Here is a 144,179-nt window from a genome sequence, read left to right on the forward strand (position 1 = left end):
CTTTTTTGACATAAAGATGAAATACACTTATAGGATCCTATGTATTTTGAAAGGAGCACAGTGGAGAAGTGTCTGAGGTGGTCACAGCTGCACAATTTCACCCAGCCGCTCCTGGCAGACTTGCAGATGGAAAGTGTGACTGGAGGTGGATATACTCAGTGGATGATTCCTCTTACTGATTTGAGTTTCAGTAAAGAGGAAAACAAACCCAAATAAGCCAGAGAGAGAATCTTGAATGAATGACGGGAAGCTCAGGGCTCAGGGCATCACAGCAAGGTAGGGACAGGTAATGTGGGGAGTGGGTCCTTCAGTCCCTGGATGGGGGGCCATGCTTGCCATGCAGATTCTCCTTCCTAGTTTGAGAATCCTGGTGAGTTTCTCTTCTTGGAGAACCTGTAAAACTAATCTGATATGGTGGCTCAGCAGTTTCAAGTTTCCTTGTGATATTTGATACTTGGCATATTTTATTTCTTGCCAACAGTTAAAAGAAGACATCTTGCTGTTTAAAATATACTTCAGTGACATTTTTGTGCTAGGCTGTAAACCAAGCAAACAACTGCATGAAAAGAATTTTCAGCTTAATGAATTAGTCTTGTTTAGGAGTTTGCTAGTTCTTGCAATATGCAAAGTGTATTAGTCTGTTCTTGCACTGGATAAAAAACTACCTGAGACTAAGTGATTAATTCTTTTTAAAAAAGAGGTTTAATTAACTCACAGTTTCATAGGATGTACAGGAAGTATGGCTGGGGAGGCCTCAGGAAACTTACAATCACGGCGGAAGGCGAAGGGGAAGGAGGCATATCTTCACGTGACCAGAGCAGGAGGAAGGGAGAGAGAAGAAGGAGGTGCTGTACACTTTCAAACAAGCGGATCTTGTGAGAACTCCAGCATGAGAACAGCAAGGGGGAAATCTGCCCCCGTGATTCAACCACCTCCCCCCAGGCCTCTCTTCCAACACTGAGGATTACAATTTGACATGAGATTTGGGTGGAGACACAGAGCCAAACCATCTCACAAAGCAACCACATTGCTATATTTCAACCTCTTTCTGATAATAAATTTATTAATTCATACAGATAAGTCATACTTTTAAGTGAATAATACATGATTGGGCCTTGTACTTTGTTGATACCAAAATATTATTCATCTAAAAAATAATTCCAGACGCTGTTTCTTCCTCATGTGCCTTCAGTATTTATCACCGTGCTCAACGAGTAGTAGGCATCCCATGAGTGTTTGTTGAAAAATTCATTGAAGATATTTAAAAATGCTTTGCTAAGGCCCAGTGTGTTCTCTGCTTTCTTAGTAGTTCTATGGGTAACAAATAGGTGTGGGAGTTTGCAATGAAGTCAGGAGGAAGGACATGTGATTATAAACTATGTGAAGTGGCATAAGATTTGAATAAATGCAGCTGGGTGTGGTGGCTCATGCCTGTAATCCCAGCACTTTGGGAGGCCGAGGCAGGTGGATCACCTGAGGTCAGGAGTTCTGTGTCCCTGAGAGTATTTTAAAACTAGAGTATAGCCAGGCATGTTGGCACAAACGCATAGTCCCAGGTTCTCAAGAAGTGGAGGCAATAACTCAGGAGTTCAAGACGAGCCTGGCCAACATGGAGAAACCCCGTCTCTACTAAAAATACAAAAAATGAGCTGGGCATGGTGGCGTGTGCCTGTAATCCCAGCTACTAGGGAGCTGAAGCAGGAGAATTGCTTGAACTGGGGAGGCGGAGGTTGCAGCAGCCGAGATCGCGGCACTGCACTCCAGCCTGGGCGACAGAGTGAGACTCTGTCGAAAAAAAAAAAAGTTAAAAAAAAGATTTGAGTACATGTTGTAAAACATTGTTGGAGTAAACTGATTAAGTGAGGGAAAAATGAGTGGGGGCCTTCCAGGCCAAGGGAAGTATGTGACAGCGTGCAGAGGAGGGGTGATCTATCAGAGCAGTAAAGAGGGAAATCCTGCATTGTTTCCATCTGCAAACGCTGCACAGGGGGTCCCGTTAGATGAAATGAGGCTGCAAATGGAGTCTGTCCTGGATGGGCTGCTGCATAGGATTTATGAGCTGCGATGTATGTCATATTTTATGAACACAGAAGGATACATGCTGTAAAATCAAATAAGGTTATAATCTAGTCTTATGCATTTATGTATTTATTTATTGAGACAGGGTCTCACTGTCCTCCAAGCTGGAGTGCAGTGGCATGGCCACTGTTCACTGCAGCCTTGACCTCCTAGGCTCAAGTGATCCTCCTGCCTCCGCCTCTTGAGTACCTGGGACTATGGGTTTGTGCCAACATGCCTGGCTATACTCTAGTTTTAAAATATTCTCAAGGACACAGAACAGGGACACACTGACAGAGAGGCATCACAGGCCAGGGTGTAGATAAGAAGGAAAAGGCCTAGAGGAGCAGACTTGCCTTCTTGCAGAGGACTGTTGTATTAGTCCATGTTTGCACTGCTATAAAGAAATACCTGAAAGTGGGTACTTTATAAAGAAAAGAGGTTTAATTGACTCACAGTTCCACAGGCTGTACAGGAAGTACGGGTGGGGAGACCTTAGGAAACTTACAATCATCATGACCCACCTGGAGCAGGCCTGAGAGGGCTGTGCAAGCGTGTACCTTCCCCAGCAGCAAAGCCTCAGCTAGAATAAAGGTGAGTGAGCCCAGAGGAGAGTCAAAGGAAAACAAATCATTTGGTTCAGTGAGCTGGAAAATATTCAAGAAAGCAGGGGTCTTGTTGCGGTGTCAGCCTGTGGCAGTAAGTCTCCATGTTGGTCCTCTATGATCCACCAAAGGTCTTCATGCTGTTTGTATAGTCCACTCCCATGTTGAATCAAGGCTGGTCTGTGTCACCAATAGAATATGGTGGTAGTGACAGTGGGTGACTTCTGAGGGTGGTCTGAAAAGGCATTGCACTTATGCCTTGGACTCCTGCATTACTTGCTCCAGGGAAAGCCAACTGCCATGCTCTGAAGATATTCAAACAGCTTTGTGGAGAGCCACTGAGGCCCCACCTTGCAGCCAGCACTAACTTGCCAGCCCGGAGTGAATTAGCCAGGAAGTGGATCCTCCAGCCCCAGTCAAGCCTGCGGATGATGACAGCCCAAGCCCATGCAACTCATGAGGGACCTCCAAGCCAGACCTACCCAACCAGGCCACTTCCAGCTTCCTAACACTGGGAAACTGAGAAAGATAATGTACAATTATTGTTTTTAGTCACTACGTTTTGGAGTAAACAGAACACAAATTTTCTGAAAACAAACAAACAAAACCTGTCACATACTTGGGTAATTGTTCAAGCATGAACTAGAAGAGAAGGAGATGGTCTGAGAAGTCTCCCTCAGTTGGTGCCTTTCTAATATGACCTGTTGGCCAAGGTGATTGATGACATTATATGAGTTTAGAGAGTTTTTCCTGGGAGCGATGGTTAATACTGCATTTGCCCAACCAGCTGCACAATCTGATTAGAGAAGTTATGATGTTGACAAATTGCAAGGCATTCAATGTCTAACTGTTGAATGAATGAAAGAAACAACAAACAGGGCAAGCGTCACTAATTAATAAAAAAATTTGAATTTGCTACAAAATTACTTGCATTTATCCTCCTTCACCTTAGAGACAATACATAAATATCCTTTTACAAATTGCTAGTCTCACTACCAGTAGCCCAGAATGAGAAATTTAACATTTTTAAACTGTGTTTGCCAGAGTGTCTCTCAGCCTGAGGGCATCTGTCTGCGGAGTTGTGGCTTATGCATGCTGGGTACAGCCAGGGTCTGGGTAGGAGTGGGCTGCAGCAGGGAATAAGTCCAAGCTTACACTGACTTCTTGGAGAGGGCAATTGTATTAGTCCGTTTTTGCACTGTTATAAAGAAATACCTGAAACTGGGTACTTTATAAAGAAAAGAGGTTTAATTGACTCAAAGTTCCACAGGCTGTACAGAAAGCGTGGCTGGGCAGGCCTTGGGAAACTTACAATCATAGTGGAAGGCAAAGGGGAAACAAGCACATTTACATAGCAGGAGCAGGAGGAAGAGAGTGAAGGGTGGGAAGTGGAGTGCTACACACTTTTAAACAACCAGATCTCACGAGAACTCTACCATGAGACAGCCCTAGGGGATGGTGCTGAATCATTAGACACCACCCCAGTGATCCAATCACCTCCTACCAGGCCCCACCTCCAACACAAGGGATTACATTTCAATATGAGATTTGAGTGGGGCACAAAGCCAAACCATATCACCAATTCTACCAAGCTTGTACTACTGAATAAAGAAGATCCTTCATGTATGCATGCTTGTACACATGAATTCACAAATGTTTACTGAGTTCCTGCTATGATTCAGGTCGCATGCCAGGCTATAGCGACACAAGGTGAGCAAAAACAGATGTGATCCCTGTCCTTATGGAGCTTACAGTCAAGCTGGGTGATGGATGAGTAGCTATGGAGATAAGCATGAAAATTCAGCCACGGGAAGGACCACAAAAGCAAGTTCTATGGTGCTGTGAGTGAGTAGAAAGGGGAGATTTTACCTGGTCAAAGGGTTCTAGGGAAACTCTAATAAAAGCTGAGCTTTGAAGGATGGGTGGAAAGGCAGAAAGGGATGGGGGATGGGATCAGTTGGTGCAAAAACCCTGCGAAGAGGCAGCAAGGTGACCGCAAGACTGAAAGGGCAGGGTGACTGGAGTGACCGTGGATGGGATCTTCTATGGAGAAGGGGGAAGGAGACTTGAAAAGGCCTCAGCACCGCAGAGGAGATGGAGGAACAAAGGCAGGAGACGCAGAAGACAGGTCAGGGCAGGCTCCAGTGTCAGAAGTCAGGGAAAGATGCTTCCAGAACAAGGAAGAGGCCTGTAGGCTGAATGCGCTGAGGGCTCACAAAATCATGATTGAATCTAGACAGAGAGTAAGGTCCCCTCCTGGAGTGGAAGCTACCTATAAAACAGCTCAAGCCTGCCTTTTCATTTCAGGAGCATCGTATGAATAACAACTCAATACTATCTGTGAGCTGTGTTAGGGAAGCACATTGATTTGGATGCTACAGAATCACAGAATATTTTCTCCTAGATGTTTTTGTGCAGATTCTAAAGAATGTAAGGAAAATCGACTTTGCTGCTCAAGCGTGCCAGAGAGCAATAGTTATAATGTGGATGCGGAAGATGGTGCTTTTTCTTAAGTCGGGGAAATCTAACTGTAAATAAAAGAGGCCCTCATCCTAAATGCCTCCCTGTCAACATTTTATTACTTATGAATTCAACACTGGAGAATTCTTGTTTTGATGGCCTATTGTGCAAAGAGCACTGTGTTTGCAGGTGGAGTATCAGGGTTTGCCTCCTAGCTGTGTTATTCCTTAACTGCATGAACATTGGCTGGACACAGAACCTAAGTTTCTGCCTCTGTAAAATGGGCATAATAAAGTGTCACCCTCCCTGATGGTTCATGTGGATGAATGAGCGCACACGTTGTGACTATGTGAGTTGCAGAGCACTACATCCTTATGGAGAAAAGACCATAAAGCCTTATCAGTCACTTATTTACATGCTAGTTAGAAGGTGATTGGATCCTTGAAGGAAGGCTTGATGGGTGGTGAGAAGGGTGCAGTATGAAAGGGCATGATGTGCTTAGGTAGGTGCCTTAGAGGGAGACATCAGCCAGGAGGGAAAGGGGCTGGGATCACCACCGGTGAACTGTCTACTTCATCACTTCCTCCAGGCCAGTCACACTGCACAGATGGCAAAGCCCCTGTCAGCTGTCAGCTGGTGCAGATGCCATTTCACAGGTGACCACAGTCTGTGCTCTGATCATGGGCCAGGCACACAGGTGGGGTTCGTTATGGGACTACTGAACAAATGATGAATGTCCCCATTTCCGGAGTGAGTGCCTATCTGTCCTCATGCTATCTGAGGCATGGGGGGCTTGAGTGGCATGCCCTGTACACACCAGCATGGGCTCGGGTGGGCAGCTCTGCACTGCTCATGGACTAGTGGTTGTGGTCTGCTCTTGACAAGATGCTGGGAGTCAGAAAAATGCAGCCTGGGAAGGCGGCCAGACATATGTTTTCTTAGCATAATGCCGGGCCAGCTTTTCAAACTGCCAGCTGCAACTTGAAGACTACATTTTGAACTCTTGTTCCACTCAGATTTACTAATGTCTCCTCCCCAAACTGTGCTCTTTTTGATTCCACAGGATTAGCGTGATTAGAGTGAACGTACCCCTATGTCTGCCTATGAGAAGTAGACATAGGGTTAAAAATCTCCTTGGTGGGAAAATAAGTAAAGGAAGTGTTGGGCAACATACATAAAAATTCCTTTAAGCTCCATGGCCTGAAGATTACAGCACTTGTCACATTGGATTGTGATTGTTTTCAGTTGTTTGTTTATCTGTTGCATTTGACTGTGAACGCTTCGAAGCATGGGCTGTCTGTGTCTTAGTCACATTTGCACCCCCAGATTCTACTACATGGCATGGAACAAGAATAGGTGTTCAACAAAGGATATATAAAGGAATAGATGAATGAATGATTTCTCCTGTCCCCATTGACAAGCAGTAGTTGGCAGAATTGGAATATCTTCTTCCATGTGTGGAATGTACGCTGGATTGACCTGGGCCATTGGACAGAAACTTAGAACACAAATCTGTGAGTTTTTTAATTTAATCATGCCAACCATGCATATGTGAGGCTGGTGTCTGACACCTTAATCCTTTATGTTTCACTAATTCCCAGTAGATTTGTACAACAGAAGAGAATTGCCTTGGCACTGCCTTGCAGTGGAAACATGTTAGAACTTCTGTGCAGAGGAAGTGTGTTTTGGGCAATGACAGATTCATGGCAGGGTGTTTTTTAAGAAGCACCATTTCTTGTCTGCATCTTTGAAACTCTAAGAACATGAGTGATATAACATTGAGGTCTCATGTAGTTGTTTGCTAAGAGGGATTGGTCACTATCTGGATGATAAGGAAGTGTCTCCGATAAATCTGCAGTGGACACGGGGACATGGCGTGTGCAAAACAGACTTTTATTTGTCCTGTCTCCCCTGATCCTCATAGTTTTAATGAAAATGGGAGAGAGGGAAGGACCTTCTGAGAGTCACGTGTGGTGGAGAGAGATGTGTACTTGGGGTCAGAGGCTCAGACTGGACTCCCAGGCGCACCAGTTAAAGGGCCAAGCACATGCCACATGACTTCTTGGAGCCTTGATTTTCTCCTGTAAAATCAGAATAGTGCCCCTAAAGTTGTTGTGAGAATCGGAACGAAATGAGTACTGTTCAAGAAAAGAAGTAAAGCATCATTTTATTATTTTATTTTATTGCCAATTAGAAGCTATTTCTATCACCCTTCTCCCAGGTCAAGGCGAAACTGAGATGGCAGTGTCGACTTGCCTACTTCTATTTTCTTTTCCCTTTTCCCTCTGTTCATAGAATCCTGGGGACTGATGTGCTCCTCCAGATCTGCTGTGTCCGATTTATTGAGCTCCCCACAATCACAGCAAATGCTGTAGGAGCACACTCTCTTTTGTTCTCCTTCTATGTAGTCTTTTAAAAACATCACTATTGTGTAATGGGTATTGTGTAGTGTCCTGCGGCGGTCACAGTATGCAGATATATTCAAATGTGGTGCTTAAAAAGGAATTAAAGAGCCCCATGAGCCAAATTGAAGACTGCACAAGATTAAATGTCAGATGAATAATATGAGACACGCACTTTCAACGCTCTACTTGAGTCTGTACTGGAAGGTCATTTGAACTTGCTTCCCATTTATCCATATGAAACACGAGAATAGCAATTTAATTTACCCTATCACATAGGAATGCCACGACAATGTGTATGAGGAGTGCTGAACTCCTTGGATGTATAGTTATTTTAAAAATAACTAGAACAGGAAATAGTGTATATGAACACAAGCTGATCTGTAAAGCCAGAAAAGACCACAGAACTAAGGCAGACTAATGAGGCATTGATTTTAATGACTGGCCATCCATCCAGCCCCAGAGCAACCTCCACTCTGTTTGGTTTTGGTGAACAAAATAGAAGCAACAATCAAGACATCAGGAAATTACGTGAAAAAATATTTAAATCTTAAAATCTTTCACAGGACAACAGTATTGATATTGGACTCAAAACTGACAAGAAGGAAGAAAACTTCCGTGTGCTCATATTTTTGAGATGACCACGTTGAGAACAGATGACTGACTCCGAGTTCCATTTTCTTTAAGATATTTTGAGCCTAAAGGTAATAATACGTTTTGATTAAAACACACAATCTCAAATTTGTAATGAAATCAGAATCAGAACTCATAAGTGTCAGTAATTTCATTCAATATCAAACAGCCCATGGTTGAGGGTTCTGAAACTCTAAAATTGGAAGTAATTTTGCATTGTGCTTCACTCTGAAATGTACCCCTAAGAAAGTTGCTCTAATAAGTATCATTCTGGGGAGGAAGGTAAGTGCACATGCATCTCCTGAGGATGCAGGGAAGGAAACTGATGTCTGTTGAGCTTTCACTGTGTGCATATACAGATTATGGCATATGATTTGTTCATTACAATGAAATTAAACAGTGACATCCTGAAATTACAGAAGTCACAATGGAGAGTTAACGAGCAGCATGAGAACAGTGTGACTTGGTATATTGCAAATCCTCTTTTTCTCCACATCCAATGAGTCAGAAAATCTCCCAAACCATACCTTTAAGATGCATCCAGAACCTCACTGGTTCTCGTGCCCCACTGCTGTACATCATGTCCAAGCACCGTCTTGCCTCACTGGGATTGTAAGAGCCTGCTTACCCGTGTCTCCTCTGATCAGAATTCTCCAGTGTCGCCCTTCACCTCTCAGAGTGAAAGCCTAAACCCTTCCTGCAGCCTGTAAGGTCCTCAGTGCTGCCTCCCCTTCTCTGCTTTTAACTTAACTCCTGCTATTCATCTGCTTTTAGTCACTGCTAATCCCCGGGGTCTACAGCAGTGTTGGGGACAGAGTAGATCACAATAAGTATTTGCTGAATGAATGAATGAATGGCAATTAACCTCAGCATTTCCTGGATGTTACTGTGTTTGGTTCTGTGATGGCCTCTTTTGGGTGACAGATGAGCAATAAAGATAAGTCTTGGTTCTTGTCCTCTTAAGAACAGGGGGGAGTGCACTAGTCAAGATTCATTGGTTATAGAAAATAGAAATCTCATTCCAAGTTAGCAAAAGGGAATGTGCTGTCCCCAGAACCAGCGTTCAGAAAGCGCAGGGGCGAGGCGGAGCCCGGGACTCTTGCGTCTACCCTGCTCTTTTCTACCCACCTGGCCGCTCTCCATGCGTGGCTTCCTTCTCTCCGGCTGGTGTCCCTGGAGGCTGGAGCCAGAGCCACAGGCCCATCCTGGCTACTGCACTGGTGTTCGGTGGCTGCTGAAGAAATAATTACAAACGGGGTGGGTGGCTTAAACAACAGAAATCTGCTCTCTCAGTCTTGGAGGCCGGAAGTCTGAAATCAGTTCCACTGGCCTGAAGTCCAGCACAGGCTCTGGAGGAGCCTCTTCCAGCCTCTGGTGAGGGCTGCCGGCATCCCTGGGCTGTGGGTGCATTGCTCCCATGGCTGCCTCCGTCCTCACCTGGATTTCTCCTGTGTGCGTCAATCTCCCTCTCCTCTGTTTTATAAGTTACATACATGACTGCATTAGGGCCCACCCAGATAATCCACAATAATCTCTCCGCCTCAGCATGCTTAATTGCTTTTTAATAAACCATGTAAGGTGACATTCACAGGGCCGGGGACTAGGACAGGAATGTCTTTTTGGGGAGGAAGGCTGTGTTTCAGCCTGCCATGGCTACCATCCTTCCAAATCCACGAATGATGGGAGAAAGAGACCTTTCCACCAGCCCGTGTTAGAAGAGTCCCAACCCTGAGTGACCCTGTCTAGGCCACTGCAGAGCCCTGAGCCAGTGGGGAAGTGGGGCTTTGGGAAGGAGTGGGAGTAAGGAGGGGGCCTGTCACTTGGTTGGAGTTGGGGAGGGAGCTACCATTCCCCCAAAATAGGCAGAGCCGGGTGGCTGCTGGTGAGACAGAAACCACACAGCTCCATTAAATGGCATGTGGGGAAACATGATAACATAAGGGAGTAATGCAGGAAAGTGTGTTTGGGCTGGGCGTGGTGGCTCATGCCTGTAATCCCAGCACTTTGGGAGGCCAAGGTGGGCGGACTGCTTGAGCTCAGGAGTTCGAGACCAGCCTGGGCAACGTGGGGAAACCCTGTCTCTACAAAACATTCAAAAATGAGCTGGGCATGGTGGCTGAAACCTGTAGTCCCAGCCACTTAGGAGGCTGAGGCAGGAGAATGGCTTGAGCCTGGGATATGGTGGTTGCAGTGAGCCAAGACTGCACCACTGCACTCCAGCCTGGGCGGCAGAGGCAGAAGGAGACCCTGTCTCAAAACAAAAACAAAAAGAAAAAGAAAAACAAACAAACAAAAACCTTTGCTGGGAAGCAGGAGAGTTTCCTGGAAAGGAAGGCGGTAGGTTTACGCCTTCCCTGGGTGCTCAAATTCAAAGAGATACTGTATTTCTGGTTTTCATCTCTTTACAATTCATTTACCTTTTTTTCCCCCTCTCTGCAGAACACAAATCCGGTCAAGTTTTGGGTTGTCATGAGGGAGAACTGACATAGCGCTGGGCGGTGAGTTCAGCCAGGTTATCTCTGCGAGGACACCGGTCGGCGGCGGACAGCAGCACGCGGCGTCCAGGACCCGGCCTTCCTAGAGCTTAGGTCACTGTAGCCTCCAGGGGCGCTCCGAGTCCATCTGGAGGGCCGCGAGGCTTCCAGGCTGGAAGGAGGAATAGGGAGACCTGGGGCAGTGTTAAAATTACAGAAAAGGGAGAGGCGAGGTCCGCTGAGTCCTTGGCCTGGGCAACAAGGCACAGTGAAAACTGGGTTCCTTTTCGACCTGCATCGTGCGCGCCCTAGAAATGACAGCCAGACGGAGCAGGGTCTAAGGACGCTGAAAACCCCTGACGTGGGCGCGCTGGGTGTGGGTAGGGACGTGGAAGGACTGGGCTAGCCACAGGAACTACAGCGCTGCGGACCGGGTGAGGGGTCCCGGCCCGAGTCCCCACGTGGGGCGCAGAGGTGTTTCTGTAAGGGGACAGAGGGCAATTCCTCGGCGCGATGGGCGACTTCCCCATCCAGAAAATGAGAGGGTTAGACGAGGGGAGGAACTTCCTCAGCCACTTGGCCCGGCACAGCGACCGCCCCAAGTTCAGAACCGCTAAGTCAGTCCGGGGCGCTCCGGCCCCTTCGTCCCGCGCCCCGCCCGCCTCCAGCCCGGGCCCCGCCAGCCCCGTCGCCCCTGTCGCCCCGGTCGCCCCCGCCGGCCCTGGCCCCAGCCCCGCACGCCGGCAGGGGGCGCCCGAGCGCAGCTAAAAGGCTCGGCGGGAGGTCGGCGGCCTCAGTGGCGGAGCGCGGCTGCCGGTGCGCGGCCGGGAGCGATCGCCGCGGGGCAGGGGCGCGGCGGACACCGCGCAGAGCGCGCAGAACAGACGGACGGCGGCGGGGACCCGACGGCGGCGCCTCCGCACTCCCCAGACTCCGGCCAGCGCCCCCCTGCCAGCCGCAAGCACCCAGCCCCGGCCCACTCCGGGCTCTCGATGGCCCCCGAGGCCGGGGCGACCCTGCGCGCGCCGCGCCGGCTGTCCTGGGCGGCGCTGCTGCTCTTGGCCGCGCTGCTCCCCGTCGCCTCCTCGGCGGGGGCCCCAGGTACGCGCCGCGCCCGGGCCCCCGGCGCTCCTCAGCTCCCCGCGCACCCTCCTGCGCTCGGGCACCGTTGTCCCGCTCAGTGCTGGCTACTGGTCGTGTCACTAGCCTGTGCGTCCTCGTCACTCGCGGGTCGGGGCACTTGGCGCCCTGTGTGGGTGGCGGGAGCGGGGACGCCTCGGTGCCCGGGGACCGCAGCGCGCTGGCGTTTAACTTTGCCGTCGCCCGCCCTGGAGTCGGGAGGCTCCAGCCGTCTAAGTGTCCCGGGAGATTCAGGCACAGCGGGGAAAAAAGGAAAAGAAAGGCTACTTTCAGCGTGCGGGCTGGGGTAATGCCTTTCTTTGCCCAGAATTTCTCGGGAGCGTAGGTGGTCATCCTAGTTTCTCCGCATTCACCTCTCCCGAGGCAGGATGACGGGCGCACTCGGGAGACCGGAGGGAGGCAGAGCAGGGCTGTTCTAGAAGGTCGTGGGGGAAAGGCTGCGAGCTGCCGCAGGGCGTCGGGTGCCTCTGCGCTCCGGAGGAGACGCGCTCCAGTGCCAGCTCGGCTCCAGGCGGCAGGAGGCCCGCGCGCCCGGGGGGAACGTTCAAGCTGGGAGAAAATGTTTGTCTTGAGAGGAGGGAGAGGGAAATGAGAAAGCTGATTCCAGAGAAACTCGCCCTTCCCCAATGGCTGAGGCTGCAGCCGGGATGGATGCTTCCTTTGAGAGCAATGCTTTTCAGAAAATGCTAGCGCGCTCCTGTCAGATTCTTGCAAGTTTCCTGCGGAGAGAGACAAGTTTGTGGCGAGGTTTTCATTCCTAAGCCTTTGGCGGCCCTTGTTCCCACCTCCTGTGCAGGCATTTTTACACTTGAAACTGGCTTTTAGGTCATTGGTTTGCAGAAATCCAAGAAGCAGACAATGATTGTCAGATACTATTCCAACGAGGGTACCAGTTTTATGATGCTATTTAGTGTATATATTGTTCTCTTACTTCAGGGGTAAAGGAAGAAAAGTTGGGGATCACATTACTTTGTGACTTTTTGGTAGATACATCATCCCAATGCTTGGCTCAGGTTTATGCGAGGTATTCTGATGCCAATGCCACTTTCTCATAAAAGGCAGTGCCTGCCGTAGGGTCTTTTTCTTCCCATTAGTGAACTCTAGGAAAGTATTCACTGAATATTTTGCACAGTACTTGAGAGGAATAAAACTAAATAAAGTCTTCCAACTTCCCCACCTACAACTCCTGGCTTTTGTTTTTCTAAGTGAAAATTTTCCGAGTGCTGGAAGAGTTTTTGTTTCTGAAAATGGTCTGAAACTGGAACCAGTGCTGCCCTGGCTTTGTGGCGATTCCAGCCTTCTGCCTTTCCGATTCCTCTGCCACCTGCCCGTGGGTTGCATGTGAGTGGGTCCGAGCGGGGTTGTTTGTGAGAGCTCCTGGAATCCCACCGCGATCTGCACTCTTGCTTTTTCGCCTTCTGCTCTGTGAATCACTGTGCTGAGGAATGCTGGAGCTGGACGGCTTCCCAGCCCTTCTCTCTACTGTGTTGACGTGGGATCTACAGTCAAATGATGACCAGACTAGAGGTGGACAAAGGAGGACAGGCACATTTCAGAATGAAATCTACTAAATTTAAATTAAGTAATAGAAGGATAGAAACAGACATAGCAACCTGTAGATAGCTCCCCATGCTGTGGATGAAATTATGGGGTACATAATTTCTTTCATGGGCTCCCTTTGACAGCAACGTCATGGATAGACTGCTCCCTCTCTCTGACTGAACTAATGCATGGACCAAGCGAGCTGCTTGTGTCAAGCTCTCCCCTTCACCACCCTTTTGGGGCCAGAATCTCTGTAAGGAAATTACCCACGGCCACATAATAGTGGCTCGGAGGGACTTTGCTTAAAGCAGGACACACTGAAGATCTGGATAAGCCCTTAAGTGTAGGGTCAATTAAACATAAAACAAAATAAGCAAGCAGTGTCCCCTCCTCCACACATATTCATCCCTACAATAGGATACTATGCAAACATTAAAATTATGATGGCCTTGCCAGTCTGGTATGATACATTTTTCTAAACACATGTGGATGTACTCACACATGCACATATTTACAGTGGGTATCTTAGGATGGTTAGGGATGATTTTTATTTTCTTCTTTAAAGAAGCTGTTAGGGAATTTTCCATGTCAAAACTATTTTCAAAGTAATACTAAGATTACTAAGATGTTATTTTCCTTTTTCACAGTTGACATTTGCACTGAGGGTGCAAAAGCTTGATGGGTAAACTGTGGGTGCCTTACTGAGAATCAAGGCAGGGACATCACCATGCACTAGTAGTCTTTGAATTTTGGGGGGCCTTTGCAGTTAAAAAAAATTTGCCAGTTTCATTAAGAGTGTTCTTGATGCCACAGTAAAATTATTAATTTTACCAAATCTTTGTATCTTTGAGTGTATGTCTTTTTAATAGTGTAAGTAAATGGGGAGGACACATAAGTTACTACCGCTGATGACCAAGTTCAGTGGCAACCCCAGGGGGAAGCACTGGTGTGATTGTTTGTGTTGTGCATTAAGCTAGCTGATTTTTTAAAATGGAATGTGGTATTTACCACAAAGAATGACAACAGACAAACTAGAGTTATTCTGACTTGGGTATTTGGCCGATGTTTTCTCAAAAATGAACAAAGGGAACTTGCTACTTCTAGTAAAATAACTGCTATTATTGCTTGCCAATGATAACATTTCAGCTTTCAAGTGAAAATCAGAATTTTGCCAAGTTGTTTCCACCACTGTAAGCTTGAAAGTTTCCCAACATTTAAATTTTTTTTTCTAGTGAGATCAATGGTGATATAAATGAATGTGATTTGTAAATGTCATCTCATAAAATGTGTCAACATTTGGATGATCTGCATAACCAAATAAACCAATAGATCCAAATGACCAGTGTATAGCCTTACAACAATCTTGCATGGGTAAAAGGTTTGTTCAAAGTGCATGATAGCCCAATGGATTTTTAATGTAACAAAATATGAAAAATTCTTCATATGATTTCAGATTCTAAGAATTGGCTACTTGATGAATTTTGGTGTAATAGCAAAGATTTTTCAAAATTATCCAAAAAGGCTATTGAAATAGCTGTCCAGCTACACATCTGTGTGAGGCCGGGTTTTCTCCAAGCAAAACGACATATTGCAATAGATTGAATGCATAGGCAGATCGGAGATATTCTATTAAAAAGATTTGCCAAAACGTAGAAACAAAGCTGCTCTTCTCACTCATTTCTCTTTGTTTTGGAAAACAGTTACTTTTCATATAGATATATTTGTATGTCAACATGTAATGGTTTATTATTGTTTTTTAAAATAAATAAGTACATATTTTCATTTTAATTCCCAGTAAAGTCAATAAGGATAGATAAAACTCACAGAAACATAACCTCCTTGGCATCCTCATAAATTTAAGAATAGAAGATAATTCAGACACCAAAATGTTTGAGACACACTGGTATATACGGAGGGAAGTAGGTTAAAAATCAGGATGCCTGGGTGTGAGTGGCAGTGCTGTCCTGCACCCCTGGGGGCCTTGGGCTAGTCTCCGCTTCAGAATAGGTCAACTGAAGGAGGCTCCTTCCATCTCTGGAAGCCTTTAGAAGCTTGCCTGTGGCTCAACTTGCATGTGGCTTTATGGGGTTTCCCTGTTACTTCAGTCCTCTTTGAGAGAACGTGGTGAGACCCTCTCTCCTTTTTTGTGCACTGGAACCCGCCAATGGCAGATGGAAGAGCTGTTTTGTTCATCAACTGATCATGAAATTCATTCCTGTGGAATCAGAGGTTGTAATAGGATTGCAGAGTGACAATTTGCACCCCTGGAAAGTTATCACCAGACAGTTCCAGAGCATGATGAATATACCCTACCAAGACCATTCACATCATACTTAAGTTCTAAAGGCCCGTTCCCTGAAAACAGGAGGGGAAGGAGAGTGTATTCATTTCCTATTGCTATAACAAATTGCCACACACTTAATGACTTGAAACAATATAAATTTATGATCTTTATTATAGTTATAGAGATCAGAAGTCTGAAATGTGCGGTACTGGGCAAAAATCAAGGCCTGCATTGAAACTTTAAGGGAGAATCTATTTCCTTGCTCTTTTTACCTTCTAGAGGTGCCCACATCCTTGGTTCTCGGGATTAGGACAAGGACATCTTTGGGGGATCATTATTCTTCCTACCTCAAGGGATGAGGGCGGGGGGCAGGGAGCCTGGAAGCAAACATTTCGGGAGAGGCTTCATCACCCTTGGCTGATTAAGGAGCAGACCTCTTTTCATTGGCCCGCCATTGGAACTTAGGGATTTCTTGAGTTATAATTAAACTGTTATCAGAAGCTTTTATTTCAGTTAAAAAATAGAGGTATTTAATGGTATAAAAGTAAAGGAGAGAAAGGAATATGTATGTGTATGTATTCGCTTGTAACTGCGCAGGACGTTTCTGTTAGAATACCCATGAAACTACAAACTTTGGTGCCTTTGGGGAGGAGAGCTGGGTCGCTGGGGGACAGTGGTGGATACTGTTTCATCCATCTCTTTTACCAACTTTTGTAGATGTATGTTAGAACATTTGGAATCAGGGAGGTATGTGAATTGGTTATTCACATTCGTGAGCACCCCGTTTTCCTCCCTCCTAAAAGTTATCCTTGCTTATGAAAAACCTGCGTCTTCCTCCCTCGGCCCGGCCTGGGCAGCGCTTGCGCTCTGAGGCCCTTAGAGGGCGCTCCTGGACTTCTGGAGCCGAAGCCACCACCCGCAGGCCCTTCCGTGCAGCCCTAGCTGGACTTAGCTGTCGCTGCGGCTTTATAGAGATAAGCAAATTAGGACAAACATCCAGTTATCTGCCTTGTTTCTCCCTTAGTGCTTGCCTTTTGGCAATTTTTCTACTCATTGGCGCTTCCTTCATGTATTAAATGGGAAAGGACAGATCACTAATTAAGAGTCGAAATGGCTGCGTGTTAGCACATTCAAATAAGCACTGGTGAGAAAGGAAATTGCCTAGACCTGCAGCTGGGGTCAGAAGCCCGCTGGCTGTTGGGGTGCCGCTGGTGCCTCTGCAGGCCTCCACCAAAGATGCAGCAGCTGGAAGATGGGGTGAGAGCAAGGGATGTCTCAGGGGTACCAGCCTTAGGAACTGCCTCCTTGGCCCTGATGGGTCCCGTCTCAGCCTCTCCCCTCCACCACCAATGTTAATTTTTGTATCCAGAGAGGATAATATTACAATTATAATGTCAAATTATTATAATTATATACTATGTATTCTAATTATTATAATAATGCTACACTTGTAATGTAGCAAAATAACTTGAGAGGTGTTCATGTTAATTACAAAGTAGATGCTGTTCACATTTTTTTACTGCAGTCTCCTATATGTGGAGGAAATGATTTAATTATGGCATCCTTATAATCTACAAAGTACAATCTACATAATTCTATTTTCAGTTTTATGAGGAATTCCTAGGTGTACATTTTTACTTCCTTTTAATAATAACTGGCAGTTTAAAGTGTTACGGAGTTCACCATTTCTCTCTGTTATTTAATTTAATTTTCACAGTGACCTTACGAAGTCAGTAACATCCTCATCTTGCTACTGGGGGAACTGAGGTCAGAGAGGTTAACTGGTTTTCCCGAAGTCTGTAATCTAATACTCAGTCTTTGCGGTCCAGATCCCACACTCTCCCTGCAGACACCCCTGTTTTGGTTGGTTTGAGCTTTTACTGTATCTCCTTGTTTTCTTCTCTAGGCTGGATGTGAGTGCCAACACTCACATCTTTGATCTGCTCAGAATGCCTTCCTGAGTTTACTTTTGTAACATTGCTGTCGGCTGTTGAAAAATGATTATGTGAGGTACTGAAATGTGTTGAACTCCAGCAAGGCTTAACTTAAGACAAAGTGGCAGTGAATGTAGCCTCTGTTACAAGATGGATTTGGCCTATGAATATGAGCAGGGTCCTCACTGTGGGGAAGCCCCCTTTCCTTGGTGGTCCTGTTAAGCTCGCCTGTCGGCATCTTAGAGCCGGTGCTCGGTGTCTAACCTGTTACCCAAACTCTTCGCCACTCTCTGTGAGTGCTTGATCTTTACCGTGGAAATCACAACTTTGAACCTTTGAGACTGTATTTAACCAGAAGGCTCCCGGAAGTGCTACCACCTTGTGCTAAGACATTCAGTTTTGTTTACTGGACCATTTAAGTCAAGGAAAAATGCTGAGAAACATTAGTGGCTAATCTATATGGTTGACAAGTCCCTACATCTCACAGAGGTGGTGAGGCTGATGCTCACAGCGTTAAAGTGTCTTGAACTTCTCGGGAGAAATGTGCCATTTAAATGCTGGGCTCTGCTATTTAGGGACTGTTTTATGGTGTCACGTCCCTTCATCTGGTTTATTAGGTCCTAATTGAGCCACCAATTTGGGTGTGTGACCTTGGGTGGGTCATAACTCTTCAGGCCTCAGTATTCTCATCCGCAAAGCGAGGGGATTGACCTAGATATTGTGAAGGGCCCCCCAGCTCTAACTTTGTGTGAGTCTCCATTTGAAGGATGTCCATTCATTCATTCATTCATCCATTTAGCAAGGGTTACTGGGAGTCAGACAAAGACACAAAGTCAGATGAACATAGTGCCTGCTGTCAGAGGACACACAGGCAAGGAGGGCTGGATGAGGATAATACAGACAGGTGATACGTGCTAGGACAGAGGTAGCACAGGTGTTTTGCGGGTGAATTGACTGGGAGGTCAAGGCCAGCTATATTTGAGCCCTTTTGAGAAGGACATGGGCATTAGTTGGAGAAAGATGCTGAGGAAGGACATCTCTGGTCGAGCAACAGACCTTGCTGCACACGTGAAGTCACGTGCAAGGAACCAGGAATATTCGGGGTGGTTCGTGCTAAGTGCTGCTCTGGGTCAATGGTGGCATTCGGGGTTGGAGGTGTAGGAGGTACCCAGCTCAGGAAAGTCCTGGGGTCTGACCTTGATCCATAGTGTTGGTGGCCACCGAGGGAGTGCCATAAGGTGGCATGTCGCTGGGTCAGTGGGAGGTCAGGTAGCAGCCAATCCCAGTACTGCATGAGGCTCTGGCCAGAAAGGGCCATTGAGGCTTTTGTTCATTGTTTGGGGCTTCTTCTATATTTGCTTACTTGTTTGGGGCCTTATTCATGCCAATATAGACCAAATGCCTATGTTGTATCGCCTCCAGTCATATCTCATTTGAAGAATCATCTTTGTTCCATGTTTTCTGAAATGGCTCATATGTTCCAGAACAGCCCTATTTTGGAAAGGGCTCAAGGGTAGCATAAGTCTCATGTATTTACATGTGGGAAGTCTGGTAGGATTGATTTATAGTGCGGGTCTTGAACAGTTGAGTATGTTGGCTTTGGGGCCAGGGGTGGGTCTGTGCCGAATTCAGTGTGGTTCCCGAGGAAAGACCCTGTGCAATTTTAGGAGTTCATGGGCGGGGAGTGGTAAGTAACTTGGCTTAAAGAGGAAATAAATGGACACAATTTACTGAGACTTTCACTAAGTCTGCAAACAGAGTGGAGATGAGCATGTGCCACTCTTGAAGAAGTGTGGATAGCGGGTACCTTAAGCCCTAGTGCTGTGGCTGGAGTTAGCTAGCATTTTAATAAAGTACCTGAGAAAGCTGTGCGGTGATGTCTCCTAATTTTTCATGACCCCACATTTGTCTGGAGATGAAGTCTCATCCACAGTCACCCATGGCGGAACTCACGGGGCTGGATGGGGTGTGACAGGTGTGGCCAGGTGTGGTGTCCTAGGAGCTCAGGAGAAGCCTCCCTAGCCAGGCAGGGGAGGGCAGGACCTGGGGCAGGTGGGCTCACTGTGAGCCCCTTCTGAAGAATCAGGAGGAGAAGCTGCTTTTGACAAAAGCTCTGTGAAATTTATGGGTGCTCTGGGGGATGGTGGGAAAAACTGCCATGGTGGCACAGAATCATATATACAATAAAATCCCCCTGCAGAGAAGGCTCGGCCTCCTCTGATGGATGTGTGCTCGTGATGACGCATCAGTCACACTTAGAGGACAGAAAGCTCAGGTGTGCCCTTCACAGAGAAGCTGGTGTGGCTGTGTTTACTTTAGTGGAGTGTCGTGGGGTGCTTTCAGCGATCATTTCTTATGGCCAATTCTGGTGTGCCCATTCCCCCCCAGACACAAAGGTCGGTGGTTTGGACTTCACCCTAGGCTTAAATGCTATTTTTCAAAAACTGTTTTAAAAAAGTTTTAATTTTGAGATAGTCATAGATTCCCGTTCAATTATAAGAAGGATGAACGTTGTCAGAATCAAAATGGAGTCACTTGTGCTAAAACCCCTGACAAACAGAGCCATGAAAGGCCAGCAGGGGAGGATTCTATGCACCAATGCCTGATAACAAGAGCTCTCAGCAAAGACTACAAAAATTACAAGCCTGCCAAAGGCCATGACAACCTGACATCTGCCCAGCAACTTCCTGTCCATCCTCAGACTGGCACTATCCTCTTCATTGATCCTTGTAGCCAAGGATAATTACCTCAAGACAATTGCTATCTTCCTTATTTTCGCTTTAAAAGCCTTTGTCTTCCTTTCACTCCCTGAGTATGCATATAGTTCACCGTGGCATACAGATTCCCATTGCAATGCATACTCCTAAATCAACATCATTTTCTCTTGGAGTCTCCCTCTCTGTTGTTTAGGTTGACAGCGGTAAGGTGGACGTACCATGTACCCTCCACCTAGTTTCCCCTAAAGGCGGCATTTGCGTAGCTGTAGTGCCGCATCCCAGCCAGGACAGTGAAGATGCAGAAGAGTTAGAGAAGGCCCCTGTGCTGCCTAATGTAGCCATATTTACCTTCCTTCCTCCCATCCACCCTAGACACAAATCTGTTCCCCCATTTTATAATTTTGTCATTTTAAGAATGTCATATAAATGCCGTTCTACAGTATGTCACCTTTTGAGATTGTCCAAAGACTATTTTTAAAAGTGTTTTGCCCATTCTGCTTGTGATCACTGCAGTTAGCTTGCAAGTGTTTTTTTTTTTTTTTTTTTTTTTTTTTTGTAAATGGAGAAATCATGGCATGCAATTTGGCTTCTCAGGGAAGTGCGGCTACCACCCTGGCCCAAGCCGTATTACCTGGATTTTTGCGGTGACCTCTCCATAGTCTCACTGCTCCTGTCCTCTCCCGCAACATTCCAGTCTCAGGACAGCAGCTGCAGCGATTCTCGTGATGCACAATGTCACAGAACCTTCCAATAGCTCCCTGACTCCCTCAGATACAAACCAGAGTCCCAACAAGTTTTCCAGACTGTGCATGATCCTTTCTACACCACGCCCTCCCTCACCGTCTGCCATCTGCTTTGGCCTCCGGCCTCCTGGCTGGTTCTGCAATGTACGAGGCCTCTTCCAGCCTTAGGGCTTTTGCGCTGGCCGTTCCTTTTGCCTGAGCAACCTTCCATGAACATCAGTGGGTTGATAGCTGGGTGCAGTGGCTCATGTCTATAATCCCAGCACTTTGGGAAGCCAAGGCGGGGCAGATCACCTGCCTGAGGTCAGGAGATCGAGACCAGCCTGGCCAAAATGGTGAAACCCTGTCTCTACTAAACAAAAATTAGCCAGGCATAGTGGCAGACGCCTGTAGTCCCAGCTACTCAAGAGGCTGAGGCAAGAGAATCGCTTGAACCCAGGAGGCGGAGGCTGCAGTGAGCCAAGATTGGGCCGCTGCACTCCAGCCTGGGTGACAGAGCAAGACTCCGTCTCAAACAAAAACAAAAACAAAAACAATCTATGGGTTGATGCCTCATCCTCTTCAGGTTCTTTGTGCAACATCTTCTCAAGAGGCCTTCTGGACTTCTCCCTGCCTTTAACAGGGTAATCCTATCCTTACCCCCAGCACATCTTATCACTGCCTTATTTTGCTCCACGCCCTCATCAACACCCGGCATTTCATATATTTTACTGGCTTACTTGATACTTGGCTATCTTCCTTTGCTGGAATGTAAGCTCCACGAGGGCAGGACATTGTGTTGGTTTTATTCCCTGCTGTAGCCTCCGTGTCTAGAATGCTGCCCGCAAATAGCAGAGGCTCAGTGACTGCTTACTAAATGACTAGATGTGCTTTCTTTGGTATTAGTTACATATGATATACCTAAATATATTTATGTATGTTGACCGGCTTCCAGCAGAATAAGGGGGTGGTGCCGAGTGTGGGACAGTGCCCTGCTTCCCTCCCAGCCTAATTGTGTGGTGTCAGCATATGCGTTAGTGAGAGAGTTGCTTTGTGTTGGAAGTCCATTTTCAGTTGGAGAGAAGAATTGTATTTACACAGTATGTGAGTGTCCTAGGGCTGCTGTAATAAAATACCACAAACTGAGTGGCTTTAAACAACAGAAATGTATTATCTTGCAGCTCCGGAGCTGGAAGTCTGGAATCTGTAGGGCCAGTCATGCTCTCTTGGAAGGCCCTGGCAGAGAGCCTATCCTTGCTTCTTCCTAGCTTCTTGTGGTTTCCTTGGCTTTTAGACACATCAGTCCAACCTCTGCCTCCATGTCATATGGCATTCTCCCTGCATCTTCTCTTGTAAAGACACCGGTCATATGGGATTACTTTTGGCCATCTTAACTCTGTAAGACTGTATTTCCAAAATTTCCCAATAAGGTCACATTCACAAATACCAGGGGTTAGAATTTCAATATATTTTTGGAAGGGATACAATTTAACTCATAACGTATGGTGTGCTTACCAACATGATTCCTTTTCTTTTTTTAATTTTTAATTTAATTTTAATTTTAAGTTCCAGGGTACATGTGCAGGACGTGCAGGTTTGTTACATAGGTAAATGTGTGCCATGGTGGTTTGCAGCATCTGTCAACCCATCACCTAGGTATTAAGCCTGGCATGCATTAGTTATTTTTCCTGATGCTCTGCCCCAACCCCCTGTCCTCCCCTGACAGGCCCCAGTGTGTGCTGTTCCCTTCCCTGTGTCCATGTGTTCTTATTGTTCAGCTCCTACTTATAAGTGAGAACATGCAGTGTTTGGTTTTCTGTTCCTGTATTAGTTTGCTTAGGATAATGGCTTCCAGCATCATCCAAGTCCCTGTAAAGGACATGATCTCATTCCTTCTTATGGCTCCATAGTATTCCATGGTGTATATGTCCCACATTTTAAAAATCCAGTCTATCACTGATGTGATAGACTGGGTTGATTTCATGTCTGCTGTTGTGAATAGTGCTGCAATGAACATACGTGTGCATGTATCTTTATAATAGAATTATTTATATTCTTTTGGGTATAGACCCAGTAATTAGGTTGCTGGGTCAAATGGTATTTCCAGTTTTAAATCTTTGAGAAATCACCACACTATCTTCCACAATGGTTGAACTACTTTACATTCCCATCAACAGTGTAAAAACGTTCCTATTTCTCCATAACCTCGACAGCATCTGTTGTTTCTTGACTTCTTAATAATCGCCATTCTGACTGGCATGAGATGGTATCTCATTGTGGTTTTGATTTGCCTTTCTCTAATGATCAGTGATGATTCCTTTTCAGTAGGCAAAAGAGTTCATCAGCTTCCAGCACTGGGCCACAGCTCAGATGAGGAAGGGATAAGCCCCTGAGATGCATTGTGTGCTGAACTGTCAACCTGGTGTTCCAAAGACCTATGGACATTCGAGTGGTCTTAATTATTTGATCAAGCCTGGCTAGGTCCTTCACTGATAGATTAAATAATAAGTAATTAACTCACATCTTCTGCTGGCAGGGCACTGTGCTAGGCTCTGGGGTTACAAAGATTTAGTAATAAAGAAGTTGGGATTGCTGTGGCCATAAATGACAACCAAATATGATAAATGTAGCAATATAGGATCATCTTGGACTTTCTAATAAACTTCCGCTGGCCAGATGTAGTGTTTTTACATTGAAACATACAGAACAGTAAGATCAGGAAGAGGAACCACCAACTATGTCTGAGGACCTTGCCTGGCGGGCACACTTTGGTGTTGACTCAATCTGAAACTCAAAAAATCAGTACTTTTTTTTCCTATTCTGTAAAACTTGGAATGTGCCTTTCTCTTTTTTTCTGTCTAGATTGTATTTTCTAGTTGAGACTTCCAGGTCATGAGATGAAGGCAGTCTTGTTCTACCACAGACAGTCCATGGGCCATGGATCTGACAGCCTTTGACCTTCTTGATGATATGGAAAACCATCACGTTCTCTTTTCCTGTAACATGTGCCCTGGCTCCAGTCTGTTTTTTAATACCACTTTCCACCCCACCCAGCAGTTTCCTTCTACTGCTCTCTGATAGCCTGGGAGAATTGAAGCATCTTGTTTTAGCTAATAATTCTCAGAATCCACATATGTACCTGCTGATATTCAAACAAACCACGCCCAAAGGATGTGAGGCCTTGGGGCGATCTTATTTTCACAGCTGCATCATGACTGCACTTTCAATGCTAGCACCTAGGGAGGCTGAGGTTCAGGGTACAAACACTAGATATCATCTGAGCAGATTGTGTGTCCCTCTTAACAAGCATGTGGAATCTGACTTGGGGTCCTTGGGATGAGTTCCATGGGGTCCACTGGCACTCTGAAATTGTAATGTAGTTTCATTACAGGAAACAATTCTCAGCATTTTGAGGAGTCAAAGATAGGCTAGGTCACAGCCACAGAGAGGGACAGACTATGTGTCCTCTTGGAATTCAAGCCCTGGAAAGCAGTGAGTGACCCAGGGCTTCCACACATGGGGAAAATCTCTAGTAAAAGTGCTCCTTGAATTCCATTAATGCCATACTGCGTTCTCTGATTATCCTAGCTTTGGGAGGACTTCCTTTCCCCTGGGCCCTGATAATATTTCTTGTTAGTGGCACTCAGCTGATAGTAAATGCCTGATACCCTCACTCTTTCATGTGTCAATGTAGTGCTTCCTTCAATAGATTGAAGCCCATTGCCTTTCTTACATATCTCCAAATTAATTCACTTGTATTCCCAGGGGAGAGGCTTTCTTAGTAACTCTATGTCACCCAATTGAATAGCATATTCAAAGATGTTTACCTTTGAAGGTAGGGAAATGTGTTGGAATTTGACTGGGTCTGTCCAGTCATGGAAATCACTGAAGACTATTTTGGATTTATAATCAATAGGCAGATGGAAGAGGAGAAGCTGAATCAGATTATCTAAGTTTCCTTTTAACTGTCAAGATTTTAAAATTCCAATTAAAAGTATGTTTTCTAAGATGGAAGGAAATGAGGACCAAATACCAGCTCTGCTGTGTGTGGAGGGAGAATTGGCCAAGAGCTGAGATACTGGGAATCAGGCTGGGTCATTTTGTACCAGGTTGTGATTGGGGATATCAGGTGTTCTGTGGCATTTATTCCTCATATTGATGTTATCTCACATGTGTGGAGTGTTTTATGATTTTCTTTCATATTTTATTCTTGCATCAATCCTATGAGGTAGGTAGGATTAGCTACATTCATAGAAAAATGGACTAAGTTTGATATTTGTAGAGAGAAACTTGAGTGGCATATTTGCTTTCTTTGAGGGCCTTGAATGGTGGTGGACACTCTCTTTCAAGAGGAGAAAAATGGGCTCTTTTCAGCCTTGACTTGACTTGACACTGGTGGACATTCCCTTCTTCCTGAAAATCTCTCCTGCTTCCATGATGCAACTTTTTTCTGGTTCTCCTACCACTAAAATTTCAGATTTAAACTGTCATCCCTCAGACCTCTGTGTTCTTTGTGTGGAGATGTCAAGTAGACAGTTGGACACACTGGAGCTCAGAGGGGAAGCCAGGGCTGGAGTTGGGAATTCAGGAGCCTTCCACATATGGATGGTCTTTGCAGTCATAGCACTAGGTGTGCTACATGGGTAGAGAAGGAAGGAGTGCAGTAGAGAAGAGGGAAAGCCAGAGCTGGGCTCTGCAGTGCTCTACCATTTAGAGTTCTGGCAGAGGAGGAGGAGCTGGCAAAGGAGACCAAGACGGGGTGACCAATGATGTGGAAGAGAAACCAGGGAGTGTGGCGTCCCAGAAGCTAGTCTAGTGGTCAGGGAGGACCTGAGAAGAGTTGCTTCTAGGAGGAGACGCTCACTGTTGTTGGACATAGAGTAAGCTGAGGAGCAAGAGATGAAGATTTGGCAGCATGAAATCTTGCATTCACAAGATCCATTCAGGGCACGAGCTCATGTGTCCTTATGAATTCAGCTGCCACCACTGGCTTTCTGTTTTATATCTTTGGTTCTGATTTATCTCCAGGTTTATACTTATTGCTTTTAATTATAATTACAGCTGAGAGGGAACAAAGTATAGTAGAAAGAGCATGGTCCATAGTTTCAGATGGGTCTGAGCTTGACTGTCACTTACTAGATGTGTGCCCTTGGGCAAATCACTTAACTCTCTGTGACTCAGTTTCCTTATTTATAAAAATGCGAACACCAAAGTGCAGTGCACAGGCTTTGAAATGGGGATCAAAGAGAAAATAGTTATGATAACACAGCTCATTTTAAATCACTTCTATATCGCCAGTTCCTTGCTTGGAATCTGACACATAGTAGGCACTCAGTAAATATCTGTTCCATAAATGAATGAAATGGCTGGCACTAAGTAGGTGGTCAGCAAATGTTCCTTTCCTTTCTTTTTTACTTCCTTAAATATTTTTTTCTATATTACAAACGGATCCAAAACTTAAACTCTTAGTTTATTAGGTGTGTAGTGTATTTTCCCCTTTTTATTGATAATTTACCTATGCCCTTTCATAATCATTAAATGAGTTTTATTATCTGAAGTGTTTTAAAAATGGCTCATTAGCAAGTGGGGTTGTCACTGGGTCTATGTGGTAGCTGGCTCTTGGTCATGTCTGTCTCAATCACTCTGTTTCAAACCTACCTCTCCAGAACCTTTGCTTGGCCTCTCTTCTAAGGGTGTTTTTCAGGGAGCTTTCTGAGTAACATGAGTGGTGATTTTGGGTACAGTAATGCCCAAGTGTTTCACATAGTTAGACAATGACTTTCACATTTTGGGAAAAGGAATAAATTTTCAGGGAGTGGTTTTTGGTCTGGCATGCCAAGCAGTTTATAGTAGGCTGAGACTAGCTGGACTAGCAAACAATGGTCATTCTTTAAGAAACTATTTCTTGGTTACAAATTGAATTTGAAGAATGTGCGAAAAAATTCCACAAAAACCTGCAAAGTACTGGCTTCTAGTTGGGTCTCTGATGCCTGCCAATGGAAGGCATGAGCCCTTCCCAACTATAGGCATTTGCTCTTTAGGGCCTGTTATTTCTTATGATTGTTATAAATAAATATATTTATGGAATTCCTCCAGTTCCATTTCCCTAAACCATTCTGGAAAGCTGGTGGTTTATATGGAGGGTGGGGGGGAATCTTGTTTTTGCTCTGAAACGGTAGCTTTTGCTTACACTGGATCCTAAACACAATGGCCAAGAACTTTAAAACCTCAAATCCTAAGGATTGAATTCAGCCAGATCTGATGGTGAAGTTCAGTCTGATTTATGGCTGCATCACTCTCTGGGCAGATGTAATCAGTCAAGTCAATGGCCTACTGACAAATAAGCGTTGAAATTGTCAAAATTAAATTCCCAGAGGGGATCCCTTAAAAATAACAAACAGAAAGTAATGAAAATTAAACCAAAGCAGCTCTCATTTAAAAATCAGGAAGATGCTTTGATTTTACAAATCCAGAAGTGATGTTAGGTAGCAGTGGGTTGGGCTGCTGACAACATGATATCTGATTAACAGTGGCTAAACAAGTAAGAGAATTGTTTATCTCATTCACCAGTAAACTTGGGAGCAGAGAGACCGGGACTGTCCCATGGTTTAACAAGGTTATGGACACATAGCCTTGTTCCATTTTCCACTTTGCTGTCATCATTCTCAAGATTGTCACTCCATGTTTTAAGTTGGCAGCTGCATCACCAGGTATCATGTTGACATCCCAAGGGGTAAAAAAGGAGGAAGGTACAAAAGGCCACCAGCCCATAACAGCCAAACCTAACCCCTTTAAAATGCTTTCTGAGAAATGGCAGGATGAACCTCCCTATGTCTGTCATTGGCTAGAGTTGATCATATGGCCATCCTAGCTGCAAGGGAAGCTGAAAAGTCATGACTGAATGTTTAGTATTCCGGCCTCTGTAGTAGAAAGTGAGGGAGAAAGAAGCTGGGAATAGCTTTTGGGTAGCCAATCCATAGTGTCTATGGTGGTGGTTTCTGAATTTAATGCAATCTGTCAGACTGTTATATATTAGTTGGGAAACTGGACTTGAATGGGACTAATAAAAATCCAGCTTAAAATGTCTCAGAAACATCTTGAGGGATAAGGGAGATTTATTTTAAGAATATTCTCTGAGCAAATTACAGTCAGTTCCTATTGGCTTGAGAGTTTGATTTTAGTTTTGCTGCTTGCAGTTTATTTTGAAACAGAATTTCTTCGTGTTTCATTTTACTGTTCCATTTTTGTATTTTTCTACTTTGTAGATCTTTTCCAAGTTGGTGGGTGGTGGGGAAGGAGGGAGTAAAGTAGGAAGATAATGAAAGGGAATAATGAAAGATAAACTATATTAATGAATATTCTTTCTCTTTGCTCCAATTTCCCCTGAAATGCAAATAAACAAACAACCTAGAATCTAACACATTCTAGGGAAACTTTGTCCATAAGGAGCCATTAACCCTTGAGATAATGAGAGTGCTTCTGAATGAAAGGCTTAGTTTGCCCGCATCGTGCAATGGTGCAGGTGAACTTGGCTGGAGGTTGGGAGCCAATTCCTGAGGTCCCTAGAGGCAAAAGTGAGCTGCCCAGGCACCATGGAAGCTCTTTCCATGGGACCTTTTCATGTGAGGCAGCATGCCTGGCAGTCGCCTGCATGGCAAGCTGACATGCAGCTCCCAGGCAGAGCCCAGAGACACAGGGGTCTCTGGCACAAGATGCAGTCTACTGAAGCCCAGGTGTGAGGATCACCCTGACATGCAGCCACTTGAAACCCACCAGAGGTGGAAAGCGCTCACACAGAAATGCGTGAAGGTGGTGGTGGCACTGACAGTCTGGAGGGGATAGAAATGGATCTGACAAATGCCATTTAAAGATTGGCCAATGTTTCCCCTTTGGAGATTTGGATGGCTTCACCATTTGGCTTCTTTGAGATGATGAAGAAAAAATGTGATTCACAACTGTATTCAGTGACTATCCAGTGTACCCTTATAAGTACATTGGCATGCATGCATGAAAATTTGGCCTTTTTGTCTGAATAAAATGATGCGTTGTTATCAAAATGCTGGAAGAATAGCTGGTGACAACCACGGGGAATTTAGGTGGGGCTGGGGTGGCTGGAGAGGTGAGCCCAGGAATGCCGCTGGCTCCTCTGCTCAGGAGTTAGTATTGGCTGCAGCCAGTAATGGGGACCTGTAGCCTAGGGCAGAGCTGCTCACTCCATCAGTGTCCACCCTCCCCAGGTGAACATAACAGGGTGCTTTGGGGCCTGGAGTAGAATCCAGTAAGTTAGAGTTTCATGGGGAAATGGATTGGGCAGTGAGGAAGGTGAACCAGGGATAAAGTCTGTAGGACACGATCTGCTTCCATTGCTGTCCTCCATCTCCCGTGGGACCTGGGACACCTGCTTGCCTTGAGGTTCCTCTGACCTGACAAAGCACTGGGTGGTGTCAGAGTTTTGTTTGCAAAGCTCTTTCCATTCCCTAGTGTGTTTTATAATAAGTTCAGACTCCAAAGAGCTAGGGTTTGATTTTATTTTTTGTACAGTTATCCTTAAAGAACCCAATGCCAACTGTGGAAAACACTTCTATTGAACCCTATGCATATTGACAAATGTCAGAAGGGGACCCAGGGGGTTCTTTTCATACCCAGACTGTGTCTACCCAATAGCAGCCTCCTCGGGGAAAATTCAATCCACCATCTGCAAATTTTACTAGTATTAGTTTTACATCACAGAACCACAAAACAACCTGGACTTCCACGGTTTTCTTTTTTCTGGGTGGGGTCTGGGTCATAAATATTTGCCAAATATAATTCCAACATCCATTTGAAAAAATATTTAAAATTTGATCAGTCATTTGAGTCGTTCTAGTGTTTTGCCCATGTGTTGTCAACCCTCTGATGTTTCTGAATTTCTGAATATTTCTGTGCTGTCCTGTATCGTATGAATGATAGCTTAATTTTTCCACCTTTCCTCTGAATCCTAGTCTCTATGTCATATATCACATTGATTCCTACCTCCAAGCTATATTGCTATTGTAGTACATCCTAACCTTTTCTGGCTGATTATCTGTTGACTTTTTGGTCCAAGATGTGTGGTTACACTGAGATCTGTGTTTTCTTCATTTCAGAGTCTGGGAAGTATTTGGCGGTTTCCAATGGAAAGTAAAACTTGAACTTCAAACAAAGATGAAGTAGGGAGACTTACGTAAGCATGAAGGGTTTGTTGCATTAAAGAGCAATCTTTGGTATACTTAAGAAGTAACTTCAGCATTTTTGGGGTTTTATTGGACCAGTGTATTTCCAAAGCCCTTAACATTCCTTTGGGAGTTTCTTTGTAACTTAGTCTGTCCTCACTGGCTCGTTGGCATTTGCTGCAGGCTGGGTGGGCTGCTGTGAATGCTCCACTAGGAATGGCAGTCGTACCAGGTGGTATCTGCCTCAATTTCTTTTCTTTTCTTTTTTTTTTTTTTGAGACGGAGTCTCGCTCTGTTGCCCAGGCTGGAGTCCAGTGGCGCGATCTCGGCTTACTGCAAGCTCCGCCTCCCGGGTTCACGCCATTCTCCTGCCTCAGCCTCTTGAGTAGCTGGGGCTACAGGTGCCTGCCACCAGGCCCGGCTAATTTTTTTTGTATTTTTAGTAGAGACGGGGTTTCACCGTGTTAGCCAGGATGGTCTCGATCTCCTGACCTCGTGATCCACCTGCCTCGGCCTCCCAAAGTGCTGGGATTACAGGCGTGAGCCACCGCGCCCGGCCGCCTCAATTTCTTTGAGTGCGTCCAAATACACTGGCTGTGGGGGTAGCTTCAAAAATGTTAATTTTTACTTTTTTTTTTTTTTTTAAGATGGAGTCTCACTCTGTCATCCAGGCTGGAGTGCAGTGGCAAAATCTCAGCTCACTGCAACCTCCGCCCCCCAGGTTCAAGCGATTATCCTGCCTCAGCCTCCAGAATAGCTGGGATTACAGGTGCCCACCACCATGCCCACCTGGCTAATTTTTGTATTTTTAGTAGAGACAGGGTTTCACCATGTTGGCCAGGCTGGTCTTGAACTCCTGACCTCAGATGATCTGCCCGCCTCAGCCTCCCCAAGTGCTGGGATTATAGGTGTGAGCTGCTGCACCTAGCCAATTTTTATTTTCATAGAAGATCTTGATTAATAATGTTCTAGCCCATCGGGGTCTGACTATGGATGGCAAAAACCCAACTTGAGCTCATTTAAATTCCAGAATTCATTGGTTCTTGGAGCTATACCATGGGATAGGCAGGGGGCCAGCTGGCCTTTGGGATGCCTGGAACTAGGGCTGTAAGCATCATTGGAACTCTCTCCTCACCTCTGGTCTCTTCTCAATGTGACAGCAAGAGCTGGTCACCAGCAATGTCAGGATTCTTCCTCCACAGCCTCATGAGTAGAAAGTACTGGCCACATCTCCGGTCCAGCTCCAGTTAGAAAAATTCCTGGGAAGTTCCCTGGGCAGTTCGGGGTCACACGTCTATTACCAGAAGAATTAGGGGAGCTTTACTGGATAGACAGAAATGATGTGTATTCTTTCCACAATACAGTGTGGATTGGCTTCCTTATAGAGATTGTGTGGAGGACTCTAAGAATTTAGGCAAGCAGGACGCTTTGGATTCACTTATTCTTACTTCAGGGAACCCTGAAGAAACGGCACCGATTTCAGTGAATGATGGCAGAGGCCACAGTTGCTAAGGGAACTCTCACCCCTCCTGGGCGTTGGAAAGACTCTTCCCTGGCTGAGGCCGAATAGTATAAGAAGTAAAGGAGGAAAGCTATTTGGACTTCAATTTCTTTCGGTTTTGAGCTATAAGACAAAGACAGCACTACTTTTGGACTTTAAATTTCACCTGGGAATTTTGTGATGGGAGGGATTTCTGTGAAAATCTGGGTGTTTTTATATTGCTTGTATTGTGTTATGAACAGATTGTCATGCTGTTATGTCATCTCATTCCTGGGACTGTGCTGGGCTCTTTTGGATAGCATAAACTGGGCAAAATTTGGCATTGGAATAGGTCAGGACAGCAGTAAATTTTCAGCCTGGAGGTCAGCTTGACTTTGGAGTTGGCTAAAGAATGAGTTTTACCCGTGTCAAAGCCTTCTGGGGTCCTGATAGGGGCGGTATTCCCATCTTTAATCCCAGGAAGATACATGGCAGGTCACTGATGAATCCAGGGCATCGCCTGAAGGTGGCACGAGGTGGTCCTCATCCTCGCCCTGAGGGGCAGCCACAGCTTGACCATAGGTTGACCGTTGCACCCAGTGGGGTCAGGGACAACCAGCTGGGGATGTTCAGGGAGCTTCCAAGGAGAGGAACTGTGGTGCCATAGAGCACAACAGAGGACATTTCTGGCCTGTCCCCTGTCCCGCACTCCACGCTGCAGCCGAGGGCGATTGGGAGGAGTACAGCCTGGTCGGCCTTCTTTCTTTACCTGGTGGCGTGAATGGATTAGAAGCCCCAGGCATGAGTGTCTCCTCTCAGGTCTGCCTTCCTACGGGAAAGTTCCATTTGGCTCCACTCCCACGTCCCTGTGGGAATTCATGGGGTGAGGTCTAGGCCGGTTGCTCTCTGTCCACAGCTGGGAAGCTGCATGCTGAGTAGTCTGCCCTGCAGTCTCCTTCTGGGTCCTCCAGTGGTCCAGAGCTGGAGCAGGGAGATGAGGAGGTAGGAAGCACAATGGTGGCCACACGTTAGAGCCCACATTCTCCGGTTCAGCTTTGTCAGCAATAAACCTGATATTTTGCTTTCTGACTCTTTTATCTGTTTGTTCAATTTTGTTTTGAACTCAAATGTTCATCATGAGCACTTTTGTGCCCCATGCTTCAAGTTCAGGAACGGGTGCTTCATACATTTAGCCTGGGGAAATGAAACTGAAATGTAATTTGTTATTGATCAGCACACTAGAAAGATATAGGCCCTTTTATTGCTTTGCCTAATGTATTCCATTTGGTATTTGTATCAGTTCGTTCTCACGCTGCTGTAAAGAACTACCTGAGACTGGGTCACTTATGAAGAAAAGAGATTTAATTGACTCATGGTTCTTCAGGCTGTACAAGAAGCAAGGCTAGGAGGCCTCAGGAAACTTACAAGCTTGGCGGAAAGCAAAGGGGAAGCAAGCACGTCTACGATGGTGGAGCAAGAGAGCGAAAGGGGAGGTGCCACATATTTTCAAATAACCATATCTTGTGAGACTATTATGGGACAGCACTAGGGGGATGGTGCTAAACCATTAGAAACCACTCCATGATCTCATCACCCCCTACCTCCAACACTCAAGATCACAATTCAACATGAGATTTGAGTGGGGACACAGAGCCAAACCATATCACTATAAGAGATGGGTCCTAGGAATCAATGAATTGTCTAAGTACAGTGGGACCAGGAGTTTTGAGATCCAAAGATAACTCAAATCTATTATTTGAAGACTTGATTTTCAAATCAAATCAAATGGATTTTTAGTTACTTGAATAATTTTCTCCAGGGAATACTTGGTAGAAAAATCAAAGAAGAAATAGCATTTGTTTTTCCTGCAACTATTCCATAACTCATTAACTCAGAAAATATTTGGTTTTACCTATTCAACATTTTGTTAGTGGATTTTTTTAAACCTCAGCTGTGTATTTTAACTTCATTATCTACAACGATTATGTGAGTGGTAAGCTCTGTTTCAGTGCAATCACAGAATTAAAAAATGTAAGCATGCTTATCAGTTGCTATTTTGTTTCTAAATGGTAGACTGACTGTAAATCAAACTTAAAGTATTCATTTATTCACCTAATATTTATTGAATGCTGACTCTGAGCCAACACTTTTGGTGCTGTAGAACATTTGGCTAAAATCAGTGCATTTCAAAGTTAAAATGGAGCATATTCAAGGGAATTATGCCTGATAGAAGATGATTTTATTCTTTGTTTCTCCCTGGATTAGTCATGCTTTTTTTGTGTGACGGGGTCTCACTCTGTCGCCCAGGCTAGGGTGTGGTGGTACAATGATAAATCATAGCTCACTGCATCCTGCCCTCCCAGGCTCAAGCAATGCTCCCACCTCAGCCTCCCATGTAGCTGGGACTACAGGTGCATGACACCATGTCTAGCTAATTTTTTTGTATTGTTTTTATATATAGAAATGAGGTTTCACCATGTTGCTCAGACTGGTCTCAAACTCCTGGGCTCAGGTGATCCACCTGCTTCAGCCTCCCAAAGTGCTGGGATAACCTACGTGAGCCACCACGCTCAGCCATGTCATGCTCTTATAACCACCCCTGCCCCCACCTCTAAAATCTACCATCCATTCATCTTTTTTCTTTTACCTACCTTGAGAACTTAAGTAACTATATGTCATTAAAAAATTGAAACAAAACCAAGACCAAAAGCAACACTTTTAATCCAGAAAGATTCAGTTACTATTTCAAATCACAGTTTTCTCAGCATGATTTCTTATGAATTGTGTCATTATGGCATTATTTTTACCATTGATTCACTTTATTCACTGATTCTGAACCTTCCTTCTCTTTCTTCTGAGAAATAGTGCTTGACAGAGTTCCCTTGAGAGGAAGCATGCTTATTTTCGTCCACCATGGATATGCCTGGACACTGAAGGATGATGCTGAACATCTAATTCAGGTGCTTGGACAGGTGGTGTTGTCTGAACCAAGATTTTGAATATTTGGATATTGAATTTCATCCTGAAAGTGTTCAGTTTGAAACTCATATTGGACCATATAGACAGTAAGGGAATATTGGTCTGGAATGGTTAGGCCAGAAATAGACATGCAGAAGTCAACAGTTTTGCTGGTAGTTGAAGCCTGTGTAGCATCCCACACTCCTCTCCCTGAAGGCTTCCTGGGATGCATCTCCCTACTTCTTGGAGCCCAGGACAGCTTTTTCAGAGCCTTCCGGTCTCTTGAGGGAGGGAGGGGAGGTCTGGGGGTGTGATGTGATTCCTTGGACAGATCTGTACCTGATGCCTTCAGGGGCTAGGTTGGTCTAGTTCCTCTCCAGACTTTAGCTTTCATCTTGATTCATAGACTTTCCTCACGGACCCGGATTCACAGAGTCTCTGAATTGAAATTGGACACGAGGAAGTTGTCTGGGTCAACAACTAAAGGATTTCTTCTGGGGTCAAGGTAGAGGTCACTGACTGGCCGCCAGTGGACTGAGTCCGGCAGCTCATGTGTGTATGTGTGTGTGTGTCCCTACATAGTGTTTTTTTTAATGGAGTTAATCACCAATTAATATACAATTGGGAGTTTTCACACAAAAATCAGGGTTTTAGCTTCTTAGAAAAAAATCCCAGAATGTCTGACAATGTGGAGCCTGGACACCTTTTGTCTGAATTTCTTTTTGTCACCAGGAACCTAAACTGAATTGTGCCTTTAGATGGAGCATATATTCTCCATAGATGTCACTTGCTGGAGGTTCATGGCCCTTGTAAGCATTTCATGGTCTTCATTACTTGTAGGCATGGTCCTTGGAGACTCCTGGATTTGATCTTGTTGGTCTTACGTCCTTTCCTTCAATCATAAACCATTTAAGTGAGCACCAAGTGTGTGGGCAGCCCTGGGTGAGAAGATGAGGTATGGTGCCCCATCTACTATGATGAACAGACCCTGCAGATATTGGTCAGGTTGGCCCAGAGACCTACCGCTGGACTCAGGCTTAGTTCTGGGCTCAGCATGTCAGCAACCCCGGGGAATCTCTGGAGGCCTGTCTGTGCAAACTGAAGACTCTTCAAGGACAGACATTGAAGAGCCATTGGAATCTCGGAATCCATCTATCTAAGAGCAGTCATGGATCCATACTTTGACCCTTGAACCAAACTGGCCTCTTTGGGCCCTCTTGGATAAGTTCTGGAGTTGGTGCTAGACCAAAGTAAGAAATCTAGGTGGGGCTTGTGCCCTTATTTTTCATTCTCCGGCAAACCAATAGAGGTCATATTCCCCATGGGAGCTATGGCACAGAAGTGTCTAGCCTGGCAATTGCTGGGTATCTGAACGGCCACCAAAATATTATTTTGCCACTCAGTCCCCAGCAAAATATTCTTGAATCTGAGTAAAGTTTACTGGTATGAACTGTGGAAGTGATTTTGCTGTGTTATGAAATCTTTGGAGTCGTAGCAGGCTCTTACTGGCTTTCTTCTTCTGTCTGGAGCACCTTACCATCTGTCTCCACTCAAAGACAGTCTTGAATGAGGAAGGACACAGACAGGAAATTCTTTTCATTTAACCCAATTCCCTTAGGCTACAGCTTAAGCTTATTTCCTCATTTTGCATCCTGTGAATATGAAAAAACATCTTGTCATGGCCCTACCTGTCATGCATGGACTGTGAAGTTTCCTCTCAATGTTCCTTCTATTGGACTCTATGATTCCTGTTGAACTGATGTTTGGGTTTGTCATTTTTCTTTAGAGACCCAGTGCATGGATAGATAGCTTTAAAGAGTGTATCCTGTATCATCTTCATTAGATGAGAATACTGTAAATGATTACAAAGATTCTATGATTCATTTGTCCAGCAGAGAGGATGGTCTGTTTCAAGTTTCTAAGAATACTTAAAAATAAACAAGGGACTCACTTTGTCATATTTCATCTTTATGCTATCAGAGTGCTGATTCCATAACACAGAACTCAGAATGCAACCAACAGAGCCCGAAGCCACATTCACATTCCTTATAGCTTTATTTCACGTTGAAGGACTGCACTCATGAGACCTTCAAAACAATGATCGGGAATAGAACAAACTATCATACTGCTAACCCCAAGGATAAGTTTTCAGTCAAGTAATCTAAGCTCACGCACATTGATTTGTGCTTGCCGGAATGACTGCTCCTTAGTTAGATGCTGGTTTGATGACTTCACTCAGAGCTGAGGCACTGCGGGTGAGAGGCAGGGCTGGAATGATGGGCAGGATTGCTTTTTATCTGGGTCTCTTGTTTGTCTTTTTGTCCAGTTCTCTCTGAGTTAGGCATGGATGAGTTAGGCATGAAGCACCAAAAATGACATCAATTTTAATATCAAAGTCAATGGGAATCCAGGAAATGAAAATATCTCATCAGGTCAAGTGTTTTGTTTAACAGGTCCAGTCTGTGTGTGGTGCGGTGGGTGGGAGGAGGAGGTCGCGATATTTGGCCTAAGGCATTTTGAGAACCTTAAATTCAGAGTTGATCTTATAAGGAGATTGACGGTAAGGTTGCCTGTAGGGTTTTGTTTCAGGGTCCCCAAAAGGCCTTTATGTTAAAAACAACCTTCATTAGGTAACTCTCTAAGGCTTAAATTGTCACTATTAGAAAGTCACTCCTCTAGTTTAAAGTTTTGTCATAAGAATGCAAATTCCTGAGAGAGAACATCACTCACTTATCCCATTCCTTCCAGAAGAGAGGGGTCGATGAGGACGCGCAGCCCAAGGTGATGTGATTGTGGTGGGTAGGGAGGAAGAGTGCTCCCAACAGAGGAAGATGGTGGGGGAAGGTGGCGTGGAGGGTGGTGGGGTGGTAAACAGCTCTGGAGGTCTTACAATTTGTTTTAGGATAGTATGTTTCAGTGGATATGGTCATCGATCATTGATAATAAGAGACCAATTCCGAGGGAGCATGAGCTTCTGGCAGAGCTGGGCTTTGGAGTTGGGCAAAGCCATGTTTGTAGTTGGCTCCATCCCTGGTGTAGCTGTGTGACTCAGCACAGAAATTATTCTGTGCTGTGTCCAAGGACAAATGCAAGGTATCGCAGAGAAGAACAATGAAAATATTTATAAATTGCTCTTTTCATGTGTCAGTAATAAAAGTAAATCATGTTCTGGCCTAGGTAGCTGTGTACTGATTGAATCACTAGTGCCCGGTTGAAAATGTGACAGTATTTAGGTTTTACAGTTCTCACATTTTAGAATGTCTATTCAAGATCTCACTTTTCTTGAGGGAGATTTGCTGTAAAGAAAAGTGCGATATGTATATTCATTCATTTATATTCTTCCTTGGGAGAAACACTCAACCATGAGCTTCCATTTGTAGTTTTCGGTTATCTTGTTTTGCTTCTACACACCTTTTAGTCAGTGTGAAATGTTGGATTCCTGGGAATGATTCCTGCTGAAGTTGCTTGTAGGTAAGGAAAGGTAAATGAAAATTAAAGAAGAGTAACCACTATTGCTAATTTTAAATGCCTAGAAAATGATTGGTGTCTTCATAGTCTTCCCAACTCAAAATTTCCAAAAGAGCATGAGCCTACTTACCTGTGATTCCTCCCTCACAGGTTTACAGGAACCTCACGTCTGGAGTTGGGAGGGAATGCTTTGTAGATTTTTGTCCATACCCTAACATCATGCTTCTGTCTCCAGAATAGACATTCTTTCTCTAACGCTTCAAAATCCTCAAATTCATACTCTTCTTTTATCCCTTGAATTTCTCTAAGGAGTTCTTTCCCTTGCTAATCATTTTACTCCAGAGGCAATGGGCAATTTTGGGAGGAGTGATGTATATTAGAGTTATCTATGTTTATTCTGTTCGGAATTTTCATCCAATATTAAAATCACATACTAACTCACATATGTGTCATCACTAAACATGCTCCTTTTCTTTTCTTCTTCCCTGAGACTCCAAATGCGTTTTTCTTAAAGCTACTGTTTAAAGGTTGTTGGTTTTGTTTTTAGGTTACTTTTTTCTTTCTTGCAGCATGCTTTACTCAATAGTCAGTTTCAGTTCCAGGTTTGCCCTAGATTTGTTTGACTGTTGCTTGAATATTTCACACACATTTATATTATGTTGCATTACAATATCAGTTACATAGTGAGTAGAGAGATTTTGTTTGACAAAATGTTATGTTTCACTTTAGTAATTTTGAAAATGAAGTGAACTTCCTTGGAACTTCATAAGTCAAGATAAAAAAGTGATTGTACTTGGTACTAACTTGTTTTTCTTCTGGAACACAATATGGAAACATTTAAATTAGACATATGCAGATAGAACCAGAGTTTTACTCGCCCTTTAAGCTGTTGATGATCTTGGTTTGTTTTCTTTGTGGAAATGAATGCTTCTGTTATCTCACTTAGAATGCAATGGATATTTTTCTTAATCAGGACAGTTTTATGCTGTTCTCTCCGAGACGTTTAAAGATTGTACAACTGTACCACACAACATATTAATAACTTATTTGCTATATAAATGCTACTGGAGAGAATGGCAAATTACTGATTTGTTATTCTGTCACTAGCAAGACAGTGTAATCAAGCCAGACAATGCCTAGAGTTTATATTGATTTATTTCCCTTTTGGTTTAAATTTACCACCCACAGTTATCCAAAATACACGAAGGCCTGTGGGTTTGGTATATTTGTTTTGTTGTCATACTGTAATGCTGTGCAAATACATGACTATCCTTAAAGTCTTTCGGATCATACTGATTTAACGTCATTTACTGTTTTCCTAACAATATCAAAGACGATTAAAAAAATTCGTTTTCCCAGTCTGTTATTGCCATGAGTTGATAGTTGCGCTGTTTACATAGTTGACCACCCACTGAAGCCAAGGCATGTGAAACTGCTGTCCACTAAAATGGGCCTGAAAGTCACGTGGGACCCACCCAAAGATGCTACCAGTAGACCTGTGGAGCATTACAACATTGCCTATGGGAAGTCACTGAAAAGTCTTAAATACATCAAGGTGAATGCGGAGACATACTCCTTCCTTATTGAGGATGTGGGTAAGTGACACTCTGATCTTGTTCCCAGTCAGAATTAACTGTGCACCAACATTCTCAGTTGCATTCTTAGGATGACTGTGAGACAACCCATCGCTGGGCTCAAGGTCCCTTACGGTTCTTTGGGAATGGAGAGCTGAGTTCTGAGATGCTTGTCGGAGGCTGCTGTTTGACAGCCGGCATGGGGCACTTGGGCTTCCCCATCCGTGCATGTGAACTCAAGTATTCCTGTTTCCAAACTGATGCAGCAGATGATTTTTAGTTTCTGAATGTGTTTTCAGAAAGTAGATTGATCCTTTTTTGCTTCATAGAAACTTGACTGCTAGACAACTGAGTGGGCTGATCTAGAGACTTCGAACTTATATGCCATTTTATAATCAGGGATTGGGCAAGTCGTATGTCCCTGGAGATGTGGAATACGTTATGCCTAGCCACGTCTGGTTAAAGATGTAACACTTTGCCCCATTTAAATTTGATTTTAACTTGATTCTGGAGGTTTGGAATATTTGAGATTTTGCCTCAATATATTTTGTCTTATTAAGTGCAGTTGTAGTTGGTTTTGGGCTTAGGCTTCGAGCTGCCTCTGAATCCTCTGTCTTCTATTTTTGATTCCAGTAACCTAAAGCCCCATTGATTCTTGAACCATGTCATGGCCCAACATTAAGATGGATCATAAGGAAGGAAGAGAAGTCAGCATTTAGGAAACAGGTCTCCTCTTGTGCCACCTTAGCACTTTGATCCTTTAGTGGATCATGGGCTCCTCAGCTTTGGTCCCCTGACCACAGTTGACCACACTTAGTCCTTCTCCACCTCCTGCATTTGACATCACGCTTCCTGGGTAACAGAGCAGAAAGTGTATAAAAGGGAGATGGAGGAAGACAGACTCCCTTCCTCATGGCTTCAGCTAAATGTCCATTTCCCTTAATCTCTTCCACATCACCTTGGCTCCCCAAGTCCAGCTGTGAAGTTAAATGGAGATTCTATCAGATCAAAGGCGTGAGCAGATCATATCTGCTTGCTCAAACCTTGGGTTGTTATGATGGCTGCAGAGAAGAAAAACATGTGAAAAGAGAGTCGTAGAGCTCACTAAAAAACAAATAGTATCTGCCAGACAACTTTCTGATGAGTTAACTGTATGGGTATCAAACACATGTGGATTAAATTTCTTTGAAATACAAACAAGCTCAGAGTAAAGACAGAAAGTGTCTGGTGAAGCATGATTTTGCATTCTGTCTGACCCCTGGGCATTTCCCAATTAGCCTGGCGGGTCGTGCCAAACCCTGAATGCCACCAGGCCCTGCCACAGTGAGACAGAAGTCACACCAGTCTTGATCACAGCAGGCATCCCAGGGGGCATCAGCCAGGCTTCTGTTCATGGGCCTCTGGCTTGAGGACTGAGTGAAGTTTTGTTATAATAATGCTCCCTACTTTGAGAAATGTCATTGTCATTATGACCTTTGACAGAACTAACCCTCACCTCTCCAGCTCTCGTCACCTGAAATACCCACAGACTTTCATCTCTTCAAGGAATTGGTACCCCACTTACCTGTCACAAGACAGTGATTCATTTTCAGGAAACCTAGTACTTAGTAGGGTTTTACTTTGCAGAGCTACACGTTCAGGGTGCCCTCCTCTGTAACACGGGTCCTCATTTCCTTTCCCATCCCATCAACTTTAGGAGATCAGCCTAAGAGACCTCTGCTCTTTGGCCTTGACCCCTAGATGAAAGTCAAAAAGTGAAGCCCAGTTATGTCAAGATTAGCATTTCCAGGACTCCAGGATATATATATTTTTCTAGCTTTTTGTTGGAATGGTCAAAAACAACATGCAGACATAGTAAGGGGAATATTTTATTGTGAAAAGGAGAAAATTTCATGAAGCTTGATGTATTGCAGTGAAGATTTCCCATGTGCTACATTTTATGGGTTACATTGACATTTCTTATTATTTTCTGGAGATTTTCATTTGGAGCCTCTAATGGGGAAAGATTATTAGTAGTGACTGACAGTGTATGTTCAAACACCTATTTAGCGGACAAGGAGTTCCTGTTTCCTACATGGATTTCACATTAAAACCTTCAAAAGCTCTTTTTGTTGAGTGTCGATGAATCCAGGTTTATTACACGTGGCATGTACCTGGTATGAAATAAAGTTTATGTTCTTTGGGTCATGTGTTTTTCAGTTGCATGAGAAGAATGTTAGTGATTTTAATTTAAAAAAAGAGAGACATCTATCATTATGCTTGTCACTGAATTTGGATTTTTGTATTTGGTTATAACTGGTATAAGGAAGATGTTTATGCATGGTTAGTGAGTGAAACTGTGTCATTCTTGGAGATCTGAATCGGTGGCTTGATATGAACCGTATGTTTCAGAGCCGGGGGTAGTGTACTTTGTGCTGCTTACTGCAGAAAACCACAGTGGAGTGAGCCGTCCTGTTTACAGAGCTGAAAGCCCACCTGGTAAGTCCTATCTAGAATCAGAGGCTGTAGTGTTGTTACTTAGATTGGGAGAGACATCCCTCCTTGCTTCTTCCAGTAAATATAAATTTAGAGTTATTAAATAATTTTTGAACAAGAACTTTTTAGACTTGTATAGCAAGCTGACAGATTGAAAAGTGGAAGAGGCTTATCCTTTTGAAAAGTGGAAGAGGCTTATCCTTTCTTTTAAAATAGTTTTAATGTAGGTTATTAGCATTTCATCCAGACGTTTTGAATACTTACTGAGTAAACCATGTGTAAAAGACCTAAAATATGTATTGTCTGTAAAGCTGAGGTGTCCAGTCACTAATATGGGCTGAGCAGATCCTTTTGAAGATGGTTGAAAAGATCATTTAATTATACATTATGGATGCACTGTAATGTGGAAAACCCAACAGTCCTCGTTTCTAACTATCAAGTTGCATTTCCCTAATTTAGGAGGTGAATGGATCGAGATTGATGGTTTTCCCATTAAGGGTCCAGGACCATTTAATGAAACCGTCACAGGTACTACTTCCTCCTTCATGTCAGATTCATGTTTTCACTGAAGCATCGTCTCGCAAGAGAGTTGTGCTTCTGTCACACACATGTGCTCACAAACCTTCACTGAGTTCCCATCGCTAAACTAACACACACGCCACACAGTCTTGGTCAATCTGTTCTGCATCCAATGAACTAGACTGTAACCAGTGTTGCTTATTGTTCACCGTTCTTTCATGTTCTCGCGTGGGGAAGTGTCTGCGTCTATATCTGGGGATATTGTTGCCCTCTTCATAGGCAAATATGGTGGTTGAGATGGCAGTACTGACCAGATTAGGATATTTATAGCTCTTCTACCAGTGAATCAATGAATGGGGTCCCCCCAAAATAGTGGCTTTTATGGGCTAACATGTTGCTTCAAGTCTTGCTTTTTTCTTACGACCTTGGGATATTTTGTGATATGTTAGACGACCTACCTTCCATCTCTGCTCCATATTTGTGTATCTGTTTGTTTTCTCATTTGGATGTTGATGTTGTCTGGTCATATTGTTTTACTTACTGAGAAAAGTGTTGACATTTCTTGTGTGTTTCTTGAATATATTTAATTGATGGTGAAAAAATAATGTAAAATGAATGCAGTTATTTCAGAGTGTGGTTGGGTAATATCTCAAAAGCACTATGGTGAGGAGCTATGTTTTATTTCACGTGCCATGTGTTTAAATATATCAATCTGGAGTTGTTGTTGACAGGAAGGTGAGTATGATGAAACCAATGACACTTATCTGCTTTTCAGACCAGATTTGATGGTGTAGGCGGTCTTCACAGTGCATGCTATATGAAAAGGGGGTGGAAGAACAAAACATCAGAAAAGAAAACTGGCTTTTGGGGAGAGACTAAGTGTTCTTGTTTGAATGACTATGAGGTGTGGCAACAGAAATGTCTTGTAGCTGATTTGAGAAGAGAGAATGGAAGTTGGAAGAGGGAAGTAAGAACGAGACATGGACTTAGGAGTCATGCTATAGGGCAAAAGTTGAAGTAGAGAGCTCATGAGTGGCTAAGGATTAGCAGAAAGAAGATCAGGAGGCCGGGAATCAAACCATGGAAATACTGACAGTAAAATGGTCAACAAGTTAGTACAGCTAGCAAGTGTGCAAAAGAAGAAAAGGTGTTTATTTTCAGAGGTTGTTTACCTCTGAACACACACACGTAAACAAACACGTATGAACCTTTTACTGGTGGATGTTTGTGCCTTGCATTTGAATCTTATATTTTGTGTTTTAAATAAGCGTTTTATTTTTACATCCTTCCTGATACAGTTTTTTGAATGACAATAGCTTTAGAACAAGTGATTTTCTTGCTTTTTCAGAAGTAGTTAATTTCTTATGCCCTCTTTAATAGTGTGTGTGCACACATGTGTATGACCTTTCTGAGTAAGTAAGCAGAAACCCTGGGGACCAGGGATCAGACAGCCGTGTTCCAGCTCATTATTGGTTGTATGTATTGTGAGATTATTGAACTTCTATCTGCAGGAGGCTTTGCAGGCCCTGGTTGCCAAACCACTCTGCTATAATACATGATGTTTCATTTGTCATACATGGTGATTAAAAAAGATACCAGAAGAAACTGCTGGCTCAAACCACTTGAAGCATGTAATATAAAGCAGAACTTAAAACAACAACAACGACAACAACAACAAAAACCAGGAATATCCAGAATGCACAGACTAGGTTAAAGTACTTCACAAATTACATTTCATTGTTAATAAAAAATAATAATTTATGTGAAATTATCAGTAAGTGATCACCATGTATCTATACCTTTTGATGAGGCTTGGAAAATATGATCTGCTATTATTCCGAGAAATTGTTAAATATATGATAATCTTGCCAAACAAAAGAAGTATTCAGAATTCCCTGTCTTCATTCAAAGAGGAATTTGCCTTCAAAAATGCAGACATTAGCATGGGCACCTGGTGTAAGGCCCAAAGGGATTCACTTTAGTGCTTTGACTGATAGGGTCTCACGTCCTTCCTGTGTTTTATTAGAAACCAGAGGAATATCTATTCTTTTAAGCTGCTAGAAACAATGGCTGCAGTTCTGATTCCAGAAGGCCTCCTTTTGCAGGTTTACAACTATCTCAACTGAATTGTCTTTACCTAAAAATAGGACTTTAGTTATTTAATTCATTTATTACAGGCGGAGGTCTAGGTGTTAGAGATACAAGCTAGACAAGGGATCACCTCAATGAAACTTATATTCCAATGAGAAAGAAAGATAACAAACAAATATGCACAAAATGATGCATATAATCTATTAATTTGCTGGGGCTGCCATAACAAAATGCCACAGACTGGTGGCTTAGAAAACACAAATTTATTTCTCTTGATTATTGGGTCTAGAAGTCCAAAGTCCCGATGTTGGCAGGTTTGATTTCTCCTGAGGCCTCTATCCTTGGCTTGTAGATGGTCACCTTTTTGCTGTGTCCTTGAATGGCCTTTCTTTGTGAACATGCATCCTTGGTATCTGTGTGTGCACATTTCCTTTTTATAAGGTCACCAGTCAAACTGGATGAGGCCCCAGCCTAATGGCCTCATTTTAACTCACCTCTTTGAAGACCCTATTTCTGAATATGCTCACATCTGAGATACTGGGATTAGGACTTCAACATATGAATTTGGCAGAGGGGGCACAATGCAGCCCATAACACAATCATGAATTATTTTAAAAATAAGCAGTACTGTAATATAGAATAAGCAGATGGGAGTGAGGGTTTGGGAGCCTAGGAGACACTGATAAGATGGTGGCACCAAGTTGAGATCGTAAGGGACTGTGAGGGTGAAGCCATGTGGGGAGGAGGAGGAGGACCATGCCAGAGAGTCCTGGAGTTTGGGCAAGACTTAAGCAATTCCCAGACTGGTCAGTCGTCCAAATATGAAACCTCTCAGCACTCAGGAAATGACAGGACCGAGCGAGAATGCAGCACGAGGGCAGCAGTTTTGGCTTCTCTTGTGTTGCTCATCTCACTTCTCCGAGCCGGAAAGCTTTCTTTGTACTTAATGCAGAATCCCTCCTGCTGGGATGGAAACCTGTATCCTCTTGTTCTGTCCCCAGGGAAGAGATGTCACAAGTCTGCTCATTTATTGGAATACTGTTATGGAGCTTTTCTGCAGACTTCTTTTCTGCAAGTTGTTTTGGCTTTTTTTCTGTAACAGGATCTGGGTAACCTGGCAGTGCAGAGCCAGGCCCTGGGGGTCAGGACAGGGACACAGACACATCCCCACTCTTCTACCCACCAGCCTAGGGCCTCAGCCCAGCTAGTTAGTCAGCTTTTGTCAAACTCTTCATTTGGGAAACAGTATTAGGTTCTGGTTAAGTATAGTTCTGAATATGATCATATCTATTTAATCATTTTTAAGGTTTTTCTAAAAATCAAGTCCTCTGTGCTTTTCTCAAGTTTTGGAGCCTAAACTAGGCCTAGTACTGAAATAAAAGTCTAATTTTCTGCCTCATTTTTCTTTACATTATATTTTAGTTCGCGACGCTTGCTCATTTTTTTGGACAAACGATAGCTTGGACTCAAGTTCAGCATAGAGTCCACAATTACTCCTTGGCCATTTCCAGACGACGCTGCGTGACAATCGCTTGCGGACCAGACATTCCCTTATCTTGGTCACCCACTGACTTCTGGGTTGCTCCCTAAATCCAGCAACTTCAAGCACTTGCCGCATAGTGGGTCTGTATTCCAGGCATCCATGACAATGACCCATTTGATATTCTCACCTCCTGGCTCTAACTGCCACCTCCTCTCATGGAGTTAAAGTTACAGATAGAGTTGATCCCTTCCAAAATCTAGACTCCTGGAATCCCCATCTGATCACCATCATCTCACTTCCTCAACACCCTCACATCAGAAGCTTAATTTCAGACCATAGTAGACTTCGGACCTGTAGACCCTTCCCAGCTGTGGGGTCCAGAAGCTGCTGCTGTCCTGTTTCTTCTTTACTTTATCCAGGTCCCATCATTCCAACCACACTCCACATGCAGGTCTGCCCCCGTCATTTCAGCGGCCTCACTGCTGCAGCGCTGCCTCTGCCCGTCGCTCTGCCAGGACCCCCAGCTATCTAGCTTTCTCTGTCTGCCATGCTGATGGCTGGGCTTTGTGAGACAGATGAAGAGCTGATCTGATCTGAGTTACAACAGCTTGTCAGAGCTGGTTTTCTCACTTCATCCAGGTCCTTAGTGCTGCTTGGCCACCTCCTGATTGTCCTCACACAGTTTCCTTTCTTTATGCCACAGTGGCTAGTCCAAAATGTCACCACTGTGCTCCAGCCCATTTCCTGGCCTGGGTTCCTTTCACTTCTAGTAGGTGACTTGCTTCCTGCTTCCCTGGGGGGATGAAGGTTTCAGCTGACATTGCCCCTCTCCCTTCTTCTCCCTCCTGAACCCTCACTGCTCCCTTCCCTCCTGCTGGTTCTAAGGAAGGGCTGTTGTCACCTTCTCTTTAAGGCTGACTTCATCTACATCAGTTTCTTGGAAAGCATGGTAGACCTGAGGGCAGATCTGGGGTGGGATTCATCTTTGGATCCCTCCCAGTGCCTGGTTCAGAAAGTTGATACCTACTGTTGAACTAATTATTTGACACCAAAACAATGAAACTATGAAAACACGAAAAAACAAAGTTTGGCATTGTAAAGATTTCTTATCTAGCACTCTTTTCATGGGCATAGCTACAGATTGATGGGACATGTATACCCCAGACTTGTATTTTGACCTTTTCTGTCAGTATTTCATCAAAATGAGCACCAATTTTCAGGCATATGATCTTGCCAGTTTATTTAAATATGACTGATGTGGAAGTTGAAAACTCTAAACCTAGTGTCTTGAGATGGCTCTCTCTCCAATCTGCTGATTCAAGAGCATAATTAATCCACCAAACCATAATCTTGACACTGTTCACCTCTGAACACCTGGCTCCGGCTCCAGGTTCAGGCCCTGACTAGCTCTCAGCCATCAGCAACTCCTGTCTTCCAAATACCAGATTTCTCAGCTATGAAATGATGGGATTCAACAAGAGGCTTCTAGGTTTCTTTCTAAGAACTTTCTTAGGCTCCAAAGTTCTTTCTAAGGTTCCAAGTTTCCTTTTAGTTTTGAAATGTCATGAATCTATGAGGCTGAGTGGACAGATTCCACTTTTAATGAATGATGCTAAGCTTTGTGAGCAGTAGAAAACCATTTGTCATACTGAACAAATGGCTGTTTTCCTATCTTTTTACCCTACTTTGAATGTTTTAGGTCAATGCATTCAAAAGTCATATTAGTGAAGGAAGAAATGCTAAATTGTAATTTCTGCATTTTGAGAATGTACTTAAACACACCAAAGGTACACAGAAGAAAGACTCATCCCCAGTGATAACGCTGGAAAGCACCTCTCCCAGGGACCCCTGGTTGGGTGTCCTCCCCTCTGTTTGCAGTGGTGGAATTCTGCTGAATGAACCAGTGGAGATGGCAATGTGAACTTATTTAAACTGACATGTGTCATTGGCACTTGGTGCAATAGGTGCCGACAGAGTAAACCAATAGGCAAAGCAAGGGCTCCACCAGATATTTCTGCAGCCAGGCAGTGGAGCTGCTGTGCACCAGACTCGTGCTTAACATGTACCCCAATTCAAAATCAAGGAATTAATTATGAATCAAAGACTGCCTTCTTTCCAAGTACAATTTCAATCAAAGCCTTTGGCCAATGGGGAATTAATGCTGTCTGTGGCATTACTTTCACAGTAGCTTTCTCATGCAGTTATTAGTTTTATTTAGTGTGTACTTCACAGGACAAAAGTTCATGGCCTGGAAGGTGAGCTCCTTAAGGGCAGGGTGCTTTGATATACTCATCTTCCTATCTCCAGAGCCTGGGGCAATTGCACAATGGGTGCTCAGGAGACGTTTGTTCAGTGGAAATGCATTTGGCGGTTGCTTCTGCCCCATACCTGTGCTTGGTAGAGGAGTGGGCATTGACAAGAGTGTTGACAACAGCTGGGGCTTGGATGTTGCAGAGGTGCCTGTGAGAAGATTGGGGTCACCTCTGTCTAGTTCAACGTTGATTCGGGGGGTTCTGGGCAAGCCCATTTGTTGAACTCAGATTGGTGCTACCATTAATCAGAGATTCAATTTCTTGCCTTTTGCTACTTTGAGGGCCTGGACAAAAAAAAAAGATGTGTGCATCTGTAAACTGGAATTCTTTGGGCTGGCTGGTCTATGAAGATGAGGTGTTTGCACAGCCAGATCCATGCGCTCTGGGGTGGCCTGCCCACTACTCCCTCCCAAGGAAGTACTGCCCCAGAACGAGCCCTTCCATCTTAAGGGCTTGGATCTCTTCATCCGAGTGCTCGTTTCAAAGCTGCCTCTCATGTTAAAATATAGCTAGACTTTGCTAATTGTAGAGCCCATTCTTTAGGTAATAAAAATGTGGGAGACAGAGGTTTGTGTGAGAAGCTGTTTGACTCCATTTAGCCAGATGTCCCTGGGGAGAAGCAAAGGCCTCAGGAGTCCCTGCTGGCACCCCCCCAACCCCAGCAGAAATGCCATGGAAGGGAGGCAGGAAGGAGCTAGCTGGCCAGAAAAGAGATTGATTGGGCACAGCCTTCTCCTACCTTTAAGCTGAAATCACAGGCATTTCATGTGAAGACGCAAGTAGTGGGGATGAGGCCCTTTCTTAGGACACCAGGATGTGTGCTTATTTCAGAGGCTGATGAGTGACTGTTCCGACTGTGAGGGGCGGGGGCTCTGGGAAGGTGGGAGATGGGTGGTCCCTGCCTGTGCCACCTTGCATGAAGCACTTGCCTTCAAGTCCTGGACTTGCCTTCCAGTCCTGGAAGAACCTACAGTAGTTTAATAAAACCTAATACTTCTGATGAGGCCAGCATCTTGGGGTTCACTTGCTGCTTTCTGATTGATATCTGGGCTTTTCTCTGGATGTCTGTGAGAAAAAGAGGGCAGGCGTGGGTCTGTGATACCTCTGAGAGGGGAAGCAGCTTTTGTGGGATCCTTGCAAATTCAGATATTAATCCTGAAAGGAAGCACTTTCCTTTTTAAACTTATCAACCTACTCATATACTGTAATTGGATCTTTCATTTGCAAGTGAAGCCAATGTGTGTGTGTGTCGGAGAACAGTTAAAAATTGAACTAACCAATAGATGTTCAAGAAAACAAGGTCTTTGATTGCCAGATTACTTACCATTCTATTCCCAAAGGAAACAAATACAGAATAACTTTAAACTAAAACAAACAACCCCGACAAATCAAAACTCTTTGAACTGATGTCTGGTGTTAAATTTTCCTTAGAATATTTAACACTCCTTCTCTTCGCTTAGAGGCTATGAGGCCATCTCTGTGTTATACTGTGGGGATCCAGCCATTAAGATTGGAAAAAGATTATTGCTTTCTTTGCTTTCTGTGGCCCTCATGAATCCTGTAGGGGAACGGCTGAGAATTAAAGCACCACGAGATGGATCTAGAGTAGATGCTTCTAATGACTCTATACACTCACGCCAATAATGGAGGAAACTTTCATATCCAGTCCCCCAGAGAAGCTGCCTGATCCTTCCACACTGTGTTGGTGGGGATTGGGCTGGGGATGGGGAGTGAGTGAGCTGGGCTCAGGGTGGGGCTGACCCCAAGCTGCTGTTGCAGATGGCACAGCGATGTCTACATCAGAATCATAAGATGGCTGAAGAGGGCAACTGGTATTTGCCTTCTGGGTCTAGAGATAAGCTACGGCCACAGATGGGTCACAGAGACTCCAGCCTTGCCTACACAGTGGTAGGATAAGGGAAAGATTCCCCTCAAAAGGCTTATGATCTATACAAATTGAGAGCCATATCCACGCAAGCAACTGTAGAACCTCTTAATTCTTGTGGTCGTGGGAAGGGCTTTATGGCCATCCGGTGTAGAGCTCTTCATTGTCACTAATGCAGTGGATGCCACTGTCTTGGCATTCGGCAGCCCAGCACAGCCTCAGACCTGTACTGTGAAACTGACGGCACAAAGTAGTTTTTCTTGATATTCATAGCACTCCACTAGGATCAATACCAAAGTCAGCTACTGACTGACATTTTGGGTGACATCCTGAAGCCACTGCCATACCTGTGATTCTCAGGGCTTCTCAAACTGGGATCCCCAGAACTTGGGAGAACGTGACACAACTAAGATTCCATGAAGGCATAAGGTCAATGGACCATGTCCAACAGGGAGAATTTTCCTGATGGCCAGGCATTCAAATGTTATTTTTAATTTTTTTTTTTTTTTGAGACAGAGTCTCGCTCTTCTCACCCAGGCTGGAGTGCAGTGGTGCAATCTTGGCTCACCGCAACCTCTGCCTCCCGGCATCAAGCAATTCTCCTGCCTCAGCCTCCTGAGCAGCTGGGATTACAGGTGCATGCCACCACGCCCAGATAATTTTGTATTTTTAGTAGAGACGGGGTTTCTCCATGTTGGTCAGGCTGGTCCCGAACTCCCGACCTCAGGAGATCTGCCTGCCTCGGCCTCCCAACGTGCTGAGATTACAGCCGTGAGCCACCATGCCCAGCCTACTTTTAATTTTTAAACAAACACCAAAATATTATGGAGTAGTCTACAAAATGTAAATGCAATTTTGAGATAAAAATGAAGATTAGGAATGAATTTCCACGCTCCAGCCTTCTGAGGGGTGCGGGGATTCATTCTCTCTGCTGTTAGATAGACTTTGGTGAGAAGTTGGAAGAAAGCTTAGTTAAGTGACAGAGTGATTCAGCATTTCTGTGAAACAAACAACACAAACTCTTTGAAATGGAGTGGCCCCAGGATAGCTTAAAGAGTTTACTTTGCACCCGAGACAGTCCTGATGGATTTAGGGTACCCCGCTTGGGGGCACAGATGCTAGCAGCCTTGCACCAGCATCTGACAGCAAAATCCCTTTCTTGACTCCATGTCAAGTGGCATTTCCTGGGGCTTCCCGATTTGATGACACCCAGGATGTCAGGCAGGATCCTGGAAGGCAGGAAGCCAGAGTCTCTGAAATATTGGATGCTGGCTGTGGGCAGCAGAAATCTCGAACTGAAGGTGGTGATGTTGTCTGGTTTGTCTTGACAGTTAGTGTAAATGCTTTATAAAGGTTCTTTGGGCTTCCACGATTCATGACATTAATAATTGGCATTGATTAGCTCAGGGGAGATCAAGGTCCTTTCCCTTTCTTTTTCTTTCTCTTTTTCATCCTTTTTTTTTCTGCTTTTAAGACCTCTTCTCTTCTTCCAATCCCTGAAAATGCAGCAAGAGTTTACTGACTGCAGGGGTGGGCTGAGGGGTGCTCCTCTGGCATCTCTGGAGGAAGCAGTGTGTTGCTGTCTTTAGTGTGCTGGCCAGATGCTTGACTCCTCATCAGGGGTCTTTCCCAGAGCACTAGACACTTACACATTTAAGAGGAATAGTGCACTGAGCAGATCTTGATGGGACAGATGGTGCTGATGCCCCCTGAAGAGCAGTCGGGTCCTTGGGAACTGTGCCAGCTTCTCTGTAAGCGGGGCACATGCATATCTTGCCAGGGCGTCCTGGTGCTGCCCACCACATCCTTCACCAGTGGGATTTGGGAGGCACCAAGAGGACCTTCCCCTGGAGAAGGCATGATGCTTGTGCCACACATGGCTACTGGTGACACCAACTCTGCAACCACCATGAGCTTCTCAACAAGAGCTGCTACAGAGAGAGCTAGGGCTACCGATCCAACAGATGGGGTGCCAATTCTGGCTTCGGCTTCCTGCTGTCTGGTTTTGAGATGTTCCCTTAGCCTTTCTGAGCCTCACTTCTTTGGTCAGCAGATGGGCTGTGATTGGGTGACTTCAAGGATGGCTGCCAAGTGCCCTTTCTCCTTACTGTCAATTAGCTGGGCCTAACCAAATATCACAGAAAACCAGGTACATAGTTACAAGTATTGAGGCTGCTTATGGGAGAGAAAATATGGCATTAAAGAGGGACTTTACAGTAAGTATTGCAAATATTGGGTATGTAGAAGAAGAGTACTGTAAATCAATTCAAAGGTGTTTCAGGAGGGTTATGTGTCAGAAGTTGCACAGGAAGAATGAGCCTGTGGTGGATGCAGGCTCGGGTGGCGTTTGCTGGAGCTCACCAACTTTGGAGATGTCAGGCAGCACCGGGCCTGGGCATGAGCTGGGGTCAGGGAGTTCAGATGCAGAGTATGGCCAACAAAGCTGATGTCCTGCCCCCATCTGGCTATCAGCAGCCGACCTTCACTGCTCCCGGACACACATTCTCACCCCTTTCCCTGCCCTCTCTTTCTTCTTCCTCTCAGGCTTCTCACCTCTTCCTTATCAAGCTTCTTCATCAGGAGTGTACAAAAGGCCTGGTCCTGATGGAGGTGGGAGGCCAGGGTGTGTTTTCACCTGGCCAGGTGCTTCTGGTTCACACTGAACTTTGAGCACCATGGCTCCGGCCTAAATGGCTGGACACCCCCTGACCCCCACCCCCCGCGTGCAGATTGGTGTCCACAGTTATAATGGAGGCTGGTGCTGGGGATGGTGGGGCAGCTGCCTGGGGTGAGGTGGGTATTTGAAGGCCCGTGAGCATCAGGCCTGCTCTTTCAGGTCACGGGGATAGAGATCAGGACCATCTTTGTGAAGTTGGTGGTCAGCGCAGTGGGGTGTCAGATCGGTCAGTGGGACAAACCAGACAAATTGTGGCTCTTCAAGGCTGTAGATGGAGTGAAACCTCACATTCTGCTGGGAAGTGAGCATGTCCTGCCAGGCAAGACCTGGGCCAACAGAAAGTAGCCGCCAGATAGCTGTGGTCATGCGTTCTTTTACACCAATGAAGAGAGGGATTTCGAGTGACTCATAATTGCTAGATGTTGATGAAGATGAATAACGCTCTTCATCTGGCTATAGGCAACCTCATATTTGAAAAGATTTTCAATGTAAAGGGTCCTTGGCAATAAGCCCTCTCTTTTGCTCACATTTGGTTCTTTGAAACACTTTTTTTTAGTGCCCCTGTATGCAAGGCCTGGTGGTAAGCTCTGTGATACATTCATGGCTCCCATTCTGAAGGGGGTTACCCACTCAGGTAATGAATCTAGTAAGTGAGGGATTTCATTTTTGTCCGGGCCACAAACACAACTAGTGTGCTTAATACGGCATATGTCAGGTATGACACTGAATGCTTTACATGGTTATATTACAAAGTGCATATGCTGTACACTATTTTACAGAAGAAACTGAAATTCAGAGAGAAGTCTAAGCCACATAGCCTGTAATAGATTCGATTCAGACTTTGACTTCAGAGCCTGTGACTTCAAGCCCAATTCAGAAGCTACCAAGTTTAACTAGCATAGAATGGGTAAAACATCATATTGAATTTTAGATTTTTTTCTTTGTAAAAAGAAGAGATTTTGATTCTATACAACTTCAGAATATTTGCCAATTTGCAAAGCCAGTGGCACAAATCCGGAGAAATACTTGAATCCTGTCTGGTTTCTGAGGTCTACTGCAATCTGGATGGTAATTGTTTCACCCAGGGGACCTGCCAAGTGGGTGACATATCATTAGTTGCCGCAGGTCTTCTGTTATCAGCCAGTTCTGAGTGCAATTCACCTGATTACGTTGTACCAACAGCAGTTGAGGGAATGTGTCCAGCCAAGTTTGAAGTACATTCAGCGCTCGTGGATGCGAGCTCCATTACCCTTGGCAGTTGTGACTTCCTGTTTTCAAGATAAAAGGCTTACACAGATTTATTAGAGAATTTCAGAAGGCTTTGGTGAGGCTATCACATACAGCCCAGAGAAAACACTTAAATAGTTTAATTGCAAATGAATTTGAACCATATGGCTAGTTTTCTTAATATGCACATCAGTTTAAAAGAGGATTACCAGATGATCTATAAAAGATATTTGATGGTATATATAACCCAGAGTATTAAAGAAAGGAAATTTTCAAAATACTTGAAAAAAATCGGGTTGGTTTTTCTAAACCCAAAGATTTGAAAGAGAGACAATTGTGTTTAGAGGGAGGACATTCTCACTTCACTCTGGTTATTACCGAGACAGCGAGCTCCATGTTGTCTAGGGAACAGTTCTTCCTGGGTGGTCTTTGGTGACAGTCCTTCTCTTGTCCGTTTGCTACCTGCTGAGAATACTTTTTGTTATATGTAATGCCTACTGGGCAAAGCAGTCATGTGTTTATACCCTGAAGGGAGCCTGTTGGCTCAAATCCCTTGTTTCACATTCATTAGAAGAGGTTGGGAGGTTGGTGGGATGGCCCATGGGGTAAGGAGGAGCTTAAATGAAAGGGGCATCATGGAAAGGGGATGAAACTGGGAATCAGAATGACTGAACTCAGGTCCCTGACTGGCCCTAAACAGCTATGTGACCGTCTGTCAGCTACTACTTCCCCTCTGTGAGCCACAGTTTTCTCATGGGGGTGATGAAGCTATCCTACTTACCTTGGAGCTGTTCTAAGGACAGCTAGATGAACTACGTGAGAGCTTGCTGCAGAGCGAAACATTCCATAAAATAGGGGGATTGCAAGAGCTAGCCTCAGCCCTGTCCCCAAAGCTGTTCAGTGGGCTTGGTCTCATTCTAGGATGGACAGCAAGGCCAGAGCCTGGAAGGGGGAAGCGTGTGCAGTGAGCAGAAAGCTGTTGTCCCTGCTGTTGGGGTGTGTGGCTCATGTTTAGTGAACCTGGCATGGTGCAGGACAGAGCCACCGGCAGACACTGCAGGCAACAAGCTTGTGCCATCTGTGACCAGGCTCCTTGTCCTTGGAACTTCACTCCTGACTCCTCAGGGACCCCGCCCCTTGGGAAATTTCAAAGATCTTTTAAAAAATTTTTATTGCAGCTTATTACGGTTGAGTGTCAGGGATTGCCGAGTCAGAATTGGTTTGTCCTGGGACAGAGAACTGCCATCCTCCCCAGGGCCCAGCAGGGACACTGTGACCCCCAGTATCAGTTTCCATCCCCAGACACACGGCTGGGGAGGTCTCAGGACTGGAGCAGAGTTCAGGGCAGAGGATGCTGTCTCTGCTCAATGATTTATGTTCCAGCTGACTCACATAAGACCTGTGTGTGTGTTCTCAGTAGATCTGCTCATTTTACTGGACTATACTTTTGGACTAAAAACAAAAAAAAAACCTTTAAAAGAATTACTACTTTGATTATTGGGGAAAGTATTTGTTGAACATACCATGGTGTTCTCTTAGTAGCCTATAGGAATGGGGTGCCCAGTGACTGGTTGGGTAGCTCCAGCTAATCTGCAAGTGGATATTCCTTTTGGTTAGATTCAGGACGTTGGAACCAGGTGTCTGCTATTTCAGCATCTCCAGAGGCTATTGATTTATGTGTTCTTGAAGGGCATGCTAAATCGTGATATTAGATTTTGTTTTTATGTCTTAGTGTTGAAATGTTAGCCTAGCTGGGAATTTTCCAGTCTAATAAAATTAGTCAGAATTGGTGATGGGGTTAATGTATATATGGAGGAAGAATGCTTGGGAACTAACTGCCTTACACAATTAAAGAGGTGCTCCTTAGCCTAACTGGATCCCCAAATGAGGGCTTACAATGTGGTTAGTGGCATATTCTAAAAGAGGGCAAGGTGGTAGTCACATGATCCATAACCCTTGTTTCCAAACATACCAGCTCTTATTTGACATACAAGCAAAATTTTAAACACTAAGTATTGACCACCAGAATACACTGCTTTGGGAAAGTTTATAGTGAGGGCATTTCTTGAGATTAACTGGCTTAGCAAGAGATTTCTCAAAACTGATTAATGTAGCAAGTAAAAAAAACAACAGACACAGAGGACAGCAGCGATGGTGTAGCATGGCCAGGCTTTGTCTGGAGGAGCAAGGCTTAGACATGGAAGAAAAATTAGGACCCAAAATAGAAATCAGTTAATGATTCATTGTAAAGGCAAGGAAAGCCCGTCTTTTCAACATTACAGTGAAAAAGCTTTCTGGAGGAGAGTTATAAATAGCACATAATGTCTCTCTGCTATATTTTTATACTGACCTTTAGCTCTTGCCAGAGAATATATAGTTTTGGCCTAAAGGGGACAAAAGGAAATAGATAAAAAGGGACACTGTAAAACATCCAAGATTTCTGGCGGGCAGTCTCACAACATGGAATGTTTTATTTTAATTTCTTGAGACCTTTTGGTATGAAATGTGGGGAGGAATATGTGGTTAGAGTATTGATACCCTTGGGGGAAAAATGTCCTTACTAGAATTAGTTACCAAGAAATGCATGTTTGAAGCTCAGCAGCTAATTGTTGAGGCTCAGGGTCTGAAGACCTCATGTGCGTGATGGCAAACTCTAAGTGGTCTACTGTCTAACCACTTTTGTGTCCTGCCCTCTTTAAGAAAAGGAAGTGCCCAACAAGCCCTTGCGTGTGCGTGTCCGGTCCTCAGATGACAGGCTGTCCGTTGCGTGGAAGGCACCACGCCTGTCTGGAGCCAAGAGTCCACGCAGATCACGGGGTTTTCTCCTGGGCTACGGGGAGAGTGGCCGGAAGATGAGTTATGTTCCACTGACAAGAGATGAACGGACACACGAAATTAAAAAGCTAGGTGAGTTTCATATTCATTGGTATTCAATGTTTCCATGGTCTTTGGGATCATTTCAATATTTAGAAGCTCATTCATGACAGAGCATTATATTTTAGTTGTAATGTCCACTTGCCAGATATTACAATGATTTGAATCTCTACTGTTTCTTCCATCTCCATCCTGGACGCCATCATTTTAACCTTCTGTTAGTGGCAGCCCCAGGCTGCCTTCCTAGTGCCTGTCAGTTGCTTCCTGATCCGACAGCACAGACTCCTTGAGTCAGGCCATTTTCCTGGACTTGAGAGTAGGGCCAATCTTGTCATCTTGGCTGTTTTTGTCATTTTGTTCTTTGAAGCTTTGTCTTCGAATCCTAGGACACTGGGCCTTGGGTCCCATTAAGATGAGACATGGTAGCCGAGTGAAACTGCAAGTCAGGCTTTATTAGGGTCCTCTAGAGGGACAGAACTAATGGAATACACACACATATATAAAGGGGAGTTTATTAAGTATTAACTCATACAATCACAAGGTCCCACAATAGGCCATCTGCAGGCTGAGGAGTAAGGAGAGTCAGTCCAGGTTCCAAAACTGAAGAACTTGGGGTCCGATGTTTGAGGGCAGGAAGCATCCAGCACAGGAGAAGGATGTAGGCTGGGACGCTAGGCCAGTCTCTCTTTTCACATTTTTCTGCCTGTTTATATTCTAGCTGCGCTGGCAGTTGATTAGATTGTGCCCACCCAGATTGAGGGTGCGTCTGCCTTTCCCAGCCCACTGACTTCAATGTTAATCTCCTTTGGCAACACCCTCACAGACATACCCAGGGTCAATACATTGTATCTTTTTTTTTTTTTTGAGACGAAGTCTTGCTCTGTCTCCCAGGCTGGAGTGCAGTGGCGCAATCTTGGCCCACGGCAACCTCCGCCTCCCGGGTTCAGGCGATTCTCCTGCCTCAGCCTCCTGAGTAGCTGGGATTACAGGCACGTGCCACCACACCCAGCTGATTTTTGTATTTTTAGTAGACACGGGGTTTCACCATGTTGGCCAGGCTGGTCTCCTGAATTCAGATGATCCACCCACCTCAGCCTCCCAAAGTGCTGGGATTACAGGTGTGAGCCACTGCACCAGGCCAATACTTTGTATCCTTTAATCCAATCAAGTTGACACTCAGTATTAACCATCACACAGGCCATCCTCCCTTTTGTCCAGCCCCTTATTGGGCAAAGGAAGCACTGGCCAGGCAATGCTGATGGGAATCTTTGCTGTGACTGGAAGAGATTACGTGCTCGTTCTGGCCTGGAGGGAGTTCTGATCTTTGCAGGCCGTATTCATCCATAAGCCTGGATAGCGGACATAGGCTTGGCTCTCTGAGGGGCACGACTTGTCGACTTATCCCTCGGGCCTGATGCTTCCTGCTTGTGGAGATAGTGCCAAGAGCCGTCTCACCCCTGCTCCCTGCTTCTCTCATTGGTGAGTTGGAAGGAGCATGGGGTAAGCATAACTGGGCCCTTTCATCTCTGCCCCTCGTGGGGAAACCGGGCCACAGAGAGCACACGCAGGGCCCAGGGCTGCTTGAGCAGAGAGCCTAATTCTGGGTTCCGTGTAAAGTACACTTGCCCCATGTTCTCCAGCTTGCTTCTTACTTACTGTCATGTAAGGTGGCTTTCAGCCCCCACAAATGACTGTTCTGGCACTTCCTAATCAGTTCAGTACTCAAGCAAGGAAAAGGATGTGATTGATTGGGCCTTCTAGAAGAATCCAGAAAGATCCAGGCTCTCTTCCCTTACCTGGAGGGGCCTCTTCCCTTATCTGGAGGGGCCTCTTCCCTTACCTGGTCTCTTCCCTTGCCTGTAGGCAGGGTCTCAGCTTCCTGCCCCGTGGTGTGGAGGCTGGAGGTGGGAGTGGTGGGGAAGGTGCGTGTGCTATGTGTGGATGCGCTGCTGAGAAGGCAGCCTGGCACCCATTGCGTGGCACCTACTTAGTCTTAAAAGGTAAAATCCTTCAGACAAGGAGGGGGATGGGCAGTGAGACTGAGATGGATGAGACCAGACAAGGGCGTGGTAGAGGAGGAGAGGGGAGAGTTGCCTAGGAGGAGAGATGCCGGCCTGCACAGAGAGAAACAGGGGCTCAGGAGACAGCCAAGGCTGGCGCGGAAAGAGAGCACTTGCTTGGACGGAAGCCCGGCGAGCCCACACTCCTAGGCGCTCTGAGAGCTCCTAACTCTGAGGAAGGCACAGCCATGCATTTCGGAGCCTGGATAAGCAGCTCTGTGCTCTTCAGTACCTCCGAGGGCAGCCCCCTGGGTCCAGGTAAGCTGACTCTACTTTGTGTGATGCGGGCCAAATTCTACCCCGCATATCAGCAGTTTGGATTTGATCTGGTGGAGACCTTGGGTGGATGGTCACATCAGATCCCTTCCCTGATACAGCCTAGGACGTCCCTTTTCTGTTTGTTGCTGTTCAGCCACCTGCTGAAGACTGTCTTGGAGGAGCTCTGCTGCCTGGTGGGTGTTCCAGGCACGGGCTGGCCGCATGGCATTTTGTGTGTTTACATGGTCTCCACATGGTGGCATAGGCAGCCGAGAGAGCCAGGCGCAGCGTCAAAGCCAGCCCAGCGTACGGACTCCAGCTATTCAAGCAAAAAGGAGACCAGCCACCCCTCTGTTGCAGCGGCATGTGAAATGTCAAGGGAATACAGGAAGCAAAAGTAGAAACTCTAGGGTGATGTGCTTTGCCAAGCATGACTTTAGAATTAGCAGCAAGACCTTGAATTAGAGACTCAACCCCCTGAAGCCACAGAGTAATTTGTATACCCTTCAGTCATTCCTTCCTGAGCCACCCCTACACAGGTGAGCTGACCGTACTTTGGTGATGCGGGCCAAATTCTGCCCGGCACATCAGCAGGGAAATAGAGTCCCTGGTTTTGCATCTCCGCTGTTGCAGGGGAGCTTTGTTTCAACGGACAGCTTGCTTTGTTCTGAGCCTTTCGGGAACGGCACACACTAAAGTGGCACTTAGCATCAACAAGTGTTTCAACTGGCTGGATCTGTTGTTGTTGTTGTTGTTTTTATTTCTTCAGTGGTGAACTGCTGGCTCACCGGAACATAGTGGAAGGATGTTTTTTGCTGCCTGAACGTGAGCAAATATTGGACCTGAGATCGGGGTGGGCTCCGGTCCCCACCTGGGTGGACCGGACAGCCTCTTGGGCTTCTGGTAAAATGAGTTAGCTCTTAAATTTTCACACATATAAAGGACTAGACTTGCTACCGTGAATGATGTAAGAGATCACCGTGAGGAGGAGGGCTCCTGGAAGCTTGCCCCGTCGCGGGGAAAAGCGGGTGCAGGATGGGGCTGAAGTGGATTCTCCTCGCGGTGTTGGAATGGACCTGCCGTGTCATGGGAAGCCTGCCTACCCACTTATCCTGCATGGGATTTTCAAGCCGTTTATACCAGAGAGGCCACAGAACCCTTGGTACTACAGAGTGGTCACATGCTAAGGAACCTTGAGGGGTGGGCCTTATGTCCTGCAGTGGAGCGCCACTCTCCGAGCCACTCTCTGTCACTAAACACGTCTTACTGGGCATCTCATGCATCAGACGCGATCCCAGGGAGGCACCAGTGTTGAATTGACTGTCAAAGAAGGCCCCACAGAGAAGGTGGCATTTGGGCAAAGACTTGCAGCTGGAGGGTCTGTGGAACTGTCAGGGGAGAGGAGGCTGCAGGACGGGGAGCTGAGAGGGAGCAAGGGACTTCCTTCTACAAGTCACCAAGGAGCTGTGGGAGTGGGAGAGGACATTTGTGCCACGTCCATTACACACTTGAGGTCGGAAAGTGGGCAAATGTGGTGGCACTGACTGGGGGTTCCTGGGGTCACTGGGCTGATGATGTGGGGGCCATTTTGGGAATTTCAGTTTCCCCTCTTTTTTTTTTTTGTGGCAGGGTCTTGCTCTGTCACCCAGGCTGGAGTGCAGTGGCGTAATCTCAGCTCACTGCAACCTCCCCCTCCCAGGTTTAAGTGATTCTCCTGCCTCACCCTCCCAAGTAGTTAGGACTACAGACACCTGCCACCATGCCCAGCTAATTTCTGTATTTTTAGTAGAGGCAAGGTTTCACCATGTTGGCCAGGCTGGCCTCAAACTCCTGACCTCAAATGATCAACCCACCTTGGCCTCCCAAAATGCTGGGGATTGCAGGTGTGAGCCATCTCACGCGGCCCATTTCCCCTCTTTATTCAGTAATCAGGGGCACAGAAAGAGGTCATCTTGACACCGTTGCATGTTCATCATATCTCTATGAGGCAGAGACAGCTTGCTGGGTGGCTGTGGCCTGGTCAGCTCTGCACCCGCCCCTCCTCATCTGCAGTTATTGAGAGCCAGGCTTTGGTGCCCGCAGATCTGGGTGGGCCTGTTTCCTTGTCTGTGAAGTGAAGACAACAACAGTAGCTTCTGCGCGGGGCTTTGTTAAGACTCAATGAAGAAGCGCGCGTGAGAAGCTTAGCACTGGGGAGAGCTGTCATTGTGTTTACTGCAGAATAAAACTTTTTCTTAATGATGACCTTGGGCCGAGTTTAGTTTCAAGAGTGCAGCAAATCAAGAAATCTGGGCATTAAAGAAAAATCTCAGAACTTTAAGAAATACATTGAAGGCATACACACATTTCAGTTGTGGGAAATTATTCGTTTCTTGAGAAATGATGGGACACTGCTTTCCATGTTTAGTTACTTACATGCGTCCCTGGACTGTGAGTCTGAATAGCCATTTTGGTTTGTTTGTTTGTTTACTTCTGGCGAGATTCCGTCGTCAATAGCACCGAGTAATGAACAGATCTGAAGCGACTCCTCCATATAGAAGCTTAGTTTGATGTTCTGTGCATTCAAGTGTTACAAACTATTCCCTCCATTTTATAAAACATACATTTTAAAATCTTCTGGTAGAATAAGAGGTGAGTGCCGAGTGCCTCCGTATAAATAATTTACTCATTTATGGCTAGAGTATCACCCGCTTTCTCTCTGTAGAGAGCAGGCTGTCAAATATTATCCTCTTCCCTTGAAACCTCTGATTGTTCTACAGCAGCTCACTGTCCATAAACAGTCCCTCTGTGTGAGAATTTTGAACACAAGTTGCACAACATGCTTGTAAAGACAAAAGAGGGATTTCCTGCTGCCATCTGAACATGTGCAGTGCCTGAAGGAGAGTGCGTGCTCTCAGCTCCCCTTAGGATCTTAGTGTCACTTCCATTAACTTACTTAGGTCCTACCTGATATTATAACTATTGGCACTAGAAATAGGCCAGATTGCCTCATTTTTATTCTTGAAAAGATTAAAGCTGCAACAGGAGCCTTGGTCAGAGAGTCTGGAGTGAGGCATTAGCAATTTTGGATTCAGGATAGATTGTAAGTTATTAAGTGTGTGACCCTGGGCAAGTCACTCATTTGTTAGGGCTTTATGTTCTTATTTGTAAGATAAGAAGGTCAAATAAAAAATAAAAAAGATTTTACCTGGGTCTCAGACTTTATGATTCCATAGTAATTGAGAGGACAACTTTTGTTCCATCATTGCATTTTTTTCTCCAAATACAATGGCCCCTGGTATACACTGGATTGGTTCCAGCGTTCCCTGAGTATACCCAAATCCATGCAGACTCAAGACCCTGCAGAATCCACATACAGTAAAGGCTGGCCCTCCCTGTGCACGGGTTTGGCACCTCTGGAATACAATCCTATCTGCATCTGGTTGAAAAGAATCCATGTATAACGTGGATCTGCACAGTTCAAACCTGTGTTCTTCAAGGACCAGCTGTTCAATTTTCAAGTTCAGGCTAAGTTGCATGCTAGTGGGACCCTCGGAGGGTGCGGGCAAGAACTGACTGAAAGAACCATCCAGAAATAAGGGGTACATTTAAAGTCTTCCATGTGCTGTTAGCAAATCTTCAGAGATTCTGTTTTGAGGATTTTAGTTTTGAAGGGCACAGCATTCCACAGGGAAAGAAAGACCTGGGCTACTTATGTTGCACATTGGCTATTCTTTTCTTTTCTTCTTTCTTTCTGGTGACAGATTAAAAACAGAGTAACCCCCTCTTCTCAATTTTGGAAGTAGAAAGAAATTGGGGGAATTATGTGGGTAAACGTGTTATTCTTTTCTTTTTTAAAGCATTTATCTCTTTTTGATGATTTTGTTTTTGTTTATCTCTTTTTGATGCTGATGAGGTAGAAACCTATTTTTCAGGAATTACTGGTAAAAAATCAGTTCCCTATTTTCTAACATAATAGTGTTCTTTTTGAGTTTAATTCCTGCAGTTCTTGGGCTCGCCCTTCATGGTCCTCAAGAAGTGGGAATACCCCCAAAAAGAGGAAATGGAAAAAGGGGAAGGGGAGGAGGAATGCAGAACCCCCGCTCCAGCCCCAGGGGATGTGTGTTCCTGAGAAATGGAAGTCAGAATCTCATCCCTCACTCCCTGATCCACAGCCTCGGAATCCGTGTATGTGGTCTCCCTGCAGTCCATGAACTCTCAGGGCCGGAGCCAACCAGTCTACAGGGCTGCCCTAACAAAGCGAAAGATTTCAGGTATGTTTCTAAGGATGCATTTGGTCAAACCATAGTCTGGTATGAATGCTATGTTGTTTCCAAATGATGCTGGCTGAATGATGAATTACATGAATTTTATTGAGGCTAAAAGAAATAACAGGGCAAACATGGTCACATTTTGGGTGTAAGCGTGCTGCTTTTATATGCAAAGGCTAGAGTGCTCTTGTGTTGGAATACATTTCACTGTTTATTTTGAGCCACTTCACTGTGCAGTAGATTTGCTGCGATAGGAGCAGCCAAGCGTTCATTCCAGTAAAGGTGCAGTGTGACCCAAGCCTAAATTGCCCTGGGTGATGCACTGAACGACGTGAGAGAGAAGGAAGAGCAGGCGGGAGGTGGTGCATGCAAGATAAGTACACACATGTTATTTCAGCTATATTTGCATTAAAATGGCATTGAGAATCCTCAGAAAAAGCATCATAGTGGTTTGCTGACAGCCTGATCATTGTCCACATGGTTACATTTCCCATGTCCCTTCACAGGCATTTTCTATATTCTTGATACATTAACAAATGACAGGTACCTTTTCTGGACCACATACCTTAATTTAAAGAGGCAATCTACAACATAATTATTTTCATGAGTTCACAACATAAAATGAAAGTTATACTTTTTTACATTGTATGAAGTTCCACAAATACAATGTTTCTCTCTTATTATTGATGAATTGCTGCCATAGGATGAGTCCCTATATCACTTTTCTAGCAGGCTAAATATTTTCACCTTCCCCTGCTGGTGGTAAAATCCACATCCTTTTGAAACACGGTCCCTGAAAAGTGAAAAGAAAAAACGAAACAAAAAACTAAAACAAACAAAAAACCCAAGAGACTACAGAGTAATATTGAAGACATCTTGTGAGTCTTTTGAACTAAGACTATAAGCTTTGTGACTGTGATATGTTCTATTGATAACAAAGATAAATCTCTGTAAGAAATTGGCAAACTGACTTCTAGTTCATATCTGAACATGTTTTAATCTGTCTTGGACTCACACCTTCTAAAATGTGAGGACATCAAACCCAATGTGAATCTTGCAGTTGTTTGAACCAGAATTTTCATTTCATGCCATGATCATCAAGGAAATGTGAGTTGAGCTTTCCTTCTCCTAAACTTTTCTTCCCATGAAAATGTTATTATTTTCCAGAAACTTACAGTGTATATTGAGAAAGCACTGAGTTACTTGGACCATCTTTCACCTAGGCAAAGCATCCCCTTTGTACTGTTTTATATGTCGATTGGGTTGGGCAGCTTTTAAAGTGAAATACTCATTTTTTTTTTTTTTTTGAGGTGGAGTTTTCGCTCTGTTGCCCAGGCTGGAGTGCAGTGGCATGATCTTGACTCACTGCAAGCTCCGCCTCCTGGATTCACACCATTCTCCTGCCTCAGCCTCCTGAGTAGCTGGGACTACAGGCACCCGCCACCACACCCGGCTGATTTTTTATATTTTTTGGTAGAGACAGGGTTTCACTGTGTTAGCCAGGATGGTCTTGATCTCCTGACCTCGTGATCCACCCGCCTCAGCCTCCCAAAGTGCTGGGATTACAGGCGTGAACCACCGCACCTGGCCGAAATGCTCATTTCTTAGCCTGTATTTAAGAAATGCAAGACGGAGATTTTTGTTTTTCTACACTGACCAATCCAATAATTGTTTACCTTTCTATCAATTTCATTTTGTCTACATTACACACAAGCAATCTAAAACTTATGCAGGGTGAATAATAGCCTGTCAAGGACTGAGGAGCTCAGGGAAGAACCTGTTGTGAGAGAAAGCCTTTCTCTGGGTCTCGTTGTCATTTCAGAAGAGGACGAATTGGATGTACCTGACGACATCAGCGTCCGGGTTATGTCATCTCAGTCTGTGCTTGTGTCCTGGGTGGATCCTGTTCTTGAGAAACAGAAGAAAGTTGTTGCATCAAGGTACTTTTGCTTATTTATTTGTCTTTATATATGAGAGATGGGGTTTTTCTGGCCCTGAAAAGACATGTATTTAATGATTTTATTTTCTGACTTACATGAATGCTGGTCTCTTTTGTAGCTGAATAGCTGAATGGTAAATATTCTATGACAATCTAGTTAATCCCAAGTGTGCTCACACATTTCCCACAAATCAGATGTTATCAGGGCCTCGTGTGTAGTGCACACAGCAGGAATTCACATCTCACTTGCTCAGTGATTTATGTTGTGTCTGGAAATTTCCTAGATTCCATTTCTTTCTTTGCCTGTGTTTGTGTTTTGCTTTCTCTCATTGATGTTCTGTTCATGCACAGGGTCCACTTTGGGAGGAGTGTCACCGTTCCTCCTGTGATCCAGGAAGAGTCACTGTTAGATGGACTTTATGTAGAGAGGTGGACAATGTCTAATGCCTTACACTTCGTAGTTCCTCATTAGACTTTGCTGAACACTGACTTGCTTCATGTCTGGCTCATTTATACATAACAAAATGCACATTATCTTCTCTTAAGCCATGATGTTATGCTATTCTGCCTTTTATATTCATTTGCAACAGCAATAAAAGGCAAACCAATCATAAGGTTAAAATATTTTTATGTTAAAAGTCCACTAGTGAACATCATTTCTAGTTAGTGGTAGATTAGTATAGCCATGAAAATTTTAGTTCTACGACTGAATACATTAAGTAACCAAGAGAAAGCCACAGATGTGGTGGTCTGGTTATTATATATTAACTTTTCAACCTCTCTGCAACCAAGAAAGGGGAATATAGTTTAAAACGAATGGGATATGATGACATTATATATATACATATATAAATGATTATTCATATTAGATATATAGTTTCCTTCACTGTCTGCTAGTAAAAAAGATAGCTGCTTTTTTTTGAAAGACCTCAGAAGATTCATAGCAATTCTCTCCCTAGCCATATGGTCTTCTTCAACATGAAGTGTTCCTTTTCCATTGGACTTTGATTTCCAACATCTTGCTGAAACCAGAGAAGGCTTGAGTTTTCTTAGCAGAACTGTTGTGTTAATTGGTGTGCTGTGTCTTCAACTGAAATCTTCTCTTGACATATTCAGTATAACAAATAGCACATTTTTTAACGTATCAAATGCTTTCTACTGCAAAGAGGCCACAAAGACAATTTCTTCGAAAGGGAATCTAATAAATGGCGTTTGCAGCTCTTAGAGTGTTGAGGATGTCCACTGTCAGGGGTTGCTGAACTGTCCATATTTGGTCATACTGTATTTCTCCCCCGATAACCATGCACCACAGTTCCTTTTATAGGTGCCTCTGTCCTGCTCTGTTTGTTTCACATTTTCACTCCTTTTCACTGTAGTAAGTCTACTCAAAACCACATGTTCCCGTTCCTCCTGAACCTATGGAAAACATGCCTGGTTTGGGATGAAATGAGTCTTTTTTGTCTTTCTTTTCTGGAGAGCTGAGATAACCTTGGGCCAGGTCCCTACTAGTGCCTTGAGTAGACACAAATACAGACACACACACACACACACACACACTCACACACACACAAACACATATCCCTGATAAAGTAGTTGCCTCATAAAAGCTGTCTCCCTTCTCTCTCTTCCCTTTGTAATCTCTGCTTGCTCTTTTGAACGGTAAGATTTTTTGGTCTTGAAAAGACACTAAGCTCTGTTTTTTTCTCCCACTTTAGACAACTTTGCTTGGAACTTTGAGCCAATAACATAGTCAAAAGTTTAGATTTTTCTCCTCTTTGATTTTCTTACTTACCTCCCAAAGTCATCACTTATGAGGAAGGAAAAACAGCAAGGCATCTAGCGTTGAGTGGCAGAGAATTTGGACAGATCATTGTGTTGTGTTTTCTTATAGACAGTACACCGTGCGCTATCGAGAGAAGGGGGAATTGGCCAGGTGGGATTATAAGCAGATCGCTAACAGGCGTGTGCTGATTGAGAACCTGATTCCAGACACCGTGTATGAATTTGCAGTCCGTATTTCACAGGGTGAAAGAGATGGCAAATGGAGTACGTCAGTCTTCCAAAGAACACCAGAATCTGGTCTGTATTTGAAATGGCCTTTGAATTTTCAATTTGGGAATTACACCCAAAATAAGGTTTAAAGACAATGTGAGATGCCAATAGTGACAAAGGCCAGCATGGGCATTTTTGAAAGTCACGTTAATCCTAAATTTTGGTAGAGTTTCTATGCGTACATGCAAAGAAGTTAAGGAACTGTTTTTTGGGTCCATGTTTTACTGTTTGTTGGTCTTTTCCACTAGCATGTTGTTCATGTTGTTCTGACATGTGGAGCACATTAAATCCCAGTGTGTAGCATGCGTCGGTCACCATTGTATGCGTGAATGCCCCCAGGTGATGGATGGCTCTTGCATGTAGGAGAGCCTCTGCTTTCCTGAGGCTGAGGTTGCATTTGATTCTGGGAAAAATTTTGGTCTGTATCCAAGGCTACCATTCTTTTCTCTTAAACTATGTCTTTCAAAGTTTCATTAAGAAGAAGTTGGAACTGGATCTTAATCTTCTTTGTATATTTCAATATTTGGCAATGAAAGAAATTCTGAATTACTAAGACCATTTCCCTAGATAGGTCTAAACTCACTAAATGAACTGTTGTAGTGACATAAATCACTATATTACACAAAGAACCAGTGTGGAATTTTCTGTCAGGTATAATAAAAATTAACACAGTAGGTCTTCAATTTTAAAAAATGTGTACCTAGAGACCATGTGCTATTTACATCTAGAATGTCCAGTAAGGCATTTAAAAATGTTTCTTTCCTTGTCATTTTGTAGCCCCTACCACAGCTCCTGAAAACTTGAACGTCTGGCCAGTCAATGGCAAACCTACAGTTGTCGCTGCATCTTGGGATGCACTACCAGAGACTGAGGGGAAAGTGAAAGGTAGGAATCTCACTCCCTAAACTGTAAGATGTATTGATTCTGATGAACATGGCCTCTGCTTACAGCTTTGTTGACTGAAAAAGAAATAGGGAAGCAACATATGTCTAAGAGGTGCTCACCCAAGGGACGAGGATATTTCATGCAAGATTTTCATTGCCCAAGATCCAAGCAGTCACGAAAGTGACTATTCTTTTCATCCTCCTGTGAAGGCTTTTTGCTGTTGCTGTTGGGAAGGATGTTTTTCATTGCATGGGTGTGACAACATAACCTTTTCCCATCTGAACAACACCCTGGCTTCCATGCTATGGGTCTTTTCGTTGTGCTAGGAAGATCACGAAAGCAGGTGTCAGCAGGAATCCTGCAGAGCCATCAGTATCTTTCATGGGACCATAAATACATTTAATGGGTTTGAAAAACTCAAGTAATAATCGCTGGAAAATGGATTTATTCCCTATTTGTCACCATTTGTTTATGTATTTATTGATGTCAAGGAAAACATAACACCAAAATAGCAAAAAAACCTAGATATTTTAAAGAATAAAAATAGAGTAAAACATTCACAACTAGTTAAATTTTAAAATAGTCTGTTGAGAATACTAAATAAACACGAAAATCTTTTATTTTTAATGTAAAAGCGTTTAAGAACCTTTCAGAATCTGTTTGGAGACATTTTAAAGAGCCATGCTGAAGTTTTTCCTGGCACTGCCTATGCAAATGTACTCTAAGGGTAGGAAGGAATGGAGGTTTTATTCAAGAAAGAAATAATTTTTATTGTTATTAGACTGAAGGGCAACTTTAAGTCTAATATGTCCAGAAACTATGAAATGTTTGTGTAAGCTTAAAGAAATCCAGAAAATTACTACTAGTCTCCTTTGAGAATTTCTTAATTGAAAAAACTGAATGGTTCTCTTTTATATTCGTCCAAAAGTTATGTTTGCTGACATGTAGGATGTCTTTTCTTGGAATAATAGAAGTTAAGGAAGGTTGATGTGGAACTGTATTTTCTATACTTAATGTTTTTTCACTTTTTTTTTTTAAAGAATAGATTGTACTATTCTTCTTTCTCTTTTTTTTTTTTTGCCATTGGAATAAATCCACAACCAGAGAAAAATATTAATTTGGTCCCTTTAAATCAGGGGTGTACAATCTTTTGGCTTCCCTGGGCCACATTGGAAGAAGAATTGTCTTGGGCCACGCATAAAATACACTAACACTAACGAAAGCTGATGAGCTTTAAAAAAAAGGTCCATGCATAAGTCTCATAATATTTTACGAAAGTTAATGAATCTGTGTTGGGCCTCATTCAAAGCTGTCCTGGGCTGCTTGCAGCCTGTGGGCCACAGGTTGAACAAGCTTGCTTTAAATCATTCTTTTTACCACAATTTGAACTTTAACTCCCTCTGTATTAAGTATTGTTGTGCTGCCGAGAAGACCTCTGAAAACTGAATAAAGACTTTTTTTTGCTAACTACTTTTTGTTAGTTAAAAAATGAAAAAGGTAATTATTGAACCTCAAGTGACTTTATTCCCATGCTACTTATGTACTCTTCCTCTCTCCCTCATCTGAGTTGATATTTACAGTTCCTTGGTGAAAGGAGTTCCATGATAGTCAATTAAATATTGCAGAAATAATAACAGATACTGAGTTTTTATGTCCAAAAGAACTCACGTATCTTAAGCCTGCTTAGGTCGTTTTTGTAAGGGTGTAGTGGTGAGATTAAAATTAATAATTACATCGGGGCATTTTCTATGTACAAGAAATATAAAACGTAATAGAAGAATATACTTTGACAAGGCTAAATTTATTTTCCAGATGGATTTAATTTATTTTAAAATTTGAATCACAAATTTTTATAGACAATGGGTTCTCTTAATTCTTACTTGTGACCACCACAAATGACAAGTTTGTTGATTTTCAATGAGAAATGAATGCTGTTTTTTCCAGACAAATGCTGCAAAAGCATTTTTGGTTGAAACTTTTTTTTTTTTAAATAAATGTACTTTTTAAAGATTGGAGCTAACGGAAAAGAAAAGATCATCCATGCTCCTGATAATTCTTGACTTTTCTGTGATTAAAGTTATTTTTCTTTGCTCCTACTCAATTTCTTTTTCTTTTTCTTTTCTTTTCTTTTATTTATTTATTTTTTGAGACATAGCCTCACTTCGTTGCCCAGGCTGGAGTGCAGTGTGCAATCTCGGCTCACTGCAACCTCTGCCTCCAGGGTCCAAGTGATTCTCCTGCCTCAGCCTCTCGAGTAGCTGGGACCACAGGCACACACCACCATCACTGGCTAATTTTTGTATTTTAATAGAGACGGGGGTTTCACCCTGCTGGCTAGGGTGGTCTCAAACTTCTGACCTCAAGTCATCTGCCCGCCTTAGCCTCCCAAAGTGCTGGGATTACAGGCGTGAACAACCATGCCTAGCCCCTACTCATATTAATTTGATGTTTTGTAAATCTTGGGTTCATTGAGAGGAAATAGGCATGACAGTTTTTAGCTGAAGGCGAAAATTATTTTTTAAAATATTATTCCCTTATGTTATAACATTTCCATGTGAGCATAGACATATTTTAGTTCCTTGAACTGAATTTGCTTTGGTTTTCCAAATTCAGGGCTATTATGTGACTATAGAGCAAGCCAATTAAAGATGGAAACATTAGCTATCACATAAATCTATTACTTAGCAACTTTTCTTCACAGCTCTAAAATACTGTGAAATATCTTTATCAGGATATACTAAGAACTTTTATAATTCCTACAAAAATGAAATTATATTTCAAATATGGAATTTTTCTGGCTAAATGTGCTAATAAAAATAACCCAGGTTAATACAGTAAAACTCTTGAAGATGTCAGATGCTATTCAGGATCCATTCCTAGCAGTTGTCACTTCTTTTTCCTTAGTTTATTCTATCAGGACATATCAATCATAGAAAATTAGTAAATAAATACAATTTTAGAAACCCAACGGTGTGTAAATTTGGGGGGAATTGTATGAAGACTGACCTCCTGGCTTTCATATGTTTAATTTGCCTAAAATAGTGAAGTGTCAGCTAATTAAATACATAGCCCTGTGTGGTTGCCCGAATGAATGTGAGTTCACCTTCTGCTGTGTCTTCATGCTCCAGCTGGTGACTTGGCGTGCATTGCTAGTGTATTAATTTTAGTAATGCACGTTCTAATTCGTCCTGCCCATACAGTCTGTCTGCTGGACACAGGACTGTTTTCAGTTTCCTCCTTCCAACCATCTGCCAAATCATTTCAGAATACATTCTTTCATACGCCCCGGCTCTCAAACCATTTGGAGCAAAGTCCCTCACCTATCCTGGAGACGCTACTTCTGCCTTGGTGGATGGTCTGCAGCCTGGGGAACGCTATCTTTTCAAAATCCGGGCCGCAAACAGGAGAGGCCTGGGACCTCACTCCAAAGCCTTCATTGTCGCTATGCCAACAAGTAAGCATTATGTGTCTGTGGCTGTCTTCTCTCTCTCTTCATTCCTGCTGTTTGTTTTGTGTTCCTTTGAATCATGCTCTTGGGTTTGGAACTGCTCAGCAGATGATTTTTCCAGGCTAAGTTGCGTATTGATTTTTAAAATATTTTTGTGTTTCCTTTAGAAATTAGTCTTCTCAAAGATTAAAATGTTATTGATTATTGATAACAGTTATTATTTCAGTATTATTAATGTATTAATTATATGATTAATCTGACATCATTATTTAATTTTAGGCTTGTGGTAACAGGGAAAGAACATTTTTACAAATGGTAGTGTGACATTTTTCATTGTCAGCTCTCTTCAATTTCTATGTAGCTTTAAAAATGTTTAGTTTGCAAAAGCAGAAAGGACAGGAGATGGGTGAGGGTTAAAAAAATTACCCACTGGGTACAATATTCACTGGCTGGGAGATGGATTCACTAGAAGCCCAAGCTTCACCATGATGCAATATATTCATGTGAGAAACCTGCACGTGCAACCCCTGAATCTAAAATTTAAAAATAAGATAAAAGTAAAATTTTTGGTTTGTATTCCATTATTTAGGAATGCAGCTGTACCCAGAAGGATTTCAGTTGTCTAGCTTACCTGATCGATATCCAAACCAAACAAGTTAATAAAGATCCACAACTGGAAGGGAGTGTTTTTGGACCGTGTTTTCTTTTCTACTTCCTCACATTTATGCTGGATATTGGCGGCTTTTCCTTCATTATGTGCTATGAAGACCCATGGTAGACTGCAATATTAGACAATTTTGTCATGGAAGAATCTGTGAAACGGATGACATTTGCCCCTCCGGCACTCTCACTGCAATATAGGTTCCTCTCCCCTATAGAATCTCTTCCCTCAGTCAGTCTGCTCTGAAGACAGGGTGATTACAGTACATTTAATATAATGTTTGCCTATCCCAGGAGTTTTTTTATTTTAAGCCTTATTTTAGAATTATAAATGTGTCCAGTATTAATGGAATTTTAAACAAGAAGGAGGAAGCAGGTAAGGACATGCCATGGGAAGAGGGAAATTTTTGTAATGCCTTAAAAATTACAAATTGGTTGCTCGTCACACATTCCCCATCACTTTGAGTATAGATTATTCAGCAATTTGCACCAGGTGTATTCATGTTTCTTGTCTATTAAGGACAGCTATAATGCATTTGTAATACACTGACAATTAGTTTTATTAAGAAAATCCTATATAAGATTTTGCATTTATAAAATAAATGAGTTACTTCAAAGTACTCATTTCAGAATTTCTTCAAATAATAAGATGTGGCATAACCTGGTTCAATAGAGATTCAATTCACTTATATTTTCTAGGACTATATTTGTTACTTAAAGCAAAATATAAGTTTTAAAAAGAATGCTATCGTTGAGAAAACACGTTTCCAGTGTTCTAAGGAATTAGAAGTTAGCCATTATGACTACTGATATGAAATGCCTCCATATGCTGTTTTTAATACTGTGTCTCACCTCCGCTTTCGCTTTTGAGTTTCTTCTTTGACAGGCAATTCTTTAAAATCTGTTGCAGCCAGTAAGGCGGATGTTCAGCAGAATACGGAGGACAATGGGAAACCCGAAAAACCTGAGCCTTCCTCACCTTCTCCCAGAGCTCCAGCTTCCTCCCAACACCCCTCTGTGCCTGCTTCTCCCCAAGGGAGAAGTGCCAAGGACCTTCTTCTTGACTTGAAGAACAAAATATTGGCTAATGGTGGGGCGCCCCGAAAACCCCAGCTTCGCGCCAAGAAGGCAGAGGAGCTGGATCTTCAGTCGACAGAAATCACTGGGGAGGAGGAGCTGGGTCCCCCGAGGCCGCCAAGTAGACACGGCCACTCGGTGGTTGCTCCCGGCAGGACTGCAGTGAGGGCCCGGATGCCAGCGCTGCCCCGAAGGGAAGGCGTAGATAAGCCTCGCTTTTCCCTGGCCACGCAGCCCCGCCCAGGGGCGCCCCCCTCAGCTTCGGCCTCTCCTGCCCACCACGCGTCCACCCAGGGCACCTCTCATCGTCCTTCCCTGCCTGCCAGCTTGAATGACAACGACTTGGTGGACTCAGACGAAGACGAGCGCGCTGTGGGCTCCCTCCACCCCAAGGGCGCCTTCGCCCAGCCCCGGCCAGCCCTGTCCCCCAGCCGCCAGTCCCCGTCCAGCGTTCTCCGCGACAGAAGCTCCGTGCACCCCAGCGCAAAGCCAGCCTCGCCGGCGCGGAGGACCCCCCATTCAGGGGCCGCAGAGGAAGATTCCAATGCCTCAGCCCCACCCTCAAGACTTTCTCCACCCCATGGGGGATCATCTCGGCTGCTGCCCACCCAGCCACACCTGGGCTCTCCACTTTCCAGGGGCGGGAAGGATGGTGAGGACGCCCCAGCCACCAACTCCAATGCGCCATCACGGTCCACCATGTCCTCCTCCGTCTCTTCTCGTCTCTCGTCCAGGACGCAGGTCTCTGAGGGAGCGGAGGCTTCTGATGGTGAAAGCCACGGTGACGGCGATAGGGAAGACGGCGGAAGGCAGGCGGAGGCCACGGCCCAGACGCTGCGGGCCCGGCCTGCCTCTGGACACTTCCATTTGCTCAGACACAAGCCCTTTGCTGCCAACGGGAGGTCTCCAAGCAGGTTCAGCATTGGGCGGGGACCTCGGCTGCAGCCCTCCAGCTCCCCACAGTCCACTGTGCCCTCCCGAGCCCACCCCAGGGTTCCCTCTCACTCCGATTCCCACCCTAAGCTTAGCTCAGGTATCCATGGAGACGAGGAGGATGAGAAGCCGCTTCCTGCCACCGTTGTCAATGACCACGTGCCTTCCTCTTCCAGGCAGCCCATCTCCCGGGGCTGGGAGGCCTTAAGGAGAAGCCCGCAGAGAGGGGCCAGCCTGCATCGGAAGGAACCCATCCCAGAGAACCCCAAATCCACAGGGGCAGATACACATCCTCAGGGCAAATACTCCTCCCTGGCCTCCAAGGCTCAGGACGTTCAACAGAGCACAGACGCGGACACGGAGGGTCATTCTCCCAAAGCACAGCCGGGGTCCACAGACCGCCACGCGTCCCCTGCTCGTCCTCCCGCAGCACGGTCACAGCACCATCCCAGTGTTCCCAGAAGGATGACACCCGGCCGGGCCCCAGAACAGCAGCCCTCTCCTCCCGTCGCCACGTCCCAGCACCACCCGGGACCCCAGAGCAGAGACGCGGGTCGGTCACCTTCCCAGCCCAGGCTCTCACTGACCCAGGCCGGGCGGCCCCGCCCCACGTCGCAGGGCCGCTCCCACTCCTCCTCGGACTCTTACACGGCGAGCTCCAGAGGGATGCTCCCCACGGCCCTCCAGAACCAGGACGAGGATGCCCAGGGTAGCTACGACGACGACAGCACAGAAGTCGAGGCCCAGGATGTGCGGGGCCCCGCGCACGCGGCGCGCGCCAAGGAGGCAGCTGCGTCCCTTCCCAAGCACCAGCAGGTGGAGTCTCCCACAGGCGCAGGGGCAGGTGGCGACCACAGGTCCCAGCGCGGACATGCGGGCTCCCCCGCCAGGCCCAGCCGACCCGGCGGCCCCCAGTCCCGCGCCCGGGTCCCCAGCAGGGCAGCGCCGGGGAAGTCGGAGCCTCCTTCCAAGCGGCCCCTGTCCTCCAAGTCCCAGCAGTCCGTCTCAGCCGAGGACGAGGAGGAGGAGGACGCGGGGTTTTTTAAAGGCGGGAAAGAAGACCTTCTGTCTTCCTCTGTGCCAAAGTGGCCCTCTTCCTCCACTCCCAGGGGCGGCAAAGACGCCGATGGGAGCCTCGCCAAGGAAGAGAGGGAGCCTGCCATCGCGCTTGCCCCTCGCGGAGGGAGCCTGGCTCCTGTGAAGCGACCTCTCCCCCCACCTCCAGGCAGCTCCCCCAGGGCCTCCCACGTCCCTTCCCGACCGCCGCCTCGCAGCGCTGCCACCGTGAGCCCCGTTGCGGGCACCCACCCCTGGCCGCGGTACACCACGCGCGCCCCGCCTGGCCACTCCTCCACTACCCCGATGCTGTCCTTGCGCCAGAGGATGATGCATGCCAGATTCCGTAACCCTCTCTCCCGACAGCCTGCCAGACCCTCTTACAGACAAGGTAGTTTATTTTTTCAAACAGTCTTTCTTTAAGGTGTTCAGTGGTGTTCATGGCAATGCCTAAGAAGTTTTTATTCGATTTTATTTAGCACCTACTATGTCCACGCACTGTGTTAAGAGCTTTGCACATGTGACATAATTTCATCCTCTGAACGGTCCCTAGGGTTTGCATTGTTATCCCTGTTTTCCAGATGCAGAAGCTGCGGCTCAGGATCTGAGGGGCTTGCCCTAAGGCAGACACCTCAGAGCTGCCATTCCAATTCCAAATGGCCTAATTTCACAGCCATTACTAACCCACATTGCCTCTAATTCCACAGTCTTTTCACTGTCCTACATTGCCTCTTTGAATTCCTTGGCATACACTCTTAACCTGTGAAAATGTGTCACAACCATGATGCCCAACTCAGGTTCTTCTTAGTTGTTCATGTGCCGCCATGTGTTTAAGGGATCCGTAGAAGGTGGTTAGATACTTATGTAGGCTTATCTTGTTCTTGTCCTTATCTTGTTCTCATCTTCTGCATGCAAAACTCTCAACCAAACAAACCCTGAGACAAACTCAGATATCTTGGGTATGAATTGCTTAGACAGTGCAATTAGTGAATGTTGTCTAAAACCTCCAGAAAATGTATGTTAAAGATCATTGTGACAAAGAGGAGTTACAGGCAGATTTGTGCTTTGTATTTCTATAACAGAGGGTTGAACGAAGTCAGCTATGAACTGGAGTTTATGTCCAGGGCAGGGTCCGAGGCATTTACCATAAATTTGCATTCAGTTAAATGGTGCTTTAAACTCTCCTTGTATGTAATTGGGGCTTTATAGAACATTCTTGAATGAATGTATTTTTTTTTTTTTTGCAGATCTGTACAATGCATTGTTATTTTAGCCCAATGTAAAGACATAGAACAATGCCCCATATCAAACTCAGTTTTCCGCTAAGACTGACTGTTTTAATCCAACCTAGCACCCTGAGAATAGATGTAAAACTCAACGTTCCCTTGTACATAGCAGGAACTCCATAAATATTTAATAAATAAATGAAGGAATGAGAGAAATAGGTGTCTGACCTGCAAGTAGCGGTCAGAAAGCCCAAGCACTTTGCCGAGCGGTCAATGCTGGACCAGAGCAGACTGGAGCTGATGGGAAACATCTCCATGTGAGGCAGAGACAGACAGAAACAACACGTGTAAGGGTGCTGCTGCATCTTACTGTCTGAGCAAATACTTCTCAAGCAGCCCCACAGCGTTCAGCAAGCTTTGAGACAGCATTGTGCATTTATACTCGGCGATTGGTGATTGGGACCTGAGTCAGCTGGGAATAGCTGTGTTTAGTTTAACATCCCTTGAAAAGTGGGGCCGCATCTGTACATTTTAGATATAATTTTCTCTATCCTTCCAATCCTTCCTTCCTCCAACTTCCACATGGCTAAAATAAAGCTACAGCTACTAAGATCTTAAGTTTTCTATGGCAAATTTACTTATGCCACACACTCTCATTCCCACAGTATTGTCAGAAAGCTGTGACTTTACTGTATTCTTAATTGACATTCATATCTGTTGTGGAGAAGTCATAATTTGAGACTATCATTATCTAATATATTTGAGCTATTGGTTTAAAATTCTGTTTAGAGCTTCTATTTGAAATGATGTGTTACTACTAATAGTTTGGTATGAAGCCAACTTCCTGGGCATGTTGAATTTACCAGGCTCTGTTATTTTTATTTTTGGTACTGTGTAGGTTATAATGGCAGACCAAATGTAGAAGGGAAAGTCCTTCCTGGTAGTAATGGAAAACCGAATGGACAGAGAATTATCAATGGCCCTCAAGGAACAAAGTGGGTAGGGTAAACTTCTTTACACATCCCCGTTGTTTTCATGCTGTTGAGAAGAGAAAAATGGTGGACATTGTATAATGATAAATGAAGTGGTCTTTGTTTGTTCTTCTTCTCTAGTTTTAACTACTCATATGTACTTGTATAGAGTTTATTTTAATACTCAGAAAAATCTTTGGTTCTCCTGGTAACTAGCTTGTTTTCTTCTCATAGCCAAGATAAGGCATGGGCCTTTGTTTTTCATTTGCCTTGACTGGTTAGGAAGGTCAAATGAATGCATGGCCCAACCATAGCAATCATAGACCCAATGGATGGCCGTTCAAAGGAACTTATATTTTCCCTGTCCTGGTAGCTTCATTTTATTTTTAGGTTTTGTTTATTGTTTGATTAAACATTACACATACTTTCTGTAAGTCATCTCACATCCTTTCTCAAAGGACACAGGGTAAAAATAAACAAACAAAAAACCCTGAATGATACTGGAAATTTTTATTAGATCATCTTTTGAATCTTCCAACAAGTGTTGGACTAAAATTATGTATTAGTATTTCATGTATGTCTAAACAGCTTTGATTGCTTGGGGTTAAGATAAATGTTTAGGAGGTTTTGGTGGATTGAGGGTAATAGAACACTTTACAATATTCAGGAATTTAAAGTACTTTTTCTAAGAATAAAAAAATTATTTATACTGTAATTCTCAATCAAAACTTCCCATTTATAATGATAAGGTTTAGGGAAATGTACTAAAAGACTATGACATTTTCAGTCATAGGTGATCTAAAGATGCATGTTATCATTTCTTAAAGGAAGAGAAATTTATAGTAGGAAGAATGCACGTTAAAGCAAAATGCTATTGCAAACAATTTTGAATGGAAACAGCATGGGGTAGATTTCAAAAGAGTTTATATAAATTTTATTTTAATGCCAAAACAATACCCACCAAAGTGGCTTGCTTGCAGGGCTTCCTCCAGTAGCCTGAGTGTCTAAAGCAGTGGTTCTCAAACTTAAGCCAGCTCAGGATCACTGAGGATTTTGTCAAATACAAGTCTCGGGTAGGGCTGGGTGATTTGAGTATCTGACAAGTTCCTATGTGATGCTGAGGCTTCAGGTCCAGGACCATGCTTTGAGAACCACCAGCAAAGAGCACGAGCTTGTTCCTTAATAGAGATAATTATAGCTTTCTTCAAGTTTTACAGTTCCTTAGAATGTGACATTTTCTGCATGCATACTGTATTAGGCAACGTGATTACAAATTATATTGTTTTTGTTATAGCAACTTTGATTTTTAACATTAACAGCAAAATGGAAAGATTTTATATCTTTAATATGCTAGCAATTCACATTCATTGCAAGAAGTTAAAACAATTCATATTGAAATATATGAAACAGAAAATAAACATTCTTCACCCAAACTACTTCTCAAAGATAACCACTGTTAACCATTTGCGGTATAACCTTCCATAATTTTTTTCTCTGCAGTTTTAAGCTTATATATGCAAATGGATACATTTTTATTTTTGCAAAATAACCAGCCCTGTAATCTGAGTTCACATATACGTAGAATGTATGTAGAATTGTCTGCATAATATTCTACCACATGGATGGGCCACAAATTATTTAATCTCTTCCCTCAACTGAGAGACACATTGTTTCCTTCTTTCCAGCATTAGACACAATGTACTTAACGGTAAAAATATTTTGAACATCTTTTGTGATTTGAGAAACTTAAAACAATTTACATGTTATATGGGTAAGCAATTGTAATATGAAAGATGACTGTTTTGTACTTTTTTTTTTTTTTTTTTTTTGAGACGGAGTCTCGCCCTGTCACCCAGGCTGGAGTGCAGTGGCGCGATCTCGGCTCACTGCAAGCTCTGCCTCCTGGGTTCACGCCATTCTCCTGCCTCAGCCTCCTGAGTAGCTGGGACTACAAGCGCCCGCCACCACGCCTGGCTGTTTTTTTGTATTTTTAGTAGAGACGGGGTTTCACCGTGGTCTCGATCTCCTGATCTCGTGATCTGCCCGCTTCGGCCTCCCAAAGTGCTGGGATTACAAGCGTGAGCCACCGCACCCGGCCTGTACTTTATTTTTTAAGACTTTATGAGTGATATTGACAAAAAGAATGTCTTCTACTCACATTACGGTTTCCTTCTGTGGAAGCTTCAGGGGTATGTACATATATAGTTGGACTAATGTGATCATTTCAAAATGTCCAATATATTCTTTAATCTATGTCATGGATTTAGGTTGTGGACCTTGATCGTGGGTTAGTATTGAATGCAGAAGGAAGGTACCTCCAAGATTCACATGGAAATCCTCTTCGGATTAAACTAGGAGGAGATGGTCGAACCATTGTGGGTAAGGGAGAATGGTTTTTAAAGAATAAAAGCCTACTGAATTAGCCATAGAATTACAGCTTCTATCTTCCTTCTCCCCCTCATTTATAATGATTGGTCATGGGTTAGTTACTTTTACCCATGTGAGAAGAAGAGCCTCAAAAGAGGCAGAACTTGGTGTTTCCCCCAGAGAGCGTTAGTTCTCTTCCTGCAGGCTGCATCCTCTAGAAAATGTGGCCCCTTACTTTGTTCTTAAATTGGCCCTTTCAGAGGAGGGGTCCGCAAACTACAACCTGTAGGTTGTAGCCCACTACCTATTTTTGTAAGACTCATGAGCTCAGAATAGTTTTTACATTTTTAAATGATTGCCAGAGAAAAGAATATTTTGTGGCATGATAATTACATGAAATGCACATTTCAGTGTCCATATGCAAAGTTTTACTGGAACACAATACACTCAATTATGCATTGTCTAACTCATTTTTTATGTGTTGTTTATGTATTGTCTATCTTCTTTTTTTGCACTCTAAAAGCTGATTGAGTAGTTGCAATAGAGACCATATGGCCTATGAGGCTTAACATATTTGCTTCCTGGCCCTTTACAGAAGTTTTCCACCTTTAATCCAAAGTAACACTTTTCCCCCTTAGGCATAGGAATGAGGCAAAGGAAAGTATTTCTTCCTTTGCCAGACACAAGAGTTATCTCAGGATCGTGGAGCATACTGACGCAATATTCATTTATCCCTTTGCCTTTTACTGATTAAAACATGATAATACATAAGCTTTGAGAAGACACTTATTGCTTGCTTTTTATTTTCTCTGGATTGCTTCACCTTGTTGCATAGCTGTTGGTTGATTTTGTTTCAGATCTGGAAGGGACCCCCGTGGTGAGTCCTGACGGCCTCCCACTCTTTGGGCAGGGGCGACATGGCACACCTCTGGCCAGTGCCCAAGATAAGCCAATTTTGAGTCTTGGAGGAAAGCCGCTGGTGGGCTTGGAGGTCATCAAAAAAACCACCCATCCCCCTACCACTACCACGCAGCCCACCACTACTACGACGCCCCTGCCTACCACTACAACCCCGAGGCCCACCACTGCCACCACCCGCCGCACGACCACCACCCGCCGCACGACCACCAGGCGTCCAACAACCACAGTCCGAACCACTACGCGGACAACCACCACCACCACCCCCAAACCCACCACTCCCATCCCCACCTGTCCTCCTGGGACCTTGGAACGGCACGACGATGATGGCAACCTGATAATGAGCTCCAATGGGATCCCAGAGTGCTACGCTGAAGAAGGTAACTGGCTTTGTTCTAATGCTAACCACTTACCAGGCACACTAGCACACCGCAACTCAGAGCAGGGTGGCAGAGCCTGCAGGGGAGGGATGAGCACCGTGCACAGCAAAGCAGCAACCCGATGCATTTTTGGTCCCAGCAGGTTTGTTTGACAGTACCATGCCACAGCTAAGGTCGGAAGACTTAGCAAATAAAAATATTGCATGGGACATATTTATATGAAAAAATTATTTCCTGTTCACTTAAAGTCAGATTTAACTGGGCATCTTTTGTTTACCTGGTGATGCTTATCACAACCCAAGTCAAGAATTTAGCTGAAACTTGTGACATTATTTGTTTGGACTAGCATTTCCCAAAGTGTGTTCCAATGGATATTGTAGATTAGTGGTTGTAATATATATGTATATACTTAAAAGATTCTGTGATTAGCTATGTGATTTAAACAAGGTTGGATAAATTTCTTACTGTTGTAACACTTAGATCACTGAATAGTCTTGTTGAGAATCTCCAAGAAAAGGAATGTTTCCCCAGCATGTTCGGCAGCTGAGCACTTTTTTGATCAGCCCTCCTTTGGAGAATGCCAATCCTCATGTACCTGGGCTTGCTGTGGGAGTGTGGGCTTTCCACTGGGTAAGAATGCACCATTTTCCCTTCTCTGCTGATCTGCACTATCCTGCCGCCCCTGATGTAAGTCTGTCTTCCTTCTGAAAATGGCTTGTTCTCCCTGAAGAGCAGGAGCTAGGAGACCTTTATCCAGGTCATCGTGGAGCCCGTATATCAATATATCTCCATCTTTTCTGCTCAGTCCCCTGCTCAAGCTGCTTTGGAAGAAGTCATTCTAGATTTGCATCAGGCATGGAGTAGAGAGATTCATCTTCTTTCCCTCAGTTTGAAATGAATTGCAATGTCAATTATAAAGCTTAAGTCTTTTTAAACCAAGGCAGAGTGAAGATGTTTCCTTTCAGGAATCAAGCTGGAATTCTTATGCAACGTTATTGACCATGATAAGCCCAATCAGTTTGAACATGAATACTGTATCCAAAATGGGAATTCTGTTGGAAGTTAGTCTTTCTGTGAAAAAGTTACAAATAAACAGGAAAACTTGACACATCTAAAAAATTCACACCAAAAAAACATGGAAACACATACAGAGGGAGAGGAACAATGGGAAGAAAATTTCTACTCTGTCCATTGACCCAGTGAGTATAAATTTGAATTTACCTTTGAATTTCTAGTATTGACATCTGACTTCTGCATGCATTAATGTGTTTAATTTTAAAGACTGAAATATAATTAAAACATAATTACTTAATAATTGGTCGTAAACAAAAATTGACTATTTTGGATTTGATTTTAATTACTGCTGCTATTATTTCACATTTTATTTTGTCTGCTTTTATTTAGGCCTTCCAACATGTTCTCTTCATTTACTTTATATTTTTGGACTTTTATTTGGCATGAAAGTCAATATTTTTCCTGGCATTTTTGCCTCTTATTTTTTTTGCAAATCATGACATATATATGTTCACTCCTGTCCAGTCTCCTGATTCCCTAGTCAAAGCTAAAGAATAATTTTCCTCTGGACAGCATTTGAAAATAAGTACAAATCAATACAAAGTCTTATGGAAAAGTTAAATGTGGGGACAGTAACGTATCATCCTCATATCACATTTTAATGCACTATAATTTGTTAGTTTAAAAAGACTTCCATATGCCCTTTCTTATTTCTACTGTTTCACTAACAACTTCATTAAACATTTTCTTCTTTATTAACTGTAATCATAGTTATTTTTATCTTTTAATCTTTTTAAACCACTTTCTTGATGTATGCATAGAAAAAGTTCTGCATATTTAATCCATACATGTCGATGAGTTTGGGATAAGAATACATTCACAAAATCATCATCCCGCTAAGGCCACAGACACATCCATCACCTCCCAAAGTTCCCTCCCACTCCCACTCCTTTATTGTTAGTATTCTTCTTTTTTCTTTCTTTATAGTAAGAGCACTCACCATGAAAGTGGTCTTTTTTTGTGATAAGAAATTAAATTTTTACTATTACAAAGATACATGCACATGTATGTTCATTGCAGCACTATTTACAATAGCAAACAGATGGAATCAACCCAAATGCCCATCAACGATAGACTAGATAAAGAAAATGTGGTCCATATACACCATGGAATACTATGCAGCCATAAAAGGAATGAGATTATGTGCTTTGCAGGGACATGGACGGAGCTGGAAGCCATTGTCCTCACCAAATTAACACAGGAACAGAAAACTAAACACTGCATGTTGTCACTTATAAGTGGGAGCTGAACAATGAGAACACATGGACACAGGGAGGTGAACAACATACAGTGGGGCCTGTCAGAGGGTCAGGTAGGGGAAGAGAGAGCATTGGGAAAAATAGCTAATGCATGCAGGGCTTAATACTTAGGTGATGGGTTGATCTGTCCAGCAAACCACCATGGCACATGTTTACCTGTGTAACAAACCTGCACATCCTGCACCTGTACCCCAGAACTTAAAAATAAAAATTAAAAAAAGAAATTAAATTTTAAAAATGTATTAATACTAGCTCTGTTGAGATAAAATTCATATACCATAAAGTTCATTCTTCTAAAGTTAGTGGATGTTCATATATTTACAGTTGTGTAATGATCACCACTATTAGATTCCATAATATTTTCATCACCCCAGGAGAAACTCCGTACTCATTAGCAGTCAGCCCTCATTCCTGCCTCCTCCCAACCCATGGAAACCACTAACGTACTTTCTCTCTCTATGGGTTTACCTATTTGGGACATTTTGTATAAATGGAATCATGTCATATGTGGCTTTTTGGGTCTGGCTTCTTTCACTTAGCATAATTGTTTTCAAGATTCATTCACGTTACAGAATACATCAGTACTTCATTTTCTTTTATTCCATTGTATGGATACACAGCATTTTTTCCATTCATCAGTCAGTGGTCATTTGGGTTATTTCCACTTTTTGGTTATTGTGAATAATGCTGCCTTGAACACTTGTTTTGTTTGTTTGGTTTTGTTCTACTTGATCTGACTTCTCTGTTGGATAATAAACTCCTTGCAGTTGAGACAATGTCTTCTGCTTCATCTCTAATTCCTTGTGGTACCTAAGTATGTACCTTTGGATATCCAAGCAAGACCTTAAGGTATAGGCATTTTCCATGTCCTAAAAGCCAGTGCTCTTTTTTTTTTTTTCAGGTTCTGTATCTACAGCAAATCTGATAATAGATGATATATATGGAATGTGAAGCGCCAGATGAACATCTTCAAGAATTTGTAGCATGACCTTGTTAAAAGTTGCAGAAAAACATCAGTCATTATGGAAAACAGATCTTCCCCACCACAGCTGGGTCTCCAGATGGAAAATACTGAGAAATTCAAAAATTCATTTGAGCTGGACCAACTGTACAATGTGCAAATATCCCTGAGTTTCAAATGGCTGTCATTTACCTTCTGTCTCTAAACTTCTACTGAGAATAATTTTTAAAAATATTTTTTAATATCTCTGGAGCAAAAGCCTTACTTCTTTGGTGACATTTTTCACTTATTTTTTTCATGCCTACTTGATAAACTACTGAAGAGAATGAACAAAATGACTATGGTTGATGGCTGGCAACTATGTTTATGTGAAGAGGCTGAAGCTTTTCACATTGGTGCTGAGTTGACTTGTAAAATACCCAGTTTTACATAGTTTTGAATGGTTTAAAATGACATTCAGGTGGGCCAAAGTAAGGTGGTCAACTTTTTTTTTTAATTGTAAATATATTTCATTACATCTGAAAGTTATTTTTACTTGGAGCCAGGATGGTTCTATTTTAGAAAAATTATGCCTATGTTTATTTGGTCTTAAGAAAAAGAACACCGAAATCACCCAGTAGATTGTTTACTTAATGCCAGAGAACTTAACTGTCACTCATCTCAGGAAGTGAACTCATTTGCCAGTAAAAGCATCATTTCTGTGGCCTGCTGCATGCACTGGAGTATTTCAGCACCTCAAGGAGTTACCCATAATACCAGAGTCCATGAAGGAAATGATATACTTTTCCCTTTTCTTGTTCACCCTGGGATGCAAAAACCTTACAATGTATTTATTTTTTATCTGGCGAAAAACAATAATGAAAAGAAATGACACTGAACTGATAATGAGGAAAAGCAAGACGACATTCCTAAAGGTTAAATTGACAAGGGAAAGAAAATGGTAGGCCAGGAAACAATGGCAAGATAATTCCAAACTTTACAGGGTGTGAACCTGAAAACTGATTTGAATAAACTCAGAAGTAATTTGTCTTGGATCCCAGGCATATTGACATTGGAATGACCAAAGGAAAGTTTGTGTTTAATAGTTTTTCATGAAATGGCCATTCCACCCCTAAACGGATGGATAATTTACAACTTCTCTCTGCTTAACATTCATTGGCTGCATCAGAACACACCAGAGTCATTGCCTCAAGGGCCATCTCTTGGGCCTCAGAATAGGAGCTGGGGGCTTCTTACTGTGATCCCAGGAGGGCTGGACAGACCACTCGAAGTTGCCATTGCCCTTTGTGGGTGGAGTTTGTTTTTACAATGTAATATTCATGTCATTCAAACTAGGCTAAAAAGGCTGATAGAATAGTGACATAGGAGTTTATATACCTTCTACTTCAATTTCCCCTTAATTACACTGTGGAATGGTGATTCTAATAGAGCATCTTCATATTTACAAATAATTTTATTGGTTAGTTCAACTTTTAAGAAGTGGAGGCAGTTTTGTGTAGTATAAAGTAAGTAGTCTTTGGAGCCAGAGTACCTGAAGTTCACATTCTCTTTTTGCTGTCTTTTACCATCTGCATGTCTCAGGCATGCTGTAAATCCTCCCAGAGCCTTGGTGTCCTTGGCTGATGTATTAGTCCGTTTTCATACTGCTATAAAGATACTACCTGAGACTGGATAATTTATAAAGGAAAGAGGTTTAATTGACTCACAGTTCTAAATGGCTGGGGAGACCTCAGGAAACTTACAATCATGGCAGAAGGGGAAGCAGGCACATCTTACATGGTGGCAGGCAAGAGAGAGAGAGACAGCGAGAGCGAGAAGGAGAGCAAGTGTGCAGGAAAAACTACCATTTATAAAACCATCAGATCTCGTGAGAATTTACTCACTATCATGAGAACAGCATGGGGGAAACTGCCCCCATAATCCAATCACTTTTCACCAGATCCCTCCCTGGACATGTAGGTATCATGGGGATTATAATTTAGGATGAGATTTGGGTGGGGATACAGCCAAACCATATCAGCTGAGAAGTGGGTATTTATAAGCTCAATGTATCTCAAGGGTTTGTTGTGAAATTATATATACATAAAAGTGGCTGATACACAGAAGACATCTGGGAAACCATCCACTAGTCACTTCTTCCTGTTTTCCCCACCTTGCCCCCTTTTGAGGGTGCATTAAGTTTAGAGAGTTCTATATAATTGCTGTGGGCTTCAGGTCAAAAGGAGGAAAGGAATTCCTTACAGTTTTTTTTTTAGCTATAAAACCTTTTGCCTCAAGATTTTATCAGCTACAGTGAGATGTTCTCCTTTTTACAGCTACATCTATATCTCCCAAGTAGAGAAATAGTATAATCAATTCCATCACATCTTTCCCAAAAGACTTCTGCTTAAACTACCCTGATAATGGAGGTGAAGATGCCTTTTATGCTTAAATCACTCACCTTTCTTAAATCACTCATATGTTACTTATGCTCATAATATCGGTTTAGTCATTATGGTAATTTTAATAGTTCTTCTAACCAGGGTTTCCTGGCTTTTCCAAAAATCACATCTGAAATTTTGTATTACATTTAAAGTATAATTCTGTAGTCAAAATAGATCTATTGGTTAGTACAGCCCAATCTGTAAAGAGAAATTTGCAATGATTGGCATATTTTTCCAAATTTCCTATGCAAATTAAGAAATCTGATTTATCTCCTGAGTCAGTGAGAGTGGGTGGGAACTCAGTAGGAAGTGGAGAAGCACAAGGAACTCTCATTGGTAGAGTTTGCCAAGTTGGGATGTAGAAGAGGTAGGAAATTACCCCACTTCTAGAATATTCCAGAAGCAAGATGGAGGAGGTGGAGGAATGCAGACTGATGAACAGGGGAGTTCACATGTGAGGGGCTTTTTGTCACCATCCTGAGCACCAACCGCCCACTCTCTTCTGTCTCTCGTGACTGCTTCCTGAGAGCGCCTGCTGTGGCATGAGGGGCCAGGGGCCTTCCCTCAGCATCAGAGCCCTGCAGGCATGCGGGCGAGTGGGCTGAGGTGGTGGGAGGGAGGTGAGAGAGAGCTTGGTGGTGCTGAGGAGTCTGGGAACGTGGAGTGGGGTGTTTGCTCCTAATGGGGCAGGCATTTGTATCGCCCTTTCCTGGGCCCAAAGGAGAGAAAGTCTTGGTTCCATTTCAGTGGTTTGATGATTTTCCTCCTGAAAAAATTGTGGAGACTCTGGCCTTGGGGACTTGTTTTCATGACCCGCTTGAGGTGAATGAATTGTCACGCTCTGGGGCCTGCTTCTGAGAGAACCCTGGAGAAGGAGCGCTGGATGACCGGTCCTTTTCTCTGTCCTCACTAGATGAGTTCTCAGGCTTGGAGACCGACACTGCAGTACCTACGGAAGAGGCCTACGTTATATATGATGAAGGTACAAACTGGCTTTTGAAAAAATATTTGCACACTTTCTTTCCTAATCAAAGGGTCTGATTGTAACTATTGAGTGGATGATCTTGATGGAAGTTTCCTTTAGAGCTTTGGGCCGGTGGCAATGCCGAGGGCTGGCTTAGGGAAGGGTGGTTGTACCCCACGCTTCCTTGTCACTCCAAATGCATATTTGATCTAAGAAAAACAGTGTGCTTAACACGTAGATGCAGCTTCCCATCTGGTCCCTGTGCTCCCCGTTCCCTCCCTCCCCACCCTCCTTGGACCCAAGGAATTCTGGAGTTATCCATCTGGGCTCCCCTTCAACCTTTATTTATAAAACTTACTTGTTTAACCAAGCCCAACTTCCTTACTTGGCTCTTCTCTTTCTTATTCCTTTCTTTTCTCTCCTTTTCTAATTACATAAAATATGTGATGCTTAGATCTGTTGATTTCTTATCATAGAATCTTTTCAAGGGTAGGTTTGTAAGACTAGGATCAGAGGCCGGCCGCAGTGGCTCAAGCCTGTGATCCTAACACTTTGAGAGGTCAAGGAGGGAGGATAACTTGAGCCCAGGAGTTCAAAAGCAGCCTGGACAACATAACAAGACCCTATCTCTACAAAAAATTAAAAAATTAGCCAGGTATGGGAGCACACACCTGTAGTTCCAGCTACTTGAGAGGCTGAGACAGGTGGATTGTTTTGAGCCCAGGAGTTCGAGCTATGATGGCACCACTGCACTCCAGCCTGGGTGAGAGAGCAACACCCCATTTCAAACAAAAAAACACTTTTTTTTAAGGTTAAGAATACAAAGTGCCTTGGACAGCATCTGGGAGAGTCATTCAATAAGTGGTAACTAATGGTATTATTACACTTAGGACCTTGTGATTGTTTTGTATGATTTGGAAGTTGCCTCTGCAGTTGAAGAAGTTCTTAAAGGAATCTTGCCCACACCCAGTGCCGGCCTTTGACACCAGGGCTCAGGATTCTCACTTTTGAGGTCCACCTTTTCTGCAATTATTCATAGCTCTAATTGTCTTAAATCACAACTGTGCAAACAATGTCACCTTTGATGTGTTATTTATTCATAATACAGCTCGATGTAGTGGTTTAATCCCAAGGTTTTCAAATAAAAACTGACTTAAAAGAAAAACAGCAGATGTTAGAAAGCAAATGAAGATTTTTTTAGCACCTTTGAAAATACTAAGCATCTTTCTTATCTTTGAACAGTTTGAAAAAGGGGCAGTTTTATTTTCTTTTTCAAATGTTAAAGGATTAGTTGTCTTGGCAGGATTAATCCCACCCCCCATGCCCAGAAAAAGTTCATACATGGGAGAAAAAAGAATTTTTTTTTTTTTTGAGATGGAGTCTCTCTCTGTCGCCAGGCTGGAGTGCGGTGGCGTGATCTTGGCTCACGGCAACCTCTGCCTCCTGGGTTCAAGTGATTCTTTTGCCTCAGCCTCCTGAGTAGCTGGGACTACAGGTGTGCGCCACCATGCCCAGCTAATTTTTGTATTTTTAGTGGAGACGGGCTTTCACCATGTTGGCCAGGATGGTCTTGATCTCCTGAACTTGTGATCCACCTGCCTCGGCCTCCCAAAGTGCTGGGATTACAGGCGTGAGCCACCACACCTGGCCAAAAAAAAATTTTTAAGAAAAAATTTCAAGTTTATTTTTTGATGTTACCTTTTATTCTCTAAAAGGGAACATTATGCAGGTAGAGCATGGCTTTGGGCCAGTGCCATGAGCTACAATGCTACAGTGGATGGATTCTAAGGTTCTCTCCAGCTCTGAGTCTAAAACCCCATTTTTCTGGTCATATGTGTTTCTTTTTGCCCTTTCTCTCTTCTGTCTGCAGCTTCTTTTCTGCAGGGACAGAAATGGGAAGAAATAGTATTTTAGTAGAAACAAATTACGTTTGGGCATAGCATTTATTTTGGGGTGTGTGTGTGTGTGTGTGTCTGTCTGTCTGTCTGAGTTTCAGCCTACAGTTGAATGTAAGAAGGTATCATTTGACTATAGACAGTGCTCCTTTTCTGGCAGTGCCCAATTACAGAGCCTTCATATCATTTCAGATTATGAATTTGAGACGTCAAGGCCACCAACCACCACTGAGCCTTCGACCACTGCTACCACACCGAGGGTGATCCCAGAAGAAGGCGCCATCAGTTCCTTTCCTGAAGAAGAATTTGATCTGGCTGGAAGGAAACGATTTGTTGGTAAATATAATGTCCTTAATCAGAGAAACATGGGTTTTTAACTTTTGTCTTTGAAGAAGAGCATTACTAATCTTTTGGCCTCGCCAAGGCAGTGCATTTTGAGAAGTTTTCCCAGAATGAAGTTTCCACTGGGGATAATTGAGTGAGTCAGTCTTATGTAGATATGTATTATTTTGCTTTCTGCCAAAATCAGAAGAGGGGAGGATTTGGTGTCCAACAGAGAGAGCTGAGAGAGACTGCCTTGCATAGACTAAGAGTAAGAAACACTTAAAAACCATCTGGACCAGGGAACATGAGTGTTTTTATTGTAGCCAGTTTTTCTACGACAAGACTTACCACTGGGCCTTGTGTGTGTACTGTCTGTTAAATTCTTCCTAAAAGGTTAGCCGCTTACTGAATTGAGCCACTAGTGCCTATAATGTCATGGAGGGGAAGCTTTTTTCTTTCATTATTTCCTATCACTTTCATTAGCTTCAAGGATTTGGGATCTAGAAATTCATTTTACTCTTCTTTCTCAGTAATTAAAACAGTTTCAATAGGAAATTCTGTGAAACCAAACTGCATTAAGTCTTGCAAGTCTTCTTTTCCCATGCCCTTAATGAACCTCATTAATGAGACAGCTGGATTAATATATTACTAAGTGGAGACAAGCAACAGCTTAAACTAATATCACACTTTTCTGTTTCCAAAACAACTGTTCTGCCATGATCAGAGAACAGCTCTTGCTAGCCAAGATGTAGTGACTGAGTGTCTAAACCACACATACTTGAAGAACAAGAATATTAATTTGAGGTGGCATTCCTGAGGCAGACACTAACACGGGTCTCTGGCATGCAGCTGCCAGGCTGCGTTTACCACATGCGCTGACTTCTCTCCCGGCAGTTCCATGACGGGAATTGAAATGCTTTCTGTGCTATTATTAGCTGTTCCACAGAACTCCTCTAAACGCTAAAGGCTTACTATTGTCTGGCTCTTTTCATAAGTCTACAACTCTCTAAAGCATAGGAGCCCACTCCCCAAACTTCCTGATAAGACCCATGGTCAAGTTCTGAAGGCCTAGCTTCAGACTAATTTTTGGAAAACACTGCCTTAGCTGTGTCCCAGGGACTCTGTATCTTTGTTCTCATTAGTTACAAAGAACTTCTTGACTTCTGCCTTAGTTTCATTATTTGCCCAAAAGTCAAATAGAGAAGCTAAAAACTGCATTCAGTCCAAATAGCCACCAAGAATGACAACCTAGCACCAAAAGACACAGTGGAATCTTCAGAAATTGCCAGACATTGTTACTGGACATCACTTGAGAGTTTTGCATATATAAAGCCCCAATCCCAAGTCCTTGGCATTTCTAATTTAGTGGGATATAATAGAAAGAGTTAAGGGCTGGGGGTGACAGCCTGCTGTCTGATCCTTGCATAGTGGGCACTCTCAGCGTTGGCAGGCGAGATGGTAACATGAGGCCATCGGTTCATATCCTGCCTTACTCCCAGGACTGTGTATCCCCTGAAATAATGTATGTAGAAAAATCTTCAGCCATCTGTAAATATGAGTAGCTATTGTTATACTGAGTAGTAATGTTGTAGACAGTAGTTTAGGCCGGGCCTTATACACAGATGCTCCAGATTGTTGTGGGGGTTTATGAAGCTCTAGGGAAGGCCACCCGGGGTTGAAGCTAAAGTCTGCATATCTTGATCAGTATAGATTTTTTCCTGGTCCCAAGATAGTCAAGGAAATGAACTGTGTTGAGAGAATGCTAGTAAAGTGTTGGGTGGGCCTGACTCACCCTTTTCCAAATGTGGGGCACAGGAATGGCAGCAAGCTGCAGGCTTATATTACATTGAATTATAGTTTCATGATCTCCCAAAACCACTTTGAGGGCATAGTCATTGATGTCCATGGGGCAATAGGATCTTTTGGAATTACCAGATTGAAAGACACAAACACATGGATCCATTAAGGAGAGCTGGGGGTGTGTTTCTGAGCTTGGCATCAAGGCTGATGGAGCCTCCATCCAGCAGGAAGAGACCGAATGGTGGGTCTGACTCTGTGGAACAGATGCTATGTTTCTGCCTCCAGAAAAAGCCTCCAGCAATCCAATTGGTTATCTCTGTTCTTTTCCAGCTCCTTACGTGACGTACCTAAATAAAGACCCATCAGCCCCGTGCTCTCTGACTGATGCACTGGATCACTTCCAAGTGGACAGCCTGGATGAAATCATCCCCAATGACCTGAAGAAGAGTGACCTGCCTCCCCAGCATGCTCCCCGCAACATCACCGTGGTGGCCGTGGAAGGTTGCCACTCATTTGTCATTGTGGACTGGGACAAAGCCACCCCAGGAGATGTGGTCACAGGTGTGTCCTAAGCAGATATCAGAGTTCCCATGATCTGTAGGTGGGAAATGTGGACAATAAAGAATGGTGGATGAGTGGATGGGTGCATGCATGGATGAGTGGGTTGGATGGGTTGCATGGATGAATGGGATGATGGATAGATGTCTTCCTTCAACTGGATGAAATATAGGCAACAATGGAAGCCTCATGGGGTAGGGTAAGGACTACTGGATGGAAGTCAGAAGCCCTAAATCCTCGTCCCAGATTGATTCGCATGATCTTGAGCTCAGTACTTCATCTTTCTGGGCCTTGATTTCCCCATATGCAAAAACATCACTACATCTCTAACATCCTGTAATCTTGCAAATGGCCAGGGGGTCCAGTTAGCCCCTTGCAGGATCAGATCCTGCAGTGAGCGTGACCATAAGCTCCTGCTGGGCCACACAGCTGTCCCTTTTTGGAGTCAGCCCTGGGCTTGTGCCTCTGCCTCTTTCTCTCCTTTCACGTCTGTTGGGTGCTTCCAGACAAATCTTGGTGCTTCTCAGTTCCTTATGTGGGAATAAGAGGTGATGAAAAAATGCCCAAGGATCTTGAGCCTCCTTGGCCTCTGAGATGTTTAAGTTCACTCTGCCAAGGACGTATTTGAAGATACATCTTGAAATTTAAGTTCTTATGGAAAGAGAATTGATATTTTCTGTGAATAGTTGCAAATTTTTTTTCTGGGCCTCTGAGCTGTGTAAGAGGAAGAAGTATGGCTGTGGCTGTGTGTGTCTCTGGGAGGTAGCAGTTGCATTAGAGGTCAGAGTTTGACATTCTCTGCCATTATTGTGCTAGTGCAGTTCGCACAATTCAAAATTTCTAGTGCTTGTCTTGGTATTCCCACTATTATATCTTACAATGAAAAAATGTGTCCAAGAATATCCAAAGAGCATCTTCTCTTGTGGAATTTGTACAGCAGCGCAAAAGCTAGAATAAGGGACACAGAAAAGAAGGCTTCTGGGTGTTCTGCCAGGTGAGACTGAAGGGCGTGGGTTGCAGGGAGGGTTTGGGATTAAGGGGTTCGAGTCTTTAGCGGAACTAAAAGTGCAGTCGTGGGTAGGTGCTACACGGACCGCCGTGAAGTCTGTGGTGTTCCAAATAGAATGCAAATCAATCAATGGAAGGAGGCAAGCTTGTAATCAAACATCCAGAAAATCTTTTTATTAATTGAACACACTTCTGTGAATGGTAATTTTTAAAAGCAAGCAAGAAAGCATACAGAAAAATAATTTAAAACCTTACTTTAAGCTGTTTAGCTTTTGACCTCATAACAGATATTACTTAACATAAATATATCACTGCCCTGATTCAAGGGGCTTCTAAGAAACATTGGCTGCGGAATGAGAGTGTATTGGTCCCACTAAACATGCCTCAAGGGTTCTTGCAGTGAAGAAGGAGCTTTCAGAGAACTCCCAACAAATGTCTCTGAGACTTAATTTAGATGTGATTTCTGTATTGTCCTGTAGAGGTCGGGCTTCTGAAACACCCATGCCTAGGCATTCCAAGCCATTCAAAGCTCCCTAGAGCCTTAGTGTCCTCACGTGCCCCACCCTGCACCTCATCCGAAACGAAACCTCAGAGCCCTAATCATGAGTACTCACGACACTAGCATAAATAATATGGATGAGGTGTTTATAAGGCACTCCCAATACAGAGCCGTGCCAACTCCTGTCAAGCTGATTACTGTGGAACACTGCAGCACATGACACCCTGTGGTGTGGGGGAAAACACCAGACTCCACAAGGCTCAGAGAGAGAATTGTGGCAGCTCGTCATCCATTAGTGAACCAAACACCGGCTCTTTCATCTGCAGAACAACGAAGCCAAGTGAATACATCCTAAACTTAAATGGAGCATCACATTATCGGGCCCCCTGCAGGGCATTTGAATCCTGCTGGCTACATGGATGTTGTGTGCTCTGCTCATTTTCACCTGCCATTCTTTCTTTCACAAGCAGTCAAGTCAATGTGTAATGAGGTGGTGCCCGAACAGTGTGAAACTCCTAGAATTCCTGCCTGCAAACTGTTGCTTTCCCAAATCACTCCTAATGAATGAAGTTATTACTTTATTAGGAGTGATTCTTTAGGAAATCACCAACGTGATGACCTCTTAGTTTTTCAGGACCAGCTCATCAGTCACTTTCAGGACTGGTTTTGATGAGAACAACAGAGAGATCAGGAATTATGATGTGCTCAGCAAGCACCTTATCAAAACCCCAAAGCCCTCAAAACCCAGACACAGGATAAGCCGAGAAACCAGTGCCTTACATGGGAAACGCAGGGTTCTGATGGAAGCCAGAGGTCCAAGAGTCTAAGCTTTGCCAACTCCATCGGAAGCTGGGTTTCCGTGGCACACGTGTGACCTCCGTCCCCTCTGGGGTGGGCCATTGTGTGCAGCACCAGTGGAAGCATGCAGGGCTTGACTGCACTGTGCCAGACGGGAAATGCCGTGAGGAGGGCAGCAACTCTTCCCAAGTTCAACGACTCTCCTCTAGGGAACAGTGTGGGGAGGGCTCCAAGGTCCAGTTCACCTGGCTTCCAGGCCCAGCTTGCCCATTTGTTAGTTGTGTGACACTAATCAGTGATCATAGGGTGCTAAATAAAATCATGTGCACCTCTTAGGTGCATTCAGTGTTATTGATCTTTTCCTTCTTCTTAACTTGTGTGATCTCTCTCAACCTCTTCATCTCCTTGCAGGCTTGTACAACATTCAGTGGTAGAATTTCTCAAGGCTTGGTCCTGGGGCCTCTTTTCCTCTTGCTCTGTCTTCTCTTCCCTCAGAGTCTCGACCATGCACATGGTTTTAATTCATCTCAGAAATGAGTCATTGATTTATATCTCAAGGCCAGGCCATCCTCTCCTCTGAGCCCCAAATAGTAAAATCAGATGCAAATCATAAAATCACTTGATGTCATCACTGGGATGTCTCCAGAGCATCTCAGACTTGGTGTATAAAAAATCAGACTCATCCTGGCTAACATGGTGAAACCCTGTCTGTACTAAACATACAAAAAAATTAGCTGGGCGTGGTGGTGGGTGCCTGTAGTCCCAGCTACTCGGGAGGCTGAGGCAGGAGAATGGTGTGAACCCAGGAGGTGGAGCTTGCAATGAGCCGAGATAGTGCCACTGCACTCCAGCCTGGGCAACAGAGCAAGACTTCGTCTCAAAAAAAAAAAAAAAAATCAGACTCACGATCCTTCCCATCCTTCCCATTCCCAAATCTGGCTCTTATCTGTGTTTCCCATTTCAGAGAACTGTCCCACTTTCCACACATTTGCTCAAGCCTGAAGCCTTAGAAGCATCTTCAAGTCTCCTTCTATCTCACTTCTATATTCAACTCATCATTAAATCTGGTCAATGTTGCTGTCTGGATTCCTCTTGAACCCATCTATTTCTCTCCATTAGATGCCGTGCTCATCTAAGCTATTGCCATCTCTCACCTGGTTACTGTACGAGCTGTCTAACTAGACTGTCCCATCCACATCTGCACTCCCACACCCAATCCATTCGGCATTCTGCACAGGAGAGATGTGTTGAATATGCAGACCTAATTGTATAGGTTTAATGTCTTAACTGTCTTTCCCTTTCTTTTAGAATGAAAAGCAAAAGCCTAGCTTGGCCCAAGGGTGCTGCCTAGTTTTCCCATCTGTGCTGCTTCAGCTTCAGCTCATGCCACCCATTCCTGCCACTTATGGTTTCCAGCCACACTGCCTTCTCCTGGGTCCTCCCTCTTCAGTGTCTTGCCCAGGATTCCCACTACCTGGAATCCATCCCACCTCCTACCACACAGCTTATCTGCTTCTTATCCTTCAGATGTCAACTCCTTTTCTGTGACCCCAGGGAAGCTCTTTGTGTCCTCCATGGTGGGCCAGCTCCCGCTACACACCCTCTCACAGCATCATGGACTGGTCATGCAGAGCACTCAACTCAGCTGTGTCATTCTGTTTCCCAGTGCACCCTGCTGCTTCATGAGCTTCTGGTCACTACTTTATCTCTAGCACTTAGTATAATGTCTGGCAAATAGTAGTTGCACAACAAATATTTGTTGAATGAATCAATACTTGTGAACTTAGACAAGATATTTAACCTATTGCTAATACTCAGTTTCCTCATGTGTCAAAATGAGGAAGGCAATACCTACATACTAGGATCATGAGGATTAATCAAAGTCAAATTCAATGGAGAGTACCTAGTTGGCATAATGTTTGGCTCAAAGGAAGTGCTTGACAAATGTTTTCTCCTTCTGTGTACACATAAAAGATCTAGGATATGGGATGTGCTGAGCTGTGGGATGAACTTTACTTTGCCTCCTGGGACAGTTGTAAAGGCTGGGCAGGTGTCAGGGCCAAGGGTGCACCCGCTGAGGTCTGTTATTAGCAAATAAGAGAGAGCAGGTTGGACAATAGAAAGAAGAGCTGCCTCACTGCTGTGATTAGACAGTGAGGGCAAGGGCAGCACAGATACTCAGCAATGAGAAATCACAGGACAGCCTTCACCAAGTGGGCATGGGACCCCTGGGCGTGTGGGGTCTCTCAGTCCCGCACACATGCACAGCATCCACCAGCAATATTCTTCGTTTCCTGTGCAGGGCAATGGTGTACTATCTTACCCGGAAGTTCTTAAATACATGTGTGGAGGGCACTGCTTTTTTCTTCTACTTTCGTTTTTCTCTGTGTGATCAAGATGAGACGTGATTAGTTCTGAGGCGATGGGGAAGGCTGGGGAATGAGCAAGAGAAGTAGGGGGCCAGCAGGTCATCAGGAAGTGTCTCAGTTTTGTCATCCCCATCTGGATTCAGCAGAAGGTACCAGCGTTACATCCCATCCTGTCCCACAGTGCCACGTGCCCTCCTTCCTGTAGTTCCCACATGGAGCTGCATCTGCAGCTTTGCCTTACACCTGTCCTCAGTGGGTTACATCTTGTGTGTGACTTGGTTCCTTGGTGTCCATTGGGTTTTTCCTGTTTCCATTTTCAGGTTACTTGGTTTACAGTGCATCCTATGAAGACTTCATCAGGAACAAGTGGTCCACTCAAGCTTCATCAGTAACTCACTTGCCCATTGAGAACCTAAAGCCCAACACGAGGTATGATGTGTCAGTCATTTAGAAAAGATGAGACCCATGTGCATGGTTGCTGATTTGCTTTGGTTGGAAATGAAGGGAGGAATCAAAATGTTTTTGTGATTTCTTTGAATACCCTGTTTGGTTCTAATAGAATGTCAGTGCATGCTTACCATATGTCATGTAAGTTTCTTAGAAGAAATGACTGTATGTATTGTCATTGTTAGGCTATTGTGCTTATATTTTCCTCCCTGTTTACCTAAACACTACCTGCCATTAGGGAAAGAAAAGTTGTTATCTGTGTTGAAAGAATCGGTCCATTTTTAGTCCCAATATTGTGGCACTAGGCATTGTAACCTTCATATGTGAAAATGGAGCTGCAATCACTAAACACTTTAATGAACTGGTTCCCAAACTCTGTGACATAGAAGTTCACATCATTCAAGAAAGATGCATTTTACACATTTATAGAGGTTATAAGCATGTCTTCATAAACTAGGCGTGGCTGGCCAGAGAATCATTTTGGAAGCCAGAGTTTATTGCCCTTGGCATGAAATAGGCAAAACTGGTTCCCAGGAGCACAAAGAGAGTGACTGTTCATTCCCCTTTTATGCCATCTGGTTTTGGTGGTAATGACCCTCGGAAAGCTCCTGGGTGGGTGAGCATGGGAAAGCACCAAGCACTTGATGGTCAAGAGTGGTGTGCTGGTAAACTGGCTTCTGGGAAAAAAATTCCTTGGTTGATAGCATTTGCCAATTTCTATGGTGTAAATACTACCATTTTGGCCAATTTTAAGCCACCATGGGCTTGCAGACTTCCTGAATACTTAATGACTGGCTCTCACAAGCTGGTACAAATGGGTCCAGCAGACTGCCGTTGTGGGGAGCCACCATATTTGCCTAGCAAAGAGCTCGAAGTGAGGTGAGGATGCACCCAAGGCCTCTCATTTTCTACACAGGCCGAGGAACATGGAGGAGGTTGGAACAAAATGGCCCTCATTAGACAGGCATGTGGTAAAGGGTGTAGAATCTGAACACTAGCTGTGGGCACCGAAAGGCTACTGAATGAGCTGTGAATTTTCCTCAAGACATTTTAATGTGCCATTTGGGCCTGCTTGAGCTGAGCTTTCATAAATTGTTATGAATTTTGGGATTTGGCAAATTAAAAGCAAATAGTAAACCAGGAAACTGAGCACTTTTTTTAAACTTTTTCCCTAATAGTAGTGGCAAGTTAATTTTTTAATCAATTAGAGAAAACAAAACCAACAAAATTAGAGAAAATGGAGTCAATGTCTTTTTTTTTTTTTTTTTTTTTTTTTTTTTTTTTTTTGGCGTGTGCAGAGTGACAATGCTTTTGCAGCACAGCCCTAGTATCAAAAAGCCAAGAGGCCTTCCGGAGGCCTTGCCACAGAGCTACTTACAATAGAATCTGAATCACAGCCTCCTGACTTGCTGAGTCCAGCGTTCTTTCCACAACTTCTGCTGCCAGACTGATGTTGAGTTTTGAGTCATGTCAGGAGGGTTATGTAGGGCGATGGTTTACTCGTTCTTTCTACAGGTATTAGAGAATGTGCATGGCTCATTCAGTCAGTCCTTACTACACACTTCCTGAGCGCAAGGTGGAACATCTGGGCTGGGCTGGGGAAAATACACATGGCCCTGCCCTCAAGGAGCTTACAGTCTGGTAGAAGAGGCAGATTTTTTAAAAAAACAACATAAATATAAACCTCCCCTGGTGGGTGTACATCTCCAAGTACATCATGCTTTGAGAGTATATAATGGGGGATTTTTTTTTCTTTGTGAGCTTGGGGATAGAGAGGGGAGTCATATGAGGTTCTCTGGGAAAGTAAAATCTGAACCATAAGAATCAGTCATCCTGCAGAGAAGGCTGTGCTCCCAGCAGAGAGGATGTCTCAAAGAAGTGTGTGTCCTAGGAAATAAAGGAGGCCAATTGGGAGGAAGGGTGAGGAGAGGTGGGACAGACAGTGCCAGGGGCTCTTGGGTTGGCCCCACACACGCTCAGTGCCTTGAGGCAGAGGAGGAGAAGCAGCTGCTAATCTTCCTCTCCTGAGGTGCCCACCTGCTTATGTGCTCTTCTGGTAGAGACGCTGGCAGCTCCTCCTGCATTTCCTCAAAACCCTTCTGAGCGGCTGCTAAATTTTAGAGCTAAGAAAGTACAAGTGTGATGTAAGGACACTCATTTTCCCCTATGTCACTAGAATGCAGATCATATCTGGGGAATTCACTTTCGTCATCTCAGTCTTCATGGGGGCTCTCTTGAGAAGCCAGCTTCTGAGTCAATACAGGGGAGACCAGAGGTCAGTCTACCCAAAAGAGGGGCCAGGGCATAAAAGTGAGCTTTGGTTATTTACAATTGGATCTTGCTTTTGACTTTAAGTGAGCATTGTCTACCTTAGTCACCAGACAGAGTCCCAAAGAACTCTTCGGAGTCTGCATATTTTAAATCCATACTTAAAACACACAGACTTGTCATGATTGAGGCTGTTCAAAAGAAGGTGCCAGAAACTTATATAAGAAAGCGAGGCATGGATTGCTTTTGTTACTTGGCTGAGGCAGAGACTATTCAGAGTATGAAATGTACACTTTAGCCCATCAAAAAAGTTTCATGTGGGTTTTAAAAATGGAATTTTACTTTTTGCTTAATTTCATATTGTTTTTCAGCTCAGCATATTTAAATTTACTTTGATAGCTTAGGTGAGGTTTTAATGGGAATATGTCTTTGGAATGGTCACATGTGAGTTTCTGGAGGCCTAGAATCATTGTGTCAACAGGGAAGGTGGATTTGGAGAATATTTAGGCTTCAGTGTCGAAACAAAATCGATACAAACAGATCCATCTGAATAGTGGTTCTCAGCCCATCAGTCACCCTTCTGCCACCTCCTTGATGGCACAGAGGCACTTCCCTCCGTGGGGTTGACTACTCAGCAGAAGTGTCCCATGGAGCCCCTGAGTATGCATCCTTCCTTATGTTTTAATTTCCTTTTCAAAAAAAGTATCTGTAAAGTTTGCCCAGGACTGCAAATGTATGCCAAACCCACTGCTCAAACTGCCTGCAGAGTTTTGCCTTAAATAACTCCACAACCACTGCATAAAAGTACGCGTAACTGGGAAAACATGAGCTGCTGAGTGAATTGAGATTTGGAAACTCATATGTTCTTCATTGTGCATATCTTTTTATTTAAATTGCAATAAAAAGAATACTCCTAAATAAGATGCAAATGGCTTAGGAAGACTAATTTTACCCAATGGCTTTTCTTTGCTTTCTGTTTAATCAAACTCAAAGTAAAGTATCTCTGTTCTGAGGCCAGAGACTGCCTTGGTGATCCAGCAGCTCAGAAGGCTTGAGGCCAAGGCTGTTGGTGCAATAGGCCTAATAACCCTTTGCTCTCTGAATAGGAATAATTCGCTTTTTAAAAATATAGTGCATTTTAATTAGTACATGGAATCTGTGTGCCTGACTTAATCAAATAAAGAATTTTATAACATTTAAGTGTGACATTCTTACTGGCCAAAAGCCAGAGAAGAGGTCCCTTATGAGCTCTCTAAAATGACAGAGCCACCAAGGATTCTTTACCTCTCTCTTCATCTGTAAGTAGCTAAGCACTAAAAAAGCACATAAAATATCTAGAATCAAGAGGTGAGGAAAGCACAAAGATTAAGATATAGTGGAACACAAATGTGGTGTTGGTCTTGATTACTTCTCTAACCACCATTCTTTTTCTTTTGCTTCTAAGAATGCAAATAAGATGCTTCGAGACTCAGTCTCTCTCCAGATGAGCTAGTTGACTCAGGCAGCATGCTTTCCAGCACATTCTCTGTTCCAAGACAAAGTTTAGCCCTACAGAAAAGCCTCTCTCTCCGGATCTTTCCGCCTTCCCCTTCTTGGACTTGTTTCTCTTTCCTTGAGGCGCAGAAGCTCATAACTCAGTGACTTTTAAGGTGGTCCCTTCCCAGCTCCAGAGCCAACCACAGTGTTTCTCAATGCACCCAATACCCCGTTGTCATGTTAGCTTCACCGAAGAGGCAGCCTCCAGCCAGGTTCATCCTCTCCCTGTCAACCATAAGTTGCGTGGTTGCTGGAGCAAACGTCCTGCTCTTTTGCATGGACTCCAGGGATATAATTAGGTTATAATTTGAATTCTGCTTTGTAGTGTTTTGCTCCACCACCCTCTCTCTCGGGCTGTGGGACTGAAGCGGAGTCCAGAGTCTTAAACCTGAGCGAGAGCAGGGCTAGAGGAGCGTCTCACCAGGGATGAGCTCAGGCGAGTCTGCGTAGAGCAGGGACACTCCTGATGCAAAGGAACGCGTGCTCAGCAAGCAATCTGTGTTCTAATATGTCCCTTCTATTGCCATTAGCCATGTGTCTCTGCTATGTTAATTGTATTATTTAGATAATTTATTCAAAAGTGAGAAAGTTCAGAAAAAGACATGAAGAATCACTAGTGCTGTGTGCATTTGTAAAAAGTAGAACTCAAAGCCTGTCATGGTTCAGGTGTTCAGTAGTTTGGGAGTCTGTTTTGTTACACAGAAATCAAATACATGTCTCTTTCAAAATATATTTTCTTCCAACTTCAGGTATTATTTTAAAGTGCAAGCACAAAATCCTCATGGCTACGGACCTATCAGCCCTTCGGTCTCATTTGTCACTGAATCAGGTATGAATGACTTCACATTCTGATTTGTTTTACTTTTCTAGAAAATGAAATAAATAATCTAGCATGATGGCTGCAATAGAATAAATCCTTACTTTTCTATTTAATGAGCTCATGTTGGATATCAGTTTCTAAAGTAAACATTATTTGCTTTGGGCTAGGTTAAAACTTGGATAATAAAATTAAAAGTAGTTTTCACGGGCTCTCTGAAGAACAGAAAGGTCAAATTCCAATGAAAGGAAAAAAATCTAGATTTCAACAACATGGGAAAGATAAAGTTGACTCTATCTGTACAAAATTTAGTTGCAGAGTTTTTAAAAAATTATTGCAAGCACCTGAAGAACACACATGTCATGTGGCTGACAGGAAGTTGCCTTTCCAATGAGCCAAGACATTGGATGCCCCCTTTAGTAGAAGGGAGAGATATCTTTAATTAATATTGAGAGGTTAATTACAATATCATTCAGTCTTACAAGCAGTATCATTCAGAGCATGCCCTTGCATTTTGGGGTGCTGGTGGGCAGAGCTCTCAGTCCCTTCAAGAAAATGTTCCTGGTCAGGGGTGGTGGCTCATGCCTGTAATCCCAACACTTTGGGAAGCCAAGGTGGGATGATCTCTTGAGATCAGGAGTTCAAGACCAGCTTGAGCAACACAGGGAGGTCCTGTTTCTACAAAAAAAAATTTTTTTTTAAATTAGCTAGGCCTGGTGGTGCATGTCTGTAGTCCCAGCTACTCAGGAGGCTGAAAAGGGAGGATGGTTTGAGCCCAGAAGGTTGAGCCGTAGTGAGCTGTGATCATGCCACTGCCCTCCAGCTTGGGTAACAGAGTGAGACCTTGTCTCTGAAAACATAGTTCCTATGACCTATGGTCTAATGTAGCACATGCAGAGCCAGCTACTGTGACAGTTCTTGGCCTAGAGACTTTTCCATGTAGGAAGCCAGGCTGAGTTCAGAGCAACCCAGCTGAGCCAGCCCTGCACCCAGCTTCCATTTGGCTAGGTTACCTTCTACATGCAGCCTCAGCCCAGAAAATGGGTCATTGGAAGATATTTTTAAGTGTAATGATTTAAAAATCTACTGAGTCAAAATAAATGAAAACATAAAATCTTTTGTAAGAATACGCTTTATACCAGAAATGTAGGCAAAGGACCTCAAACATGTTTTCATCTATTTATTTAAGAAATATGTTTCTGTTAGTAATTAGGAAACAGCAAGATAAAACTATTATCTGTGGTTAATTTGCTAAAGCAAGGGATGTGTCTGTGATTATGACCGCATTTCCTAAAAACAAGGTGGACCTTGGCAACTATCAGAATCAACGTGAAAAAAATATTTAAAAAATTCAAATCCAAAAAGCTATCAAGAAACTCCGATCTGAAATCTTTCTGAGAGTAAAAGTGATATACACGTAACTTCTGGAGCTGCAATCTAAAGTTTTGATAAAACAGCTGTCTTCTACCTTCTCCTCCAAGAAAAACTCCTAACTCATTCTTTATGGCCTCCAAGGGTTGGGTGAGGAAAATTCAAGGCCCTACCCTACCCTCTGAATAAGAATCTCTCTAGGAAACACTTTCAATGAGCTCCCAGAGGACCCTCACACACATGAAAATTGGACAATTAACTTGCTCTGGTCATCTTCCTTTATCCCATCAGTTTATTCAAGTTTCTCCTTCATTTTGTGATAACCTGCTGAAAATGGCTAGGCGAGCAACAGGCAAATGATAAAGTCAGTGAATTATGGCATTTGCCAAACATAACAATTGGAAAATTAATATAGAAAGTCAACGTAGTGTGTGACACAGGCTGTGCCATGAGTTCAGGGTTTTGTCGTCTGTGCTGGTGTCATTTTGTTTGTTTCACTCCACCTGCCCTGGGGTATTTGGGACTTTTTTGGCAGACTGCTGAACTTCAGTTCAGAGCAGGGGAGCAAAGCAAGCATTTGACACTTATGGCCATGGTGTGTCCCTCTATTTTGTGGATAGCAGAGGACATCAGAACAAATGGTCTGCACAAAGCACAGCCTAGGGAGATTTGGGGGTGATGGAAACATTTTGCAGGTTGATTTTGGCAGGATTCCATGAACCGATGCAGGCGTGAACATTCATAGGACACATATCCTAAAACAGCAATTTACTGTATGATTTTTTTTCAAAAATAAAAGAAGAATGGTCCAGATTTACCTAGTTCGTGGCATTTTATAAAAATGAACTTTTTTGGCTGGCCACGGTGGCTCACTCCTGTAATCCCAGCACTTTGGGAGACCGAGTCAGGCGGATCACGAGGTCACGAGATCGAGACCATCCTGGCTAACACAGTGAAACCCTGTCTGTACTAAATATACAAAAAATTAGCCAGGTGTGGTGGCGGGCACCTGTAGTCCCAGCTACTCGGGAGACTGAGGCAGGAGAATGGCGTGAAGCCAGGAGACAGAGCTTGCAGTGAGCCAAGATTGCGCCACTGCACTCCAGCCTGGGTGACAGAGCGAGACTCCATCTAAAAATAAAATAAGATAAAATAAAAATAAAATAAAAAATAAAAAATTAGCCAGGCATGATGGCGCATGCCTGTAATCTCAGCTACTCAGGAGGCTGAGGCAGGAGAATTACTTGAACCCAGGAGGTGGAGGTTGCAGTGAGCCGAGATCGTGCCATTGCACTCCAGCCTGGGCAACAAGAGCAAAACTCCGTCTCAAACAAAAGAAACAAACAAAAAAAAAGAACTTTTTGTAAAGCAGAATTCCTTAAAAAGCTAGTGTCATATTCTCTTAAGTGGTGTTACTTGGGCTAAGGTAGAGACAGGTTTTACATTTGTTGAGGTATAAATGGCATACAGTAACCTGCACCTACTTGAAGTGTACATCTTAATATATTTTGAGTTGTGCTTATACCCATGAAGCCATTGTCACTGTCAAGATAGTGAGCATATCCATCTGCTGGACAGTTTCCTCCTGCTACTGTGCAATGCAGCTTTCCCAGGCCCCTTGTCTCTCTAGTTTATAGGCAAACATTCATCTGCTTCCTGTCACTATAGATTAGTTTGCACTTTCTAGATTTGGGTATCAGTAGACTCATACAGTATGAACTCCTTTGACTGGCTTCTCTCACCTAGCATAATCATTTTGAGATTCATCCAAACCATTGTGTGTATCAGTAGTTCACTCTCTTTTACTAGTGAGCAGTATTTCCTTGTATGGCTGTGCTACAGTTTGTTTACCTAGTCAGATCACCTGTTGATAAACACTTGTGTTGTTTCTACTTTTTGACTATTACAAACAAAGATGCTATAAACATTTATGTGGAAGTGTTTGGATGGACATATGTTTCCATTTCTCTTGGATAAATGACTGAGTGGAATGGATGGATTGTGTAGTAGGTGTACGCTCACCTTTTTAAGAAACCACCACACTATTTTCTAAAGGTAGACAATTTTTTTAAATGAGTACTGAATTATTTTGTAATACATAATATCAAAACCTTACTATTTTCAGGGATCCACAGCTTCTAGGTAAATAGCAACACACTCTAACTAGAAAACAGTATTTCTCAAAAGGAAATGTTTAGAAAATAAAACCAAGGAAAACGTTGGCATCTATCAAACCTTATCTTTTTCTTTATTCTAATTTGGTTAGCTATTTCAGTTACACTAACCATTTAAAGAATTGCATGATTGTGAAATATGGCACAGAGTCCATTATTTCTTTTTCATTCTACAGATAATCCTCTGCTTGTTGTGAGGCCCCCAGGTAAGTTTATCTTCTTGATAATCTGGACATTCTGGTAATCAAGTTGAATATTGAATATGAGATTGCTGTGATTACTCACAATTAGGAAGTCTGGACCATTTTCACAATTTTCTGTCAACTTCTATGCTTTCCTTGCACTCTTCATCCTGATCTTCTTTACTCTGTGGGAAAGAATGACCTGGGAATTTTAAAATAGAGCCATAGCAATCAACATCTATGAAAAAACACTATGGAGTAGCCAGTCCTATGAAACAGATACTTTATTTTCATGACCATTTGAATATTTTAAATCACTGAAAAGGTAGCAAAGTGCAACAAATAAAACAGCAAGTTTTATGTTGTTTTTCAAGGAAATTGAGAAAGCCTTGTTGCTTAACTGCAAATCAGGTCTTCTGAGTGGCAAGAAGTGGAGTCTATGCAGAGGGACCTGGGGAGAGGATGGCATGCCCCAAAAGACAAAATCTGCCATTACAGCTTATTTTCCTTGCTGTTTAAAGACTTCTTAACTCTGAGAATCCCTTATTGAAATGTGAATACTTTAAATACGTTCAGGTAAATGGAACGCCCCAAATGTACTTTAGTACTAAAAAAGACAGAGAAAGAGAAGGAGGGTGGGAAAATTTTTCTCAAAAAAGCCCTGCAAGGCCGGGCGCGGTGGCTCATTCCTGTAATCCTAGCACTTTGGGAGGCCAAGGCGGGCGGATTGCGAGGTCAGGAATTTGAGACCAGCCTGACCAATATGGTGAAACCCTGTCTCTACTAAAAATACAAAAATTAGCCGGGTGTGGTGGCGTGCACCTGTAATCCCAGCTATTCAGGAGGCTGAGGCAGGATAATCCCTTGAACCCGGGAGGTGGAGGTTGCAGTGAGCCGAGATCGTGCCACTGCACTCCAGCCTGGGTGACAGATCGAGACTCCATCAAAAACAGACAAACAACAACAACAACAACACAAACAAACAAAAAAACAAAAAGCCCTGTAAGGAAAGGAAGGCCCAGGAAGTCAGTCCAATTTCCTGGCACTTTATGTGAGAAGACACACTGTGGAGTGCTTACCCTTAGCAGGTGTGTTTTGTGTTGTCAAGGCGGTGAGCCTATCTGGATCCCATTCACTTTCAAACATGATCCCAGCTACACGGACTGCCATGGACGGCAATATGTGAAGCGCACGTGGTATCGAAAGTTCGTGGGAGTTGTTCTTTGTAATTCACTGAGGTATAAAATCTACCTCAGTGACAACCTGAAAGGTAAGTCTTTGTGCATGGTTGGCTATGGAAGGTATGGAACGTTTTGATTGATCAAGTACAAACTTGGCACCACAGGTGCATCGGAATGTTTATGAGGGCTGGAACTATGACTATGGCTCACTCTGCCTCTAATACAAACCAATTTTACAGATTCTACTTTGAGGATACTAGTTTTTACACTGGCTACCCAAAAATATTTTAAAAGATTTACTATGTTGGCCGGGCACAGTGGCTCACACCTGTAATCGCAGCACTTTGGGAGGCCGAGGTGGGTGGATTACTTGAGATCAGGAATTCAAGACCAGCCTGGCCAACATGGTGAAACCCATCTCTACTAAAAAGAAATAAAAAATGAACAAATGAAAAATTCACTATGTCTTAGGAATGACATAGTGACTGGCTATGTCATTCCAAAATTCTATTAGAAATCTAGGGTTTTTTTTTTTTTGCCACTAATACAATAATAATGAGTACGAGCGTGAGCTGGAGTAATTGAGGAAAAGTTTCCTCTCCAGCCCCTGACACAGGCACAACTTTACAGAGAAAAAATGTAAATGGTGGAACATATATCAGCAGTAATATTTGTTCTGTGTCCGAATAAAAATCACATTGTTTTTATCATGGTGGGAGATTAAAACAAAGAATAACTCGAGTGCTTTGAGCTGCTAACACTTCCTAATGCGATTTCTATTCAGCTGGCTTTTCACTGACCCACCGACACAGCAAATTTGTTTTTTATTTTTAAACTTGCACAACTTTAAATTTTTCAGTGTATACATTGTTAAAACTTTACCTCAGCTGGTCTACATTTTGTTGTTGGTCAAAAATATATTTTGGGCATTTTTTGTTGTTTTTCTTTTTCTTGTTAGTAGTGGTCATTTAAAAACTATCAAAACAAAGTCCCTCCTTCGACCCCAACCCTAGCAATTTCTGTGTATATGCTTCTCCCAACAAGTACGGTCTGTCTCTCTCTCTCTCTCTCTGCTCTTTTCTTTCTCTTCCATCACTGTCCTTTTCCTCCCCTGCTTCAGAATTCCTAGGAGAGGCTGCATAACCATGTGTCATATCCCAGAATTGAGAGAAACAAGTTTGTCCTACTGTGCAGCCATGGCTCAGGACCATGGACAGCGTCTCATGCCACAGGCCTGCCCCCTCCTAGTTACACATGAAAATAGATTCTTCTATTTGTATAGACCTTCTTGCCTTTCATAATAACTTCATGATGTATTCTCCAACTATCATAGTTTTCATCATTCCTTTTTTTTTTTTAGAACTAAGGAATAGAAAAGTCTACTCGAAACTTCCTATAGTGTTAATGCTGTAGTTCCAACTTACTGGACATTCATTAAGTATTTAGCATACTTTGATCTTGCTGAATTCTTACAACCTTTATGAGACTGGTGCCATTATCACCATTTTCAGACATGAAAAGTACAGCACACACAGTTTAAGTAATATGCTGAATTCAAACAGTCTCCAAAGCTTGTGCAAAAAAACTCCTAAACCAGTTGTGACTTTCTGTACCTAGTCATGGACTCAATCAATTCCTTCATGCAGATACATTCTACAGCATTGGAGACAGCTGGGGAAGAGGTGAAGACCATTGCCAATTTGTGGATTCACACCTTGATGGAAGAACAGGGCCTCAGTCCTATGTAGAAGCCCTCCCTACTATTCAAGGTAATACAAACAAATGCCTGATATATTACCCTGGGAGGTGGGAGAGAAGGATTAATAGAGGGGGAAAATCCACAGTAGGTCTGCCTTTGCCTTGTCATTCGAAGATGGATGTTGGGAGCACTTAAGGTCATAAAAATAAAAAAAATAAAGAATCAACAAAATACTTCCATTATGTATGGGTGAGGGGGTGAGTCTCAAGGAGGTGGGGAATGGCATGAACAAAGGTACAGAGAAGGCAAAGATAAACACACATGCAGACCCACCGTGATATGTTTCAGGAGGTAACGTATAAGCTATTTGATTGTGGCATTATAAGGTGAAGACAAAATACACTAATCTCAAAGGTTAACAATTTAATGTTACTAACTCTCTCAGCCTCCAAATGAATAAACAGAACAACTGAGTACAGTCTAGCACCCTTTTGATTATGCACTCAGCTCTGAGTGATCAGGTATTTTCCAGACATGAGATGCTCTGATTTGCTAAATTTTTAGATTGGAAAAAATGCTGTAGGTAGCTACATGAATTACCCATTTTCAAAAAATAAAATACAGTAAAATACAGAAAAGAGTAAAATAAGCATATTAGTCAAGGTTCTGTCATCCAAAGAAACAATCAATAGGATCTCTCTCTCTATCTATCTATCCACCCATCCATCTATCCGTCTCTCTCTCTCTATCATCTATCTATATCTATCTACTCATCTACCTATCTATCCATCTGTGTATGTATGTATGTATCCATCCATCTCTCTATCCATCTATCTACCCATCTATCTATCCATCCATCCATCCATCCATGCATCCATCTATCTATTGTCTATCTATCTATCTATCTATCTATCTATCTATCTATCTATCATCTATCTATCATCCATCCATGTATCTATCTATTATTAATCTATCTACACATCTACTTATGTATGTGTGTATCTATCCATCCATCTATCTATTCATCTATCTATCTATCCATACTGTCTATGCTTATATTTATAACTACCTATCCATCCATCTGTTCATCTGTTTGTCTATCTCTCTATCCATCATCTATCTATCCATACTTCAATCTACCTATCCACCTATCCATGTATCTATTTATCCATCCATCCATCCATCCATCCATCCATCCATCCATCCATCCACCCACCTCTAGGTATCTATCTATCTATTGATCTATCTATCTATCTATCTATCTATCTATCTATCTATCTATCCATTTGTTTATCTAGGTATCCATCCATCTGTCCATCCATCTATCTATCCATCTGTCTATGTATGTATGTATCCATCCATTATCTACCTATTCACATCTATCTATCTATCTATCTATCTATCTATCTATCTATCTATCCATCCATCCATCCATCCATCCATCCATCATCCATCTATCCTATCTATCTATCTATCTATCTATCTATCTATCTATCTATCTATCTATCTATCTATCTTATTATTTTAAAGAACCATCTCACACAATTGTGGAAACTGGCAAGTCCAAAATCTGCAGGGTAGGTTGTCAGGTTGGAGATCCAGGGAAGAGCTGATGTTGCAGTTCAAATCCAAAGGCCACTTGCAGGCAGAGTTACCTCTGGTTAGGGGAACCTCAGTCTTTTTCTATTCAGGCCTTTGAATGATTGGACAAGGCCCACCCACATTATGGAGGGTCACCTGCTCTAGTCAGTCTGGTGATTTAAATGTTAATCTTGGCCAGGCACTGTGGCTCACACCTGTAATCCCAGCACCTTGGGAGGCTGATGTGGGAGGATTGCTTGAGCCCAGGAGTTTGAGACCAGCCTAGGCAACATAGTGAGACCCCATCTCTACAAAAAGTAAAAAAATTATCCAGGTGTGGTGGTGCATGCCTGTAGTCCCAGCTACCCAGGAGGCTGAGATGGGAGGACTGCTTGAGCTGGAGAGGTCTAGGCTGCAGTGACCTAGAGGTGACCTTGTGATCTAGAGGTCTAGGCTGCCTTTTGGTCAAAGAGCCATTTGGTCTGTCCTGCAAGTCTGTCTTGGTTTTCTGACCCCACTGCAAGAGGACAACAGACTGGGTAACAGAGCAAGATCTTATCTCCAAAATAAAGAAAAAGAAATAAAATAATAAATGGTAATCTCATCTAAAAAATAGTTTACAAAAACATTTAATGTTGGATCAGATATATAGCCTAGTCCAGTCGACACATAAAATTAACTATTACAACAAATCTACAAACTATATCACCTTTCTTCATTTTTTTCTGGGTCTTACAGTCCCTCAGGGTTACTAGTGCCTGCATTATCCATATTCCATGGTGTCCCTGTGACTGTGGTCATGGGACTGGCCCTGAACAGAGCTGCTGGGTATTCAGTACACTCACTGGTGGAAGGGCAGGCAGCTATTTATTTGGCAAAAGTAAACAGGGCCAAGAGTGTGAGAGCAGTTACTGAGTTTCCAGAAAAATTTTTAGAAGGTTGGAGCATCCCTCCTACTTCAAGGGAGAAATGGTCAGAAATGCTACAGGTTTTTTTTGAGAGATTTCCTTGAAAGGTCTAAAAATCTACCCCAGAGTCCAGGAATTAAGCCTTGGAAGATAGAGGTAAGTTGGGGGCCCTGAGCTCTGTAAGGATGGGGCAGGAATCTGGCTCAATGTCATCCATCCAGGTCAGGGCCTGCCCAGTAGTGAGTGCTGACTAGCAACTGGCTAAAATTATCTTCTTCCGTAGGGAGAGAGAGATCATGCCATCCTAGCTGTGTCACACATGTGTGGGGACTGGACGCTCTCTACAGATCTGTTTGGGATAAAGAAATACTTTACACTTAGTCACTGGGTTCCTATGGAGGAGGCCTGAGCTGGTCCCCAGCTCCAGCATGGCCCCTGAGTTACAGCTGGGCTTTCCCAAAAGGCATAAGAGACAGGTGGGGAAGACCCCACCGCAGGCTGGGGTTGGGGCTGGGCCCGAGGTCCTGGCCCTTCCCCAGGGCTATGGCAACTACACACAAAAATGGTTCAGTTTATTTGAAAGTAGCATTTTGTCACAAAAACAATTTACCAGAGGCCTTCTGTCTGAAGGAGGCTGTAAGGATGAGTTCTACCTGTTGGTTCAGGGGCCTCTGACGCTTTTCCCCTCTCCTGTTGCCCTTCCAGGCTACTATCGCCAGTATCGTCAGGAGCCTGTCAGGTTTGGGAACATCGGCTTCGGAACCCCCTACTACTATGTGGGCTGGTACGAGTGTGGGGTCTCCATTCCTGGAAAGTGGTAATCACAGGACCGTCATGCTACAAGCTTGCCCTGCCCAGCCCCACCAACTAAGTCACACTAGGGGCTGTGAGCAAAGACAGCCAGCGTGCTCAGCCCCACTGCCCTAGGTGCCAGGAAGGTCACAGATGGACACTGGCCATTCTGGTCATCTCAGTCTGGAACTCAGTCCCACTTCTTGGCCTGGACAATGAACAGGATTCAGTTTTGCTGTTAACTTTGCTTCTCTCCTTTTTTTTGTTTGTTTGTAATAGCACATCCCAGAGACATCAGAAACCAGCAACTGATTCAGTGTGATTTCCAGACTTTTTAGGCATGAAATTCGGACACTTCAGTATTTCCAGGAATAGCATATGCATGCTGTTCTAGCTTCATGGAATGCTACATGCTTTGTTTTTCTCATTTTGGATTTCTCCAAAACTAACTGAACTTAAGCTTCAGGTCCCTTTGTATGCAGTAGAACGGAATTATTAAAAACACCACCAAAGAAAATAAATATATCCTACTTGAGATTTACTCTATGGACTTACCCACTGCTAGAATAAATGTATCAAATCTTATTTGTAAATTCTCAATTTTGATATATATATGTATATATGCGTATACATATCCACACTTGTCTGCAAGAATATTGATTAAAATTGCTAAATTTGTACTTGTTCACCAGATAAATGTGTGTAGGACTTTTTGGGCAAAAGTGTTGTGTATTAACATCTTTTCGAAGCATCCAGGGATACATACTATGCCTACTCTAGCAACGGTGGGAGGTATGCATTCTTTTTGTGGGCGCTGCGGGGCTCTCAAATGATGAGGAGGATGAGATACCATCAGTATCAGTACTAGAACTGGCCACATCATTGACCACTGCACACCAAGTGCTTTCCACCTGAGGCGACGATCTTTCCACATCCACGGGGAAAATATATTTGTTGCCGCCATGGAGGCATATCCAGTATGTTCCAGATGGATAAAGATTTTAGATCCTAAATGATTTAAAAGTCTTGTTTTTAAGAATTCCCTTTATCTTTCCTTCTTAGCTCAACATCTGCTCATTGAAATAGAAGCATCTTGCCTCTCTTGACTGTAGCACAAGAGGGTTTATTTAAGACATTTCATTCTGATTATTATTATTATTATTATTATTATTATTATTGAGATGGAGTTTCACTCTTGTTGCCCAGGCTGGTGTGCAAAGGCACGATCTTGGCTCACCGCAACCTCCACCTCCTGGGTTCAAGCGATTCTCCTGCCTCAGCTTCCAGAGTAGCTGGGATTACAGGCATGCACCACCACACCTGGCTAATTTTATATTTTTAGTAGAGATGGGGTTTCTCCATGTTGGTCAGGCTGGTCTCGAACTCCTGACCTCAGGTGATCTGCCCGCCTCAGCCTCCCAAAGTGCTGGGATTGCAGGCGTGAGCCACCGTGCCCAGCCCTCATTCTGATTATTTTTAAAACATGCTGTCCTTTCCATGAGCGTGGCTGGTCCCTGTCCCTAAGGCGGCACAGTGCCATGAAGGGCTTATCTTCTTTCACAAAGCTGTCAGCAGAAGAGCAGCAATGGTGGAAATGGGCTGGAGGCAATTGCTTTTCTGGGACCTTTGGACTGCACCCCTATGCAACCCATTCAACTGCAGAATGCAGTTCCCGCTCCTGGAGTTGATTATTATCAGTGCCAGCACTGAACTGAGGTGAAACCTAATGTGTCTGGTAGGTTTGAAGGTAAAATGTACAAAGACAGAAGTAACTTTGCAGGGTCTTTGTGACAGATCCATGATGTCTGATATTTTCCTCATATTCTACAATCTCCTTTCTACAGTCAACAGCAGTAAAGAAAATACAAGCATTCTGACCTCCTGGAAAAGTACTAGAATTCCTTAGGGAGACAGATCATCTGTTACCCACGTTTTAGTTTGGAAAATATGGTAGGAATCTTTAAGCAGCTTTGGGGTCTCTTATACATAAAAAGGGACTTCAAGAAGGAGATGGCCTATTTTTCACTAATCCACATTCAAATATGCTTGCAATGCCAAGCCAAAGATAAGATCTTTAAATATAACTGAATTTCTTAATAAGCACATTACTTGCTTTCCTTATCTCCTCTCCCTCCAAATTTCTGTGTCAGCATCTGTATTAGTCAGTTTTCACACTGCTGATAAAGATATACCTGAGACTGGGTAATTTACAAAAGAAAGAGGTTTATTGGACTTACAGCTCCATGTGGGGAGGCCTCACAATCATGGCAGAAGATGAAAGGCACATCTCACATGACTGCAGACAAGAGAAGAGAGGTTGTGGGGGGAAACTCCCGTTTTTAAAACCATCAGATTTCGTGAGACTCATTCACTATCATGAGAACAGCACAGGAAAGGCTTGCCCCATGATTCAATAATCTCCCACAGGGTCCCTCCCACAACATGTGGGAATCATGGGAGCTACAAGATGAGATTTGGGTGGGGACACAGAGCCAAACCATATCAGCATCCACCAGCAGATCGCTCATTTCCTGCAAATGTTTTCTTGGGTCTAAATAACTCAGAATGCACGAGAAAAGAGCCATTTGGTCTGCCTAACAAGACTGTATTGGTTATGGGGCCCCACTGGAAGAGGTGGGCATTAGGGTTCAACATAGAGACACAAGTGACTGCTCCTTTGTGATTCGCCACCCCTGAGAGGAGTTTATGCTCACTTCACAGAAATACAAAGAATTCACTGGCATGCACTCATGCAACGATTTTTGAGCTCGGCCTGACATCTTTAGGCTGTATTTGATTACAGACATTTGAACGTTTATTAAAAATGAATGTTTGCAATTTTAGATGAAAATTACCATAACTCCCAGATGACAAGAGCTGCCAAAACAAAGACAAAAACAATGCATCCGAGCATAGGTGGTAAGATTGATTATCAGTATTCTGCCCAAATTAACCAAATCTCCAGAACCGTGTAAATTCTGGAAGCCACATTTTAGGAAGGCTATTTGCAGGGAGATGCCAAGAAGGAGACATTCAAGTTAGTAAGAAGTTTGAAAGCCATTTCGTATAAAGTTAGGAAGAACTTGGTGGGAATGTTTACCTAAAGAGGGAAAACCTCATCTATTTAAAAAGCCTGCGAGGAAGAGGACAGTTTGCCAACCCTTGAGGTCAGAAGTAGATACAAGTGGGAATCAGGAAAACAAAACTTGGCCCAATATGACAAAGAATTTTAGAAGGATCCAACTATCAAGTGAGCCTCCTTGGGAAACGGTGAGATGTCTGTCCCTGAAAGACTAAATATAACTGGAAATGTCTAAACCTGCAACTTGAGGCCCCTGGCTTGTTTCTATGGCCTGTGAGCTCAGGATGTTTTTTATTTTTTATTTTTTATTTTTTTAACCTATTTAAAGGATTGTAAGCAAAGCAGCTAAATAGTGTTCAACAGGGGCCACATGAGGTTCACAAGCCCTAAAATATTTACTGTTTGGTCCTTTAGAAAACAGTTTTTGTACCTAGCCGGGCGTAGTAGCTCACGCCTCTAATCCCAGAACTTTGGGAGGCCGAGGTGGGCGGATCATGAGGTCAGGAGATCGAGACTATCCTGGCCAGCATGGTGAAACCCCACCTCTACTGAAAATACAAAAAAATTAGCTGGGGATGGCGGCGCGTGCCTGTAATCCCAGCTACTTGGGTGGCTGAGGCAGGAGAATCACTTGAACCCAGGAGGTGGAGGTTGCAGTGAGCCAAGATCGCGCCACTGCACTCCAGCCTGGGAGACAGAGGAAGACTCCATCTCAAAAAGAAAAAAGAAAAAAGAAAAAAGTTTTTGTACCCACAGATTAGCATTTTCTTGATGTTTGAAAAAAGTTTAAGCTATGTCCTAATTTAAAAATGAGCACAAACTACTTAACAGATGTCTGTTCCCTCTTCTCTTACTTAAATTATCTTTATTTTCACCATCACCTCCCAGTGCCGAACACCTGAGCTCTGTGTTTCGTGGTTGGATCCTGGGTTGCCAAGTTCCTATTTGGTCAGTCCCTGGCCTGTGGGGCGGTCTCAGGAAGTGGCATGCTCTTCATGAGGGATCGTTCATCTCCAATATAACCATTTTGTTAATAATAGTTGATAATTCCCAGCTTTCACCAGATGAGTTTTGACTTATTTTTCCTCCTTTGACCTGTTCAAGCTACATATCTTGGTCAGTTCAAGAGGGTGGGGGATTTGAGAATGTGAGGAGGAGTGGGGTTAGAATGGGTTTGCCTATCTGGGCATGGAAAGAGTTCCTAGTCGATTGGGCACAATGACAAAATGATTCCATGGATAGAATCGTCCCATGTTGCTGGAACACCTCCCGTGCTGTGAACGCCTTAAATTCCTGCCATCCCTTCTCTGATTCCCCACCTCCCTGTAGTTTCCACAGGATTTATCTCTCTGTACCCCATTCTCCAATTCTACTCTGTCAGCCTCTCCTCCATCCCTTACTTCCCTTCTAAATTCCAGGAGATGACCTCACTTTGCAAAGCAAATTGGAGCCACCAAATTGTAGCTCTCCTCGGTGGAACCTGCATCTGTGCTCATCCCTGCACCTTCTTGCAGAAAGCCACCCCCTCAGGCCAAGATGAGTGCCTGGCCCCCATGGGAGACTCAGACACTTTGACCCCTTGTGACTTCAGCATCTCCCTCTTTAAAGATTCTCTCCCGACATTCAGTCGTGCTCGAGTCTCCCCATCACTCCTGCCCCTTCAGCTCCCATCACGCTGTCCTCCACTTTGAGCTGAGTTTCTGCAATCATCACCTTTGTTTTAGCTCTGAGTCTCCTCCACATCCCATTCATTTCTCACTCCACTGTGCCATGGTTTCCAGGGCCACCTCCTCACACCCTCACTCTCCCAGGTCCCCAGTCACCCATGGGAGCTGAATCTGGTGGCTGCTGGGCAGTCTGCTCTGTCTTGGTCTTTCAGCAGCACTTGGCAGCGTTCACCATCTTGTCCTCTTGAACTTTCTCTTGCCTGGATTTTTCCCTTCCCTGCTCCAGAAGAGCAGCCGGGCCTTCTCACCCCTTGTTTAAGGAGATGTGGTGCGTTGGGGTGAAAACAGATGGTACCTGAATGGCACTTTCTCCTCAGACTTTTCTTTCAAAAGCCTAAACACGCTGAGGAGAATGTGTAAGGGCAGAAGTGGGAGTAAGTGAGTGCTTTGGGGGTTGTTGTGGGGTTGAGGCAAGACTAGAGAGGAGCAGTGGAGGAGAAGACGTTTCCCCGAAGTCTGAGCACTGGATGCCAGGCGGGGCTTCCTGGGAGGCCCTGCAGACCACTCCTTCCCGCCTCTCTTGGATGGGGCGGAATGCAGATGGCTGTGGTGAGCCCATGAGGCTCTCGGCTTGCCCCACCCCCATTCTTCCTCCCCACCCCTTTGTTGTGGGAGCAGGAGGGTGGGGTGCCTGCCTTCCTTCAGGGGTCCATGGAGGCTCCGGCAGTGAACACAGAGTTGGTGACACGTTACTCCTCTAATTCACTGAGCAAGTGTCAACTGACTCCAAAATATATGCCAGACACATTTTGAGATACCGTGGCACAGAAATACACAGGGCCCTTGCCTAAATACACAAGGCCCCTGCCTTCATGGAGACTGTGTCCAGGTGGGAGCAGACAGAAAACATGCAGCCAGTGTGCCAGGGGTCAGGTGGTGAAAGTGAATGAACATGAGTAGAACATGAGTAGTACCACAGGCAAGTGTGCCCTGAAGACAACAAAGAGGACTGTCAAATGCTCGGTTCCTGCAGAGGCCTCAGACACTGTGTGGCTGGGAGAAGGGAGGCGATTATGGCCGGAGCACCAAAAATGACTGGGACTTAAAAACCTCAGGCGCAATTTTCAAAACAATGACAAAGTAATGCTCACTTCCTCACCTCTGCACTCAGCAGGACTAGCCCGCTTTCCATTGTGTTGCTATGCCTTGGATACCTAAGGGAGGCGGTCTTACCCACAGGGTGAATCCAACCCAAATCCGCTCACCCCACCAATCAGCCACCTTCAAGCTCCAGGCATGGAGAGGAAACGGGAGGGACAAGACCCTCCCACCACAGGTGGCCCAATCAGGCTTCAGCTCCCTCCCAAACAGTGTCTGGGATCTTACCACGTATTTGTGTGACTCGAATGTGTGATTTTTCCTGAAACAAAGTGTACCTACCTCCAGTGACAGAAAACTGCTGGCAACTTTTAGAAAACATAAAAATTAATAGAAAAACTTTTATTTTATTTTGATCATTTTTAAAACTTTGCCAGACCAATTTTTACTGCCTACTAAATTGTAAAGATCATGAAGACTGAGTTCAGGCTGTTTGTTCACTGTCTTGTCCCTAGCATCTAATCCAGCCTGGCCCATAGCAGGTGCTCCATACATGACTCTTCGTTGGAAGGACGGATCCTTAACCAACCTGCTGCTCGCCTCCCTGACTGCATTTCTTCTATGTGTGCTACTTCGTTCAGCCTGCTGGCCCTGCTTACATCCTTTAAGGGAACAGAATGAAGGAGGCCAGGGTCATTTTCTCCAGGAAGTCCCGCTGACATGCAAAAATGCCTCCAGTGTCTGACAATAGATTCCTGTTAGTTTGTTTCCAGTTCTGTGATCATGTTTTTCATTTTTTATAATTTTTCCATTTAGAAATTTGAGACCCAGCAGCCAAAGTACCTTATACGCCATTGTAAAGTAGAACCTGGAATATAAAAGTCTGGTAGCTCAAGGCTGTTATGTTTCTTTCTTTCTGTTGGAAAGAAGACTTGCAGTTGGGGCAAAAAATGGGGAAGTTGAGGAAAAAACCACGCAAATGGTTCTGAGCCACTGTGGCCCCCAGAAGACTCCTCCTTTCCCTAGTCCTCCAGAATCCAGGTTGACACCGGCAGTCGGGGGATCTGTGCTCAGGCTAAGGAAGGAGTGGCCAGAAAAGGGATCAAGATGGCTCCCTATATTGACTGCTTGCTTTCTCCCTCTGCTTCTAGCTTGTTTTTCATGTCTTTGCCATCCCCTTGCACTGGCCAGGCCAGGACTCCTCAAAGTGCCTGAAAGTTACGCCTTATTCTATTATCCTTTCTGAGAAAAGCAGCTTTGGGAAGAAGCAAATGTAGGCTGCCCTGCCAAAGCTCATCAGACAAGAATGATGCTGCAAGGTGACCACGGGGACACTCCAGATGGGGCCATAGGATGTCCCAGTAGGAGGAGATAGGGGGAGAGATTCTCTCTCTCTATCTAATCTTTATATCTATCTATCTATCTATCTTATCTATCTAATCTACCATCTATCTATCTATCATCTATCTACTCTATGTATCTATCATCTATCTGTCTATCTAACTGGTCTTTATCTTATCTATCTAATCCATCACCTATCTTGTCTATCATCTGTCTATCTACTCTATCTATCTTATCTTTTTCTATCTAATCTATCACCTATTTTATCTATCTACCTGTCATCTACCTATCTACTCTAGCTATTATCTATCTATCTATCTATCTATCTATCTATCTATCTATCTATCACCATCCTTCCATCTAGTAATGCCCACCAAGATTTCAACAGTGATACCAGGAGAAGGTTGGAGAGCAAGAGAGACACCGGAAGAGCCAAGCTGGTCTGGGAGTGCCCATCTTTCTGTTTGCTCCTGGAATGTTTGCTCTCACTCAGAAAACTTGGTTTCTGCTCCACGACTCTTCTCTATCCTTGCTTTCCACAACCTTAGTCACACTTCCACAAAGACAATAAAACCACCTAAAGAGATGTGGATCTTGTATGCATAAATTAAGCAAACATTTATTATTTACTAACTACATAAGGCACTGTGATGGGAGATGAGCAGCCCAACAGTAAACAGATGTCCCATTCACATTAGGGAAATTCAAGGATATTTAATAAAGGAGAGCCAACTGAAATAAAGGCTATTGAGGCAGAAACCATTTGATCAAGGTTTATTCGAAACCAAATGTGAGAATCGACCTAGGAAGACACACCAACAAAGGGGCATGTCCCCAGATCTGTTACAAGTTGGAATGTTTTTATAAGAAAGTTTAGGAGAGGGGAGAGGGACTCCTCTTACCGGGGATGTCCATTGGAGGGTAGGATGCATAGGTTATAGTCATTGGCTGCAGATGACAACATATAGGCTAAAATGCTTCATGAGCAAGATAGTCAGCAAAACTTTATCATTCAGAAACAAATATGTGTCTTTTTCAACGTTAGTTAGCTGCATATTAATCAGTATGTCTCATGATACAACTTGAGGGACTCACGATAAGACTCTACGCAAGGACAGGATGTAAGCAGTGATTCATAAGACCTTCCCTAGGCGGCTCATTTGGAAGTCTGCCAAATGTGACCCGCAGGTTATCAGAAGCTATGTATGCAGGCGTGGACAGGTACCATAGGAATACCACGGAGCCCAAAGGGCCAGAGGGAGTAGTGGTTGGCAGAATCTAGGAGAGTCTTACAGATAAGTCCAGTTTTAGAGAAATGATGATCTCACTCAAGGGACCGCAACAGCCTGAGGCAGCCCTGCAGAGAGGGAGCCTGGGCTTCCTCAGCCCCACACCCCTCCTGGCCTTCCCTTCTCCCCTCCCCCTCCTATTTTCTGCCAGTGTCCTCATTGGTCAAATCCATCTGGAAGCCAGGTGGCAAGGAAGCTGATGGACGAGGCTGATATAGATCAGCCCCCGCAGCAGAGCAAAGTGGAGAAAGGAAGAGAGCAGATCGGGAAGAACAAAATAAAAGCATCCGCCACATCTGGGAATTGATAATGCATTTCCCACAATTGTTAGTTACATCTAGCACATTATGATACTGTGAGCAAACACAAGAACAATTTTTAGAGAGCTCATTTAAAAAGAAAAGGGCTTCAGAGTCCCTTCTCTTCCTAGAGATGGTAGAAAGCTTTAAAGGGTATTTTGTCTTGTCAGTCGTATATAATTAGGGAAACTGAGACCCAGAAAGCTGAAATAACCAGGGGAAGTCACAGAGCTAGTTACAGGCCTGGGAAGAGAACTTCAGGCCCCTGTTGTTTCCACCAGAGAGATGGCAGATACGGCCCTGGGGCTCCACTCCTCTTTCCCTGAGCAGGGACACACATTGCTAATCAGTCAAGGCATTTTTCTCCATGGAATTTGCCTTCCCTGTCAACACTGACTTCTTGGCCTTTCTCTCGTTGAAAAGCACCTGCGGTCAAGTCCAAACCTACTCACTAACTCTGTGCTCTGCTGCTGTATTCACTGCAAATGTCTCAGTTTTGATTCCTGACAAGAACTAACCCTCTACACTCAGGGACCCCTGACATGTGATCCGAATAGAGGAGAAATGATATAGTTTCAAGGAAATCAGTGTTTTCTACCCAAGGGGGTCTGGCTTTTTGTTTAAGTTGACAAATTTTGGCTCCCTTCAGAACTAAGTTCTCATGTGGTTCAATTCATCGAGGATTTGGTCAGCCTAGTCTATTGTATACTCAGTGCTGCCTAGCTGGGTATTTGTTGACTTCAAAATGTTGAATGAAACTTAGGGAAAAAGACATCCATGCTATCCTCCGCAACCTGGGCTGATCGGGGTCGAGGGGAGGTGCTGTTGCCTAGCTGTGCTCTGCACCCACTCCTGGGACCTGGATCCGGAGGAGCTCTGCATTTCCCCCTCATTCCCGGCCTCAGTGTGGATGTACTTTCTTTCTCTCCAAGGCCACCTTGCAGCCCTAGACAGCATAGCTTGCATTCCATCTGCTCAAACTAACAAGACCCTAATAAGGCCATCCCACTGTCACCTCCTTGGAAGGCTTGGAAATTTGTAGATTTGGGTCAGCATGAAAAGTACGTGAATTTGGTAGGGGGATTTAAAGACGGGTGTGGAAAGTCTAATGTGAGAGCTAGCACTGCTGTGGTCCAAGTTTGAGGTTCATTCAGGGAAGAATGTGTGTGAGCTCCCTGGGGTGAGGAGCTCCCTGGGGTGAGGAGCTCCCTGGGGTGAGGTGATGGCAGCACCAGCTCCTCACTCAGGGGCAGGTCTTCATGGGCCCCAAGGTCAGATTTAAGGTGATGTTGTGAGTATGGATGCAACCAAACTTGTGCCCTCAATATTTGAGGATTTTCAGAAGCTTTCTTTTTTTTTTTTTTTTGAGATGGAGTTTCGCTCTTGTTGCCCAGGCTGTAGTGCAATGGCACGATCTTGGCTCACTGCAACTTCTGCCTCCTGGGTTCAAGCGATTCTCCTGCTTCAGCTCCCGAGTAGCTGGGATTACAGGTGCTTGACACCATGCTCAGCTAATTTTTTGTATTTTTAGTAGAGACGAGGTTTCACCATGTTGGCCAGGCTGGTCAAGCTTGAACAAGCTGTCTAGCGATGAGTCCAGGTTTAGAACCACTCCACCATGCTGCCTCTCTGTTCAGCCAGAGCTACAGCTTTCCTTAGAGTACTTGGGGTGAAGGCGAATGTGCAGGAGTGGGCCCCATCATGAAACCCATGAGCCTAGGAGGTAGGTGGCACTGTGTAGGCACTGTGAGTCAGAGAAGAATTTTGACTGACATGATCAGAGTTTTGCTGTAGAAAGGTCTTGAACTCACGACCTCAGGTGATCCATCTGCCTCAGCTACCAAGTGCTGGGATTATAAGCATGAGCCACCGCACCTGGCCCTGAAGGGCTTTCTTCATGGCTCATCGTTTACCCATCCTTCCTTTAACACAGCAGACACTGAGAGTACCGCATGAGCCAGGGAGTGCCACAGGGTGATGAGTGCATCCAGCTCGTGCCCATCTCATTGTTCACAGCCGACATTAACACAGGGCTAGCAAAGCTGGACTTTCCTATAAGATTGGGGAATTAGACCTAAATGTTGGATACTTTTTGTTTATTTGTTTCTCTGTGTGCTGGCATCTCAATTGTTCTATTTTCATGTGAAGTGCAGCTGCTTTGAGACTCTAAATTCCATTTACTACGTTTTTGGGTTGGCCTGTTGTATAGGAAATATTTATTTGGTGACCACAGCTCCTTTCTCTTTTTGATGCTGAATCGGAAAATGCTGTCTATCCATTGAGAATGCTCTAGTTAATGAGAAACAAATGGTGGTCTGAGAGGTACAAAGCTTGTTGCCCAGTTTTGGTGAATTTTTATAATTTTCTGTTGCCTTCATTTTGAAAACAGGTTTAACTCTCTCGTACCCAAAGCAGGGCTCAGCTGTGTTTTTGGCACAGTTTCCAGCTCTACGTCACAACCAAATGGCTCAAGCCAGTGGCCAGAGATTAAACAAAGAGGCACCTCTCTCAGCCAGCAGATTGGGCTCCCTGCATTCCCACTGCTTCCTGAAGGCATTTACTGGATAACTCAGCGTGGCCCACACCCTAATCCCTTATACATACAGCAGTCCTCCTTACCCAAGGTCATGCTTTCTGCAGTTTCAGTTACCTGTGGTACATTATAAGATATTTTGAGAGAGAGAGAGCACAGTCACTTAACTTTTGTTACAGTGTATGGTAAAAATTGTTCTGTTTTATTAGTAGTTATTGTTGCTAATCTCTTACTGTGCCTTCCCGATATATTAAACTTTATCATAGGCTTTTTATAGAAAAAACAGTGTATATATGTGTATATACACACATATGTACACCATATATATATACACACACATATATACCATATGTATACACATATATGGTGTATATATATGTGTGTATATATACAGATGTATGCATATGCATACAGCTATGGTGTATACATATAGGTATATATACACCTATATACATATATATGTCTATATACACCTAATATGCATATATGTCTATATACACCTATATACATATATACGTCTATATACACCTATATACATATATATGTCTATATACACCTATATACATATATACGCCTATACACACCTATATACATATATATGCCTATACACATATGTATATATACACCTATACACACATATGTATATATACACCTATACACATATGTATATATACACCTATACACATATGTATATATACACCTATACACATATGTATATATACAGCTATACACATATGTATATACACACCTATACACATATGTATATATACACCTATACACATATATGTATATATACACCCATACACATATATGTATATACACACACCCATATACATATATGTATATATACACCCATATACATATATGTATATATACATCCATATACATATATGTATATAACATATATGTATATATACACCTATATACATATATGTATATACACCTATATACATATGCATACAGCTATAGTGCATACATATATATGGTTGTATATATGTGTGTGTATATATACATATATGTAACCTATATATATATATAACTTTATATATATATATAGATTTGGTACCATCCATGGTTTCAGGCATCCACTAGGGGTCTGGGAACCTATTCCCCAGAGATAAGGGGGGACTACTGTACTGCTAGTTGTCACTCTTTGCCTGACTCTTCATTCTTGACTTGCATGAATCTTTGAATTTTTTTTCCATTGTGGAGGTGTACTGAATTTGTACCTTCCGTCTGAACAACCAAGGGCTGCCCCAGGTCAGTTTTTTTTTTCTGAACACCAAGGAGAACACAAGGCTGAGTTCCCAGTGCCACAGCAATGCCAGGCAGGCATAAACTAGACACAGGTCACACAATGGCCACCAGGGCATCTGCCAGCATAAATGGGTTTCCCACGTAAGGGATCCCCGGTCTCAAGTCAGATGACTAGGGACTAGACAGTCCTTGAGGAAAAAAAAAAATATCCCTTGAAAGGCACACTGGAGATACCCACGCTCAGCCCCCCTTCCTTTTCCACTAGGGAGCCATTGGCAGCTGCTCTGGTACTAAAATTCCAGTTTGGCTGGGGGCTCTCAAAACACTAGCCCTGGAGATTTTCTTGGTGAAAATTCAGGGCTTCAGCTGTAGTCAGGATATTTCAGAGTTAATTTGTAATTACTGAATTGGAAAATAGTTTGTATCCTGGTTCACAGCTGAAATACAAGGTAAATAGTATTAATGTATTCATCAATACATCAATAATAGACAATTTCCATAAGTGCTTACTAAATACCAGGGACACTTCTTTTATTATTATTATTATTGTTATTATTATTATTATACTGTAAGTTCTGCGGTACATGTGCAGAACGTGCAGGTTTGTTAAATAGGTATACACGTGGCTTGGTGGTTTGCTGCACCCATCAACCCATCATCTACATTAGGTATTTCTCCTAATGCTATCCCTCCCCTAGCCCCCCACCCCCTGACAGGCTCCAGTGTGTGATGTTCCCCCACTGTGTCCACATGTTCTCATTGTTCAACTCCCACTTATGAGTGAGAACATGTGATGTTTGGTTTTCTGTTCTTGTGTTAGGTTGCTGAGAATGATGGTTTCCAGCTTCATCCATGTCCCTACAAAAGACATGAACTCATCCTTTTTTAAGGCTGCATAGTATTCCATGGTGTATATGTGCCACATTTTCTTTATCCAGTCTGTCATTGATGGGCATTTGAGTTGGTTCCAAGTCTTTGCTATTGTGAACAGTGCCATAATAAACATACCTGTGCATGTGTCTTTATAGTAGGATGATTTATAATCCTTTGGGTATATACCCAGTAATGGGATTCCTGGGTCAAATGGTATTTCTGGTTCTAGATCGCTGAGGAATTGCCACACTGTCTTCCACAATAGTTGAACTAATTTACCCTCCCACCAATGTATAAAAGTGTTCCTATTTCTCCACATCCTCTCCAGCATCTGTTGTTTCCTGACTTTTTAATGATCGCCATTCTAACTGGTGTGAGATGGTATCACATTGTGGTTTTGATTTGCGTTTCTCTGATGCCCAGTGATGATGAGCATTTTTTCATGTGTCTGTTGGCTACATAAATGTCTTCTTTTGAGAAGTGTCGTTCATATCCTTTGCCCACTTTTTGATGGGGTTGTTTGATTTTTTCTTGTAAATTTGTTTAAGTTCTTTGTAGATTCTGCATATTAGCCGTTTGTCAGATGGATAGATTGCAAAAATGTTCTCCCATTCTGTAGGTTGCCTGTTCACTCTGATGATAGTTTCTTTTGCTGTGCACAAGCTCTTTAGTTTCATTAGATCCCATTTATCAATTTTGGCTTTTGTTGCCATTTCTTTTGGTGTTTTAGTCATGAAGTCTTTGCCCACGCCTTTGTCCTGAATGGTATTGCTTAGGTTTTCTTCTAGGGTTTTTATGGTTTTAGGTCTTATGTTTAAGTCTTTAGTCCACCTTGAGTTAATTTTTGTATAAGGTGTAAGGAAGGGGTCCAGTTTCAGTTTTCTTCATATGGCTAGCCAGTTTTCCCAACACCATTTATTAAATAGGGAACCCTTTCCCCATTTCTTGTTTTTGTCAGGTTTGTCAAAGATCAGATGGTTGTAGATGTGTGGTGTTATTTCTGAGGCCTCTGTTCTGTTCCATTGGTCTATATATTTGTTTTGGCACCAATACCATGCTGTTTTGGTTACTGTAGCCTAATAGTATAGTTTGAAGTCAGGCAGTGTAATTCCTCCAGCTTTGTTCTTTTTGCTAAGGATTCTCTTGGCTATGTGGGCTCTTTTTTGGTTCCATATGAAATTTAAAGTAGTTTTTTTCCAATTCTGTGAAGAAAGTTAATGATAGCTTGATGGGAATAGCATTGATTCTATAAATTACTTTGGGAAGTATGGCCATTTTCAAGATGTTGATTCTTCCTATCCATTAGCATGGAATGTTTTTGCGTTTGTTAGTGCCTCCTCTTATTTCCTTGAGCAACGACTTGTAGTTCTCCTTGAAGAGGTCCTTCGCATCCCTTGCAAGTTTTATTCCTAGGTATTTTATTCTCTTTGTAGCAATTGTGAATGGGAGTTCAATCATGATTTGGCTCTCTGATTATCTGTTATTGGTGTATAGGAATACTCATGATTTTTGCACATTTATTTTGTATCCTGAGACTTTGCTGAAGTTGCTTATCAGCTTAAGGAAGTTTTGGGCTGAGATGATGGGGTTTTCTACATGTACAATCATGTCATCTGCAAACAGAGACAATTTGACTTCCTCTCTTCCTATTTTAATACACTTTATTTCTTTTTCTTGCCTGATTGCCCTGGCCAGAACTTCCAATACTATGTTGAATAGGAGTGGTGAGAGAGGGCATCCTTGTCTTGTGCTGGTTTTCAAAGGGAATGCTTCCAGTTTTTGTCTATTCAGTATGATATTGGCTGTGGGCTTGTCATAAATAGCTCTTATTATTTTGAGATACCTTCCATCAATACCTAGTTTATTAAGTGTTTTTAGCATGAAAGGCTGTTGAATTTTGTTGCAGGCCTTTTTTGCATCTGTTGAGATAATCATGTGGTTTTTGTCAGTGGTTCTGTTTATGTGATGGATTACATTGATTGATTTGTGTATGTTGAACCAGCCTTGCATCCCAGGGATGAAGCCGATTTGATCATGGTAGATAAGCTTTTTGATGTGGTTGCTGGATTTGGTTTGCCAGTATTTTATTGAGGATTTTCGCATCTATGTTCATCAGGGATATTGGCCTGAAGTTTTCTTTTTTTGTTGTGTCTTTGCCAGGTTTTGGTATCAGGATGATGCTGGCCTCATAAAATGAGTTAGGGAGGAGTCCCTCTTTTTCTGTTGTTTGGAATAGTTTCAGAAGGAAAGGTACCAGATCCTCCTTGTACCTCTGGTAGAATATGGCTGTGAATCCATCCAGTCTTGGACTTTTTTGGGTTGGTAGGCTATTAATTTTCGCCTCAATTTCAGAACTTGTTATTGGTCTATTCAGGGATTCGATTTCTTCCTGGTTTCAGTCTTTTTGCGCTGGTTTCTCCACATCTTCCTGGTTTAGTCTTGGGAGGTGTATGTGTCCAGGAATTTATCCATTTCTTCTAGATTTTCTAGTTTATTTGCATAGAGATGTTTATAGTATTCTCTGATGGTAGTTTGTATTTCTGTGGGATCAATGGTGATATCCCGTTTATCATTTTTTATTGCGTCTATTTGATTCTTCTCTCTTTTCTTCTTTATTAGCCTGGCTAGTGGTCTATCTATTTCGTTGATCTTGTCAAAAAACTAGCTCCTGGGTTCATTCATTTTTTGAAGGTTTTTTTTTTGTGTCTCTGTCTCCTTCAGTTCTGCTCTGATCTTAGTTATTTCTTGTCTTCTGCTAGCTTTTGAATTTGTTTGCTCTTGCTTCTCAAGTTCTTTTAATTGTGATGGTAGGGGGTCGATTTTAGATCTTTCCTGCTTTCTCTTGTGGGCATTCAGTGCTATAAATTTCCCTCTACACACTCTTTTAAATGTGTCCCAGAAATTCTGGTACATTGTATCTTTGTTCTCATTGGTTTCAAAGAACATCTTTATTTCTGCCTTCATGTAATTATTTACCCAGTAGTCATTCAGGAGCAAGTTGTCCAGTTTCCATGTAGCTGTGTGGTTTGAGTGAGTTTCTTAATCCTGAGTTCTAATTTGATCACAGTGTGGTCTGAGAGACTGTTTGCTATGATTTCCATTATTTTGCATTTGCTGAGTAGTGTTTTACTTCCAATTATATGGTCAATTTTAGAATAAGTGTGATGTGGTGCTGAGAAGAATGTACATTTTTTTGATTTGGGGTGGAGAGTTCTATAGATGTCTATTAGGTCCACCTGGTCCAAAGTTGAGTGCAAATCCTGAAGAATATCCTTGTTAATTTTCTGTCTCATTGATCTGTCTAATATTGACAGTGGGGTGTTAAAATCTCCCATTATTATTGTGTGGGAGTCTAAGCCTCTTTGTAGGTCTCTAAGAACTTGCTTTATGAATCTGGGTGCTCCTGTATTGGGTGCATATATATTTAGGATAGTTAGCTCTTCTTGTTGCATTGATCCCTTTACCATTATGTAATGCCCTCCTTTGTCTCTTTTGATCTTTGTTGGTTTAAATTCTGTTTTATCAGAGAATAAGATTGGAACCCCCTGCATTTTTTTCCTTTCCATTTGCTTGGTAAATATTCCTCCATCCCTTTATTTTGAGCCTATGTGTGTCTTTGCACATGAGATGGGTCTCCTGAATACAACACACTGATGGGTCTTGACTCTTTATCCAATTTGCCAGTCTGTGTCTTTTAATTGGGGTCATTTGGCCCATTTCCATTTAAGGTTAATATTGTAATGTGTGAATTTGATCCTGTCATTATGATTCTAGCTGGTTATTTTGCCTGTTAGTTGATGCAGTTTCTTCATAGTGTCGATGGTCTTTATAATTTGGCATGTTTTTGCAGTGGCTGGTACTGGTTGTTCCTTTCCACGTTTAGTGCTCCCTTCAGGAGCTCTTGTAGGGCAGGCCCGGTCGTGACAAAATCTCTCAGCATTTGCTTGTCTGTAAAGGATTTTATTTCTCCTTTGCTTACGAAGCTTAGTTTGGCTGGATATGAAATTCTGAGTTGAAAATTCTTTTCTTTAAGAATGTTGAATATTGACCCCCACTCTCTTCTGGATTGTGGGGTTTCTGCCAAGAGATCTGCTGGTAGTCTGATGGGCTTCCCTTTGTGGGTAACCCTACCTTTCTCTCTGGCTGTCCTTAACATTTTTTCCTTCATTTCAACCTGGGTGAATCTGACGATTATGTGTCTTGAGGTTGTTCTTCTCAAGGAACATCTTTGTGGTGTTCTCTGTATTTCCTGAATTTGAATGTTGGCCTGTCTTGCTAGGTTGAGGAAGTTCTCCTGGATAACATCCTGCAGAGTGTTTTCCAACTTGGTTCCATTCTCCCTGTCACTTTCAGGTACACCAATCAAACCTAGATTTAGTTTTTTCACATAGTCCCATGTTTCTTGGAGGCTTTGTTTGTTTCTTTTCATTCTTTTTTCGCTAATCTTGTCTTCTCACTTTATTTCATTAAGTAGATCTTCAATTTCTGATATCTTTTCTTCTGCTTTGTCGATTTGGCTATTGATAGTTGTGTATGCTTCACGAAGTTCTCGTGCTGTGTTTTTCAGCTCCATCAGGTCATTTATGTTCTTCTCTAAAGTGGTTATTCTAGTTAGCAATTCCTCTAACCTTTTTTTCAAGGTTCTTAGCTTCCTTGCATTGGGTTAGAACATGCTCCTCTAACTTGGAGGAGTTTATTATTACCTACCTTCTGAAGCCTACTTCTGTCAATTCGTCAAACTCATTCTCTGTCCAGTTTTGTTCCCTTGCTGGCAAGGAGTTGTTATCCTTTGGAGGAGAAGAGGCATTTTGGGTTTTGGAATTTTCAGCCTTTTTGCGCTGGTTTCTCCCCATCTTCATGGATTTATCTACCTTTGGTCTTTGATGTTGGTGACCTTCGGATGGGTTTTGGTGTGGACGTCCTTTTCGTTGATGTTGCTACTATTCCTTTCTGTTTGTTAATTTTCCTTCTAAGAGTCAGGCCCCTTTTCCGCAGGTCTGCTGGGGTTTGCTGTTTGCCTGGGTATCACCAGAGAAGGCTACAGAACGGCAAAGATTGCTGCCTATTCCTTCCTCTGGAAGCTTCATCCCAGAGGGGCACCTGCCAGATGCCAGCCAGAGTTCTTCTGTATAAGATGTCTGTTGGCCCCTACTGGGAGGTGTCTCCCAGTCAGGATACACAGGGGTCAGGGACCCATTTGAGGAGGCAGTCTGACCCTTATCAGAACTCACACTGTGCTGGGAGATTCACTGCTCTTTTCAGAGCCATCAGGCAGGGTTGTTTAAGTCTGCTGAAGCTGCACCCACAGCCACCCTTTCCCCCAGGTGCTTTGTCCCAGGGAGATGGGGGTTTTATCTATAAGTCCCTGACTGGGGCTGCTGCCTTTTTTTCATAGATACCCTGCCCTGAGAGGAGGAATCTAGAGAGGCAGCCTGGCCTCAGTGGCCTTGCTGAGCTGTGGTGGGCTCTACCCAGTTCGAACTTCCTGGCGACTTTGTTTACACTGTGAAAGTAAAATCATCTACTCAAGCCTCACCAATGGCAGACACCCCTCCCCCAGCCAAGCTTGAGCATCCCAGGTTGGCCTCAGACTGCTGTGCTGGCAGGGAGAATTTCAAGCCAGGGTACCTTAGCTTGCTGGACTCTGTGGGGGTGGGACCCACTGAGCCAGACCACTTGGCTCCCTGGCTTCAGCCCCCTTTCCAGGGGAGTGAAAAGTTCTGTCTCGCTGGCATTCCAGCTATCACTGGGGTATGAAAAAAAACCTCCTGCAGTTAGCTCAGTGTCTGCCCAGATGGCTGCCCAGTATTGTGCTTGAAACCCAGGGCCCTGCTGGCATAGCACTGGAGGGAATCTCTTGGTCTGTGGGTTGCAAAGACTGTGGGAAAAGCACAGTATCTGGGTCAGAGTGCACTGTTCCTCACAGCACGGTCCCTCACTGCTTCCCTTGGCTAGGGAAGGGAAATCCCCCAACTCCTTGTGCTTCCCAGGTGAGGCGGTGCCCCACCCTGCTTTGGCTTGCCCTCTGTGGGCTGCACCCACTGTCCAACCAATCCCAATGAGAGGAACCGGGTACCTCAGTTGGAAATGCAGAAATCACCCACCTTCTGCATCGATCTCACTGGGAGCTGCAGCCTGGAGCTGTTCCTATTCAGCCATCTTGCCAGCTGATCTACCAGGAACACTTCTAAGTGCAGACTTATTTCTTTTTAGTTCCTTTTGAAAATTTATGTAGAGTAGAATTCACTCTTTTGGTGTACTGGTTTTGACAAATGCATAGTGATGTAACTACTGCTAAAATTTAAATAGAGAAGTTACCTCACCTGCAAAATCCCTGTTCCCTACCCCTGAGCCTGTCAACCACTGATCTGTTTTCTGTCTCTATAACTTCCCCTTTTCCAGAATATTGTATAAAAGGAATCATACAGATTTTCAAGTCTGCCTTCATTCTGAGTTCTGAGTCATATAGATTTTCAAATCTGCCTTTGTTCTTAAAAGCATAATGCATTTGAGATGCCTACATATTGTTGCATACATCAAGAGTTTATTTGTTTTAATTCCTGAGTACTATTCCATTGCACAAATATGCCACAGTTTGGTGATGGATTCACTAGGAGGAAGACATTAGGGTGGTACTCAGTTTTGAGTGACTATGACTAAAGCAGCTATAAACCCCCACTTACAGGATTTTGTATGAACATAAGTTTTTCTCTTGGTAAATATTCAAGAGTGGAATTTCACATGATACATGTATGTATGTTTAACCTTGTAAAAAACTGCTAAACTGTTTTCCAAAGAGGCTGTATTATTTTGCATTCTTACCAGTAATTTATGAGAGAGTCAGTTTTTCTGCATCCTTGCTAGCATCTGGATTTGTCAGTTTGTTTTTTAAAATTTAGCCATTCTAACAGATGTGGTGTGGTATCACATTGCAGTTTTAGTTTTCATTTCCCTAATGATTAATGATTTTGACCATCTTTTGTGCTTATCTGCCATCCAGGTATTGTCTTCGGTGAAGTGTTTTTTAAAATATTTTGCCCATTTTTTTTAATTGGGTTCCTTGTTTTCTTATTATTGAGTTGTAAAAGTGTTTAATATAGTTTGGAAACCAGTTCTTTGTCAGACATATGATCAACATATATTTTATCCCAGTTTGTGGCTTATCTTTTTAATTCCTTAATAGTGTCTTGTATATAGCAGGAGTTTTTTGGTTTTTTTGTTTTTGTTTTTGTTTTTTTTTTTTGAGACGGAGTCTCACTCTGTCACCCAGGCTGGAGTGCATGGCACGATCTCAGCTCACTGCATGCTCCGCTTTCCAGGTTCAAGCCATTCTCCTGCCTCAGCCTCCTGAAGAGCTGGGACTACAGGCGCCCACCAGCACGCCTGGCTAATTTTTTGTATTTTAGTAGAGATGGGGTTTCATCGTGTTAGCCAGGATGGCCTTGTGATCTGTCGGCCTCGGCCTCCCAAAGTCCTGAGATTATAGGCGTGAGCCACTGCGCCCGGCCTATAGCAGAAGTTTTTAATTTTGCTAAGGCATAGTTTATCAATTTTTTTCTTTCATGGATTGTGACTTGGATGAAATATTTATGAAATTACAAAGACTTTCTTCTATGTCTTCTTATAGAAGTTTTATAATTTTGTCTCTTACTTATAGGTCTATAATCCATTTTGAGTTAATTTTTTTCTAAGGTATGAAGTGTAAGTTGAGGTCATTTTTTTTCCTGCGTATGAGTGGTGTTGCAAGACCATTTGTTGAAAAAAACTAGTCTTTCTGAACTCACTTACCTTTGTTGAAAATCAAATGATCATATAAATGTAGGTATATTTATGGCCTCTCTGTTCCGTTCCACTAGTCTATTGGTCCATCTTTATGCTAATACCACACTGTCTTTTTTGTTTGTCTTTGTAGCTTTATAGTAAATCTGAAAATCAGGTAATGTGAGTTATACAGCTTTTTTCTTCTTTTTGCAAAATTATTTTGGCTATTCAAGTTCTTTTGCCTTTCCATGTAAATTTTAGAATCAGCTTGCCAATTTATAAAAAGCAAAAATTCCTGTGAGATTTTGATGGGATTGCATTGAATTTTTAAATGAGTTTGGGAAGATTTCACATCTCAACAATAGTGTCTCCCAGTCCATGAATATGGTATAATCTTTCAATTTTTTTAGCTCTTGATTGATTTCTTTCGTCTGTGTTCTCAGTATTTAGTATACAAATCCTGCATATATTTTGCTGAACTTATGCCTAAGCACCTTCTGTATTTTTTTGGCACTACTGTAAATGGTACTTTAAAAAAAGTTTTGATTTCTAATAGTTTACTGCTAGTATATAGAATTAGAATTCATTTTGTATGTGCACGTTGTATCCTCAACTTTGCTAAACTCACTTATCAGTATGAGAAGATTATTATGTTGTTGACATCTTGGGACTTTCTGCATAGACAATCATGTCAATATAGACAGCTCTATTTCTTTCTTTCCAATCTATATATACCTCATTTCTTTTTGCTTATCACTCTATCTTGAACTTCCAGGATGATGTTGAATAGGAATGGTGAAAGAAGACATCCTTGCCTTGCTCCTGATCTTAGGAAGAAAGCATTCAGTCTTTTACCACCAAGTATGATGTTGGCTGTAAGCTTTTTCTCTAGATTCTCTTTATTAGGTTAGGAATGTTCCTTCTTATTCCTGGTTTCGTCTGAGTTTTTATCATGAGTGGATACTGAATTTTGTCAAAAGCTTTTACTGCACCTATTGAGATAGTTAAATACTTTTTATTACCCAGTTTATTGATATCATGAATTACTTCATTAGATTTTCAAGTGTGTAAACAGTCTTGCATTCTCAGGGCAAACCACACTTGGCCACGGTGCATTATTATTATTAATTATTTTTATTTTAGTAATGTATGTTAGCTTTAATTTGCTAATATTTTTGTTAAGCATTCTTGCATCCATGTTCACTATGTTCATAATGAACTTGGGTTTTCTTTTTGTACCAGTGAAATTCTGGCCTCATAAAATGAGTTGTTAAGTGTTGCCTTCTCTTCTGTCTTTTTGAAGAATTTGTGCAGAATTGCTTTGATATCTTCCTTAAATGTTTGGTAGAATTCCCCAATGAAGATTTTCAGAGATAGAGATTTCTTTGTTGGAAGACTTTTTTTACAAGACATTTTAAACTACATGTTTAAATTCTGTAATAGACATAGGGCTATTCAGGTATGTCTATTTCATCTTAAATAAATTTTGGTAATTTGTTTGTGTCTTTAAAAACATTGGTCCATTTCATTTAAGTTGTTCAGTTTATAGTATAAAGTTTTCCACATTATTCACTTATTATTGTTTTAATATCTGTATGGTCTGTGGTGATGTCCCTCCTTAATTTCTGACATGAGCAACTTTTGCTTTCTTTCTTTTGGTTAGTCTGTCAAGATGCTTAGCAATTTGATTGACATTTTCCCAGTACCAGCTTTGGTTTTAATTTTAATTGTTTTGATGTTTTCAACTTCATTGATTTCTGCTCTAATCTTTATTATGTTTGGTCTTCTTCTTGCTTTAGGTTTAATTTATTTCTCTTATTCTAAGAAGGTAGAAGCTTACATCGTTGACTTGAGAAATGTTTCTTTTTTAGTATGAACATTTTAATGCTGTAAATTTACCTCCAAACACAGCTTTAGCTGCATCTCACAAATTCTGATATGTGTTTTCATTTTCATTTAATTTATAGTCTACGTTAAATTTTCCTTTGAATTTTCTCTTTAATCCATGGGTTATTTAGAAGTCATTGGCTTAAATTCCAAATATTTCCTTAAAACATGATATTATAGTATACTACATGGATTTCAAAGTCTGGAGAATGTGGGAGGAATCCTACAGAAGAAATACCTGGAGAAGGGGCTTCCTTATTTCCCTATAGAAACCTGTATAAGTTCCAGGCTCATCTCCATGATATACATGCAAAAGACCAAAGCAACATTGTAAAGGCTTTGAGAACTGACCTAAGATTTAACCACCATCTAAGTCTCAAGCTAACATCTGAAGCTGAGCATTCATGAACAGACACAGAGTAGCATAGCTAAGGTTTTGGAAGCTGGCATAAGATTAAGACCATTGCCTGCAGATGGAGAGACAGAATTTTCTGTCTAAACCTAAATAGGTTAATTGACTTACTCTAAAATATCAACATTCTTCAGAGGATTATAAAGGGACATAAGAATGAAAATCTCCACAACACATTCCTCACAGTGTCCAGGATACAATCAAAAACCACTTCACATTCTAAGAAACGTCCTCAAGAAGGGCCACCGAAAAACAAAGCCAAACCCAGAGAATTCTGATCTTAGGCCACTGTGCTATTAGCGGCTCAGTCAGGAGATGCTTGCACCCCACCTCCAGGCTTCTCCGTCCTATGCTCCAACCCTCAGGGAATCAGAAGGTAGCAAGGGGGTTGGGGAGAGTAGGAGCAAAGGCAAGAAGAAGCAGAGAAAAGACATGAAATGAAACTCCATTTCCAGGCAGCAAACCTCAGATATGATTTGAATGTTGGGAAAAGATTTAACTCTAAATCAAGCTTGAAACTGAACATGTTCATTAATAATTGAAGCTTCTTTTCCTAGGAGTAACTTAAGGCTTTTCTGTTACTTAAGAGTGACTAGAGATGTCATGAAGTCTGACGCAGTTTTTATTCAAGGAAAGAGAAAGATCTAGCTCTATTAAATAAATGTCAAGGTAAAAGAAAAAAGAAGAGAGTTTCTCTGTAATTTTATCCCATGAGTCAGTTTTGTTTAATGTAGTGGTTGCATCTGAGTTCCTTTAAAAACTGCAATTATACTACACTTGCGGCTGTTTTGTAACTTCTTTTTTTCATTAACAGTATATTGTCAATGTCTCCTTGTATACTAGATAGTATTCTGATATATGGGTGCAATGCAATTTACTTAATTTACTGTCATAGGAGAGTTAGTTACTTAGAGACTTAGTTCCAGTCTCTTACCATAATAAATAAAACTCTTAATGCATCTTTTTTCACTTATCTGTTTTTTTCCCTTTAAAGTCCTAGAAATGTAATAGAGGAGTCAGAGGGTCTATATGTTCCTCTACAAAATTTTAATGTCTTACTTTCTCTTACTTTCTCACCCACAATATGTGAGTATTCTCATTTCCTGAAAATCTTACCAACACTAGATTTTCTCAGTTTTTATAAAACTTTTGCCAATTCTGTAGGCCAAGGAAGTACCTGCCTATGGTTTCAATTTTCAGTTCTTCACATCATAGTGGGGTTAAATATCTTCTCATATTATTTGTCTTTGGGCCACAGCCTTATATGCTATACTAAACTCTCTAATTCAGAAAATAGAAGATGAGTTGTGAATTCTGGCTGTACTGAAACATTGTTGCTGATATCTACTTTTTATCTCGTTTCTCTTGACTGGAATCATATCAATTCACTGAAAAAAAATCAGGCAACCTTAGAGACGGTCTCTAGTTTCTAGAAAGTAGAAACTCTGAGACGCTAACATTTGTTAAAAGAGGAAGGCATCCCCAGAAGCTTACTAGTAAAGAATTTCCAAAAAGATGGAATTTGTATTTGGAACACAATTCTTGCAAAATATCTTTAATATCACGGTCTCTTTTCTTCCTTCTCTTAATTCCTTTGTTATCCAGGAAGTAGATTTGATGATGCTGTTTGTCCGTTAACCCCAGTGCTGTATAACCAGGGTGACCAAATGTCCCTATTTTGCCTTGAGGGGTCCTGGTTTAAGCTTGTTGCCCCAGCATGATCATTAAAAGCACCCACTTTTACTCTCATGAGTGTCTCCTGATTTTAATAATTTTAATAAAAACATTTGAATACAAGAATCAGTAATAAATAATTTATTAAAATGTTAAATGATTGCAATAAGTGGATTGATTTTAATAATAATTAATGTGTTTGAGGTACTTACTTTGTGCCAAGCACTGTTCTAAGTACTCTTTTTTAATCCTCACAACACAGCTTTAGGTAGATGGTCCTAATCTGTTTAGTTTATAGAGATGAAAACTAACAGTGACTGCAGAATGCTAGATGGCGAAGGGGAGACTGAGGATTTGAACCCTGGAGGCCCGACCTCAGAGTCCAGGCTTTTCACTCCCTTGCTGTACATAGGATGTAGCAAGGATGGATGGAGCTTTGGCAACATAACTCCCCCCTCTTCCTTTAGCAACAGCATTCCCAGGATTTAGCAGGGCACATGCCTCCCTTATGGCCATCTCACTAAGTTATGGCCAATGGGGTAGGAACAGAAATGATGAGTACCTCCAAAGATCATGACCTTACAAAGAATGGGTATTTGCTCTCCTTGAAACTTCCACCTTCTCTTTAGCTGCAATTCAAACATGATGGTGAATTCAAAGCAGCTTTGTACTCTAGAAGCTGGTGTAGAGGTTGGCAGAAGGTCCCTAACAGCCCTGCTTGCTGCCTTTGGACTGCTGTGTGAGAGAGTGGAGAAGTCCTGTCTTGGTTAGCCTGTTACATTTTAAAGTCTTTGGGGCATAGTAGCTTACACTGTGCCTTAAGTAATACAGATCTCATCTGCCTATAGTGACAAATAGGGTTCTGTCCAAAGCGCAGAATTCACTACCATTATTCGTCTCCACAAAATGAAAGCAAATGAAGAGATTGGCAAAAAAGATATTTTAAAAAATCTTGACTATGGATGCTCAACAAATGTACATATTAATGATTACATACAATTTTTTAAAATATGGTTTTTATTCTCTGCATCTCTAATAGTTTTCTTCAGATGCTATAACAAATTACCACAAACTTAATGACTTAAAACAGTACAAATTTATTCTCCTACAATTCTGGAGGTTGAAAGTTTGAAATCAGTTGCATTGGGCTGAGGTCAAGGTGTCGGCAGTCTGGTTCCTTCTGGAGGCTCGGGGAGAATCGATTTCCTTGCCTTCTTCAGTGTCTAGTGGCTGCCTGTGTTCCTGGGCTTGTGGCCCCTTCCTCCATCTACAAAGCAACCCACTCTCAAGCTTTACTTCTGCCTTTTCCTTTGACTCTGAATCTCCCCCACACCCCTTTGATAAGAACCATTTTGATTACTTTGGGCTCACTCAGATAATCCAGGAAAAATCACCCCGTCTTAAGACCCTTAACTTAATCACATCTGCAAAATCCTTTTTGCTGTATAAGATAGCATTCGCAGGTTCTGAGGATCAGATGTGAACTTATTTGGGAGCTGCTATGCACCCTAAAGCAACATCTATGGAATTTATTGACTTCATCTGAGCGTAAGAGGATAGACATTTTCTCCTTTGATTTGACCTGTGGTTGTAAGTTGATGTATGGCCAAGGCAACTCCTATGTCCTTTGTTAACATTCCCTGAAGAAAGATGTCCACAGTCTTTAGCTGGACTAATTTAAATAGATCAGCAAATAAGAATGATGGCATCAGAAAAAACGGGTGAATTCTGGACACTTGGGAATGTAGATCCTAAAGAAGGATAAAGGCACAGGGAAAGTTGTTCCATGAATATTGGTTACATGGAAAACTTGAGACTGCATCACCTCTCAGTTTGTGCTGAAATTCTACTAAGACATCTTGAAGGAATGAAGTTAGTTGTGGAATTTCATAATTTTGTAATGTTTTATTTACAAGATATTATTCAGAAATACTCACAAAACAATATTTTATAAACAATGAATCAGTTTAGGAGCAGAGTAGCTATGCTTGTGATTTGAGGCCCACTTACTGGACTGGGTACCTTGTCTTCATTCGTCAATGTGAACGCTCTCTGTCTCCTTTTCTCCATTCACAAAATCAGGATATTGACATAATAACTAACATTTGTTGGGAAGTCACTACATGCCTTAGAGTCACTCTTGACTCCTGTCTCACACACACCACATCCAATCTGTCAGGAAGTCACTTTGATCTATCTCCAAAATAACTCCTGAAGCTTCATGGCTACCACCTCCCTCAGAGCCTCCCTCCCGCTCCCCTGGGCACTGCAGCAGCCTCCTAGCTCATCTCCCCACTTCTTCTCCTGTTCCTTGTGCTCTCAACATGGCACCCAGAGTCATCTTTTTATAACAAAAGTCAAATGCTGTCACTTCTTTGCTCATCAGCTTCCACGTGGCCTACGTTGTATCAGTCTGTGGCCTGTTAGGAACCGGGCTGTGCAGCAGAGGTGAGTGACAGGTGGCTGAGCATGACTGCCTGAGCTCTGCCTCCTGTTGGATCTGCGGCAGCATTACAGTCTGTCTATTGCGAACTGCGCGTGCGAGGGATCCAGATTGTGTGCTCCTTAGGAGAATCTAAAGCCTGATGATCCGAGCTGGAACAGTTTCATCTCAAAATGATCCATCCCCATCCATGAAAAAATTGCCTGCCATGAAATGGGTCCTTTGTCCCAAAAAGGTTGGGCACCGCTGGCCTACAGGACCTCCAAGACCTCTTGAGCGTCCAGAGCTGGCTGAGCTGAGAGCAGAGTTCACAAGTGTCAAAGTGGCCGGCAGAGACAGCCAGCTGCAGTGAGGCTCAGGCAAGCCTTTCGCTGCCCTGTGCGATGGCATAAGCAAGGGCCACACTGGAAAAGCACTGGTTCCCTCCTGTCCCATTTGTCCCCACGGGACAGCACCAGGTCAGTGGATCAGCACAGATGTGGAGACCCGCCAACGCAGAAGGAGCCTGTCTCAAAAGGCTCCTGAGATTTTGTGGAGTGAGGAGCTGGGGGAAGAAGAGGAGGAAGGACTAGGAGAGAAAAAACTCTGAGTACTGAGTCAGAGTGGAGAAAAGTGTCCCCAGAGCCCCCTTCCCTGATGAGGAAGCTCAGCAGGGATGCTCAGGGAAGGCCTCAGTAGTTGGGCCTTCATGCGGAGGGGCCTGCAGATGTGCCTAAGAGCACGACCTGCTGGGGCCAGAGTCCTGACTGCAGCTCCCTTGGGAGACTGCAGCACCTGGGCTGTGCACCAAGTCTGGTGTGGGGAGGGCCAGCTGACCCCATGCAGCCTGCCAGGAGGGCCTTCCCCATCCTCTATGATCAGGCTGCACCACCCAGTCTCAGGCCAGGTCCTTCACAAACTCCCAGGGGATCCCTGGGAGAAAGCAAATGGAGGCCTCACACTAGATGTCTGAGTGTGAACCTACAAACCAAGTTAACTTTGATAATCAGCAAAACCTCTCCACTCCTCCTACCTTAACAGATATACCTCAGAACTAAAAATGCCATGGAAAAAGTGACTAGAATACATGTAAAAATAAGTATGTATACATAAAATAAATGTACAAAGCTATGGTTTTACGTGACCAAATGTCTGGAAAATATTAAAGATGATGACATTTCATAATTATTCTGACCTCTTGGTGTGCTGTTGATGGACTGGAGATGTTTGGATGAGTTATAGAGACATTCATAAATTATTTTGTATTTATTCCATGTTTTTGGCCCACATTTCAGAAACATTATTGTTATAACAATTTTTACATAACTTGTGTTCTGTTGGCAGTTGTAATCTAAGCATTAAAATTAAAATGTAAATATAGTCAAAGTAGACAAAATTTTAAGATAGCTTCTTCAAAATTTAAATTAAATGTAAATAATTAAAAATTAAAAGATTTTTCACATTTCTAAATGAGTGTTTTTTTGTTTTAAATTATTTATAATTATCTATTAAGATATAGAGCAAAATATAAAATACAATTATTGATATACAGTTTAAAATAAATATGATTTACATAAAGCCAAAAGTATTAGATTGGGATATCAATTAAAGCACAATAAATATTTGTAAAACTATTGAATTATTTTGCAACTTAAGATCCAAAATCCATTTATGTGCCAATGGAAAGAATTGCTACAGTTGTCCATGCATGCTTTGTTTACACCTAAATATGTGTAAACCTGAGTCAGGTGAATTGTCTAATATTGCAAAATATTCTTCAACCTCCATTTGTAACTGTTGGAAATACCACCTAATTTGTGACACCCTCCAAATCAAGAATTAGCATACGAAGAGAAGGAACGAGATAGACATTTAACACCACTAGGAAAAGAAAAACAATTCATTATGCAAGAGTCTATGCATTTATGTTGCGGATTTGGTAAATTCATTAATTTGTCTTTTCTCTTGCCTATGTGCTTCTGCTGCTTAACTCTCTCTGCACTGATGTTGGCCCAATGACCAACCTTTGGGCTTTGGAACAGTCACCTCAAGTTTCCAGGTCAGGGGGTGAGAGATGCAGAGAAGTGTTTCTGGAGGAGTTACTTAGAAGAGCGGATGTTTAGGGCTCCGGTCGCACTGTACCAGGTCTGAGCCCCAGATTCTCAATGCATTGTGTACCAGGTCTGAGCCCCAGATTCTCAACACATCTGAACACCGACGCATTGTGTCAGAGAATTTATTCTGGTGTGTGCACTTGTGATAGCTGAAGGCCTCTAAAGCATGGGTCCTTGGGCAGGTCAGTCCTGTCTTGCACTGGCTGCTGCCTTTTTCTGGAACATTGTTCTTTTTGATATCTGCAAGGTTAACATTATTGCTCAAATGTCCCTTCTCCTGGAGGCTGATTCCTGATCTACGCCATTTGTACGCACTGCCTCCTGAGATCTGTCTGTTCTTATCTCTGGTTCACAAAAACCAAGGCATGAGAGGTTAAGTAACTTTCCCAAAGTTACGCAGTAGGAGGTGGTAAAATTGTGATAATAACCCATGAGACCATTATGAGGGCTGAGTGAGATAATCTGTTCAAAGTGATTAGAACAATGCCTTGTGTGTGGTAAATATTCAATACATTGCAACAATTTTTTTTTTTTTGAGATGGAGTTTCACTCTTGTCGCCTAGGCTGGAGTGCAATGGTGCCATCTCAGTTCACTGCAACCTCTGCCTCCCTGGTTCAAGCAATGCTACTGCCTCAGCCTCCCACGTAGCTGGGATTACAGGCATGCACCACCACGCCTGGCTAATTTATTTGTATTTTTAATAGAGACACCGTTTCACCATGTTGGTCAGGCTGGTCTTGAAGGCTGGTCCTGAACTCCTGACCTCAGGTGATCCACCCGCTTTGGCCTCCCAAAGTGCTGGGATTACAGTAGTGAGCCACCATGCCTGGCCACATTATAACACTTTTTACATGACAAACAGACTGTTCCTTGGTTCTCTGGTTGCTGAGAAACAACTGCTCTCATAAATGCATGTTGTTTGCTAAGTTGTTTTGTGACGGCATGGTGGCTGAAACCCTGGCATTGTTCTGGGCTCATTAATCACACAGAACCATTGCTGAAAATACTGTGGGTTTGATTAAAACCTCAAATGCATTTGTGCAGCTCCCTTTCCTCAATTTTGAATCCCACCCACATGTTGATGGAAACGTGATCCTATGTTGCTGATCCATGCTCATTGACTAAAATGGTATTCAGTCAGAGCCAAGAAGACTGTCTTTTTCTTGCCAAAAAAATGCCTAAAGTCACATTTTTCAAGTGGGAAATAACAAAAACCTTAATTCAATCTGAAACACTACATCACTAATTTTCCACAGATTCTGATCTGGGCCAATATGAGTAATCCTCAGCTTGTGAAAGATTCATAGTTAAGAACTCATCTTCCCTGTGTGTGTGGTGATCACCAGTGCAAACCAAACAGTCCTAAATTCATTTCTCCCAAAGAAGCCATCACGGCCTTGTAAGAGTTTTCCAAAAGTCTTGTCAAATATTCCTGATACAAATCTCCTTAAAGAAAACCACCGGAATTTTTGACTGTCATCAAATCATTTCCTAAATGTCTTACCTATTTATAGAAATAAATTATATGTATACAAGATAGAAATTATGAAGAGCTATATATGTCTGTTTCTATGGCAAAATCAAGTTAGTTGTACGGTGTATTTTAGGGGAAACCCTTTCTCAGTGCATATGGCTCTAGAGCTTTATTCGGCATTGTAAACTCACATGCAGAGAGCCTGCTCCCCCCATGGGTAACTTTTCCTTGCTTCTATTTAATGATGCCTGCCTCAGGGTGTTTGTAAACACTGTCGAAGAACATGAGAACTGAGCTGCTGTAATCATGCATGTCGTATTGTATAGGCCGCACAGAATGTGGAAAAGCCTATTTTAAAAAAGGATTTTTAAAAAGGATTTTTAAGATCTCAGTCTCTGCTTTATATTAATTTTCTTTAATTTGAAACAACCAAAACCAGTTA

General features: G+C 43.2%; 1 protein-coding gene and 1 long non-coding RNA gene across 4 annotated transcripts; one reads left to right on the forward strand and one right to left on the reverse strand.

Annotated features, from left to right (window-relative positions):
* Nucleotides 1-11,433: 11,433 nt before the first annotated feature.
* FNDC1 (fibronectin type III domain containing 1) lies at nt 11,434-113,250 on the forward strand. 2 transcript variants are annotated; one of them, XM_019028908.4, is made up of 23 exons: nt 11,442-11,733; nt 39,469-39,663; nt 42,034-42,120; nt 42,577-42,645; nt 57,012-57,218; nt 63,658-63,756; nt 65,576-65,693; nt 67,584-67,771; nt 68,522-68,629; nt 71,895-72,083; nt 73,648-76,194; nt 77,928-78,028; nt 80,268-80,379; nt 81,225-81,665; nt 88,296-88,364; nt 90,434-90,577; nt 92,696-92,926; nt 97,918-98,026; nt 102,598-102,677; nt 106,387-106,416; nt 107,501-107,662; nt 109,220-109,342; nt 112,467-113,250. In XM_019028908.4, exons 1-23 carry the CDS (start codon nt 11,625-11,627, stop codon nt 112,580-112,582), a joined length of 5,634 nt encoding a protein of 1,877 aa, XP_018884453.4. In that variant the 5' UTR covers nt 11,442-11,624; the 3' UTR covers nt 112,583-113,250. The 2 variants fall into 2 exon arrangements, with proteins under 2 accessions (XP_063564057.1, XP_018884453.4); XM_063707987.1 differs by lacking the exons at nt 39,469-39,663; nt 42,034-42,120; nt 42,577-42,645 and having other exon boundaries at nt 11,434-11,733.
* Nucleotides 64,427-74,540, reverse strand: LOC134758786 (uncharacterized). 2 transcript variants are annotated; one of them, XR_010134407.1, is made up of 3 exons: nt 74,433-74,540; nt 65,597-65,661; nt 64,427-64,546 (listed from the first exon to the last, which is right to left on the reverse strand). It is a non-coding gene; the product is annotated as an uncharacterized lncRNA (long non-coding RNA). The 2 variants fall into 2 exon arrangements; XR_010134408.1 differs by having other exon boundaries at nt 65,597-65,656; nt 74,433-74,508.
* Nucleotides 113,251-144,179: the final 30,929 nt, after the last annotated feature.

The sequence above is a fragment of the Gorilla gorilla genome, chromosome 5 (assembly GCF_029281585.2).
Source record: "Gorilla gorilla gorilla isolate KB3781 chromosome 5, NHGRI_mGorGor1-v2.1_pri, whole genome shotgun sequence".
NCBI lineage: Eukaryota > Metazoa > Chordata > Mammalia > Primates > Hominidae > Gorilla > Gorilla gorilla.

Coding starts and splice junctions, on each gene's coding strand:
- FNDC1 (XM_019028908.4), top strand. CDS start 11,625: ATGGCCCCCGAGGCCGGGGCGACCCTGCGCGCGCCGCGCCGGCTGTCC. Junction 42,646..57,011: donor ATTTAATGAAACCGTCACAG/GTACTACTTCCT, acceptor GCCCTCTTTAAG/AAAAGGAAGTGCCCAACAAG. Junction 68,630..71,894: donor GACTGAGGGGAAAGTGAAAG/GTAGGAATCTCA, acceptor AAATCATTTCAG/AATACATTCTTTCATACGCC.